General features: G+C 40.6%; 3 protein-coding genes across 8 annotated transcripts in view; 2 read left to right on the forward strand and 1 right to left on the reverse strand.

The window, feature by feature from the left end:
* Positions 1-11,378: 11,378 nt before the first annotated feature.
* On the reverse strand, positions 11,379-28,429 carry LOC121286899 (ras-related protein Rab-11B-like). The gene is made up of 5 exons (XM_041204127.1): positions 28,234-28,429; positions 21,705-21,900; positions 20,289-20,482; positions 14,889-14,969; positions 11,379-12,181 (listed from the first exon to the last, which is right to left on the reverse strand). The coding sequence occupies exons 1-5, from the start codon at positions 28,271-28,273 to the stop codon at positions 12,039-12,041; spliced, it is 654 nt and encodes a 217-aa protein (XP_041060061.1). The 5' UTR covers positions 28,274-28,429; the 3' UTR covers positions 11,379-12,038.
* LOC121286896 (myelin expression factor 2-like) lies at positions 28,041-74,596 on the forward strand. 5 transcript variants are annotated; one of them, XM_041204123.1, is made up of 19 exons: positions 28,041-28,128; positions 36,037-36,303; positions 37,068-37,252; positions 42,605-42,657; positions 44,621-44,628; positions 45,306-45,399; positions 46,031-46,228; positions 52,268-52,421; positions 52,788-52,837; positions 53,567-53,627; positions 55,595-55,711; positions 59,463-59,516; positions 62,500-62,595; positions 63,139-63,204; positions 64,885-65,016; positions 66,132-66,188; positions 70,371-70,744; positions 73,896-73,947; positions 74,243-74,596. In XM_041204123.1, the coding sequence occupies exons 2-19, from the start codon at positions 36,197-36,199 to the stop codon at positions 74,404-74,406; spliced, it is 2,022 nt and encodes a 673-aa protein (XP_041060057.1). In that variant the 5' UTR covers positions 28,041-28,128; positions 36,037-36,196; the 3' UTR covers positions 74,407-74,596. The 5 variants fall into 5 exon arrangements, with proteins under 5 accessions (XP_041060057.1, XP_041060054.1, XP_041060056.1 ...); XM_041204120.1 differs by lacking the exon at positions 28,041-28,128 and adding an exon at positions 35,816-35,824 and having other exon boundaries at positions 35,988-36,303; XM_041204121.1 differs by lacking the exons at positions 28,041-28,128; positions 62,500-62,595 and having other exon boundaries at positions 36,106-36,303.
* A 4,341-nt stretch (positions 74,597-78,937) lies between these two features.
* Positions 78,938-144,179, forward strand: part of timm44 (translocase of inner mitochondrial membrane 44 homolog (yeast)) — a 68,350-nt gene continuing 3,108 nt past the window's right edge. Inside the window, exons 1-12 of one of the 2 annotated variants that reach the window (XM_041204125.1) lie at positions 78,938-78,992; positions 95,788-95,898; positions 97,066-97,236; positions 97,316-97,396; positions 98,376-98,525; positions 106,582-106,721; positions 109,866-109,951; positions 110,072-110,164; positions 112,150-112,274; positions 126,658-126,708; positions 130,185-130,274; positions 140,125-140,235. In XM_041204125.1, coding sequence (XP_041060059.1) covers positions 78,963-78,992; positions 95,788-95,898; positions 97,066-97,236; positions 97,316-97,396; positions 98,376-98,525; positions 106,582-106,721; positions 109,866-109,951; positions 110,072-110,164; positions 112,150-112,274; positions 126,658-126,708; positions 130,185-130,274; positions 140,125-140,235 — 1,239 coding nt within the window. In that variant the 5' untranslated portion in view covers positions 78,938-78,962. Of the gene's footprint in view, positions 78,993-79,848; positions 79,877-95,787; positions 95,899-97,065; positions 97,237-97,315; positions 97,397-98,375; positions 98,526-106,581; positions 106,722-109,865; positions 109,952-110,071; positions 110,165-112,149; positions 112,275-126,657; positions 126,709-130,184; positions 130,275-140,124; positions 140,236-144,179 lie in introns of those variants that run through there. The other variant, XM_041204126.1, reaches the window with a different exon arrangement.

Genomic DNA, 144,179 nt, shown 5'->3' on the forward strand with positions numbered 1-144,179 from the left:
TGAGCTGACTTCTTGAACCACTGCAGTCCATGTGGTGTAGGTACACCCACAGTGCTGTTAGGAAGGGAGTTCTGGGATTTTGACCCAGTGACAGTGAAGGAACGGCGATATATTTCCAAGTCAGGTTGGTGAGTGACTCTGGTAGTGGTGTTCCCATCCATCTGCTGCCCTTGTCCTTCTAGATGGTAGTGGTTGTGGGTTTGGAAGGTGCTGTCGAAGGAGCCTTGGTGAATTCCTGCAGTGCATCTTGTAGATGGTACACACTGCTGCTATTGTGCGTCGGTGGTGGAGGGAGTGAATGTTTGTGGATGTGGTGCCAATTAAGTGGGCTGCTTTGTCCTGAATAGTGTCAAGCTTCTTAAGTGTTGCGGGAGCTGCACTCATCCAGGCAAGTGGGGAATATTCCAACGTACTCCTGAATTGTGCCTTGTAGATGGTGAACATGCTTTGGGGAGTCAGGAGGTGGGTTACTCGTCACACGATTCCTAGCCTCTGACCTGCTCTTGTAGCCATTTAGTATTTATATGGCTAGTCCAGTTCAGTCTCTGGTCAATGGTAACCCCCAGGACGTTGACAGTGTGGAATTCAGTGATGGTAATGCCATTGAACATCAAGGGGCAATGGTTGGATTCTCTCTTGTTGGAGATGGTCATTACCTGACACTTGTGTGACGTGAATGTTATTTGCTACTTGTCAGCCCAAGCATGGATATTGTTCTTGCTGCATTTGGACATGGACTGCTTCAGTATCTGAGGAGTTGCGAATGTTGCTGAACATTGTGCAATCATCAGCGAACATCCCCACTTCTAACTTTATGATGGAAGGAAGATCATTGATGAAGCAGCTGAAGATGGTTGGGCTGAGGACACTACCTTGAGGAACTCCTGCGGTTATGTCCTGGAGCTGAGATAAGTGACCTCCAACAACCACAACTATCTTCCTTTGTGCTAGGTACGACTCCAACCAGCAGAGAGTTTTCCCCCTGATTCCCATTGACTCCAGTTTTGCTAGGGCTCCTTGATGCTATACTCAGTCAAATGAGGCCTTGATGTCAAGGGCAATCACTCTCATCTAACCTCACCTCGGGAGTTCAGCTCTTTTGTCCATGTTTGAATCAAGGCTGTAATGAGGCCAGGAGTTGAGTGGCCCTGGTAGAACCCAAACTGGGTATCAGTGAGCAGGTTATTGCTAAGCAAGTGCCACTTGATAGCACTGTTGATGACCCCCTCCCTACTTTACTGATGATTGAGAGTAGACTGATGGAGAGGTAACTGGCTGGGTTGGGTTTGTCCTGCTTTTTGTGTACAGGACATATCTGGGCAATTTTCCACATAGCTGGGTGGATGCCAATGTTGTAGCTGTACTGGAGCAGCTTGGCTAGGAGCACGCAAGTTCTGGAGCACAAGCCTTCAGTACTATTGCCGGAATATTGTCAGGGCCCATAGCCTTTGCAGTGTCCCGTGCCTTCAGCCAAATCTTGACATGATATGGAGTGAATTGAATTGGCTGAAGACTGGCATTTGTGACGCTGGGGACTTGCAGAGGAGGCCGTGATGGATCATCCACTCGACACATCTGGCTGAAGATTGTAGCAAATGCTTCAGCCTTATCTTTTGCACTGATGTGCTGGGCTCCTCCATCATTGAGGATGGGGATACTTATGGAGCCTCCTCCTCCAGTGAGTTGTTTAATTGTCCACCACCATTCACGACTGGATGTGGCAGGACTGCAGAGCTTAGATCTGATCCGTTGGTTGTGGGATCACTTAGCCCTGTCTATCACTTGCTGTTTGGCATGCAAGTAGTCCTGTGTTATAGCTTCACCAGGTTGACACCTCATTTTTAGGTATGCCTGGTGCTGCTCCTGGCATGCCCTCCTGCACTCTTCATTGAACCAGGGTTCATCCCCTGGCTTGATGGTAATGGTACAGTGGAGAATATGCCAAGCCATGAGATTACAGATTGTATTTGAGTACAATTCTGCTGCTGCTGATGGCCCACAGTGCCTCCTTCATGGATTCCAAGTCTTGAGTTGCTAGATCTGTTCGAAATCTATCCCATTTAGCAGGGTGGTAGTGCCACACAACATGATGGAGAGTGTCCTCAATGTGAAGGCGGGACTTCGTCTCCACAATGATTGTGCGGTGATCACTCCCACTGATACTGTCATGGACAGATGCATCTGCGATAGGCAGGTTGGTGAGGATGAGGTCAAGTATGCTTTTCCCTCTTGTTGGTTCCCCCATCACCTGCAGACCCAGTCTAGCAGCTATGTTAATTAAGACTTGGCCAGCTCGGTCAGTAGTGGTGCTATTGTGCCACTTTTGGTGATGGACATTGAAGTCCCCCACCCAGAGTACATTCTGCGCCCTTGACACCCTCGGTGCTTCCTCCAAGTGGTGTTCAACATGAAGGAGCACTGATTCATCAGCTGAGGGAGGGCGGTATGTGGTAATCAGCAGGAAGTTTCCTTGCCCATGTTTGACTTGATGCCATGAGACTTCATAGGGATGTTGGGGACTCACGGGCAACTCCCTCCTTACTGTATACCACTGTGCTGCCACTTCTGCCGTGGGACAGGGCATACTCAGGGATGGTGATGGTGGTGTCTGGGACATTTATCTGTAAGGTATGATTCCATGAGGATGACTGTGTCAGGCTGTTGCTTGACTAGTCTGTGAGATAGCTCTCCCAATTTTGGCACTAGCCCCCAGATGTTAGTAAGGAGGACTTTACAGGGTGGACAGGGTTTAGATTGCTGTTGTTGTTGTTTCTCATGCCTAGGTTGATGCTGTCCGGTTTCATTCCTTGTTTGTGACTTTGTAGTGGTTTGTTACAACTGAGTGGCTTGCCAGCCCATTTCAGAGGGTATTTAAGAGTCAACCACATTGCTGTGGGTCTGGAGTCATGTGTAGGCCAGACCAGATAAAGATGACAGATTTCCCTTCCCTAAAGGACATTAGTGAACCAGATGGGTTTTTACAACGATCAACAATGGTTTCATGGTCAACATCAGACTTTTTAATTCCAGATAAATTCCACCATCTGCCGTGGTGGGATTCGAACCCAGGTACTCAGAGCAATACCCTGGGTCTCTGGATTACTAGTCTTCTAGAGTTCCAGACTTCCCATACAGGGGAACACCCTCTCAGCAAGCTCCTTAAGAATTTTATATTTCAATGAGATCATCTCTCATTCTTCTCAATTCTAGGGTATATAGAACTAGGCAACTCAGTCTCTCCACATAGGACAATTACTCATCCCAAGAATCAGTTTAATGAATCTTTGTTGCCCCTCCAGGGCAAGTATATCATTCCCTAGGTAAGGAGACCAAAACTGTACACAGTATTCTAGATGTGGTCTCATCCAGGCCCCACACAATTGCAGTAAAACTTCTTCACTCTTAGCCTCTATAAGAAAGGAATTGGAGTATATCTTAACATTTTCTTTCCCAATTGCTTGCTCTAGCTGCATGTTAATTTACTGTGATTCGTGTACAAGGACACCCAGGTCTTGCAGAATAACTTCATTTATATAGCATCTTTAAAATAATAAAATGTCTTGAGGTGCTTCACAGGAGTTATATAAAGTAAATTTGGAGCTACATATTGTGATATTAGGGTCAATAGCAAAAAGCTTGATCAAAGAGGTAGGTTTTAAGAAGTGTCTTAAAGGAGGAAAGAGAGTGGGAAATGTTTAGGAAGGAACTCTCAGAGCTTGGGGCTAACATTTCCCAACCTCTCATATTTAAAAAGAAATCAGCTTTTCTATTTTTCTTTCCAAAGTGGATAACTTCATACTTACTCACATTATATTCCATCTTCCATTTTCTTGTCCATATCCCTTTGCAACCTTCTCACAGCTTACTTTCCCACCCAGCTTTGCATCATCAACAATCCATCCCGTGCACTTGCTTGCAAATTGCACACCCAATCCATGTGTGACTTCACATGCCATTTTTGTCTCTTCACACTGGTGTCGTGTTCGCAGTGCAGTTTGCAAGCTGCACTGGAGTGCATGAGGAGTGAACTTACGGAAGAGAAGACTTGCCTCAGTTCTCCAACACAGTATTCTAGTTCTCAACAGTATTTAAAGGCCCCCTAAATTTCATCCCTTGCCAGATCGTGCCCCTTCAGATCACTCATGCCACATCAAGACACTTCCAAGCCTCCATGTAGCCTCCATACCCTCTCAGATTAGTCATGCCCCCTCTGTGTCCCCCATCTATCCACCGTAGCTACTCACCCAGTATGCTCTACATACAGTCCTCAGGTTCCATGCAATATCAATAAAAATTATTTGACATTCCTTGGGAAATCTAGTAAAAGCCCCCATATCATTGATTCTCAAAGAAATTGCATTCTGCTATGTGAAAAAAACCTTATACTTGTAATTTCTATTAACTTGTATCAACAAACCAAAAACTACATCAAAGGATCAATCTGTTCTTACAACTTTCTTGAAACTGTCATTCATTCTCAGATGAATGAAACACCTACTGTTCTGAAACCCATTAGCACTTGAAACTCAGACAAACATTGATAATGGCTACAGCTGTCCAAACAATAGACTTCTCTCTGGGAAAGAAAGAATAGCAATTCTCATTTCAATTTCAAAGCAGAATGCTTGTCAACCAATGTAAGGGAAACAAAAACAGAATTACCTGGAAAAACTCAGCAGGTCTGGCAGCATCAGCGGAGAAGAAAAGAGTTGATGTTTCGAGTCCTCATGACCCTTCGACAGAACTTGAGTGAGTCCAAGAAGGGGGTGAAATATAAGCTGTTTTAAGGTGTGGGTGTGTTTGTTGGCCGGGGGTGGGGGGGGGGGGGGGGGGGGGGGGGGGGGGGTGCGGGGTAGAGAGAGAGAAGTGGAGGGGGTTGGTGTGGTTGTAGGGACAAACAAGCAGTAATAGAAGCAGATCACCAAAAGATGTCACAAACAACAGAACAAAAGAACACATAGGTGTTAAAGTTGGTGATATTATCTAAACAAATGTGCTAATTAAGAATGGATGGTAGGGCACTCAAGGTATAGCTCTAGGGGGGTGGGGGGAGCATAAAAGATTTTAAAATATTTAAAAATAATGGAAATAGGTGGGAAAAGAAAAATCTATATAATTTATTGGAAAAAACAAAAGGAAGGGGGAAACAGAAAGGGGGTGGGGATGGAGGAGGGAGCTCAAGACCTAAAGTTGTTGAATTCAATATTCAGTCCGGAAGGCTGTAAAGTGCCAAGTCGGAAGATGAGGTGTTGTTCCTCCAGTTTGCGTTGGGCTTCACTGGAACAATGCAGCAAGCCAAGGACAGACATGTGGGCAAAAGAGCAGGGTGGAGTGTTAAAATGGCAAGCGACAGGGAGGTTTGGGTCATTCTTGCGGACAGACCGCAGGTGTTCTGCAAAGCGGTCGCCCAGTTTACGTTTGGTCTCTCCAATGTAGAGGAGACCACATTGGGAGCAACGAATGCAGTAGACTAAGTTGGGGGAAATGCAAGTGAAATGCTGCTTCACTTGAAAGAAATGTTTGGGCCCTTGGACAGTGAGGAGAGAGGAAGTGAAGGGGTAGGTGTTGCATCTTTTGCGTGGTCATGGGGTGGTGCCATAGGAGGGGGTTGAGGAGTAGGGGGTGATGGAGGAGTGGACCAGGGTGTCCCGGAGGGAACGATCCCTATGGAATGCTGATGGGGGGGGGGTGAAGGGAAGATGTGTTTGGTGGTGGCATCGTGCTGGAGTTGGCGGAAGTGGTGGAGGATGATCCTTTGAATGCGGAGGCTGTTGGGGTGATAAGTGAGGACAAGGGGGACCCTATCATGTTTCTGGGAGGGAGGAGAAGGCATGAGGGCGGATGCGCGGGAGATGGGCCGGACACGGTTGAGGGCCCTGTCAACGACCGTGGGTGGAAAACCTCGGTTAAGGAAGAAGGAGGACATGTCAGAGAAACTGTTTTTGAAGGTAGCATCATCGGAACAGATGCGACGGAGGCGAAGGAACTGAGAGAATGGGATGGCGTCCTTACAGGAAGCGGGGTGTGAGGAGCTGTAGTCGAGGTAGCTGTGGGAGTCGGTAGGTTAAATCCACGTGGGGTAAGTCGGAGACGGAAACAGTCACTGAGAAAGGAGATATGGCTGTGAAAACAGTGGTTGGATTTCTCTAAGGTTGGAAAAAACAGATTTTTTAAAAATCAGCCAGAGCCATTTAAATCACAACAGAAAAAATGACAGCACAAGCTGACAGGGCATCTTGTTTCATTTTTTGCTGCATTATAGTGCTTTCTCCATTGGAAGAGCAGTGTAATGCATGTGAACAAATACACAAGGCTGGTCGATGTACAAATCAACTTACCTTTGAAGGACAGACCCCTATGATGACTCTTTGCATTAAAAACACACTTCCATTACAATACAGCACTAATAGTGACACTTGAAGGGGTGAAAACACTTTAAACTTAACTTTCAGTATGTTCTGGAATCCTCAGCAGGCTTTCCATTTTCTTCACGAATTCTCAAACCTGGCATGCTTTTAAGGGACTTCCAAAACTCCACACCAACAGATGAAAATGATGTGCGAGAGGATAGCCAATTTTGTCTCCGTTTAAAATGGGGAATCCAACTTCTGTTGTATGATGTGCCTGCATGCCATTGTAATGTAAAAGTGCTAGGCAGAGCAAGGGTTAACATAGAACTGGAGAATAGCACTGCACATGGTATGAAGTATAGAATCGTGTGGTAATAGACCAAGAGAAGTCTAGAGAGAACACTCTGGAACCAGCCTGCATGCAGGTAACAGTACCATGCATGACAGTAACCTGGGATCCATAAATAGTTAAAGGTTAACAATAATGGATTCCTGTTTAAATACACAACCCTGCAGGATCTCATCAATGAGCCACAACAGACAACACCATATTACAATGTGGTTGGCAGCAGTAGGAGCTCCTAAAAGACATCTAAAGAACCCATATTACAACAATCTCAGTGGGGGTGGGTGTGTATTTTAGACAGTAGGCATTCTCAACCTGCAAAAAGGCCAGAGGAAAATGGCATGGGATCAAGAATGCAGAGAAAAATCACATTTCCTCCAAAATAAAATTGTGTAGCCATTCACACACTGAAACATGTCTCTGCACCTAATGAATATTTGACCACAAACTCATTCCTTAGCCACTGACTCCAATCCTCTCCTTAGCAACTGGCTGTGTCTCTGAACCAGACATAACCTTGGTTGAGCTTCTGACCACATCTCCGCTCCATCACCAAAACTGCCTACTTTCATCTCCATAGTATCACTTGCCACAGCTCATGCTGCTAAAACCCTTATTCATGCCTTAATCTGGAGACTTGACTATTCTAATGCTGTCCTGGCAAGCCTGTCATCTTCCACCCTGCATAATCTTGAATGCAGCTAAAACTCTGCTGCCTATATTGTAACTCACATCATGCCTGTGCTGTCGAAGGGTCATGAGGACTCGAAACGTCAACTCTTTTCTTCTCCGCCAATGCTGCCAGACCTGCTGAGTTTTTCCAGGTAATTCTGTTTTTGTTTTGGATTTCCAGCATCCACAGTTTTTTTGTTTTTATCTTATGCCTGTGCTCACTGATTTACATTTGCTCCCAGTCCAACAACACCTAATTTTTAAAAAACTCCCATCCTTTCAATCTCGCCACAGCTTCAATTCTCCCAATCTCTGTAGCTTCCTCCACCTGTAGAAGCTTTCGAGATCTCCGTGCTCCTCCAATTCTGGCATCACCAATTTTAATCACTCCACCATTGGTGGCTATGCTTTCAGCTACCTAAGCCCTAAGCTCTGGAATTCCCTCCCTAAACCTCTCTACTTCTCTCTCCTCCTTTAAGACACTTCTTAAAACCTACCTCTGCTTTTGGTTCTCTGTCCTAATATTTCCTTGTGGCTCAGTGTCAAATTTTGTTTGATAAAACATCTGTGAAAAATCTTGGGATGTGTTAGTACATTAAAAATTCAATACAAATGTTATAGAAATGCCAGAAGCTGCTATCGTAAATGCAGCTCCAGCATTATAAAAAAAAAAATTCCCTTTCTTTCCAAAAGTGATTTCCTACCAAATTAATTAATTAGCTGTACCTAGGGCAGGACCTTCCGGTCGGCAAGCAGAGGTGGGGACCACTCGTCAACGTGTCAAATGACGCAGGGTGACGTCGGGTTGGCGTCCCGATGTCACTGCATGTCATTTAGATTGTCGGTTTGGCAGGCTGCGCCGAACTGTCAATGGCCACTTAAGGCCTTTAAAAATGTAATTAAGGTAATTAATGGACCTGCCTGTCTAACCTTAAGGTGGGCAGGCAGGCGAGGAAGCCAGCGGCCTTTAGAAAAAGCATGAAACCTCATCCATGGGCGGGATGAGGTTTCATGAGGGATTTAAAAATGTAATTATGTTTCAAAATAAAAGATATGGACATGTCCCAATTTGTGACAGTGTCACTTGAGGGGACATGGCAGCAAAATTTTTTCTCAGCTTTATATAAAGTTTAACATCTGAGCCAATCTCCCTGAGGCAGCACTTTGCCTCAGGGAGATCTGTGCGCTCTTTCGCGCACATGCACGAAAGAGTGCACTTCCAGCCAAGGGAATCCCCCCCCCCGCCCGCACAGGGACGCTTCCTAGCGGACATCACGCTGGATGGTCCTTAATTGGCCCACCCATGTAAAATGGTGGCACGCTCCCAGCCGGGGATGCCGATCGGGAACCGGCCCGCACCCGCTGCCTCACACCCCCCGCCCGCCCCCCCCCCCCAATAGGGGGGAATATGTTGCCCCTAGTTTTACTAATGATGACCTTATTTAGTTTTAAAGGGAGTGAAATTTCCTTTAATAAAGGAAAATAAGAGACCTGGACTTCTTGTCTTGCAATTTTCCATTTTGTAAACGATTTATTGGAGAAAAAGCTGAGAAAATTAAGCAACTGAAATTATATTATGTAACAGAAATGCAACCGGACAACATCTTTGTGTTATTTCCTGTTAAGAGTTCAGGTTTCTTCACAGTGGGCTATCAGTTAGACAGCTGTATGCCTGTCACCTATAGTTGTACAAAGAAAGTGAATCCCTTTCCCCTGCATTTCTGACCTGGGAAGAGTGTTCCAATATTCAAATAATTTAAACAGGCAGTTTAACTTGAAACAAAATAGAAATGCTTGTGAACATGAGAGGAAACCAGGCAAGATTACTCAATGAGAAGGCTCCCAATGGCGTTGCTGCTATAGAAGCCAAACACCAGACAATGGCAAAGGGCACAGGCTATTTGATGAATGAGCAGATCACTGTTCATCTATGTGGTGATCCCACAGATGAAGAATTAATTGCCTCTCACTATCCACAAGCAGGTCTAGAGAATGGGTAATTGGCTGGCTGTGCCTTGTGGCTTTAGCTTTTCCTTCCCATTGAGAGAGTCAGCATGAGGGGACTGTTTGAGGCAAGGACTCAAGGAACATTGAAGTATTTTTGAACAAGTGACAAGGGCACATGGTGCTTTATTAATTTGCAGTGGTTAACCTGTTAATTTTGTGACTCTATTAACTGACAAGCAAATGGATTTTTATTTTTTGAATCTAAATGACATCTAGCACCCACACTACATCTAGGAGAGCTAAGATAAACATGAGAGAAAGGAATAGAAAGTTATGTGGATGTACATTTTGTAGTTCCAAGCAAGTTGAACAGTGGCAGCGTCAACTATGAAACATTTGCAAGCCTATTCAGTTTGTATTTCCTTAAGGAAGGAATTAATTTCGAGTCAGTTGGCACCTTTGAAAAGAGCTAGATTGCTACATGTTGAGAAGGGGGATTTAAGATTAGAGACATTTACAACATAGCTTGAATTTTGTTTTAAAGGGGGTAGGAGGAACTGAATGTTTGTAAAGTTGAGGATTATCAGGTGATGTGGGAATCCAAGATAGAATAATCAGACCTGGGATGGACCACACATGGAGTAAGTGGGTTTGAGGGCTTGACGGGCTGACTTTTCGCAATCTGCCTTCTGTTCTTAAATCAAGTCAACTCATTGAATGCAGTTATCTTATGCAAGGGACCTATCGAATGCGCTCACTCCTGCAGTATGCAACATCAGGCATTTCTTTCCATGGCAATGTATTATTCTGACAATTGCTAACACTATCCTGGACCCTAAAGATTGTTCCACACCAGTTAAATTAACACTTACTTACACATATACAAGTCACGAAATAGGAATACAATCAACCCATTTCTAAGTGCACATGAAGATATAAGATGAAACTGTTCTTTGTTGAGCAACTTCAGAGAGGCTACAGCCTAGTAGAACATGGGGAAAAAAGTCATACTGGTGCAAAAAGGACTAATCTTCTGAGGTTGTGGCGGAGTAGAGGAAGTTTTCCTGCCCTTACTGGCCTCCATTTTCTCTTCCTGCAGTGAAATGCCACACATGTACCTTCCACTTCCCTAACACTGGTCTACTTTTCATTTCCTACTTTGTACTTACTGAAAGTAGCCATTTCTTAAGCTACTTTCAGCTGGAACTCCTCCCTTAGCATCCTTGCCCTATCACCACTCTTTTTCCTTCAATACCCTCATTAAAGACTCTTCTCTTCAAATGTGTTTACACTCATCTAGCCTCCATCTTCTTTCTGCTTGCTGCTCACCACCAGTAAAGTGCTCTGAACATCACTGTCTGAAGAGCCCCATAGGGCAGGATCTTTAGGTTGGCAAGTGGGGGATGGGGCCCACTCGCCAACACGTAAAATGACGCGGGATGACATCAGGCGGAACTCCCAACGTCACCCTGCGTCATTTCTGTTTTCAGGTCGGCGGTGGTGCAGCTGAGTCAGTTGTGCGCCCGCCGACTTGTCAACAGCCTATTGAGACCATTAATGAAACAATTTAGGTAATTGACAGGGCTGCCCGTTGAACCTTAGGGTTGACGGGCAGACCGGGAGCCCTGGCAGGCTTCAGAAAAAGCGTGAAACCTCATCCACAGGTGGGATGAGGTTTCATGAGGGTTTTTAAATATTTAATAAAGGTTTGGGTTAAAGTGATGGACATGTCCCAACTCATGCGACAGTGTCTTAGCCTCAAGGAGATCAGTGTGCTCTTTCATGCGCATGTGCGAAACAGTGCACTCCCAGCTGAGGGAATTTCCTCCCCCCCGCCTGCACAGGGAGCGCATAGTGCTTCCTGGCAAACATCACGTTGGGCGGGCCTTAATTGGCGTGCCCACTTAAAATGGCGGCACCCCCCTGATTGGGAGTGCTGATTGGAGGCCGCCTGCCCGTGCCCACTCCTGCACTTCCCCCCCTCCAAACGGGGGGAAAATTCTTCCCATAGAAATGTAAGTTGTTTTATGAACAGGACACATAGATGGGCACGAGATATGTTCTCTGATACAGCAGCTTGTTTACTAATAAATAAATACAAGAACAGGCTGAGAACACTCCTAGAATTTCACAATACAATTATTTTTGAATTTTATTAACTATAAAACTGCAGCAGTTATGCAATATAACAAGTATTTCACCAATTTTTTTCTGGATAAATAATTTCTCCTTTGAAAATTATTTCACGTTTTTGCCTTGTGGTTTCTGGTGGTCTGAAACTGAATAATTCCAGGTTTACACTGTTCATCCAGTCCCAGTTGGAATTGGAATGAGACAATCCCAATCTCACCTCCTTCAGGCCTTAAGAGCCACAGAGAGGCAAAGCTTTCATCCCTGCAACTAGGCACCGAAACAGAGAGGGAAAGCATTTCAGCTGGCTCTGCATAGTTATTTTCAGCTGAAACTAAGGGGTCGTAAACCTATCATTGTTTTAGTAACAGCATATTTTCAGGCCTCGTGGAGAGGGATCGCATGCTATCACCACTATGTTTCAAGCAATTAATTGCTAATTATTTTGAAAATTTGAAATATTTGTTCTGTAGGTGCAGCAAAGAAAATCCAAAAGAAACAGATTAAATCATAATGGGCATTGGACAGAAGCCTTCCAAACACACTATAGTGCACAGGCAGGAATGTGGAACTAGAACAGCAGCTGCAGTAGGTCACATATTCTGGCAACATTGCAGTTTATTAGATTTCTGCCCGTCGCTTGTTGGGGGCACATCGATCTCGACCACATCGCTGCCAGGTGATTCATGAGTCAATCGGTCCGAGATCTGCTTCTGAGAAACTATACGGTAAATTTCTGGAAAAGAAAAATAATTTTAGTTACTCTGGAATCCCACTCTTCATAAAATTATTTTTCAGCCCTCCATGCACTGTACAAGTTACTGGGCACCTTGCACCATTTTACTCCTATGGCCTTTCTTCACAGTTGATTGTAGACCATAGCCTCCCATCTTCCATCCACCACAAAGCCCATAAAGCTCATCAAAACACTGCTGCCCCTGCCCTAACTCTCACCATTCACCCATCACCCCTGTGCTCACTGACTTACATTGGTTCCTGTTCCAGCAATGCCACAATTTTAAAAATCTCATCCTTGTTTTCAAATTCCTCCATGCCATCACCCTTCCTTATGATCTCCTCCAGCCCTACATATTCAGTTTCAGACCACTAGAAACTGCAAGGCAATAATCTGAAATAATTTGAGGAATTATTTATCCAGAAATAAGATAGTGAAATACTTGTTATATTGCATAATTGCTGCAGTTTTATGTGAGATATCTGCACATGCCTTTTGCGAATCCCTGATTTTAATCACTTCACCAATGCCAGCCATGTCTTCAGCTGCTGAAGCCCTAAACTCTGGAATTCCCTCCCTAAACCTCTCTACCATTTTCCACCTTCAAGGAACTCTTCAAAACTTGCCTCTTTTATCAATCTTTTGGTCATCTGTCCTAATATCTCCATGTGGCTTGGTATCAAATTTTGTTTGATTACACTCCTCTGAAGCATTTTGGGATTTTTTACTAGTTAAAGGCACTGTATAAATGCAAGCTGGTTCTTCAAATTCAATTGTCTACAATGATTGCAATCTGGTCATTCAACTGTAGGGGAGTAGGGGAGGGAAAACAGCAGCAAAGTCAAATCCAATTCTGATTTCAACACAAACTCGCTTTCCAGCAAGGTCACTGGACAGAGATCAGGAGCAGGAACCCTGGGTGACTTTTCACTTCTCTAGTGCAGTGTAAATAGACAAATTGACATACTTCTAACAAAGCCCCATTTGAGATCAATCCCGCAACCGTGTCCAACCAATTTCCCAGACTCCAGCCCTCACCCAGTCCTCTCCATCCCAGAACCATGTTAGGGTTCCCCTTATCTTCACTTTCCACCCCACCAGCTTCCGCATTCAAAGGATTATCCTTCACCATTTCCACCAATTCCAGCATGATGCCACCACCAAACATATCTTCTCCTCCCCTGTCAGCATTCCGTAGGGACCTTTCCCTCCGCGACACCCTGGCCCACTCCTCTATCACTCCCAACACCTCATCCCCTTCTCAGGGCATCTTCCCATGCAATCTCAGAGGGTGTAACACCTGTCCCTTTATCTCCTCCTTCCTCACTGTCCAAAGCCCGAAACACTCCATCCAGGTGAAGCAGTGATTTACTTGTACTTTTTTCAATTTAGTCTACTCTATTCACTGCTCACAACGTGGTCTCCTCTACACTGGGAAGACAAGATGCAGACTGGGCAACCGCTTTGTGGAACACCTCCATTCAGTCCCCAAGTGTGGCCCCTATCTTCTGGTTGCTTGCCATTTCAGTTCACCACCTTGCTCTCATGCTTACATTTCTGTCCTTCGCCTGCTGCAGTGTTCCAGTGAAGCCCGGTGCAAGCTTGAAGAACAGTGCCTCATCTTCTGAATGGGCACTTTACAGCCTTCTGGACTCAACACGGGATTCAACAACTTCAGATCATGAACTCTGTCCTCCGTTTTATATATTTTTCCCCTAGTGCTAGTCTGCAACTTGTTCTCATGTTTTGCTTCCAAACAGCGCTGACCTTTTTTCTGCTATTAACACCTACTCTAGACCAGTGCTTTGTTCCTTTACTACTACTATTACCACTCTCTTTGCCTAACTGAAATTCATCGTCCCTGTAACCATTCTTGTGAATCTTGTCATTTTAATCTCCCCCCAATCTCTAACCTATCCCTGACCTTTCCTTTTGCTGCAACTGCCTTTCCCCCTTTTTTCAACAGTGTAAAACCTATCACATTTCTAGCTCTGTTCAGGTCTGAAAAAGAGACATATTGGATTCAAAATGTTAACTCTGTTTCTCTCTCCACAGATGCTGTAGGACCTGAGTGTTTCCTGCACTTTAAGTTCTTATTTCAGATCTCCAGCATCCACAGCATTTTGCTTTTATTTCCCCAATTGAGATTAATTGACAGCAGAAACTAGAGTGTGAACAGAGACCTTGCTCAGCAAGGATGCAGACATTCTTTTTCACACAAAATCATTACAGTGCAGAAGGAAGCCATTTGGCCCATTATATCCACATCAGCTTTCCAAATAAGTAATTCACTTAGTGCCATTCTCCCACCTTCTCCCTGTAACCCTGCACATTCTTCTTTTTTCAATACTTCGATTAAACCTCTACCACACACTTAGGCAGTGCACTCCAGACCTTAATCACTTGCTGCATGAAAAGGTTTTTTCTCATTTCGCTTTTACTTCTTTTGCCAATTACTTTAAATCTGTGCCATTTTGTTCTCAATCTTATCACGAGTGGGAACAGTTTCTCCCTATCTATCTGTCCAGATCCCTCATTATTTTGAATACCTCTATCAAATCATCTCCTCTCAGCTTTATTTTCTTCAAGGAAAACTGTCCTGACTTCTCCAACATATTTTCATAACTGAAATTCATCATCCCTGTAACCATTCTTGTGAATCTTGTCTGCACTCTCTCCAATCCATTTCCAATGCTTTTGATTTTACCTGTCAAGATATTTTGGAAAGCCTCCTCTACGTTAGTTGAATCCAAGGCAGATGTTTCAATAAATGAAAGACAATTCTTCTCTACATGTGAAGGAAACAGAAGAAATCTCATTAGTCTCAATGATCCTGGAAAATCAGATAGAAACCCCCTTAATGTTGGCCCATGTGAACAATCTAGAGATCAGTAAGCTTCAGAAGAATCTATTCATGTGGGGTTTTGTGAGTATAGTCTGTGATTTATAGTGGAAGAAAGATTAGGGTGAAGGTAGATTTTGTTCAAATACCCTTCCTTTTTACACCAAAAAACCCCAAACATTTGATATATGTATGCATTTCATATCAGTCATACTCTTAGCTGAAACACTTCAAGTCTCACATACCGTCTAATACAGATTTTTTTGCAAAAAAAGGTTAATATGAAAACAAAGGTGAACATTGAAATACTCCAAAAACAACATATCAGAGCCACAATATCTCAGTTCAACTGTGCATGAACCCACTTACTTATAGTTAAATTTTGTAATCTTAAAGTGACACACACCTTCATTGTGTTTTGCAAATAGTACTAGGGGAGACTGACTAGTAACATATAAAAGTTATGGGATATGTCGCCAATCAGATTTCACACTTTGCATAAAACTGTAAAATACCTAGATGCTTAAAAAATGTACATTTAAAAAATATAGGAATTTGTTGCTGTGATAACCTAGTTTCTACCAAAGGAAAGGGACCAAGCGCTGTCAATTCAGAGAAACTTCCAACACCAATTGCAAACAATATCATAATATAAAAACAAAAAAACTGCGGATGCTGGAAATCCAAAACAAAAACAGAATTACCTGGAAAAACTCAGCAGGTCTGGCAGCATCGGCGGAGAAGAAAAGAGTTGACGCTCCCACTTCTCTCTCTCTCCGCCCCCCCCACACACCTTAAACCAGCTTATATTTCAACTCTTTCTTGGACTCGAACTCAAGTTCTGTCGAAGGGTCATGAGGACTCGAAACGTCAACTCTTTTCTTCTCTGCCAATGCTGCCAGACCTGCTGAGTTTTTCCAGGTAATTCTGTTTTTGCAAACAATATCATGATATTTAGATCAACTCCACACAGAAAGTAACTTTAGAGGTTTAAAGGGACAATCAGATAGCTACCAATAATTCAACAGGCCCAAGACTATCAGTATCAATGCCACCAGATGTGCACAAAAACATATACAATATTCATTGAGACTTTTTAAAAAGTCAGACTTGTCACCTCAAAGAGACCTGCCATATTAGGTCTCCAAAGAGCTTGGTGAGATCACAGACAGGAAGGAGCCTTTGCATCATAATGGCAGCTGAGACTTCTGGGTTACCAAAGATGTGACCTAGCATTGTCTAAATCGTAGGGAACCACTTCATTGGCCAGGTCTCCTGCTCATAGCACAGGAAACCAGACCCATTGTAATCCATATAGAAAAAGGGGTTAATGTTTTTAGTTAATCTAAAACTTCACTAATTTCACACACAGACATCCTTGTCTCCGAGATTCATTGGACATGATATTTGAACAGGTATGCACATTCTATCAGAAGAATTGGGGGTTGGTTATGTCAGGTACCTGCAAGTCACAGATTATTGTAGGTAAATATTAGATTATTTTTAGTGTACATTTATGCCACCAGGAGAATCCAAAGAGATGGAAAGAGTTGTTAATTCCTTTAAATCATCTGAACAAATTTAAAATGTGCAAAAACAGCTCATTACATTTGTAGGAAGTGAGGGTGCCGCAGTATTACAAAGTTCTTTGTGAGAGATGCAATTTCTAAGCCTCATTCATGATTTCGCACTGGGACTTATGTCTTTGTCTTCTTTCTAAACACACACGTTTGCCCACAAAAGAGGCCAATGCTTTTCCCAAAGTTTACCATGAATCGTGGCTCTGGCAGTCATGGACAGCCAGCTCATGCTGGATTGTGGATGATGATGATATAACCATCATCTTCTGTAAGTAACTGGTCTGCTAATGATCAAATCTGCATTGCTTTTAAACATTGTAAAATTTCAGTTCGGTTTTCTTCATGTTCTTTGAATGGTTTATATTTACAATGGAAGGTTAGTGAAAGATTTGTAAGGGCTGTGATTACACATTTCCAAGATTATTTAATAAGGTGCAAATGCCTAATGTTTTATTCGACCAAGTACCAGCCCTTCTGCACTCAGCAGGTTTTCCAGCTTTGTTGACTTTTTAGTTCCCTTTTCAATATAATCTTCACTGGATCACTGAACCGAGGGATTTGTACAGTATTCTAGTTTAAGTATTGCCTAGATTTACATATAACTAAGGGATTTTCCCAGAGGGTAAAAGAGATCACCAGTTGCTGTTAATATTTTGGTTACAAGGAGCTGTTTTCTTTTTTGACTATTTTGCATCCATCTTTCCAGGTTTTTTGTTCTATATTGGTTTATATTTTTAAAAAAATGCAACTCGAGTTATGTACCAAATCTCTTGAATTTTAAGAGTTTGTCTCTTGAAATGCATGCTGATAATGCCCAGGTCTACCTCGCCACCACCTCACTCAACTCCTCCACTTTTGCTAAATTATCAGTTGCTTATCCAACATCCAGTACTGGATGAACAGGAAATTCCTCCAGTTAAATATTGCGAAGACTAAAGACATTGAGCTGCATTTTCCGGTTGCCGAGTGGGGTCAGGGCCCGCTCGCTGACACATAAAATGACGCGGGGCGATGTTGGGCATGCGTCCCAACGTCACCGCACGTCATTCCGATCTTTAATTCGGCAGGTGTGCACCGGAGTCAGCTGCGTGCCCGCCAAACTGTCAACAGCCCCTTAAAGCCTTTAAAAAAGTAATTAAGCCAATTAATGGACCTGCCTGTCCAACCTTAAGGTTGGCAGGCAGGCGAAGAGCCCAGGCGGCCTGCAGAAAAAACATGAAACCTCATCCACAGGCAGGATGATGTTTCATGAGGGATTTAAAATGTGTCTAAAATTTTTAAATAAAAGTAATTGACATGTCCCTGCTCATGTGACAGTGTCACATGAGGGGACATGTCAGGAATATTTTTTTCTCCCTTTAATAAAGTTTTCAAACATGAGCCGAGCTCCCTGAGGCAGCACTTTGCCTCAGGAAGATCTGTGTGCTCTTTCGCGCGCATGCACGAAGGAGCGCCCTCCCAGCTCACGGAATACCCCCCCACCTGCACAGGGAGTGCATAGCGTTTCCGGGCAGACGTCATGCTGGCCAGGCCTTAACTGGCCCGCCGACGTAAAATGGTAGTGCGCCCCCAACTGGGGGGTGTGCCGATCAGGAATCCACCCGCCCACACCTGCACAACCCCTTGGACGGGGGAAAATGCTGCCCATTTATTTTCAGTCCCCAATCCAAACTTCATTCTCCAGCTACCAACTCCATTACTCTTCCTATAAACCGTCAAGACTAAATCAGACTATCGCAAACTTGGTGTTATATTTGACCCCGAGATGAGCTTCTGACCACATATTCACGCTATCACTAAGATGGCTTATTTCCACCTCCATAACAACATCCGACTTTGCCCCTATCTCAGCTCATCTGCTGCTGAAACCCACATTCATGCCTTTGATACCTCTAGATTTTACTATTCCAATGCACTTCAGGTTGCTCTCCCACATTCTACCTTCTGTAAACCTAAGGTCATCCAAACCTCCTAACTTGAACCAAAATCCTGTGCTCACTGACCTCCTGATCAAGCAACTTCTGGATTTTAAAATTCTCATTCTTGTTTTGTAATCCCTCCATGGTCTCACCCTTCCCTCTCTCTGTATTCTCCTCCAGCCCCACAACCAACCAAGACACCTGCACTCATCTAATTCTGGCCTCTTGGGCATCCCTGATTTTAATTGCTCTACTATTGGTGGGTATGCCTTCAGCTGTCAGGGCCCTAAACTCTGGAATTCCCTTCCTATACCTCTGCCTTGTTTCCTCCTTTAAGACACTCCTTACAAACAACCTCTTTGACCTAGCTTTTAGTCATTAGACTTAATATTTCCTTATGTGACTCAGTGCCATATTTTGTTTTATAGAACTAGATTTTATGGACCCCACTGGGTGTCTTTTCAGGGGGAGGCAAGGCGCATCAAATACGAGGGGTGGCAAGCTCACGGCCTTCCCAATCCCCCCCACCCAGTCCCAATAATACGGTGGGTGGGTGCCAAAATCGGCAGCCCACCCGCCATTTTTAAATAAATAATTAACGGGCAATTGAGCTTGTTACCAAGGGAATTGACCTATATTCATGCTGCCCATGTCATGCAATAGTTGGCATGGGCAAGTGGGAGGAAGTGAGAAGCACACTTTTGAAAAATTTTTTTTGCAAAGGTGGGAAGGAAGTGGCGGGTTACAGCATTTGGGGACCCTTTGCACATCAGGGCCTCCCCACCCCAAGATATTACCCCCCACCTTTGTTCCTCTTCGCTGGTCTCCAAAACCTACCCTTCAGTGCCCTCAGCCCCTCATTAGGCTGCCCAATCCCTCCCCACCTAAAAAGGCCCAACTTACCTGGCTCTGACATCCATCTTCTGTTCTTCGTGGAGATGCTTGCTGTCCCAGCAGAACCCACTGTTCAGTTCTGACATTGCTGGCCAATCAGATTTCCCAACAGCTCTCGAGGGTGGGACTTCCTCCCACTGAGGGACAAAAGTGCCACTCTTAGCCTGTTTAGCTTGCTAGCAGGGCGGGCTTCATTTTGGTCCATCAACTCCTGGCCAGTTCTTGGAATGGGGGTGGGGTGTGGGGGTTGGTAAGTGATAGGGTGCCCCCACCCCATGAAATTCCACCCATAATGTTCCTTGGTACACAGTTTTACGTTAAAGGTGCTATATAGGTTGTTTATTGATTAAACAAAAGGGTTGGCATTACTGACACTGTCTCAGTTTGAAATGAGTGAAGATAAGGCCACAATATGTAATTGTAGAACAGGATTTGAAAGCTGCAGAGGTGCAGTTCATAGAATGAGTGAAATGGAAACCAAAAACTCGGTCTTAGAGACATCGATGAAGCCCATCTTAGGTCTTAGCCTGACCCCAGAAGTAAACTGAGTTGCCAGATCAGGGCCTATGAGAAAACTATAAAGGGTTTCCTCAACGGAACACAATAAATCACATCTGTGAGTATTTAACAACTTGATAACTCAACATGTTTGAATCTGTGCCGTAGCAGCTAGTCAGTGTAATGCAGGTGCTACTGGCGCCAGCAGTAAAGAGGAAGGGGTGGTAACAAGAGAATAAAAAATGTCTTATAAAATTCACCAACACCTGTCTGCACATTATTCTGTTCCACAGCCTCCCACCAGCTCTGAGCACAGTATGTAGAATTAAAAAACTCAGAGGTTCTAGATTCCTTCGAGCTACCATGTGACTTACCAGCAAAGGCACGCGCCTCGTCAGTTGGAACAGCTCTCAGATGACGGAGGTCACTCTTGTTTCCGACCAGCATGATGACTATATTGTTATCGCCATGATCACGCAACTCCTTCAGCCATCGTTCGACATTCTCATACGTTAGATGTTTGGCAATATCGTAAACAAGCAGAGCACCAACAGCCCCACGGTAGTACCTGAGAACACAAACAACTCAGATTGTATTAGTCCTCACTCTTGCTCACCTGCCGAAACCTGCACTATATGTGGTATGTGGAACTGAAACATGAGTTGTCTGCTATGTTACTTGGCCATACAGAGCAGGAACGTGCCTCCTCAATCCCTGATCTATGCTGAATTAGCTGAGCTGAGACAGGGGTAACAATAGAGGTGCTACGATTGCCTCAGTGCTTCAGTGTAAGGAGAGGAAAATCAAGTTTCCCGCTCCTTATCACTGTCAGTGACCCAGTTAGAAAGCATGCTGATGAACATACGTTGAGTTTGGGGTGGAAACTGATGCTCCTGCTGTCGTATAGCTTCTTGACATTGAATATCCAAGCCCACACATTTACAATATACACTTTGAACGAAACAGGAGAAGGCAGCTGGTGCCTAAGGCATCATGCCCCAGCAAGTGTCAACACCTGTGGAACTATTCCCAGAAATGCCCAGTGCTTCAAAATGAGAATAGGAGAAGGAAAAGACCTACTACAAACTGTAATTAATCAAGGAGAGACTTACACCTGCTAATCACCGCTGCAAGTTTAGCTATTGCAACAGATTGTGTTTGTTGCTTTGAGGAGACATTGTGTCTTTTGCACTATTACTGCATGCAACATCACTTGTGCTTCAAGTCTGTTATTATTTATTGACATATGGGAAGTTCTAAGTTGTGGTGTTTGTATTTCTTGTCTTTTTAAAAAAGCCCTGCACCAAGGGGAATCAGAACCTGCTCATTCCAGGCTATTCATATTTTTCGGAAGGTGGTATGTAGTGACATTGCAGAAATATGGAGAACATCCCAATAGTGGAAAATTGACCTTGGGGATATTAGGGAGATAGAAGCAGTGGTGGTGTGTTACAGATCACTCTGCGGGTACAAGTTGCTGTGGCAACATGCACTTTTACACATATGTTGTAGTCTGGAGCTATGGGTAGTGATGGTAGAGGCTCCAACATTCTTTTGGCTGACCAGGAATCTCTCACACAATTATAGCCCATCATTGGCATATGTTGGAAGGACTTGAAGATAATCAATCTGTTTGGCCCTGTTATGAATGCACCTTTCTAGGCCATTAAATGCTGGGGTGAGAATCAAACCCAGAGCTCCTGACTCAGAGGCAGGGATGCTATCCACTATGCCACAAGACCTTCTGGAGATAGAGGCAGGGGGAAGAAAGTGATCAAAAGGATGCTTACGCTGAAGTGATAGCACGATATCGCTCCTGTCCCGCTGTGTCCCAGATCTGTGCTTTAATTGTCTTTCCATCTACCTGGATACTCCTGGTGGCAAACTCCACTCCAATGGTGCTCTTACTCTCCAGATTAAACTCATTACGTGTGAACCTAGACAGGAGATTGCTCTTTCCAACCCCGGAGTCTCCAATCAGCACAACTAGAAAGGAAATAGTTGAAATTGTTACTGTCAGAGTCAAATCTTATGATAAAACCATTATAAAAGGACTGAATGCATCATTCACAGCTGTTCTGTTCTCTAGCCTCCTTTCACGAGATCTGCATATGGTTCAGACCATCTCTAGTCCAGAGGATGGGAGGCCTGCTACCAAGCCAATGACAGTGTTCCACCACCAGCTGCTGAGCTCCTTACAAGAGTCATTATCATTCATCCTCTGATTTTTGCTCCGACTTCACAAGGATGTGCCTGGCATCTTTGTCTTCTCCCCTAACGCACTGCCATGTGGAAACTTAAAATTTGGGCACAATGCTACTCTCTTATATGATTCTGATCCATGGATACCCAGAACCCTTCTCTAATAGTATGAAGTATGGTATTGTAGAAACATCAGTTACACCATCAACACTAAAGTCACTGCTCACAGAGCACAATACAGTCACAGTTTGATTAAAGGCTATATCTGAATCAGTTTGAAATTTCATCCAAAGTAAATAAACAATAGAAAAACTTCAAATGTGATCACTATTTAGCTGGGACTCTGGGCAAATATCAAGCAATAGCACACAGCAGCACGGGGATTTATCTTTTCTCCCTATAGTTTTCCTAAGTTGTAAGTTTTCCTAAGTTTTTTCCACTCTCCTGTACTTGCTGTCACACATGTTCTGCAGTAAGAGGGAAGGTCAGGTAACACAAGCCACAACAAGCTACTTAAAGAGATACTATGGCTGATGACCAAAAGCTTAGTTAAAAAGGTAGATTTTAAAGAGTATCTTAAAAGAGGAAAGAGAGGCAGAATGGTAGAGAATGAATTTCAGAGATTAGAACCTTGACAGCTGAAATTACAGCTGCCAATGGTGGAATAAAGAGAGGCGGTGGCGTAGCGGTATTGTCACTGGACTGGTATTCCAAAGACCCAGAGTAATGTTAGAATCCCACCATGGCAGATGATGAAATTTGAATTCAATAAAACTCTGGAATTAAAAGTCTGATGGTGACCATGAAACCTTTGACGATTGTCATAAAAACCCATCTGATTCACTAATGTTCTTTAGGGAAGGAAATCTGCTGTCCTTACCTGGTCTGGTCTACATGTGACGCCAGACCCACAGCAATGTGGTTGACTTTTAAATGCCCTCTGAACAAGGGCAATTAGGGATGGGTAATAAATGCTGGCCTAGCCAGTGATGCCCACATCCCATGAATGTATAAAAAAAAGATTAGAATCAGGGAAGCACAAGTGGCCAGAATTGGAGGAGCGTCGAGATCTTGGAGAGTTGCATCTCAGACACCTTGCCCATAGCAGCGGTAAAGGTTCAGGTATACCTATGTGAATAACTTGATGCAAAGAATGGTAACAAGATCTAGCAAAATATTTGAATCCCCAACGATAATGTTCTTCAGCATGATGAACACAAAATTCTACCATATTGAAAAACATTCAAGTTCTTGACTGGAAATTTTGGCAGTTCCTCAATTTTCTAAAGCTTTCTCTTTGCAATTCTCCACTATATATATGACCTTCATTTGGGTTGCATATTTTCCTCATGAGAAAGAGCATAGTTGTGTTTTTCTGCAGTGAGTCTAAGCCCTGTTAATGATTTTGGGATGTAGATCTGTCCAGGATTCACTCTGAATTTCACTCTCGGCATCAGTGAACACAGCTGAAAAACAGATAAAGTGAGAATTGGTCCCAGCCAACATTTGGGAACCAGCTGTGGCTTTTAAATTACATAATAAGAAAGGGCATCCAACAGGTTACAGTCTGAAGCAGGCTCACAGAATCAGCTGGTTACCAAGGCAAAGATTCTTAATAATAGTTTAAGCTTGGGCTTCTTGTTAAAAGTAGAAACCAGATAAATTCATTAGGAGGCTAGATCTTTTGTCAATGCTCCTTTCTTTTATTGCATTACAGATATGCATTTGAACGTTAACCTGCTTCTGTTAGGCAATTCAAAGTGGGCCCATGTAAGCAGTTTGAGCTCCCTCAATGGCTCTGGGGGAGAGGGTGCACCACCTTGTGTGGTATTAAGTCAATTTCAAATTGTGCTTTGTTCTATGTTAGTTTAGCAACAATTGGCTTGAAATAGGGAGGAAAACATTAGCCAGGGTTCTTGCTCTTGATTGCTATTTAGTACAGCAGGTGGAAAGTGCTTGCAAAGACATCTTGTTAGGAGGGTAAGATTAGGCTTTGATATCCCAAGATCAAATAGCCAGTCAACACTCACTGTTAAAGCACACACATGAAGACTGGCCACTTAACTGAGTTATGAGAGGGAAGCTGGTACCTGCACCAGCAAAGGTTTACAGTAAAATAATGGCCACAGTCGTTAATGATTTTTAAAGAGGTTAACACATCACTGGTGACACAAAGGCAAGCAAGCTGCTGTCTGGTAAGGTCAGGCTGGGGTTAGCTGATAACTGAGTAAAGGAAGGCTGATTATGCAGAATTCTGCCTCCATCCTGTCAGGGGTCACAAGGTGTCTGTTACAGATTGCAGCTGCTATTTATTAAAATTTAAGACAGGAAATTTAACAGCTATAAGATTACAAAATTATCAGACTGCAAGCTTCATTATTTGTAAAGTGTTTATCACCTCATTTTACCCAGAGAGTGGTTAGAATGTGGAACTCACTACCACAAGGAGTAGTCATGTTGAATAGCATAAATTAATTTAATATGAAGCTAGGTAAACACATGACGGAGAAAGGAACTGAAGGATCAGTTGATAGGAATAGATGAAGAAGGGTGGGAGGAGGCTAGAGTATAGATAAACGCCGGCACAGACCTGTTGACCTGAATGGCCTGTTTCAGTGCTGTAAGTTCTATGTAGTTACCAAAATTAGTTGTGTTTATTTATGGAACATTTGTTCCCCGTTTTCCTTCTTTAATTTTCCACCTTAATTCAGGGCTGCTGATGCCTATTGTAGTGTCCCTAAACCTTTCCCAAAATGAGATCAGTCACAGAACAGGCATCAAACTCAGGATCATCCAGTTTTTGTACCTCTGTTCCATCACTGAAGTCTTTACCCATTTTAGCATGTAAGGCATCCAATGTTAATTCCATGACAGAACATTGCAATATATCAGGGAGCATTACATTAATGACCTGAGGAATAAAATGTGTCCTACCCGTTAATCACTGCAAGAAATATAGAAATGTACCAGCACAAATTTATAACCTTGAATAACTCAATTTCAAATGATTTTCTATAGATGGAACTATTTTTAAAAAAATCCACAAGCAAAATTTATGTTAATAAAAAGAAGATTGAGGAAATACACAACAGGCCTGTTTATATCTGGGACAAAAAGACAGCTTAATATTACTTCAGGTGAGAACCGTTTGTCAGGGTAATGTACTGAGACTGTTAAAAGTAATTTTGAATGCATAAGCCACAAATGGAAATAATGCACAGGATATGTGACTGGTTGTCTGGTCCTGCCGAAAATCAGTGGACTTTTGGCTGGGTCACCGAACCTCCAATGGCAGGTCTCGCCACAACGGGGCCAGAAAATCCCGGCCCGGGAATTTTATGGTGGCATCAAGGAGCCCTAATAAAATTGAAGTCAATGGAAATCAGGGAGAAAACTCTCCACTGGCTGGAGTCATAGTTAGCACAAGGAAAGATGGTTGTGGTCATTGGAGGCCGATCATCTCAGCTCCAGGACACTGCTGCAGGAGATCCTCAGGGCAGTGTCCAAGGCCCAACCATCTTTAGCTGCTTTATCAATGACCTTCCCTCTATTATAAGAACTGGGGATGTTCACTGATGCCTGCACAGTTTTTATTACCATTCACAATTCCACAGATAGTGAAGCAGTTTGTGCCCACATGCAGCAAGTGATGGACAACATTCAGGATTGGACTGCTAAGTGGCAAGTAATATTCGTGCCCTACAAGTGCCAAGCAGTAACCATCTTGAACAAGAGAGAATCTAACCATCTCCCTTTTAGCTTCAACCGTATTATCATGGTTGAATCCCCCAATATCAACATACTGGGGGCTACCTTTGACCAGAAACTTAACTAGACAAAAACCTCTAGCACCTAGAAGAACAAGGGCAGCAGATGTATAGGAATACCACCACCTGCAAGTCACACAACATCCTGATTTGGAAATACATTTCCATTCCTTCACTCTTGCTGGGGTAAAATCCTGGAACTCCCGACCTAACAGTACTGTGGGAGTTCCTTCACACACAAACTGCAGCTCAAGAAGGTGGCTCACCACCATCTTCTTGAGGGAAATTAGAGGTGGGTAATAAATTCTTGCCTTGGCAATGACACTCACAGCCCTTGAATGAATTTTTAAAAAATGACAGGATATTCTGACTGCAGTCAGCTGGAATATTGAATTTAAACTACCATGTGTGTGAAAACCAGAAATAACTGACTGTAGAATATAACTAGGAATCTGGGAGGCAATATCTAAAAATAAAGAAATTGGAAAACTGCACTGGAGGCAACAGCCAGCTCCTTTAGGAGAGACGGAGGGAACCCATATGAAAAGATGGCTATCCCCTTACCGTAGCTCTAAATTGCGGCATGGCAGAATTTTCTGAATTCTTTTTGAAACAAGCACAAAATGCTAAGAGACTCTAGTCTCACTCAGTGTCCTGTTTTGGCTCGGAATCAGTTGTTTAATTTCTCCTTTTCACTTAACCTCTGTTGGTTCTGAAGATACGAGCAAAGCATCACTAGATAAAAACAACAAGGTGGAGCATTTCACACACCAGATGGCTACACACCAGGAATAAACACACAGCACAGAGCCAGTTCCAAGACAGTGGAAACAAAGCAATACCAGAGTATGCTGGAAGAAACCATGATACTTCAAATATGTAGGCCTGTCTCCTAGCTCACAATCTTTCACCAAGGGGAAAACTGGTGTTTTGAGGAAAACAACATCATGCAATGAAATGGTCAGCTGGTAGAATCAAAGTTACAACAACAACAATGGTGGTACTGACATTCACAACCCCAGGTTCAGAAAGGCCATTCAGCCCATCTAACTTATGCTTTGATAATAACTTGCAACCTCCCCCTCCCTACCCACCTTTACAGTATCTAAAGGTCTCTTGAATTCCAGAGTTCTGCCTCCACTACCCTACCCAGAAATCATTCTCTGTATCAATAACATTTTGCCTGAATGAATGAGAAATACACTGGAACCTAATCTGACTGAACCCAGCTGGGATGGGTGAGGACAACGATGAGGTAAAGATAAACTCGAGTTCCAGGAAAACACTGCATTCTACAAAAAAAAACGATATGCATGAGGAAGGCAATACAGCCCATAATAGCTAATCCTGAAAAAATTAAACCTACAGTTCCAACTCCATTACAGTATCTAACCATCTATTAAATAACTCCAAAGTTTTTGCCTCTATCATCATACCTAACTGTTTCACGTCAATCTTTCTGTGCAAACAAGAACATCAAATCTTATGTGTGAGGTGTGCTGTTTTTAAAAAATTATAAATCTTGCTTCTTCTCAGCGTGACTCTTGTGGTCTCCTTTTCAATTGTCAACACTTACCATTGTAAACTGCCATGTCAACATTCCCAATTAATGTTATGTCAACGATAATTGCAAGACAGTGACCACTAGGTGATTATGAGTTCCTGAAGTCTCTCATCTTATTCTACTGCCATTTTATAAATCTATATTAACAATCGACCAAGCCTGTATGTTAGCACACAATATCAAGTTCAGATCCCAAGTGTCCTTTTGTTACACCCCCGAGTTAGCTATCTGGCAGAAGGCTTATATTATAATATGACAAGTCTACACTGACATTGCAAATGTAGACATGTTAGCAGATGTACAGATATATACAATGATATATGAAATAACCAGCAAAAGGAATTGAATTTTTTTCTCTTATAGAGCCGAATCCTGAACCAAAATCGTTTTCTTCAGCAAGGACAGGAAGGAAGCTGTCAATACCAAACCCCACCCACCCGCTCTTCAAGGTGTCACCAGCTCATACATTATCAATTTAAACCCAGAACCAGGATCAAGTGATGGAAAATTACTTTTGAAAAAAAGGTTTTAAATAATAAACCGCAGGGATGAGGCCGCTTAATTGCATTTGTCCTTTAAATTCGCTCCGTTAAGACAGATTCGGGGGCATAGCTTGGGTCCGGTGCAATTCCCGATTCTTTGCCAGCAATCTGCACCAGATTTTCTTCCTGAAATAACACGGTAAAGCGTCCGACGGGTGGCGTTAGTAGGAGGCATCCCCCAGTGCCGAGTCAAACGGTTTTATTAATGGCTTCACCGGCTGCTACACTGATCTTAAAATCTCACCTTTGAACAAATAATCGTATTCATCCTCTCTGCTCCCCATCTTCCGCCACTTTATTGATTTTTAAAAACACTCGTTCACTCGCCTCTCCGCATCGGATAAAGAAGTCATCAAGATCCTGGTTTCTGCCGAAGCTCAAGCTTCGGAAGGAAGCCGAGATCTTCCGGGATTGAGCAGGAGGAGGCAGAGCCACACTTAAAGCTGTACTGCCTCTGTACCCACTGACTATGCGACACAAAATGGGGAAATACTGTGATCGCCCAACTAACTTTACTCCTGGAAATTTTATGGAGACTTTTAAAAAATTATAATGAGAGATTGCATGGACCCTTGTTTGGTTCCACTCTTACCTATGGGGGTCACAGATACAATATCCGCAACAATACCTTCTCATCTTGTCCCCACGCCGATGCCCCTGGAGTGCCCCAAGGCCCCCATCTCTTCCTCATCCAAACGCAATCCCTTGGCAACATCCTCAGACATGTGGGCTGATAACCCACCACCTCTCTCAACCCCTCGACTGCCTTTGTGTTGTCAGACCACTTCTCTGACATCAGTCTTGGATAAGCCAAAATTTCCTGCAGCTAAATATTGGGAATACTGAAACCATCACCCTCATCCGATAAACAGATTCCATATTCTGGCCACTGATTCCATGCTCTTCCTTGCCACAGGCTGCACCAGACTATTGGTAACCTCAGGAGCCCCTTCAACACTGAGCTGGTCTTCCAACTCCATATTCTCTGTATCATATAGGTTGCCTACATCCAACTCTGTAACATTGCACATCTCCATTCTGGTTTATCTCATCTGCTGCTGAAACTTTCATCAATTTAGTTGTCACCTTTAAACTTGTCCCAACGTTCTTTTGGCCAATCTCCAATCTTTCAGCTTCCATAGACTTCAAATTAACTAGTACGATGCTACAAATATCATATCCCTCACCATCACTCCTGTATTCAATGACCCACTGGTCATTGGCTCCTGGGTTTCCCAAGACTCAAATTTGTTATAATCCTTGGGGAGGATTTTCCGGTCCCAGCTGTCACGGGAATTGTCACAGGCAGGGCAGAAAATTTGTTAGACCAGCAAAAAGTCTGTTGAATTCAGGTGGGAGTTTCCAGTTCTTCAGCGGGACCAGAAAATCCCGCCCCTTGTGCTTAAATCCCTTCATGACCTCATCTCACCCTATCATTGTAACCTCTTCTAACTTCCAGAATTTTCCATTTTTTTGACTCTGGCTTCATGCATCCCTCCCCTCCCCCCCCCCACCCCCTCAGCCCAATATCAGTGGCCATACTTTCAGCTGCCTGGGCCATACACTTAGGAATTGCTTCCCTATATCTTTTAACCTGTTCACCTTCCAGTCCTCCTTTAAGATGATACTTAAATCTCATTTGTTTGACCAAACTATCAATCATCCCTCCTAATATGTTCTTCTTAGGCTCAATATTCATTTCATTCCGATTAAGGCTTTGTGAAATACCTTGGAGCATTCTTTTCTATGCTAAAGATGCAATATAAATGTAAGTTATTGTTTTATTATTGTCAGGATTTCCTTGTACTCATTATGTTATGGTGGGAGGGTGGGGCGGTGGTGGGGTGGAAAATTCTGGCCAGTGGGCAGAATTTGGATTGTACAGACTAAACTGAACTGAGGTTAAATTGATATTGAGGGTTTTTTAAGGAAAGGAGGTTGTATGTAAGGGGAAAATGACTCACACTTGTAGTAGTCTTTATTTTGTGTTCAGCAAGTGTTAGAAAGAGAAAGATAGAGAGAGAGACTGGGATTGGAAAGAAAGATGGGGAGTCAGAAGAAGATCAAGTATAGCCCAGATTTTGTGGTAGTACTGATGGCAAATCTGTTAGTGTTTTGCCATCATTACTTCTCTGAAACTGATAGCAACTTCTGGAGTCTACACATGTGCAGATAAACACAAAATTCCATAAGTCGCTGTCAGTATTTCTACACTGCCCCATTGAGTGCGCTGTTGAAGTTTCCACAGCCTACAATCAAATAGAGATCACATAACTAAAATTTTCCCTTTCACTCTATTAGGTTTGTTATGAAAACCCTTGAACAAGCTGCACCTTGTTAAATGAGGTGGTAACTGGGTTTTAACGTTGTACTAAGTTTATAATTACTGCTGGACAGCTTTATTATCCCTGAGAAACTAATCTTATATTTGTGGAATGCCAAATTTCTCCACTGCAATAAAAAAAAGTTTTCACATATTTTTAAAATAAAATAATTAATGAAACAATTTGATAATTCAGCTTCTATATTAATCTCATGCATATGTCTCAATAATTTATTTCATTCTCTGTAAAATTTTGTGAAAAATGCATTTTACTTCCTGGCTTGCTGTCTGTCAGAATACTTTAATGTGATTGGCTGCTTACCCTGCTTGAAGACATCGCTGTTGCTGGAGGCCTGGAGACCCCTTCACTTGATGCAAGATTCATACTGATGTTGGGACTATTTCTAGCATTTTCTTTCTTAACAACTAGAAAAGGATTAATGTTAGTGCCTTTTGCTTATGAGTCAGAGATTATAATGTCTAACCTCTGTGAGCCAGAGCGAGAAAAAGAGAAAGGTATAAATAGAATGAAAGACAAGCAATTTCTTTCCTCATTCTACATTGATTTATTTTCTTTTAAATAGTTTACTTTTTAAAGCAAAGAGTATTTTTGAAGCAAACAGATAGGATAGTAGGTTGAGGGTGAGGGAGCAACTGGCTCCTCATTACTCACCTTTGGGAGTGAGAATGGATAGAAGGTTAAGGGTAAGGGTGAAATGAGTAATAATGATGCAAGTAGAAGGGAGGATAAAGTGATTTCATGGGTGATTAAAAGAAGAGGTGGAATAGTGACGGGAGTGAGTAGGTAGTGAAAGGTGAAGGGATAGGGAGCACAATAGGAGCAAGGAGCGGAGGAAACATGTATTTGAGACAGAGGATGGGAAAGGAGCTGGTGAAGGCTACATTTCCTCTATACCCCACACAAAATGTAACCTGGATCTTTTGATCTCTGTTCCCCACCAGCCACTGCCCCCATCTGAAAAAAGAAAAAAACAACACAGAACAAAAAAGAGACAAAAAGGAGATAGCAGTAAAGAAAGAGAAGGGTCAGATGAGACAAAGAAAGAGAGAGAAGCAGCAACTGAAAGACAGCAGAGGCAGATAAGAGAGAAACTGCATTTTCTGAATTATCATGTGCAAAGCTACAGGAGATAGAATAATAATATGCTAAAAATGTTGGGGGTTATTTTAACTTTTAGTACTAGGCAAATAATGGGTGACAGCAAACTGGTAGCTCCTTTACATCTAGGCCCCTCATCCACATATCCCTTATCATGCTTAGAGAGTTGGTAAAGAATGCCTATTGTTTGCCCTTACCCAATATGGTGATTGGTGCTCTTCTGCTGGGTGTATGCATGAATATCTTGCCTGCCATTTTGGGGCCTTAGTAGGCCACACAACACTTGAAAAATTGGCATTTTGCAACCAAATTTCTAGGCCCATAAATCAATCCAAGGCATCTCTATTTTTTTAATGTCAACTTTCTTGCCTTTTTTCTTATCCTTGACTATTCTTACTGTCAAATAAGTATCCATCTGACTTTTAAACATCTCAGTTGCAATTCCTTCTGGAGATCACTATTATGAACTGAGGAAGAAACAAGTTGATTTTTCTTTTCCTAATTTCAAGGTTACTAAGGCTACTTGTAACACCGAGGCAACTCACAGTAATGAGATCAATTGTAACACTGAGCAATTGTAATTCTAAGAGCAACTGTAGTCTCAGGCCACTTGTAGTATTGAGGGCAAATATTGCACTAAGGGCAATTGTAGTGCTGAGGTCCACTGTGGAGGTAAGGTCAAATGTAGCACCTGTACTGCCAACCATTTAAATCAGCATAGCCAGGCATTTTCCTGCTCTGTGTGACTCAGTTATGTCACGGGTGTATTTCTAAACTGAGCCATTGAATGAGCCAACATACATATATTAACCAAATAGTTGCTCATCATAACCATCTGCATTTTACATGGACAGGGTGTGTTTTGGACATCCTTCATCCTGCTGGTGCTGGATGACAAATTTTTATGCATATTTCACCTGATGAAGTTACCATAAAATAAATTCTGCATTATCTCTTAAAATCATAGAATTGTAGAACCATGCAGGAGAGGAGGCCATTTGGTCCATCAGGCTTGCGCTGGCTCTTTGGTAGAGTTACCCAATTCATACCCCTCCCTTTTCCCATGGCCTGTAAATTTTTTCCCCTCGAGTGTTAATCCAATTCTCTTTCGAAAGTCACTATTGAATCTATTTCTACCACCTTTTCAGGCAATATATTTCGGATTGCTACAACTCGCTGTGTAAAAAAATGTTTCCGGATGTCACTTCTGGTTGTTTTGTCAATCATTTTAAATCTGTGCTGTTTGGTTACCAAGCCTTCTGTCACTGGAAATAGGTCCTCCTTCTTTACTCTATTAAAAATTGTTCATGGTTGTGACTGCCTCTTCCAACTCCCCTCTTAACCTTCTCTGTCTCAAGGAGAACAATTCCAGTTTCTTCATTTGACTTAAGTCCATGGTAGGTAGGTAATTAGCCAAATTCCACAAGGGATAATAAGCATCAGTTAGAGAGAGAGAGAGACAAGTGGTTAAGTAGCTTGAATGGCACCATTCCATATCAAGCATGGGGTGAGGCAAGGAGGCAGGCCTCCATGAACTACCACCGGTACAGGAATTGAACCTGCTCCATTGGCACCATTCTGCATTACGTTCTAGCCATCAAATCAACTGAGAAAACTGACCCCACCTCATGCCTGGTGACACTAATCTAATACATTTCTTCTGCACCATGTCCAAGATCTTGACACCCTTCTAAATACTCAGCTGAAGCCTATCCAGCATTGTTTAAGGTTTAGCATAAACCTCATTGTTTTTGTACTCTGCCTCAATCAATAAAGCCAAGGACCTCATGTGCTTTGTTAACAGCCTTCTCAGCTTGCCCTGCCATCTTCAAAAATTTGTGTGCACGCACACCCAGGTTCAATCTCCGTACCGGCTGTAGTAGTTCACGAAGGCCTGCCTCCTTGCCTCGCCCCATACTTGATGTGGAATGGTGCCCCTCAAGCTATATAACCACTTGTCCCTCTCTCTAACTGATGCTTATTGTCCCTCATGGAATTTGGCTAATTACCTACCTACGATGGACGATGGACTTAAGTTAAATGAAGAAACTGGAATTGTTCTCCTTGTGACAGAGAAAGTTGAGAGGAGAGTTGAAAGAGGCGGTCACAATCATGGACAATTTTTAATTGTTTCTACCACCTTTTCAGGCAATATATTTCAGATTGCTACAACTTGCTGTGTAAAAAAATGTTTCTGGATGTCACCTCTGATTGTTTTGTCAATCACTTTAAATTTGTGCTGTTTGGTTACCAAGCCTTCTGCCACTGGAAATAGTTCCCCCTTCTTTAAAATTGTACCATTTAGATTGTATTGCCTCTCCTCATTCTTTCTTCCAAAATGTATTAATTCACGCTTTTTCTAAATTTCACCTGTCATCTGTCTGCCCATTTCATCAATTTGCCAGAGTCATTCTTATGTCTGTTACTATCCTCTTCATTGTTTACTATATTTCTGAATTTTGTGTCATCAGCAAACTTTGAAATTATACCCTGGATACCCAAGTCCAAATCCTCAATATATATCGAAAAGAGCAGTGGTCTCATTTCCAACCCCTGGAGAACACTACACCTTTCCAGTCTGAAAGACGGCTGTTCACCATTACTCAATGTTTTCTGTCCCTTGACCAATTTTGTATGAATGCTGCCGGTGTCCTTTCAATTCCATTGGCTTTAATTTTGCAAATGGGATTATTATGAGTCACCTTGTCAAACACCTTTTCAAACTTCATATGCACAACTTAACCGCACTACCCTCATCAACCCTCTCTGCTACTTCATCAAGAACTTGATCAAGTTAGTTAAACATAGTTTACCTTTATAAATCCATTTCCCCTGTATTTATTAGTCCATACCTTTTGAAATGTCAATAAATTTTGTCATGAATATTGTTTCTAACAGTTACTCCAACACCGACTTTAGGCTGTCCTATAGTTTCCCAATTTATTCCCTTCCCTTTTGTGAATAGTGGTGTAACATTCGTGATCCTCCAGTCCTCTGGCAAAATCCCTATATCTAAGGAGAGTTGGAAGATTGTGGCCAGAGCCTTACTTCCTTCAGTAAACGCATCTTTTTCAGAGCAGATGACTTTTTTACTTTGAGAACTGGCAACCTTTTAAGTATCTCCTCTTTATCTATTTTTATTCTATCCAACATATCTATTACTTCCTCTTTCACTGCTACATTGACATTATCCTCTTCTCCAGTGAAGATACAAAGTACTCATTTAGTACCTAAGCCATGGCCTCTGTTTCTGTAAGGATATTGCCTTTTTAGTCCCCTATCAGCACCACTCTTTTGACTATCTTTTTAGTATTTATACATGCTTCTAAAGCATTTTGGGTTCCCTTTTGTTTTAGACACCAAGCTATTTTTATTCTCCATCTCTTTGCCCTTTTTTTTGTTAAATCCCCTCTATACTTTCTATATTCAGCATCTGTGAATGTGTTAAATATTGTGTATGTGCAGAAGGGATCAGGCATAATTTATTACTGGCAGGTTTATCAGTCCCCAGCAGCCCCACTTTGAAACTCATTCTGATTTTGACTGTCACTTTGTACATTATGCCTAGTCTTCCATCCTGTCTAAATTGTAATAATCACAGGTTAAAATGTAAGTAATAAAGTTTGAGCCAAGGAATTAGTTCTGATGTAATAGTACATCGTGAGCCATTTTGCCTCCTCTCCTAGTGGATGTGCATCAGGGATGATAGGGTGTTACTTTTGGAATTGTGGGTGATGGATGAGGTGTTTCCTGTTGTTGATTTTAAACTCTGGGATCCCCTTCCTATATCTTTCCATCTCTTTATGTCCATCTCTCCTCCTTTAAGTTGCTCCTTAAAATGTACCTCTTTGACCAAACTTTTGGTCACAAGTTGCTCTGGGTCAAATTTTGTTTGATAATGCTCCTATGAAGTCTCTTGCGGAATTTTAATATGTTGTGTCCCTCTAAAAAAGGGGAAATTTTGTTGGATCTATTATTTGATGACAATGGGACAACACCATGTCTCCTTCAGGATTCAGTTAAAAGAGGTATACTACCTACTTCATCCTCAGCTGTCAAGCTGCTGCTGTATTAAAGAATTAGCGCACCTTCAGCTAAACTCCCACAGCTCTTTACTTGCTTAAAAACTTTTACATCTCAAACTAAATCATGAGGGGTCTAGACAGGGTAGATGGAAAGAAACTATTTCCATTGGTTGAAGGGTTTAGAACCAAAAGTTCTGAGTGATTGGCGAAAGAACTAAAGCTGACATGACAAAAAAACTTCTTTATGCACCGAGTGGTTACGATCTGAAATACACTGCCTGAGAGGGTGGTGGAGGCAGATTCAATCGTAGCTTTCAAAAGGGAACTGGATAAGCACCTTAAAGGGAAAAAATTGCAGAGCTGCGGGGTAAGGTCAGAGAATTGGGACTTGCTGAATTGCTTTTGCAGAGCTGGCACAGGCTCGACAGGTAGAAAGGTCTCCTTCTGTGCTGTAATAGATCTATGATTGCTTTTTCCAGTTCTGATGAAAGGTTGTTAAATTGAAACGTTAACTATTTCCCTCTCCCCAGTGTTGCCTGACCTGCTGAGTATTTCCAGCATTTTCTGTTTTGAGTTCAGGTTGGCCTGTACACGTGGTCCGGTTGCCCTGGAGACTTGGCGGGAATCCAGTGTGACGTCACCCGAGGGTAGTGGAGCTGTACCCAGAATCCTTCACGCGATAGCGGGCAGTCGCCATTCTGAGTCGGACAGCACGATCTGGGTGTTTGTTGCTGCGGCGATGGCGGATTTGGAGCCCACACCCCAGGAGCCTGTGATCAGCAACCCCGAGCTGGAGGAGAAGCAGGATGAGAACCCGAGCGGCGGCGATGAGGATCAGAACCAGAGGTGCGGCTCTATGTGAGGGAAGGGAAGCCGTGTGGCTATGGCAACGGCTCAGGCTTCAGTTGGGGCTGCAGGCCGCGGCTCCGCGCGCTGAACAAAAGGCCCAAGGTTCCAGGCTGAAATATGTGGCCTAGCCCCTTCTTAACAGCGGGGATTGAGCAGGTTCGGCGTGCCTGATTTACTTGGGAATATTCTAAATTTAATTAGATACCACCTGTTCAATCCTAACTCTTCAGACCAATTCACATTACATGTGAATAAACAATAATACTTTACTGTTTTATGTACGGTTTTCTCCTAGACAAGTAGAGGTCTATATATTTATAATTTGTATTCATACCTCACCTCATCTTCCCACTACCACATTTGAGCGGGGCTAGGAACCGTCTCGCGCCTCTTTCTTTGCGCCTGGGCTCGAACCCCGCCCCCTTTCCATCTGTGCGTGTTCTCGATCTCTCTCTCTTCCCCCCCCGAAACCTTCCCTTTGAAACCTTCCCTTCTGCATTTGCGCCTTCGCTTCCCATTCTCCCTTTTCCCTCTGGAGCAATCACACGAACAATATTTTGGAGCCTGGGCTGCAATTAGCTGTTATTTATCGGAGTTCCAGAGCCACCATTGCCCTATTAAAAGGATAATTTGGCTTTTGTGTTGTGCTTCGTGGGCAACATCATATTTGAATAATTTGTTTTGAGGGGAAATCATGAACTGCAGCTGTTTGGATCCAGAGAGAGATTGTTGATATCGAAACCATGTTTTGTTCTTAACAGCGAAACAAATGAAACTTCAGTTCAAAATGAAAAAAATGATAAGCTGAAGGAAAAAAGCAACAAGCGTGGAGGAAACCGCTTTGAGCCATATTCAACTAACCGAAATGCAAGATTCCGGGTTTTTGTGAGCAATATCCCGTTTGAAATGAAATGGCAAACACTTAAAGATATAATGAGAGAGAAAGGTAAAGTCAGGTTTACTGTGTTTATTGGAAACTTTTTAAAATTGTTGAATTAACAAATATTGTGTACTAACTATAAATCATTTTTCACCTTCAATTCCTGATGCCAAAAGATCTTGAAGAATAAGCTCTCTTATACAGAAGAAATTTCATAATTTTAGTTGAAGTAACCAATGATTTTGTAATTAAATGTTTCTTTACAGCTATTCAGAAGGATGTATGTGAACAATAAAAGCAGGAAATTTGGCCAGCAACACTTAACGGTTTCACTATATTGAAGAAGGGAAGAACAGAATGCTCAGGTTGAATTGGTGTCTTGGGTGTTGACACTAGAAATTTAGGAAAAAAAGAATTTGAGTTGGTAAAATGTATTAAACATTTAGTTTGTGGGGTGGACACAGGTTGATATATCAACACATGTTAGAGTACGATGTGTGTTCTGCCAATGCTGTTCTGGAAATTGGGAGGAACTTCAGTTCTTGTTTTGTTTTGCGAGCAGGCCAGGTTTTTACCTAGGATGGGATACCTTTGTCAAATTATATTCATTGCTGAGAATTGTGGGAGAAAATGTTAGATTTGTAATTGATTTGTATGGGATATCTTGTTAATTGAATAATGCTGACAATTTAAACCAGCTTATGATGTAAAATCTACTTTTATCGTTGCCAATTAAAAAATCAAGTTTGGGCGCACTGCGAGTGATATTCTGGCAGATCAAACAATGCTTAGAATTGAGCGATTGGGGAGTAGTGTATTCTGTCAGAGATACCCCATTAAGTTTGAGGAAAGAATTAATAATTGCTAGTCTGTCAATCCTGGTCTAGGTAACCTGCTTCCAGTTACCTTCCACCACCTTTGTAACTGACTGTTAGTAAGGGTGTATGTGGTCAGTCTGGGTTGAATTTTCAGTGCAAGTTGGCTTGCATCTTCGAGATACATTTTGCAACTTGTGGCTTGAGGTTGATTGAGAGCTTACACGGGGAACGATGGGCATGAACCTTCATCCTACTTGAAACAATGTGGTACCCTGCAGAAAATAGTTGAATATTTAACATGCAGATAATTTCCAAAATTGTTCTTCCTCCAGCGTTTATAATCTTTACAGTTACACAATGATTTGTAATCAAAAGAACATCAGATGTTGGAAATCTGAAATAAAACAGCAAATGCTGAAAACATTGGCATGTCAGTCAGCATCTGTGGAGACTACAGAATTAGACACTTTACAGGTTATTCTATTTCTTTGTTTTGCCCCTCCTTTTTTGTTACTTTTTAAATGTGTTTTTCTGTAATGTTTTCCAGTTCTGATGAAACTGCACACCTGAAATGTTAACTTGTTTGTTCTCTTCACAGATGTTGACTTAAGCTGAATGTGTTTCTGGGGTTTTCTGTTTTTGTTATACAAGTGCAAAACCATTATAATGTAGTTTACTCTTTAACTATTCTGCTTCTTGCCTGAAGAAAGTATTTTGCAGACTGGGACACCAATTGGGATAGTATACAATTTGGCTGTTCATTGAAGCCAGAGATTGTAAAACTGGATACAGGCCCTCCTCCGAAGTGAGCATGGACTCTCTGATAATATAGCCTAGCATTAAACCATGCTGCTTTTTAATACTTGTGAATATTGTGGCAAGGTCCCATTGACCAATCTCATGATTAACTTTTTTTTTACATAAAGGACACAGGTAATAAGTAATGGAAATGATGGAGCAAAATAACAATGGAATAATTATTTGGCATCATCTTGGTATTTTATGGAGTGGGGGAAATGTTGCTGCTCTTCCAAAGTTGTTACATATTTTTAAAAGTTACTTCATAACGTTTTTTGTACCATCCCTCTGTCCCCCTCAAAAATGAGTTGTAAAGGATTGAGCAAGAGTTTGATGAAGTTATACATTGGAGTATTTTTATTTCAGTACACACTTATCCACTAAAGGTGGAAGAGAGGGTCAGTGCTGGGTAGAAGCAGTGCAATTCCAGGAGGGCAGTTTCTTGACAAGATGGCTGGCTTTTTACAAGTATTTTATTTCCTGAAAGTGCAAGCTTCATGAAGATCGTACTTCTAAATTATTGGGATTACCTCTTATTAGAAAGAATACCTATTTCTGCTCAAATCTTTGGCAGCATTGAACAGTTGGTACAGTAATGTTTGTATTGTAACATCTGAATGTTTTTGTGAATGGGGATTTTTCCCCCCTTTAACATCAGTTGTCAGAACCACAGTTGACAGCTAAACTGGATTTGGTTTTCTTGTAGCGACAGTCGATGGAAACAGATCAGTGGCTAATGTACATTTTACTGTAACTTTATTCTGTGTTTTTGTTTGAAGTGTCATCGTTTGAAGGATAAACTGGATTAAGCCATCATAATTACATGATTGCTTTGCTCATTTGGAGTTTTGTTAACTTCAAGTATTTGTAACTTTTCTCTGAAGATAGCATTGTTGAGAAATGGTATGTCTTTTTTTCAATATTTGAGTTGAAGGTCAATGAGAAATGCCATCATGTGTATACCGTAAGTTCACAAACTTGGTTTAACAAAAAGGCCAGTACTTATGTGCAAATTGATGCAATGCATGTTTGAGACTTGATAACCTGAATAGCCTGACAAAAGACAAATATTGTCTTTAAACAAGTGTGGAATTGTTTCAGCTAATATTGTTATATCTGGAACAGTTTGAAGTAAAGTTGGATAATTATTCAAACAAATGTCCTTGAGTTGGGGATATTGTGCATTGAACATTGAAGCATTTATGGCTCATTATGGTATGAGCTATCACTACAGCAAGAATTCTACAATAGGATGAAACATTATAGTGTTGCATCCGTGAAAGATGCAAAGAATCACTATTTTGTCTCTTTCCACACCCCATTGCTTTAATGTCTTGGTAAATAAACTGCTTATTATGATTTTCCCCACAAAAAGTAGACAAACTTTAATGTTTACTAAATTCAGTTATATAGAAACTGTGGACATAAGTTAATATATTTAATTTTACAGTGAGGTTTCTGCTGTTTAGAAAATGTATCTAAAATTTCCCTAACTTTATTTCCTTAATTATTTTCAGTATATTACCAAAAATCTGTTGCCTTCGATAACAAACTGACACATTTGACTCTGGAAAGCCATATGTGGTGAACCTTCTTTGCCATTTAATTGTGTGTTCAGTATCTGAGTGAAAAAGGATTATTGGTGTTTCAGAACAGAAGCGTGAACAGTCCACCATGGTGCATGCTGCTGCTGCTGCATAGGACTACTTGATGGCTCCAGTATTTAGTAGTCTGACAGGAAAGAAATCTTTATCAGCAGACATTGTTATATATGCGAAACCACTGTTTAAGTGCCATATTTCTAGGTTTGTGTAGACTCGCACCTTTCTTGATGTAGTGATGGCTTCAAGCGGTAAGACTCAAAAGTTGGTGGTCTATAATTAGTGTAACATTGGGAATGTGCCCATGCAGATCTACATGTCCTTGGTTTTGTAGACTACTGATGATGTCTTTAAATGATTTAGAAAGTAGAGTGGTGGGATTACGGTGGTACAGGTGTGTAGGGAACCAAACTCAGTATTCAGCCTAAAAGTAGCCTTTGTGTGTTGCACTAAGCCAATTTAAAAACATTTGAGACCCACTGCCGAGTGCAGGAAAGGTACCACAGTTCTTTTTAAGAGCAAGTTTTAATTGATATGCAGATTTTCTCCTCTATTCTGGGGTGGGGTTTCTAAAGTAATTTCTTCCACAATGGCATCATGATGCAAAATGCCACAGGGTTGTGGAATCTAAGTTTCATTCCATTCATGCATGGGAATGCTGAATCCAGGTAGGTGAAATTCACAGGAGTCATCCTCTTTGTAATTTGATGATCAATTGAGAGCAATATAGATAAACTCCAGGGAATTGGGTGCCTCTTCTTTGAATGTCCTCACAAGATAAATTCAGATGAAGAAAGCCCTTTGGCCAATTAGACCCCATCTAATATACCATTTTACCGTTGTAATGTCTTTTTAATCTGTTGATTGTGAATATAATTGCAGGATCCATAAAGAACAAAAATGCAATTTGTTCATTTCTAGTTACATTGCACCACGTTATTTTTCTAACCCCCCCATTAAAGATCCTTATTAATTAATGGCATGAAAGCTGATAACAGATGTGCACGAAAGTTCAATTCTGCACAAGATCATAGTAATAGTGTCTCAGCTGCCAGATATCTCCTTCATTTGGAGCTTATATTAAAATATGCAAGGTGATCTGTGCAGATTGCTCACTCCAAGTTGAAATTTTATTGTAAATCTACAAAACTAATAACTCTTGTCTTGCATAAACAGAAAGCCAGACTTTAATACTTGCATCAAGCTAGAAAGTGCTTGTGATTTGTGTCTCATGCTTGATTCATCTTTAGTTTATCCTTTTCTGTATCCAAAAAAAGTTGGGCTGTTACTGGTTTTGCCAGAACAGGAATTGAAACTGAAATTTTCTGTTGAAATTCTGTGGAGCCAAAGTGCAATTTACTGTTCTGTATAAAACCTAATTAATATTAGCTGTTGCTGGGGGTGAGGGATGAGAAAGAGGTTTGATGGCAGCAACCTTTTTGAAATTTTAGCTTGCTCTTCAGAGGGACTGACTGTGCTAAAATTGTCTTGGCTGATGGCTTAGTGTTTTGCACATGTAAATGGATACTAGCCTTGCAGTAGGTGGGAACTCTTGATCAGTTCCAATTTGTTAAAACAGAACTTGGTCATATAATGGTTTGATTCTTTCACAGTTGATTAAACAGTACATGAAGGTGATCTTAACAGAAGCAGACTCGGCTGCTTATGGTGGTTGCTGGTGGGGATGTCACACATATAATGCAATAACTTCTACATCAGTATAAGTATCTTACCTTGAAATCTGCAGAATGTTTATGGCTTTCATTTTTGAAGTTCTGATTGCTTAAATTTGATAATCGCATTGGTTGTAGATCAGGGAAAGAGAAATATGTGCACTTTGCATATTATAATGTGACATCCTTATTGGCTGGGCACATTTGAGAAGAGTTCCAGTTTGGGAAGCGCATGTGTTCAGCACGCTGGGTAGAGGTAAAAGGGCCTGTTGTATGTAACTTTGTTAGTAACTGGTAACAATGATATTAAGGGCTGTGGTTTAATATGACTATTCTAAGTTGGGTTAGACTTGGGATCACTGCACACCTGTACATAGCATAGTAAGAAGGTTTAGGTATATGGAATGATATTCTGGGCTTTTAGAGGGCTCAGGTTACTACATAACGTTGTCAATGTTTTTGCTGAATTCCATTGTTTTCTTGGCTTTTCTCCTTCCGTGTATGTTTCGTCTGGGATCTGGTTTGTAGTTGGTGAGGTTACTTACGTGGAACTCTTTATGGATGCGGATGGAAAGTCGAGGGTAAGTGATAAAGAACTAGTTCTTCTGTGGTTTCATTGCAAATGTAAAATACCCAGGATATGGAATACTGGAAGTGGGCTTTGGTTAGACTTTGAAATCTAAAGACCAGAAATGTGGATGTGGCTAGGTGGGGGAAGAAAAGCATATGAATGTAAAGCTATAGACTGTATAGCAGGCATATTTGGTACTTTTTGTCTGTGTTAAAGTAATACCGGTACTATTTTTTTTGGTAGTGTTTGACATGAATGGCCTCTTGTTTTTGTGTTTTTCAAAAGTATGTGAAAATACTGTTGTACAATAATATGTAAAGTACCCAGAGAAGTTTCATCACTAGATTCCTTTAATTTCCTCTCTCCAATTCCATATTTTCTATCTCTGCCCCCTGAATTCAGTGATCAGTTGGATATGATTTTGCAGGCGCTGGTACATAGCTGGTGTATACCAGAATGGCCATTTATAATGAGTGAGCCTATATCTTAAATGACTACAAGCTATATGACTCTGGAAAGCATCACAGTGGAGCCTGATCCTTTCCTTGGTTCACACCCATACTTTCAACAGGAGTTAATGGATAGTTATCAGATGCTCTGACTATTTTTTCTAACTTTTTGACCCCTATTGCTGCTCTTAAGTTTGGCACTGAATCTGGGACCTTCGGTTCTGTAATACCACACATTTACTTTTTTAAATTAATGTGTGGTTTTATGTGCCATACTGGTTTTTCACTTTGGGGCTTGACTTCATTCTTTGTGCTTTCATACATGCCCCCTGTGCTTTATCATGCAATGTGCATAGATTAGTCATAGTGTTGGTGCTTGCCTTCTGAATCACTGAAGCCTTCATTTGGCATTCATCTTTGGGGAATGTTCACTTTTTTCATGTAATGTATTTTTTAAAAATCATACCAAATATATCTGCTATATAACTTAAACAAGCAACAGGTAAGGGATGACAGATATTTTTGTCTCTTTAGAAGTTATGCTAGCCAGGGTTGCAATTGTCAAAGGGGGAAATTCGTTCTGATCCTTAAACAATGGTGTTTAAGCATAGAATAGGATGTTGAATAAGTTGTAGGTGGAAACAGTGTGAAAGTGGAATGGATTTTAGTAGCATTGTTGGAGTGATAGTTTGACCTAGGGTTTCTGAAGAGAATCATATGAATATATTTTGGTTATGAATCTGATACAGGGCTGCCACACTAGCAAGGTTTCCCCATATTACTCAAAGTGGGTGTAGTTTTACTTGAAGTAAACACTTTATAATCATTGGAAACACTTGGTTTGACTTTAAGGTTAATCTGCACCTTGTGCAGCATCCACTTTGAAATAATTGCTGGGGGCACCATGCCTAGATTATTTTGTTTCAATCAGTTTTGTAATACATGTAACAAGTACATTTGTTCACTGAATTTACCCACAGGCTCCAGTAAGTAAGTTAAAGGTTGGAAATGGTCAAAGTGTCTGTAGTAAACCTCAACTAGTTTTGCAGAGATTATTTGGTCTCTCATTTTCCCCTCCCCTCCCCTGGGCTGTTTGAAAGTATTAACATGGCCTACTCCTGGATCGACCAGCTGCTGGGTGCTTTTAAGAGTGGCCTGTGGGAGTCACCTACCACATCTTGTGTCCAGCTTCTTCCAATTGTGACTCACAGCTTTTGCTTGGTCTGTCACCCTCATAGCATGGCCAACGTTGGGAATTCAAAAGCACTGAGTCTGTTTCCCTCTGTTTCATGTGCAGTTTGGTGGTCCATGTTCCATCTGCACTGTACAAAAACAATTTTTTGAAGAGGATAATGTATAGTACAAAGGATGAGGTACTAATTTCTAGTTATGTGGGGAAAAATTGTGGCACCCCCTATTTAAATGTCAATAAAAGTACTTCAATTTTGTTGAACTGCTTTTAATTTACTTTGTGTAATTTTACATTTTTCTTCTTCTTTACATGCTAATGCCTGTGACCCAAAGGGATGTGGGTAAGTTTTCTTTAGATTTATTTCCTCCTAATTGTCATGTTTTGAGTTGGAATTAGTGTTTGTCTAAACCATGTAGGGTAACTAGCTCCCCCCGAATACTGATCAACAGGGACACTTAAACTGGGGACGCCCATATTTGACCCCTGGTTTGTGAATTGCAGCTGAATGCTTATAGGAGGTGAAAGAGGGTGCAGGGACAGTAACATCATTTGACCTCCACATCTCTGGGTGTGAGAAGAGACTGTCAACTAAGTTTCCCACTGCTGATTGCTATTCAGCATTTCCTGCTGTAATTATGGATATTGGTTGAGGACATGAGCAGACTTAGCCATCATGCTTCCTGTAGATTAATTACTTGCTAACACTGTGTAGTAGCACACCTTGAAAACTGGGTACTTGAAAAGGAAACTGGGAAGTAGTGAGTTCCCAAAGAGCTTGTACCCCAACAAAGTGTCAATGGGTTCTGCGGAGGAAAAGAAAACTGGCAAGGGGAAAATAAGATGGAGGATTGCTATGTATAAAGTCTTTGATTAGAGCAGTGAATGGGGTGATCACCACTGGATATACAGTCTGCAGTTAGAAGTGATGTGAAGAAAGGTGACTGCATATTACAGTCTAGCTGAAGTAGTGACTGGAGGGGACTATTGCATATGCACTGTACCACATTTCTCTTTCAGTGTTGTGGAATTCAAGAGTGAAGAAAACATGAAAAAGGCTGTGGAGGTTATGGATAAGCAAAGTTTCAGTGGAAGACCTCTTAAAGTGAAAGAGGTAAGACATTTCATTGTGTTATAAGATTAAATGGGGTTGTCTTTGAGCACTTAAAATATACCAATGTATTATGGGGATTAAATGCAGGGTGATATGGGAGACTACTTGAATTGAGTGCCTCAAGGTGAACTGAGCAAGTGCTGACATTGCTGCTACATTAACAGGTCTTTTTATGTTGTTTGTATTGATGGTTTATAGCTTATTCTGCCATTGACAGTTTCTTCCTGAAAAGGTGAATTAATTTTTCATAAACCTTTCACTCAGTATCTGATTTTTTTAAAACAAATTTGTAATTTGAAGAAAACTCATTAAGCTTGAGAGAATTAAATTCCCTATGCATGTGTTCTATCCAAAATTAACCATTCAATGCAGCTATCATAATTATCTCTGCCTTGGATGAAACGTACTGCTCCCAGTATGTGTTTCTATTTATTTAGTTTGATCATGTTCACTTAGACATAGTAATGAATAGAGCTCTAGGTGATGAAAAAAACAACTGTGATATAAAGGGAATTTAGCATTATAAAATAAAGGTAAGAATTGAACAGTATTCAGAAATTCCTGTCTACTTTTTAAGATGAATGCGGGCAGTATTTTTCCACAATATCATTTTTAACTTTTTTAAACACAGGATTTGGATGGTGAGCATGCAAGACGTATGATGCAGAAGTTCGGTGGTTTTGACAGGATGGGTATGGGTGGTGGAGGAGGTGGAGGAGGTCCTGGAATGAATATCCCACCTGCTCTCTTGCATAACTCTCAGGTCCCCAGAGATGTTCTCAATGCCCTGCAGGCTGGCAGACTTGGAAGCACCATCTTTATTGTTAATGTGAGTTTGTAAATGCTAACAAAATATACATTTTTTTTAGTAAAAGCATTGATAAAATTTGAGGAAATGTTTAGTCTATTTGGAAATATTAATGTAAACGTTTGAGAAAACTGCGAAACTAGTTGTCCCAGGTTTTTTATTCCAAATGGAAGTAAAATGGTAAGTGAAAATAATTGTTCTGACTTTCTTCCATTCCCTTTTTTGTATGTGATTCATCCACTTTTTGTATGTCCCTATCCTCTCTATTCCCCTAATGATTAGGAGCCCCAGTAACTGATATTTAATTCTGCATTAAAAATAATGGAGAAGTGATAAAATTACAGTATAAAGGGAAATCATGCCTAATAAATTGGAAATCATGCCTAACAAATTTATTACAATTCTTTGAGGAGGTAACAAACAGAATAGATAAAGGGCTACCAGTAGACTTAATATATTTGGATTTCGAAAAGGTGTTTGACATGGTACTGCACATAAGGCTGCTTAATAAGATAAGAGCCCTTGGTTTTGGGGGTAGTTTATTAGCATGGATAAAGGATTGGCTAACTAATAGAAGACAGAGTTGGGATAAGGGGGGCATTTTTGGGGTGGCAGCCTGTAAGTAGTGGATTGCCACAGGGATCAGTGCTGGGGCCTCAATTATTTACAATATATTAATGACTTATGAGGAAAGTGAATGTACTATCACCAATTTTGCAGACAGCACAAAAATAGGTGGGAAGGCAAGTGATGAGGATGACAGTCTACAGAGGGATATAGCCAGGTTAAGTGAGTGGGCAAAAACTTGGCAGATGGAATATAACATGGGAAAATGTGAGGTGATGTACTTTGGCAGGAAGAATAGAAGATCTGAATATTATTTAAATGGAGAAAGACTGCAGCACAGAGGGATTTGGGAATCCTTGTGCATGAATCCCAAAAAGCTAACATACAGGTAATAGGAAAGGCAAATAGAATATTGGCCTTTATTTCAAAGGGAATGGAGTATAAAAATAGGGAAGCCTTGCTAAAACTATACAAGGCATTAGTTAGACCACACCTAGAATGTTGTGAACAGTTTTGATCCTCTTATCTAAGGAAAGATATACTGGTATTGTAGGTAGTCCAGAGAACGTTCACTAGGTTGATCTCGGGTAAGGAGGGATTTATGAGGAGAGGTTGTGTAGGTTGGGTCTGTACTCATTGGAGTTTAGAAGAATTAGAGGCGACCTTATTGCAACATAAGATTCTCAGGGGTCTTGATGCTGAAAGGTTGTTTCCCCTTGTGGGAGAATCTAGGACCAGAGCGCATATTCTCAGTAAGGGGGTGTATATTTAAAACATAGATGAGGAGGAATTTCTTTTGAGGGTAGTCAATCTGTGTAATTTTTTTTTTACCACAGAGGGCTGTAGAGGCTGAGCCATTAAGTATATTCAAGGCTGAGGGACAGATATTTAATCAGTAAGGGAATCTAGGGCTCTGGGGAAAAGGTGAGAAAGTGTTGTTGAGGATTATCAGATCAGCCATGATCTCATTGAATGGTGGAGCAGACTCGATGGGCCGAATAAGACGTATTATGGTCTTATGGAAAGGGGAGTGTTGCAGGATAAATAGTCTTTTCCACTTCACCAAAAATTTAAATAATGGAGTTGACTTAGGAAAAATTAAATAGGTAGAAATTTAATTTATTCATAATTATTCCCTCATTCCACCACCTCCAAATTTTAATGAGCTCTTTTTGCAGTATATCCTTAGCAGAATACTGAAGGAGTAAGAGAAACTAAGCTAAAGAAGATGGAAAATTTTTGGTATCTTAATATTTTACAATGAGCTGTTCCAAACTGATTTGATTCTCAAAATGCAAGTGGCAGCCTGTTTGGAAAATTAGAGCACTTGTTACACCCAGTTGCACTCAACTGCCTTGCTCCTTATGAGTTGATTCATTGTTTTGGTGAATCACAATCCAAGATGTGGCATCAGCGGTGCCTGTTTCACTTTTTCTAAGTTCTGGTCAGTCTAGTCTGTCACCCCATTTGGCATTTGAGAAAATTGTTTCAATAGACTGACAGCTGTCCTGACTGTCCTTTATGTATAGTTGCACGGTAACATTGTGGGAAGGGAACCAACCAACCAAGTAAGTTCTGTGCTTTGATTCTATAAACAACCTTGATCGCGTTTAACGGACCACGATTTTCTTGTTCAACTACTCCTGGTAATCTCAAATTCTGATCTTTCATTGGAAAAAGTTATAACTTCCTCCTTTTGCCATCTTTTAAACTGTGTCAGTACTCAAATCCTGTGTGCAAGAGGTTTTGTGGATCTAATTCTCCCATGCATCCTAATTTTTTTTGAAGATCTCTATTAAACTTCCCCTTCTTAAGGGTAAACCTGCACGATAGGCAGTTTTTCCTTCAAATTCAGCCCTCTGAAGCTCTTGAGTCATTCTCTGGACTAGGTCTAATAACCATATCCGTTCTGTAATAGAGACAAAAGACTGAAGACAGCACTCTGGAAATGTTCTTGACCAAAAAAGATGAATCTTGATCTGGATGAAATTTAAGTCACTCAACTAACTATATGTTCCAAGATTTTTCTTCACTGTGAACAATGGCTAGTTGGTTTTAAGAATCTACTCTTCAAAATCCCCAATTCTCTTTACTGTTCTGTTACCTAAAGCAGATTACAATTCACTATGTCATTGCCTTCCTTGCTGCTTCTACCTAATGTCGTGGGTTTATTTCATTAGTGTTGAACTCCATTTACCACCTGCCTGTCCACTGATGTATCCTGTTCAGATCCCTTTAGATTGTTCACCAGTTTGTACCAGCAGGATCTTGGGCAGTATTGCAGCTTCTTTTACACAAAATTTATACAGTGGTGACAGCGGAACTCTTATTAGCAAGTAGTTTTCCACTCTGATATCTTCACTTGCACCCAAAACTCTTTGTAGTCTGCTATCCAGTCTCGCAACTTTTCAGGTTATCCTTGCCATCTTTCCCAAGGGATGCACCTTGTGAACTAGCCTGTTTTGTGGGACACTTTTCTGAAATCCACTTAGCAGATTTTTAATCTTTTTAAAAAAAATTGATGAACTGCTTCTGAATCCACGTTTATGTTCTGATTAGAACGACCCTGTCCTTCCAAATAATCTCTTATATGATCCTTAACCAAGTCTCATATTTCCTGCAATTAAAATAATGTACATAACTTAGCAATTATTGTCCCTTGCTCCAGTTTTCTGTTTTTCTCTTTTACTGTTCCCTCACTGCAGTAATTTCTTTCTCCTTTGACTGTTATTTGATCAGAAAATTGATGATTTAACAGATCTTTACCCTCACTGATGCTTTCGCAGAGCAACAGAGAAATGAAGTTTGGAAAAGTGGAATTTGTATATGCTTGGTGTAGTCTGTAGGCCACCAACTAGCAGAAAGGATGTAGAGGAACAAATCTGCAAGGAAATTGGAGGTGCAAAAATTATAGAGTAGTTATATTTCTGAATTATCTGAATATAGACTGGGATTGTGGTAGTGTAAAGGGAAGAGAGGGGAAAGAGTTCCTAGTGTGTTGAGAATTTTCTACAGCAGTGTGTGTGTCCAGTCTAACAAGAAAGGAGGCACGGCTAGACTTGGTTCTTGGGAATGAGGTGGGTTAAGTATATGCAAGTGCCAGTGGGAGAACATTTAGGGAACAGTGACCATTGTATCATAAGGTTTAGGATTGCTTTGGAAAAGGACAAAGAATGGTCAGAAGAAAGAATAATTAACTGGAGGAAAGCCAACTGCGATGGGGTAAGAGTGGATCTGGGCTGAATAAAATTGGAGCCAAAGGTTGGCAGATAAAACAGTAGCTGAACAGTGGGCTGCCTTCAAAGAACACAGTTATGGTTATATTCCCTCAAAAGGGGCAGGTAGGGCAAAGAAATCTAGAGCTCCCTGGATGGCAAAGGAGCTAGAAATTAAGATGAAGAAAAAGTGTGCTTATGACAGGTATCAGGTAGAAAATACAATTGCGAACTAGGCTGAATATAAGAAGGTTCAGAGGTGAGGTGAAAAAGCAAATAAGAGAATCAAAGAGCAAGTATGAAAAGAGGCTAGCAGCTAATATAAAAGGGAATCCCAAAATCGTCTTTAGCGATATAAATAGTATAAGGGTGGTAAAAGGAGGGGTAGGGCTGATTATGGACCAAACAGGGAATTTATACTTGGAGGCAGGGGGCATGGCTGAGGTACTAAATGAATATGCTGCATCTGTTTTTACCAAGGGAGAAGATGCTACCCAGGCTATGGTGAAAAAAGGAAGTTCAGTCACTAGAAGGGTTTAAAATTGATAAGGTGGTGGTATTAGATAGGCTGTCTACTTAAAGTTGATAAGACACCAGGACTGTAGCAATATGGATATAAAATTGGTTGAGTGACTGGAAATGGAGTAATGGTTAATGGATGTTTTTGAGGCTGGAGTAAGGTTTGTAGTGGAGTTCCCCAGGGGTCAGTATTGGGACCCTTACTTTTCTTGATATATGTTGTTAATCTAGACCTTGGTGCACAGGGAACAATTCCAAAATTTGTGGACGTTACACAACTTGAAAGTGTTGTAAACTGTGAGGAGGACAGCATAGAACCACAAAAGGAGCACATGTACCTAAACCACATGGACTGCAGTGGTTCAAGAAGGCAGCTCACCACCTTCTTAATGGGAACTAGTGATGGGCAATAAATGCTGGCCCAGTCAGCGAAGCCTGCATCCCATGAATGAATAAAAATGGGCAGATAGGTGGCAGATTAAGTTCAATGCGGAGGAATGAGAGGTGATACATTTTGGTAGGAAGAACATGGATAGATTGTATAAAATATAGGATACTACTCTAAAGGTCGGGTGCAGGAGCAGAGGGATCTGGATATATATGTGCATATGTATTTAAAATAGACAGGTTGAGAGCAGTTAATAAAAGATACAGTATCCTAGGCTTTATTATTAGGGGCGTAGAGTACAGGAGAAAGGAGGTTATGTTGAACTTGTATGAGACACGAGTTAGACTTCTGCTGGAGTATTGTGTACAGTTGTGGCCGTCGCATTTTAGGAAGGATGTGAAGGCATTGAAGAGTGCAAAAGAGGTTTACGAGGATGGTTGCAAGGAAACTTCAGTTATGAAGATAGGTTGGAGAAGTTTGGACTCTTACTTGGAGAAAATGTTGAGAGGAGAAAGAAGTGTTCAAAATAATGAGGGCCCTGGACAGAGTAGATGGGGGAAACTTCCATTTGTGAAAGGATTGAGAACAAGAGTGCACAGATTTAAATTGGCAAAAGAAGCAAAAGCGATATGAGCAAAAAACTTCCACACAGTGAGTGGTTAGGGTCTGGAATGCACTCTGAGAAGGTGGTGGAGGAAGGTTTAATGGACACATTCAAAGCAATTGGATGATTATTTAAAAAGGAAACAAACCTGCAGAGTTATGGGGAGAAGGCAGGAGAATGAGGATATGGGGGTGGTGGGCGCTCTATGAGCGTAGATTGGTGAGGTTGGGGCTGTCTTCCTTGGAGAAAAGAAGGCCGACTGGAGACTTGATAGAGGTATTCACGATTCTGAGGGGTATGGCCAAAGTAAATAGTGAGAAGTTGTTCCCACTCGAGACCATCGAGAACTAGTGGGCACAAATTCAAAATAATTAGCAAAAGGAGTAAATGTGATGTGAGGAAAATTTTTTCACCCAGACGGTGGTTGGAGTCTGGGATAAACTTCCTGAAAGAGTGGTGGAGGCAGATGTGATCAAGGTTTTCAAAGGGGAATTGGATTTCTACCTGAAAAGAGAGAATGTGCAAAGTTACGAGGATAAGGCAGGAGAGTGGGACTTGTTGGAATGCTCTTTCAGAGAGCCAGGGAAGACTTGATGGGCTGAAAGGCCTCCTGCATTATAAAGATATTGAATGGCACCAGGTAAATTGCTCATTTGGAGAGCTGGTGCAGATGTGGACAGAATGGCCTCTTGTAACAATTTTGTGATTCTATGATGCCATCTTTGCTCAGCAGCATGTTAATTTTATAATTTGACGTTATTTTGCAGCTTGATTTCAAAGTTGGGTGGAAGAAGTTGAAGGAAGTTTTCTCCATGGCAGGCTCTGTGGTACGGGCAGATATTGTGGAAGACAAAGATGGGAAGAGCCGTGGAATGGGCACTGTAACTTTTGAGCGCCCAATTGAATCTGTTCAAGCTATATGTATCCTTTATTAATAAAACAAAATAATTGGATTTTAGCCTTGGTTGACCAAATTTGTTGCTGTACTTAATTGAAGTATTACCTCATTTGAAATGGTTAATTGATAGAAAAGCACTTAGTTCTCCAATGCCCTCCAGCCCTTGTCCACTTGTTTCTTTAATTATAGATGGAGAATTAACTTAGTGATCACTCTGGAGTTTTGAGCTCTTATGATAAACTGAGGAATAAATTGTGCTATAAACTGAGTCTTCTGTTTGTTGTTAATGGTGCTTATTTTGAAAGTCCTTGTATTTATCTATAATCAGTATTGTATTCTCAGTGAATTCGTGAAACCTTTCAAATTAAATTTCCTTAAATGCTATTTAGCAATGTTCAATGGCCAGCTTCTGTTTGACAGGCCTATGCATATCAAGATGGTAAGTTTTCACTTAGTCTGCATGTTAAATATTTACTGAAGCAAGCATCTGTTGGTCAGAAGTTTTGGTCTGAGTATTCCACCTAAGAAGAATGTGTTTATGCTGTTGTTCCATTTGTTAACAATTTCTACTTTTCACAAACATATTAATATTGTACTCACCTGATTTTTGGGAAGGATTTGCATTTGCGTAGACTTTTAAAGGATGTTAAATTAAAAACTTAGTTGAGTTTTTTCATCTTGGCCTCTATAATGTACTTTGTTCTAAATAGCATGTAAGTTTTTAAATAGTATTCTGTGTCTTTTCTTACATGATGACTTATATTGAAGTTTTTTGTGTGAGAACTTGGATGTTGACTCTTGGCAGGCTATTGAATTATGGGAAGCAATGCAGCCAAACCTGAACCTGGTCTCACCTGATGTACTTTCCATAAAGCACCACTGGGCTGATTATTTATCTTAACAAACTGCCCTGCTCCCCAGAAGCCTATGCATATTGAGGTCAATAGTATTGTTCCCACTCTGGCCAACATAGCTCAATAACTCAACAAGTTAGGACCTTCCTGGCCATTCATCAGTGCTGTATGGTGTGTCAGCGTTCCTAGTACCAACTCTGCCAGAAAATCCTATTTTTAAAAACTTATTGGGAAGACTGTATTAAATAATAGCATCATTGCAAGGCAGCCCCTCCACATTTATGATTTTAAAATTGGTTCTGGTTTTCCTACAGGATGACAAATCCATGCCTAAGAACAACTTCTATGGTGCAGATCGTACTCCACAACTTCCTAGTATGTATTTTTGAAAAGGTCTTAAATTAGTGGTAACTTTTGACCAGGAAATATTAAAAAGCAAAACTATTTATATTTAGTGCATACATAGAAATTACAAGCTGAAAATGGACTATTTGGCTCATCTGGTCGGTAATTTTTGCCCTACCTGTAAGCACATTGCCCTAATCATATTTACCCATCCTATTTCCATATTCCTTTATCTCTTACTTTCTTCTATCTATCCAAGCTAATCTTTGAATATTGACACTTTTGCCTCAACCATTAATCCTAATGCACAGCCTTACATCTATAAATTATTTTTCATCTTTTATTCTCATTCTAAATCTCTTGCATTTAATCTCATTTATGTGGCTCCTCATTATAGAGACTTCAGCTACTGGAAGCAGTCTACCCTGTCCAATCTTCTCATAATTTGAAATTTGCTTGTTCTAACAAAAAAGCTGTAATTACGATTTTGAACTTGAGTCATGAAACTGTTTAAAAGAGATGTATGCTTTCATTTTGACAGTCAGTTCGGATCCTGTTGTGGTGAACCTCTGCACACACATTAAGCAGGGGTCACTGAGCAACAGTTGAGAGTGGGACTCGTGATTTGTTTTGCCATTTCTAATTCAGGAGTCTGTAGTGACTCCTGTAACACACTGGCAAGAGATAAACTAACTCAGCACTGGGTCTGTGTACCTCAGCTAATTTGAGTTTAATGTTAAGCCATTGGTTGGAAGGATGCTTTTTAAATTTCTGTTATTGTTGGAATGCTGCCCTTTCGCATCAGGTTCCATTTACTTTAAAAATCTTGCTGGTTATGATAAGTACTGCTGCTGTACAATAATATGTGATAGTTCAACCACTTGAAGATTAGATTCCAAAATAATACTTTTGAAAATCTTAGTAAGAAATGAAACCAATAAAAGCAAGATTTTACTAAGTTTAGTTAATGTAGCTGCTTTTCAGAGATGAAATCTGGTTGTGTTAACGGAATTGCTTAAAAGGTTAACTGGCTCTGCGTTTGTATAAGATGATCCAACTAATATTGCAAAGTTAACTAGCCAAAGGCGTAGCTTAACTTACAGATGAATGTACATTTTAAAGGCAGCAACAGATGTAGGTGTTCAGAGGTTTTGATCCTTGACTCAACTGACTATTTTTGTCCATTTCACTGTTCTTCCACCAAGTGGCACTGTTCTACTTTGCAAATAGATGGATCATTAATCCCATTCCTGTTCACTAAATCATTACCAAAATAATGCAGATTGTTCATTTTAAAATCTTGTTTTGATGTAAATATTTAAATTCTTTGACAGATTCTAGCATGACCACAATATTTTAACCATTTACCAATGCAAGTGAGAGACTGGGTAAATGGTATAGTCTGATTCTGAAATCCTGGTGACAGTAAACAGTTAAGGTTTTTTGATATGGTAGGCAATCTCAAAATGCATTGAAAATCTAACAGCTGTGTTCTTGTGAGTTACACAACATTCAGCTCTTGTAGTGAAACATCAGCAAATCAGTGGAGAGTCCATAATGTTTGGCAAATGTATGTTGCTTGAGGTGCTCAAGCTTTAACAAAATGAGGTTGTGAAATGTTAAATACAGCTGATTGTACATTAAGCAAGTAAAATAAAATGCAATTTTCTGCTTTTATAAATTTTGACTTTCTGATGGAACCATGGCTTTGACTGCATTAAAATTAATATTCAGTAAATACGCTCCCATTGCAAACTTGCCCTGCTCTTAGTTTTCTGCACGATAAATCCCAGACCTTTGATATTTGATCTGTGTGTAAATGCCAACGTTGTGTTTAATAGAATTTTCCATGCTTGCTAATACACAACATACCTCGAATGTCAAGTAGATCTAGTGGGCAAGAAGAATTATAGTTTGAATTGTTTGAACTTGACAATTAAAGTTTCTGTAAGTGCAATCACTTCTTCTGATAAATATTTAATGTGTTTCAACTATAGAGGGACTTGGTGGTGTTGGTATGGGCCTGGGACCTGGTGGCCAGCCACTTGATGCCAGAGATCTGAACGCAGGAATGGGAAATGCAGGACCTAGAGACATGGGTCCAGGAATGGGAGGTAAGGAGTAGTTTTTATAAGCTAGTTGAGAATTAAGGATTTTCCATCTCCTCTTCCTCTAACCAGGCACACAAGTTTTGAGGCTTGTTGTACCTCTTTTAGAATGGATACCCAGGCAGCTATGAATTTTCCCTCCAATTATGGCGGTACTTGCCATCCTGGGAAATGAGTGAGAAAAAAGAGTGGGACAGTGCTGCTCACAAGTTATATGGGCATAACATGTGACCATAGGAAAGAGTACTCTGATGCTGTACACAAGCTACATCATTATTGATATATCCTCTCTTCCCCTGAAGCTGAAAACAAATTTCAGGAGACCACAGTGACTGTTGTCACCCCCCATGGTCCATCATCTTGAGTGCCTTTAGGGCTAGATATCAATCTGTTTGCTCTTCTCTGAACCTCTGCTAGGGAGTCTCTTTGCCATGTGAGGGAACCAAAACTGGATGCAGTATTATGGATGTTGCTTGACCAGAACCTGGTATAGAGAAAGAATAGTATTTTGGAACTAATTGTCCTGGCAATACATTCTGATTTTTTATTGTTTTTACAATAGCCTTGTGCTTCATCCCTGCACAGTGTATACATACATTTGGATGAAGGCAATTTTGAGTAATATACCATCTTTATTGACGGTAAAAGACATCTGCTAGATATGGTCTCATTTCCTCACTGCAGCTGGACCTGCCTACAATTTTTTTTCTTCCATCTGCACATTTCTTCTACATCATCTGCAAACGCAAGGTCAGTTCTTCCATATCATTGACAAAGATGGTGAAAGCAGTGGTCCCAACAATGATCACTGCTGGAATTCAACTAATAACTGATCCTCATGAAGATCTACTACTGTTAACTAGTTTAGGGCCAAAAAAAATGCAGCAATTCCTTGTCCATCCAAAATCTGTCTGTCAATCCCACAGGGTTTAACCTTAAGCCTTCTCAGTAATGCAGTGTTAAATGCATTTTGAAAGTCATGGTGCCCATTACTGACTGGGCTTTTAACATCTACCATGAAATCAAACTTTTGATTCCTTTCCAAATTAATGCATTGGGAGCACTTGTGTATATGATCAACAGTTCAGTGATTTGTGGGCTATCTGCATCATTAGTAATGTCGAGACAGCAGTTCCCAAGGGTGATACAAAGTTGTTATGCAAGGGATTTGGAAGGAATTCCATAACAGGAAAGTTGCAGTGCAGAAGAATTGCATGTCAGAGCTAGTTGCTTCCCTAGAACGTGTGCCCAATCCATAGATAACAAGTTAACTTTAACCTAATCAATCACAAAGTAATGAAAAGGGTAGTCAACAACGTCATCAAGCAGTCCCTACACACTTACCATTTGAGTTGAAAGCTGGAGCAGTGATGAAAATAACAGAATTTGGTCAATGTTAACGTAAGGAACCTCTGTCAGAACCCATATCTGTAGGATTTGACAGGCAAACCCTCCAATGACTAGAGTCATATGAGAAATTCAGGAAGCTGGTTATGATTTTTGGAGATCAATCATTGCTGCACAGGACAGTTCCCTGAACTACTGCAGCACTGTCAGAAGCCCAATGATTCATCAATGACCATCTCTCCATCATAAGTCAGGAATGGATTGATCATTTATTAACCCAGTGTCCAGCTTTATTTCCAACTCCTCTAAATGAAGCAGGTTGTGTCACCCTTCCCTTGGGGGGAAGGTGATGGCCTAGTGGTATTGTTGCTGGACTGGTATTCCAGTGACCCAAAATATTGCTCTGGGTTTCGAATCCCGCCATGGCAGATGGTGGAATTTGAATTCAGTAAAAGTCTAGAGATGACCATTAAAACATTGTTGTAAAAACCCAACTGGTTCACTAATGTCCTTTCAGGAAGGAAATTGCTGTCCTTACTTGGTCTGGCCTACATACTGCAGATGTCCTAGCAAACTACTCAGTTGTTTCAAACCGCAACAGAGTCTCAAAAAAGTAATGAAACCGGATGGACCCAGCGGCATTACTCCTTGGACAGCATCTTTCAAACCCATGATCACTACCATCTAGAAGGACAAGGGCAGCAGATAGATGGAAATACCACCACCTGGAAGTTCCCCTCCAAGTCACTCACCATCCTGACTTGGAAATATATCTCCGTTCCTTCACTGTTGCTGGGTCAAAATCCTGGAACTCCCTTTCTAACAGCACTGTGGGTATACCTACACCACATGGACTGTAACGGTTCAAGAAGGTAGCTCACCACCACCTCAAGGGCAACTAGCATGGACAATAAATGCTGGCCCAGCCAGCGAAGCCCATATCCCGTGAATAAATTTTTTAAAAGCAGGACTTGAAGCCCAAGCCTGCTTGTTAGTTCAAACATCAAATAATATTTCTACACAAATTCCAAGTAGTGACCATCTCCAACCAAAGTAGAACTACATCCCCTTGAACTCCAACGGTAACCCCATTAACAACTTGGATCACCATTGACCAGAAGGACCAGCCTCAAGGCCATAACTCTCAACTCAGAGCAGAGTCTGAGTACTCTTCAGATTCTCTCCATCATTTATGAACAGAATTTTTGTGGAATGCTCACCACCCAGATGGAAGTTGCCACAACACTCAGAAGCTGTACATGATTCAGGACAAAGCAGTTCACGTATCCATCCTTTCTACTGCTGGTACACTTGTGGCTATAGTATGTGCTATCTATTGGATAGCAGCATTACTTCAAAATTAGTTTGACAGCTCTTCCAAGCCTCATGACCTGAGCATTGAAGAGAAGGTGCAGCAGCATTGTGGGACTGTCATTGCCACAAAGTTCTCCTCATCCTGACTTGGATATGAATCAATGTTCCTTTTTTGCTGTTGTTGAAATTGTCTCCTTGCCAACACTGTTTCTGCACGGTGTTACTAGTACTGCTGTGGTTCAAGAAAAAAAGGCACCAACAGCTCTGTAGGGAAACTCTGGTATATAATATGAGCCTGTCAGTCAATTGCATCCCATGAACGGTAATAGGCGATTGTTGCTTGTGTGACCACTAGCCCAAAACAAAGAAAACTCTGTACAAATCATCCACTCAACCTCAATTTGATTAGTGCAACAAAGGATATTGGAAGCAGGCAACCCATTTCTACACAATGCAGGCACAGAAAATGGAAAAACAGTCGCTCTGCTGCCCTCACCGCTATTATTGATGATGCAAGAGTGACAAAGAGCCACTCGAAGCAGGGACAACTATTGAGAGATAGAGCAAAGCATCTCATGTGTTAAGTTACTGTTGGATTGAGGCTAGATGAAATGTTCCAATCCAAAATGTGGTGGTAAGCAGAACATTTGGGTTGAAATAAAGGTTTAATTTGTGTTTTTTTACCATTGCCTCTTCTAAAAAGAAATCCCATGAGCCATTAACCCCTAAACAAGGGAGTAGCCCAGTCTGTTTACTACCACCCACCTGCCTGTGCCGTGCTAACTGCATACTTGAATAATCAGCTTCTGTAGTCTGGCTGCTTAATCACAGGACATAATTTAGTCCTAAGGCTTTAATATTGATCCCTTGGCTCTGCTTACTCAACTGTAAGTTTTAGTAGGCTGTATTTTGTTTTGTATGCTTTGCATTTTCAATTGTTCTGTATATGGTCAAGACCAAATTAAATGCTGCTTATGTGTTTTAGGTTTTCATTCAACGTTTTTCAATGTGTATCTAACATGGTGAAAAAGGAGTATGTTTTGAAAAATATTACTTTTTTAAAGTGGTCATTAGGATCTTTGTTCCTTCCTGACAGGTATGGGCATGGATGGAATGGGATTTGGTGGCATGAACCGGATGGGAGGAGGCGGTAAGTGTTATGGAAATTGTGATTGGAGCTTTTATATTTAGTTGAATTAGTTAAGGCTCATAAATTGATTTGCTGTTTGCCAGGTGCTGCAGTTGCTTTACAAACTCTTTCTTGTAGCAAGAAATTAATCTGAGATTAAGAAATTTGATCTGGAAACCCTGGAAAGGGTTTAAAGTACATGGTGAGCATATAACCTTGTGGGTACTTCACCACAAATCCGAACTTTAAAATAGCCTGAGACTGGTATCTACAATATTGGTTTCCAGCCAGCAACACTTGCTGAAATTGCTACTGGTAGAGATTTACACCTAAAACACAGGCAGAGCTCACATTCCAACTGGTGGTTTGTTTTAACGTAATGTAGGAACTTTTTGTTTGCCTGCACATCTGCCTCATAACATTTGCATGGTACAACAGATGAAAAACCCATTTGTAATCTAATTGAGATCTTCAAATAGAATAATGCATTTTCACAATATACAATTTTAACATTTTTGAGTTATTTGCATGAGTCTGTTTAGGTACATTGATCATTAATTGACTTTTTTGTTTTAGTTTTATTTTTCAGCCTTGTATTTGTACACAGTAGTGATCCCTATTGCAAAGTGTGTTTCTTCCTTTTTAATGAACATTAAAGTGTTCATCCCAGTGTAGATGGTATAGGTGAGGAACCTTGGTTCTGATTTATATTCCACAACAGGCTGACCTGTTAACCCCACAGCAATAGTTAAATGAGCTCATTGTTAAGTGGGAAATAAATCACATCTTGCAGGGATTCATGTCCAATATAAATAAATGGGGTAAATTTAATTAGTTAATAGATGGCTGGTTTAATACCGTGCAATGGTTCAGTCAAGGCAGTACAAATTTGAATGAAGCAGTTGTATGGGAGTTTATTGTACTGAACTTATATCCATGTTTTCTAGAATTGTAATGTGTTGTCTGCACAGTACTGAAATTATATACAAGATCTCCAGAGGCAATTACTGTCAACAAACTCCACTTGTCACATTTTTGGGTCACATCTTTACAATAGCATTTAGCATTGAATCTGCCAGAAACGGAGGCCTGAACATTTCCCATCCGCCCCATCACCCTCTGCCTAGCTGAACTTGTGTTCTCATTGAACAATTTCTCCTTTAATTTGTCTCACTGCCACCAAATAAAAGATGTGGCTATGGGTACGTATGTTGGCCCTCATTATGTTTGTCTTTTTGTGGGGTATGTGGAATATTCCTTGTTCCAGTCCTAATCAGGCCCCCTCCCACAACTCTTTTTCTAGTATGCTGATGACCGTATTGATGCCACTTCCCGCTCTCGTCTGGAACTGGAAAAATTGATCAATTTTGCTTCCAATTTCCACCAGTTTCTTACCTTCATGTAGTCCATCTCCGAAACTTCCCTTCCTTGACTTCTCTGTCTCCATTTCTTGGGATAGACTGTCTACCAATATTCATTACAAGCCCACTGACTCCCTCAGCTACCTCGACAACACCACCTCGGACCCTGCTTCCGGTAAGGACTCCATTCGATTCTCCCAGTTTCTCTGTCACATCTGTTCTGATTATGGTACCTTCCACAATGCATATTGCATTCCTGACATGTCTGTCTTTTTCCTCCAGCCGAGTACTCCACACACCCCCCCACCACCACCACCAACTGTGGTGAACTGGACCCTCAACAGTGTCCGACCCATTTCTCTCACTACTGCCCTCACCCTTCCCCTCCCTCCCAGACCCCATGATAGGATTCCTCTTGTCCTCACTTTCCACCCTATCAGCCTCCATGTTTGAAGAATTATCCTCTACCATTTCTGCCAACTCCAGCCTGATGCCACCACCAAACATACCTTACCCCTCACCTCCACTGTCAGCATTCTGAAGAGAAGGTTCCCTCAGACGCACTGGTTCACTCCTTTTATCACCCCCAGCACCTCATTCCCCCTCTCATAGTACTTTCCCATGCAATCTCAGAAGCTGTAACATCTGCCCCTTTATGTCCTCCCTCCTCTCTGTCCAAGCCCCCAAACACTCCTTGCAGGTGAAGCAGTGATTTACTTGTATTACTTTCAATTTAGTTAACTGTATTCACTGCTCACAATGTGGTCTCCTCTACACTGAGGAGACTAAACACAGACTGGGTGACCACTTTGCAGAATACCTCCACTCACTCCACAAGCATGACCCCGACCTTCCGGTTGCTTGCCATTTCAATTGATCATTTTTCTCTCTCGCTCCCATTTCTGTCCTTGGCCTGCTACAATGTTCCAGTGAAGCTCTAAGCCAGCTGGAGGAACAGCACCTTCTGATTAGATACTTTACAGCCATCTGGACTCAACGACTTCAGACCATACACTCTATCCTCCATTCTGAATTTTTCCCTTGTGCCAGCCTGTATTTTGTTCTCATGTTTTTGCTTTCAGACAGTGCTGACCTTTATTCTGCTGTTAACACATTCTGTTGTTTTCAGACAGCGTTCACATTTATTCTGCTGATGATAACCACTTTGATCAAGCTTTGTGTCTTTAATACTATCATGACCATTTCCTTTGCCTGTGTTCCATGACATCTTTGTTATTTTATCTCCCCTGCTCTGTAACCTATCCCTGACCTCCTTTTGCTCTGACCCCCCTTTTTCAACAGTATAAAACTCATCACAGTTTTGAAGAAGCGTCATATTGGACTCCAAATGTTAACTCTTTCTCTTTCCACAGGTGCTGCCAGACTTGCTGAGTTTTTAGCATGTCTGTTTTTGGTATTGAAACTGCCTATTATGGTCAGTTTATAATCGGAAACCCCTATGCAAGCTTGTCAGTGACTATTCTTTACAGGTTGAGGCCACTAAATGCTGTAACTCCACTATAAGCTGTGGCACAGTGAGCAATACCAGAGCTAGTCTAATGTTTGCCAGGTTTAAGTAGCTGGGAACTTTGAAATCCTGTATTTCAAAAAAAAACATTTCAAATTTAACTCTTAACTTTCAGGCATGGATGGTCCCTATGGTGGTGGTGGAGGTGGGATGGACAGGATGGATAATATGGGGAGATTTGGCCCAGGAATGAACATGGGGAGAATGGGAGGTAAGATTTTGTTAGTGTAATTACTTGAATGTTTAGCTAAATAGATGAGCTTTGCTTCACCGAGTTGACCAATAGGATAATGAGAGGTACCTCTTCCCAAAGACCAGAGGCAAGAGTTATTAATTTGCTCTTTACATGATAGTACTTCACGGGGTTCCTGCCCACATGTTAGGTAGAGCGGATTTTTTTTGTGCAAAATTACTTTTGCTGTTTTTGAAACCAGTCAGAGCTTCAGAGTTGGAGTTTGATGTATACAATTTATTGCAGATGGTTTTAATTCATCCTTCAGATCAGTACAGTTTCCAGCAATAAGTATTCATTCCTGAGTCAGAGCTTTAGTTCCTTGACTAGCATCTAGCTAGGATCCGTGCCTAAGTAGCTCTTGGCTATGTGACCAGACAGAGCTCTGTTAGCTAATGGCTCCGCCTTAGGACTAACAGGGCAGGGGAAAGTGAGATTATGCCCCAAATGTAAACGACTTCAAAGCATAACTACTTTTGAATAACCCTGCATTACACATGTTCATGTAACTTCTCTGCCCAGGATCAGGAGGAATGGATGATTATAGAGGACCCGTTGGTGGAGGAGGAATGGGTGGTGGCATGGGAGGTAAGTTCACATAGACTAGAAAGATTCCTGTGAATATATATTGATCAACTTTATACCAGGTCAGGTCCTTGCCCACATGCAATTGATGTTGGGAGTTTCTGTGATACTGTTGGCCCCTTTATCCAAGTATCTAAGGATCTTTTATACAAACCTGCCAGCATTCTTCTCTTGGTAAAATTATTTTTCTATTCTTTCATTGGCAAGGCCAGCGTTTGTAGCCACCTCTAATTGCCTTTGAATTGAATGGCTTGCCAGGTTATTTCAGAGTCGATCACATTGTGTGAGTCTGGAGTCACATGTAGGCCAGACCAAGTAAAGATGGCAGATTTCCTTCCCTAAAGGACATTAGTGAACCAGCTGGGTTTTTGTTACAGTTGATGATTGATGTCATGGTCATCACTGCTAAGACTAGCTTTATATTTCAGATTTATCAATTGAATTTAAATTCCACCAGCTGCCTTGGTGGGATTTGAACCCATGTCGCCAGAGCATTAGCCTGAGCCTCTGGATTGCTAGTCCAGTGACATTATACTATGCCACCATTTCCCCTTAATTTAATTGCTTATTTACTACTTGCTAAGAAAATATGATTTTCAAATGTGGATCATAGAGGATTTGTAGGAGGTGACCTTAAAAATGAGGATTTCTAACTCCATATGCAAATGTAGGGCAAATCTGTAAATGAGAAGCCTCTTTTGGAAAATTAATTACTGAAGTGAACAATTAAGTTCCCTTCCTAGAGTTGGATGGCAGTGCATCAAATGTTGTAACACATTAGGGTTTATAATAGAAAAGTAGTTCTCTATATCTTGTTTATGCAAATTTAATTGTATGGGAGATGATGTATGTAATTCAGTATAATAGAAACTTTGAAAGAAATGGCTTTATTAATGGATGAACCTAACATTAAGTATTAGCAGCAATTACATTTAGGGGAGTGGAGGTAGGTGCATATTACAGTTGAGCTAAAATATTTCTAAACTGCATTGGTAACTGGATAGTGATCAGAAGTAGGAACCCTGACTGATAATGTTTTGAGCCTTAACCTTATCACATTTGGGTAGCTGCTACCAAATCAGCCAAGATTACATAACACTTCTTTGACCTGCACCATTCTTGATTTGTATGATGCAGGTACTTAGTGAACCAGCTTAGGCCATTTGGGAAGCTCCAAAGTAGTAATTTGATGTAAAATTGGATATTGAGAGAGTTGAAGCTGTTGCAATCTGGATTAATTACTTTTGTACCTGAGGATTTTGACATGTTTAAAGTGCATTGGTGATATTTGGATATGTATATAAAATAAATTTTATACAGACCATAGGGAACATCATGGCTAAGCCTGACCATGTGTGCATATATAAGAGAGGTACTTATGATGGAACTGTTGGGAGTTTTAAAAATAATTTTGTAGTGTTAATGACATTTGAGTTTGTAAAACCGATTTAAAGATGCTAATACCCAGATGTGTAAAAGACAACACCTGGATGTATAACAAGTTACTGATTATGGCACTGGTGTATTTGGTTGAGTTTGCCTGGACTGAATTGCTGAGCTCACTTAACATCTTCTGTCCTATTTGTATATATCTTGTTCTGATGTGTTTATCAACAAACACTTGTAGGTGGGGTCACTTTGAAAATATGCAATTGTTTATTATCATACTTCTTTGACTTGCAGACATGTACCAAGGAGGAATGTATGGTCCTGGCAGCGGTGGAGGAATGGGCGGCAGTGGCTTTGACCGGGACTTTGGTAGAAATGATATGGGAATGTCGCGTGGATATGGGGATTCCTTTGGTGGAGGAATGGGTAAGTTCAAATAGCGACATTTTTTTGCAAAATATATGGTTGTGTGTGTTAACATTGATGCCATTTTAGGTGGGCTTGCTATATCTGGCTGGTTCTGAAATTCCAAGCCAAAATTGTGACCAGATTTATTTGTTGTATCTTTTATAGGTCTGTGCTTCCTCATGGGACTGGACCCTCTGCCTTCCTTTCCCCATTACTTTGTGTACTAAAATTAAAATCTATTCCTATTAACTTCCATATATCTCAAACCACTGATAGTAATGTATATTGATGTTGTGATTTACAAATTTAATAGCACTTCCATGTTTTAAAATTAAATTCAGCATCGCATTCACCTTTTTGATATTTTCACTTGCTAGATTTCCTGTATTGACCTGCATCCATAGCTATTTGTCCCTGTCATCTGACAAATGAAACTCTTGCTTCTGGCATTTTACTGACTTCAGTGTGGGAATGGGATTAGGTGACTTAAATGGAGAGTGACGTGAAAGACCATTTTTTTGAAAACCTGTTTCTGTGTAGATGACTTCTAACCTGTTTTAGAAGAGATTGCGAATTAGTTTAGTTTTAGTTCACAGATGTAGCCTTTTTGACAAATTGAATTGTTCAGGCAAGTATCGTATACTTGTTTAATTTGAGACTCATGATTAAATTCCAGTGAATAATGAGTTGCATCATTTTCTTTTTCTCCTTGACAAATTTAACCCCTCCCTTCCTGTTTAACCACAACGAACATCATGATTAAGCCTGACTATACCCTCATCGGGGAACTACACACCTGCACTTGACCAGGATTAGGAACCCTGGTGACATTCCTCTTCCCAACTCAGGTGCTGAGGGCAACTGTAGCAGCCTACTGCTGGCCTGTTTCAGGCATCATAATAGTGTCGACTAGGCACTGGATCATGGAATTTCTTGGTTCTTGTGGCTCAGCTGTATAAACCTACTGGGCCGTACAAGATTAAAATCTGTTAAGCAACTCTAAGATGGGGGAGGGCTATCATCAACTTGTAAATCTTGCAGATAGAAAAATTATGAACAGCATTCATGATTACATCACACTATTCTCTTTTGAATTTTGATTTGCATGTATTTTTTTAAATTTCCAATTTTAGCTGGTGGGATGAGTGGTGGCATGGCTGCTGGTACACCAGGCATGGGATCAGGCATGGGTAAGAACATCTAAACACTATTCATTTGGAACTTGCTGTAAAGTCAACAATTTAAGATTCAAATTCACAATGCTGCTGAATATTTGTCACCCTTCTTTCTTTCAATAGGGTGTTAAGCAAGTGTAACAAATAACATTCCAGGGTACACATTGAAAATGGTAATAATTAATGCATCTTAGCTTTGAAGTTGCATTCAGGTCATCACCAAGGCTGTGGAAAGTGAACAGTTGCAATATTGAGTAAATCCACAAGAAACAGTAAGCCTTGAATCAAAGTGGAGTATACAGTCTTTTGCAGATCATGGTGATGATTGAAGTAGACATGTAGGGAACCTTTATGTGAAATGTTTCAAAAGTCATTCTGAGGGTGCAGGTGGTTCTGCATCTGTATAGATGGAATTCTAGTATTCATATCATAATTAAACATTGTCACAATCTTTCCTGCTCAGATATGTAATTTTTGATTTTTGGATTCATCTGCTATAAGTTTAAGGGCTTATTGACCACTCTATCCTTGTGAAATAACGTGAGTTTAGGCTATGAAATATGTAATCTCTTTTTACCTCTTGTTCAGCAGTAAATGTGATGCACTCCTTATTTGGCAATTACCATTCTGGTGCCTGCAGCTGCATTCTTCTGCCACTGGATGGTGCTTTTATCAATTTGACAATTTTTCATCCTGACATTCCATGGGCAAGGCTACGGGAGAGCCATTAGTAATGCACAGAGAATATTTTAAGTGGTGGAAGGTTATTTAAATATATTATCTATATACTATTTTTTCTCAACAGTTTATAGGTTTCAATAGATTGTTGTTTCCAAGAGTGCACTCATTTTTTAAAAAGGATTAAGTGGGGAGTATAGTTTTTGAATTATGCATTTGAGATGAAGATTTTTCTGTGAAAAGGGGATTGCCTACTCCCTTGAAATTTCATTAAGGGATCTACTAATGTAGGGGTTCCCAAACTGTGGGTCATGATCCCCAGTGGGATGGAGAGCTCCCTCCCTTCCGTGGAAGCAATAGCATCTGTGGAGCGTTCATTCTGGTGGGTCAGCATTGATTGAGGCCTGATGACATGTATGCGCGCAGTTTTTTTTCATGCCGAGGCCCGTTTGCTGCACCCCATTGCTGTTCCCCCGCCCCTCGCAAAGCTCTTATGGCTGTAATCCCTCCCAAAGTTCTCTCTGCACACTACAGGGTGCAGTTTGCCATCCCCAACCCAATTTAGTCATAGAGGTCTACAGCACAAAAAAGGCCCTTCAGCCCATTGAGTCTGCGCTGGTCAAACAATTCTAATCCCATTTTCCAGCGCTAGGCCCACAGCCTTGTATGCCATGACATCGCAAGTGCACATCCAAATACTTCTTAAATGTTACGAGGGTTTCTGCCTCTACCACCCTTTCAAGCAGTGAGTTCCTCTTCCCTCCACCCTCTGGGTGAAAAAATTCTTCCTCTCATCCCCTCTGAACCTCCTGCCCCTTAACTTAAATCTATGCCCCCTGTCTACCCTATCTATGCCCCTCATAATTTTATACACCTCAATCATGTCCCTCCTCAATCTCCTCTGCTCCAGGGAAAATAATCCCAGTCTATCCAATCTCTCCTCATAACTAAAACTCTCCAGCCCACGGAACATCCTGGTAAATATCCTCTGCGCACTCTACTGCAATCACATCCTTCCTATAATGCGAATTCCAGAACTGCATGCAATACTCTAGCTGTGGCCTAACCAGCGTTTTATACAGTTCCAGCATAACCTCCCTGCTCTCATATTCTATGCCTTGGCTAATAAAGGCAAGTTTCCCATATGCCTTAGCCACCTTATCTACTACCTTAAGGGACTGGTGGACATGCACACCAAAGTCCCTCTGGTCCTTGGTACTTCCCAGGGTCCTACCATTCATCATGTATTTCCGTGCCTTGTTTATCCTGCCCCAGTGCATCATCTCACAATATCCAGATTAAATTCCATTTGCCACTGACCAGCCTGTCTATATCCTCCTATAATCTTAAGGCTATCCTCCTCACTATTTACCATCCCACCAATTTTTGTGTCATCTGCGAACTTACTGATCAACCCTCCTACATTCAAGTCTAAATCGTTTATATATACCACAAACAGCAAGGGACCCAATACTGATCCCTGTGGAACCCTGCTGGACACAGGCATCCAGTCACAAAAACATCCCTTGACCATCACCCTCTGCTTCCTGCCACTGAGCCAATTTTGGATCCAATTTGCCAAATTGCCTTGGATCCCATGGGCTCTTGCCTTCGTTATCAGTCTCCCATGTGAGACCTTATCAAAAGCTTTGCTGAAGTCCAAGTAGACTACGTCAAATGCATTGCCCTCATCTACACATCTGGTCAGCTCTTCGAAAAATTCAAGTACATTGGTCAGACATGACCTCCCCTTAACAAAACTATGCTGACTGTCCTTGATTAATCCCTGTCTCTCCAAATGTAGATTAATTCTGTCCCTCAGAATTGCTTCCAAGTTTCCCCACTACTGAGGTTAGGTTGACTGGCCTGTAGTTCCCTGGTTTATCCCTCCCTTCTTGAATAACGGTACCACATTGGCTGCCCTCCAGTCCTCTGGCACCTCTCCTGTGGCCAGAGAAGTATTGAAAATTATTGCCAGCACCGCTGCTATCTCCCTTGCTTGCCTCACTCTACAAGCTGGGATACATTTCATTCGGGCCTGAAGATTTATCTACTTTTAAGCCTGCCAGAACTTAGAACCTCCTCCCTTTCAATGCCAATTTCTTTAATTATATCACAGTCCTTCTGCCTAATTTCCATACCCACGTCATTCCTCTCACTTGTGAACACTGACACAAGGTATTCATTTAGAGCCCTACCTACGTCTTCTGGCTCCACACACAAATTACCACTATGGTACTTAATGGGCCCTACTCTTTCCCTAGTTATCCTCTTACTCTTAATGTACTTGTAAAATAATTTTGGATTTTCCTTTATTTTACCTGCCAATGTTTTTTCATGCCCCTTTTTGCTCCCCTAATTTCCTTTTTAAGTTTCCCCCCTACACTTTCTATACTCCTCTAGGGCTTCTGCTGTTTTGAGCCCTCGGTATCTGCCATAAGCCTCCCTTTTTCTCTTTATCCAATCCTGTATATCCCTCGACATCCAGGGTTCCCTGGATTTGTTGGTCCCACTCTGTCTTTATTGGAATACATGAATACTGTAATCTCCCTATTCCCTTCTTGAATAAGTCCCATCATGCCCCCCCCCCATCTCCTCTGCTCCAGGGAAAATAACCCCAGTCTATCCAATCTCTCCTCATAACTAAAACCCTCCAACCCAGGGAACATCCTGGTAAATATCCTCTGCGCATTCTACTGCAATCACATCCTTCCTATAATGCAAATCTGACGTAGATTTACCTAAAAGCAGCTGCTCCCAGTCGACTCTGGCCAAATCATATCTTATTAAAATCAGCCTTCCCCCAATTTAGGACTCTGATTTCTGGCCTATGCTTGTCCTTTTCCATAACAACCTTGAATCTAATGGAGTTATGATCACTCTCTGCAAAATGCTCCCCCACTGCTACTCTACCACTTGTCCGGCTTCATTCCCTAAAATTAAGTCCAGGACTTCTCTGTAATTTCTCACAGCCTCTACCTGACACCCCGCCTGCCGCCCCCCCACCATCACCTCTACTGCTCTCATTCTGGGGTAATGACAATTTTCCAGTGTCAAAATGGGGTCACAGCAGGTAAAAGTTTGGGAAGTTCTGTAGTAATGCTTCCTACCAGACACAGATTCTTGGGCCTTGGGTGGGGCTGCTGTAATAAGCAAAGGCAAGATTCCAGGGATCAAAATGAGGTAGGTACTCGATTATTTTTGTTCCCCAGTCATGATATGGATATCCTTATCCTGTAAAATTTGACGTGTGACTTTATTTGAAGAATGAGACCAGCAGTATCTAAGGCAATTGATGAGCAGCCAAAGCATTTTCACTGTTAGGACTGAATGAATGTGGGTTTGTATTCTTTGTTTGAATAAAAATTCTCAAACAGTTGATTTCCACTTTGGAAATTGGGAAACAATAATATGAAACACATGCCAGGTGTTAAAATAGAGTGTATGAGCAATCTGCATTATAATGCATCCGAATTTAAAAAAAGGTTTTGCCTGGTTAAAATGCTTTTCCCTCCATAGGTATTGGAATGGGAGCAATGAATAAAATGGGTGGAGGCATTGGTATGGATAACATGGATCGCATGGGACCTGGAATGGATCGCATGGGTGGTGCTATGGATAGAACTGGCCTGGGAATGGACAGAATTGGATCCAACATGGGTTCTGGGATGACATCGAATGTTGACCGCATGGGACCTGGAATGGACTGGATGGGCCAAAGTACTGATAGAATGGGTGGTGGTATGGATCGCATGGGTTCTGGAATGGCAGGAGGTTTTGACAAGCCTGCAGACATGGATCGTAATCGTTTCAGTGGGAATTATGGAGGATCAATGGGAACTGGCACCGGAAATCTTAATTCAAGAAGAATCTGTCAAATATTTGTTCGAAATGTGAGTATGTTTTTTTTCTCAATTTTAAAGGAAACAAAACTGCAAATGCTGGAAATGCACTGCAGTTAACAGTTCATGTGTAACTTCATCCGAACTAAAAATTGAAAGATATAAACAGCTTAGCACAGTATGAATAAAATAAAGGAGGAGAGAAAGAAAGTAATTCTAATCAGGAAGAAGTTGATGATTGACCTTTAAACTGTGACTCCTTTTCTGATTGAACTGTATATCAATCGGCTACTTGAAACACTGAATTTAAAGAAGTGCTACTGTAGACATCTATTTCAGTATGAATACCAATGAGAATAGTTTCTGTAAACTGCAAAAGCAAGAGAAATGCTTTGTAATCTTTTTCTTCCTTCCTGGAAGACCACTCTTGGTGGTATGAAACTATGAGCACTGGTAACCAACTGGACCCCTGTATAAGTAACCAACCCTTTGCAATCTGATAGTTTGATAAACTTGCCATGCCAGCAGCAGCCTAAGCTGCTAAGAATTGTAGAATAGTGCAGCACAGAGCAGGCACTTGGCCCAGCAATTCTGTGCTGGCTCTTTCATGGAGCAAACCAGTTTGTCACACTCCCCTGCTCTTTCTTCAAATGCCTGCATTTTTTCTCCAAGTATTTATCCAAGTCCCTTTCGAAAACTCATATTGAATTTGTATCCACCACCCTATCAGGCAGTGTAGTCCAAATCTTAACCACTCATTGTGTAGGTAAGTTTTTTCTCATGATGTCTCTGGTTCTTTTCCCTATTGTGTTAAACCTGTGCTCCTCCTATCAATCCTTCAGCCAATGGAAACAATTTCTCTTTATTTACTCTTATCTAAACTGTTCATGATTTTAAGTAGCTCTATTAAAAGCTTTCTTTGCTGTGAGGTGGACAACCCAGCTTTTTGAATCTACTCATGTAACTCTAATCCCTCATCCCTGGAACCATTCTGGTAAATCTCTTCTCGAAAGGCTTCCTAATGTGTAGCGCCCAGAATTGGACATAACACTCTAGCTAAGGCTACACTTGTGTTTTATAAAGTTTTGTGTAACTTCCTGATTTTTGTACCCTCTGCCTCTATTAGTAAAGTCCAGGATCCCATATGCTTCATTATCTTTTAATCTGTGTTGTCACCTTCAGAGATTAGTGCTCACACAATCCAAGTCTCTTGCACCATTTAGCATGTATTGTGTCTGTACATTCACCTACCAAAGTGCATTGCGACGCACTTTTTGTATTGAATTTCATCTGTCATATGTTCACCCATTCCACCAGCCCATGATGTATGTTGATATTTTCCTCATTATTTAGTACACTTCCAAGTTTTGTCATTTCGGATTACAAAATTGAGCCCTGTACCTCAAAGTCCAAGTCATTAATGTACATCAATAAAACAGTGGTGATCCTATTTGAGTGTTGGGGAATTCCACAGTATATCTCCCTCCAGTCTGAAAAACAGCTACTTAGCACAACTCTCTTTTCTGTCTCTTAGCCAATTTTGGATCCATGCTGCTACTGACCTTTTTATCCTCTTGGCTTCAGTTTTGTTAATTAGCCTAATTTGTACTTTAACAAGTGCTTTGAAAGTCCTTGTGTGCAACATCAACTGCACTGTCCTTGTCCACTGTTACTTGATCAAGAAACTCAATCAAGTTAGTCAAACATGATTTGCCCTCAACACATCCATGCTGGCTCTCCTTTAGTCTATGCTTATCCAAGGGGCATTTAATTTTCTGCTTGATGATTGTTTCTAAAAGTTTCCCCACTGCAATAAACTGGCCTGTAATTGCTAGGTTTATTCTTCCCATTTTAGAACAAAGGGTACCATTTGCAACCCAACAATCATTGGGTACCATCCTGTCTATAAGGAGGATTGAAAGATTGGTCAGTATCTGCAGTTTCCACCCTCATTCTCAGCAACCTAGGATGCATCCCATCCAGACTGGTGACATTTATTTTAAGTACTGCCAACCTTTCTAGCGTCTTCCCTTTATCTCTGTTTATCTTGACCAGTATCCTAGCAATCTTCATGTTTACCATTGCTTTGATGAAATCATTTTCCTTTGTGTACACTGCAGATTACTCATTTAGAGCCTCAGCCATGCCTTCCACCACCAATAGTCCCTAATTGGCTCAACTGCTACCAGTTCTTTTCATTTAATGTTCATATCCCTGTGGAAGACCTTTTGGATTCGCTTTTATGTTATCAGCTAATCTATTCTAGTACTGTCTATTTGTCCCCCTCCTTCACTTCTGTTCTTTTATGTTTAGCCTTATTCTGCTCTGTAATATCAAACTAACTTCTTTCATGCATACCCTTTTTCTGCTCCCTCCCGCTCTCTTTAACTTTTTTTTATTTTCCAGGGAATTCTTCTTTAGTTGCTCTCCCTTTCCCCTTACCTAGATTGTACCTGAACATCTCTTTAAAGGTATCCCTTTGCATTTCTGCCTGCAGGTCTTTGCCAATTTGCCTGGGCCAGATTCCCCCCTCAGTTTGCTGAAATTAGCCCCCCTCCAGTTCAGGATTTTTATTCTAGATTGCTCTTTGTCCTTCATTGCTAAATCAAACCTTAAGATACTATAATGCTCCCAACTGACATTCTTCACTTGAGCCATTTCATTCCCCAGTACTAGATCCAGTAATGACTCCTTCCTCTTTGATTAGGAAATACATCAATCAAGGAAATTCTCCTGTACTTTTCAGAAATGTTTCCCTTTCCCTGCTCCTAATATGATCACTGTCCCATTCAATATGGGTGCAATTATAAGTATCTCATTATCATTACCCTATAGCTCTTGCACTTCTCAGTAATGTTTTCACAAATCATACTTTTAATTTATGGGATGTGGGTGTCGCTGGCTAGGCCAGCATTTATTGCCCACCCCAATTACCCTCCTCTACATCCTTCCCACAATTTCTTCTATGAAATTAAACAAGAATCATAATAGCTTCTTTGTTTCTCAAGGTTCTATAAAATATATGATTATATTGAAAGATCACTTAGAATAATAGCAAAGGCCTGACTTTACATAGATGCTCAGTTTTGTTCTAAAGCTCTGGCCACTGCATAAGTTGCACAAATGCAGAAAATAGTCCTCAATGTTAATTGTATACAGGCAGTTCCATTTAATTTTTAAAAATTTACTTTGTTTTCTTCAGCTCCCTTACGACATCACCTGGCAAATGCTGAAAGATAAATTCAGTGAATTTGGTAAGTTCACAGATCTCTTCTGAAAATGTAGATTTCTTATTGGAAGGAAGCAATAACTATTTGTATCAGCCCTTTTGCTGCACTTCACAGCAATTAATTTGCGTGAGAAGAACCTTGAGTCATTTGAGTGTGTGGTAGCATGCTGTATAAAAGTCTTTATTCTACCAGGTTTATGTGAAAATCCTATCCCTGCAAATTAACCCATATTGAACAATGATCCGAGAAGCACAATTTTAAAAATATATAATTTGGTTCTTGGCATTTCATTGTTTGCTGAATTTGTTTTTAAATATAGGATATGTGCATTATGCGGATATTAAGATGGAAAATGGGAAGTCGAAGGGCTGTGGTGTGGTTCGTTTTGAGAGTCCAGATTCTGCGGAGCGTGCCTGCAGGATGATGAATGGAATCCGACTTTACGGCAGGGAAATTGATGTCCGACTTGACAGAAATGTTTAAAATCCATTTTTAGTAGAATTTTTAAAACGACCAAACAGTAAAACTGTCCTTTTAGTGTTTTTGTTCCATTCGTTGAAGAAAATTGAATGGACAGTTTGACAATGTGCACATTGCATTTTGTTTTTATTTTGTGTGAAAAATACACTTCTGTATTAGTGATTCGATAATAAATGTGATTTGGGGAAATTTATTTCTTGTGTTTTGACTATATTTTAATACTAGCTCCTAGTAATATTGCAGTGTCTAGTGTGAGTATATTTTGAACTACATCATATTGAAACTTTGCAGACATTGCATGTCATGCATAAGGGAGCAGAACAACTCTGCAGTTGAATTTGCACAAACAATTCACTAGTATCCAGAAAATCTGCAATTTTTGGCATAAATGGATTATAGAATTCAAGGATTCTGAATAATGCTGAAAAAAAGATTAGTGGAAGCTTTTCATCTTGCACTCAGGACATCTCGCAAGAATATCAATATAAGGGGAAAATAATTTATACTATATGAGAGGAGTGCTGATTGGTTGATAAGTAGACTGGTGGCATTACAATGAAGGATGTACCAGTGATGGTGACTGACAGCTGCCAAGTATTATTCGAAATTTAACTCAGGCAGATGGATCCTGATTGGTCAAGGCATTGCCCTGAGGAATGAGTCAGCAAGTGGCTGTCACTTATTTTATTTAGCTGAAACACGTGCAATGTGTGTACATGTTCTTTCTGTCTGCAAAGAACAGGGCCCTGTATATTAATATTAAGGTCTGCAGCCTTTGACGTGATTGATCACGCCATCCTCCTCTCAGCACTTCTTCACTATCTTCCTGGGTGGGACTTCTCTCAACTGGCTCCATTCCTACCTTGCTAATTGTAGCCAGAATATCACTTGGAATAGAGTATCTTTCTGATCTTGCACTATTACATCTGGTGTCCCCCAAGGATCTATCCTTGGCTGCCTCGTGTATCTCATTTATATGCTACCTTTTTGGCAACATATCTGAAAGCAGTGTTAGTTTTCACATGTTGGTGCACCCAGCAATACATTACCACTGTTTTCAACCCTTTCACTGTTGCTGTTCAGCTGACATCCAGTACTATGTGAGCAGAAATTTCTTCCAGTTAAATATTGGGAAGACTGAAGCCATTATTTTCAGATTTCCATTAACTCCATTCTCTAGTTACCAATTCCATCTCTGGCACCTGAGATAAAATCAGACTTTGAAACTTGGTGTCATATTTGACACCGTGATGACCCTCTAAAGACATTTGTATCATCTCAAAGATGACTTATTTCCACCTCTGTAACTTTGGCCCACCACCTAATCTGTTGAAACCCTCATTCATGCCTTTGATACCAATAGACTTGACTATTACAACACACTCGTGGCTGTGTTGTCACATTCTAGCCTCTAAATTTGAGATCATCCAAATCTCTGCTGCCCAGGTCCAAGTCGTATTCATCTATTATCCCTCCATTCACTGACCTATAGCTCCTGGTCAAGCAACATCTTAAAATTCTCAGCTATGTTTTCAAATCTCTCCATGGTATCGCTCTCCCTATTTCTGAAACCTTCCTAGGTCCCTGTGCTCATCAAATACTTCCCTGTTGAGCATCCCTGATTTTAATCACTCCATCAGTGGCCTTTGCCTGGACTCGGGAATTCCCTCCCAACATTCTACCTCACTTTCCAGTTTTAAGACGCCCCATAAAGCTTGCCTGTTTATGTCCTTATGGCTGTATCATTTTGTTTTAGAATGCTCCTGTGAAGCACCTTGAGATGTTTTATTCAATGTGCTGTATAAACAGTTGCATTATTTTCAGCAGCAATTTATTACAATGGTGCCAGATTGATTCACTTTGTTTTAATTATGACTTGAGAGGAATTTGAATGCTTGATTTAATTAGCTAAGCAAATACCTTATGTTTAAAACAGCTATAGTCTTCAAATTGACTTCTAAAGTACAAGGTCACAGAATCCAAGGTAAATAGTAAATTCTGTCAATTGGTAGATTGTAGGAACATTGCCAATAAAAACCCATGTAAGTTCATACTTTTTTCTAACCTCCCCTCCACCCTCCACCTCTCACCTCTAACAAGTAGTACTTAGAATAGTGAAACTGGTTGCTGGCTTGTGCAGTGAATTCTAATTTGCTGTATTATTTTAGATGAGAATTGGACCTATTTTTGGCTAGGGTGGAGTGGCACTATGATCTGGGCTAATTCTGATTGCCTAAGGGGACCCGTGAAGAATTTTCCATTATATTCACCCCCAAATAAGCATGCATTTCCCTTCTCTGGAGATTGTGCATGCTTTTGAATTGTACTAATGATACTTAAAACATCTCAACTCTGGGACACACTGCTGGACCAGCAAAATTTTTTTTTACCATTACCATCATATTGTATAATATTCACTTAGCTGCCTTATGTCTGATCCACTAAGTCCAAACTCTCCCCCCTGCCCCTTTCCCATCCTTCACCACCATCCCCCTGACCAATGCTTTCATTTATACCAGATTCCAACTAAGATCCTGACCACCCACTGCCTGCCAGGCTCTGTTGATGCTTTAAATGGTTCTCTTGACTCAAAATCTGGAAGTCATTCCACCTCTGTTACCAATTTCTGTCCCATTTGCATCCATTTCCTGTTGATCCTTGAATGTGTTGTCATCTCCTTTTTTGTCCCTCCACAGGCACAAAAACAGCCCAAACCAAAGGCGCAAACAGTATTGAGTGCATGATTCCTCTATTGCTATAGCTTTTGATATAGTTGATCAACCAATCCTCTAATTGCTGTCCATTGTCAAACTCCACAGGCCTGCCTTTGCTTCTCTTACCTATCCAACTGTAGCTACACCATCTCTAGAATAGCATCCTATCATCCCACTTGTCTGCTAGTGTCTTCCAAGGATCCATCCATGACTCTTCACCTACATGCTATTCCTTGGTGAAGAAATCTGAAGCTATGGAGTCAGCTGGTGAATTCCAGATCCAAATTTCCGCATACTCAGCTGCTGCACGACCTCTGTCCTGGCAGACTTAATCCAGTATAATTTTGGATAGGCTGAGACTTATTAAACTGGGAAGGAGCCATTGTTTTTGGTTCCCAGTACAAACTCTCCTTCCCCCTCAACATAGACTGTTTTTGGCTGAACCAGGCTATTCACAATCTTGGCATCCTGTTTGACCCTGAACTCAAATTTAAGATTTCCTATCCCTTTCTGTCAGACTACCTGGTTCCACCTCATATTTTAAACTGTCATTCTATCTGCTGCTGAAATCCCATCCAGATGTGGTTATATAATCTGGCTAAATTCTAAATTTGTTCATCCAAAGATCTGCCTATACTCATCTATCAAGATTTACTCGCCATCACACTTGGCCTTGCTAATTGAATTTTTGAATTTCTCTCCAACCCCCTATACCTAAATAAAAATTTTAATTCTTAATATATCCATGGTACATGTCTCTGTTTCTAATCTCCAACCCAATCACCTCCACTCCCTTTGCTCCAAAGTCGGCATCTATACTTTCCTCTGCTAGGGTCTACTGACTGGGATTTTTTTCATAAATCCTTTTCACCTTTACTCATAATCCAAACTGCTTTTGCTCTATCCGTTTTCAGTGTGCTATAAGTGGCACAATTTTGACAAGTAGATGAGCAGGAAGTCCTTTGTGTCCACGTACACATCCATAAAGATGGCAGGACAAGTTAAGTAGTCCAAATGCTTTAACTACCCTGAGTTTATGAATGGAGCATAGAATATAAAAGCAAAAGAGGTTGTTCTGGAACTTTATAAATCATTGAAGTTATTGAGGTTAATTCCAGTAGCACACTTCAAGAAACACCTCAGAAAGGGTACAGAGTATGGTTAGTGGGGATGAGGAACATCAGTTGTAAAACCTAGAATTATTCAAGAACTTCTTGGAACAAAGGTTAAGAGGTGACCTAATACAGGTTTGCAAAATGATGAATTTTTATCGAGTAGATGAAGCACTTCTCTCTAGCGACTGCGTTACTAACCAGAGGTCAAATGTACTTAGCAAGAGAGCTAGAGGGAAGAAAATGTTCTTTTCCCAACTCAATTGCAGGGATTCTATAAATACTTTTAGAAGGGAGATGGACAGGTACTTAAGGATGAGGAACAGGTCGGTTTACAACAAGCTACGGAGATGTGGGACCAACTACAACTGCGCTTTCAGAGGGCCAGAACAAATACGAGGGGCCGACTGACCGTCTTTTTCTGCTGCAAGTTTCTATAATTTCCCTTTAGCCTCTGAAGGGCGGTGGGAGATTCGCCTATATTGAAGGTGTTATATGAAAAGTTGTTAGTGGATATGAATGTTGGGTTGTACATGTTCCCCGGTTACCTTGTGTTTTGCATTGCTCAGTACTGAATTCCCGTCATATACATTTATATTCCCACAATATACAGACTCTACATTTTTTGGCGCCAACCCGTCAGCGGTTGTAACATTCCCGCCGCGTGCGCTAGTTGCGTCACCACGCCAGTATCTGGTGTCACTTCCGCTCTGGAAGGTCATTCAGCGTTAAGATGGCGGCGGCCGGGAGCCGTGGCTACCAGGTGAGAGGGGGTATCTAGTGGGGTTATTCCCTCCTGGGATCGGGTCGAGAGCCAGATATCCTTGCGGAGACTGCCGAGGGATACCTGTGGGCACAGTGGCAGCACCAGTTGGTTCTGGCAGCGAGCTTTCTCTTTAAGGAGCATATCCTGTGAATGGAGGGAGCCGGTAGGGGGGGACGGTTCTGGTAAAGAGAGTCTTTCGAGGTGGGGGAAGTAATGTGTGAGGGGGAGGAAATCAGCCCTGAGGGACCGGCGTGTCGGCGGCGGGGTTCAAAAGACTGTGTGGGAAAAGAGCTGAATGAGGGTTTAGTGAGTGAATGGTGTATTGAGCCGCACACCTGAGGAAGATCATCTCCATCCTGGGGGCCAGGCATGTACTGAGAAGACAGGATCAGCGAGGGTTACTGTCGGGGATGTGGAGGGGATAAAAGCAAAAAACTGCGGATGCTGGAAATCCAAATCTAAAATAAAAATACCTGGAAAAACTCAGCAGGTCTGACAGCATCTGCGGAGAGGAACACAGTTAATGTTCCGAGTCCCTATGACTCTTCATCAGAACTAAGGAAGAATAGAAGAGGTGAAATATAAGCTGGTTTGGCGGGGGGGGGGGGGGGGGGGGGGGGGGGGGGGGGTGTGCTGCTGGGACAAGTAGAGTTGGATAGAGGGCCAGTGATAGGTGGAGATAGCCAAAAGATGTCCAAAAGGACAAAGAGGTGTTGAAGGTGATAGTTAGCTAGGGTCTCTGGACGAAGACTTCATCTAGCTCAGTCGCGATGCCTTTCATCGAACATCTTGGCAATATTCACTCACTGGGCTCGTGCGTCAAGTGCGGAATGAAGTACCAGATGGTAGCTCTCATCTAAATTAATTTCTGTCCCATTTAGGTATTTTTGCCTTGTATTTAATTTTTATAGTACTTTAAATAGCATTTTTCTTTCTCCATTTTCAAAGCGACCGTGTATTTCTCCTAAGTTTTGGCAGAGTGTCAGCAGGCTATTTGACCACATAGCCTGTCCTATCCCATGCATGATTATTTTTCAGCTGGAATCACAGAGCCGTGATCAGCAATGGGAACTTGTTGCTGAGGTTAGTTGTTTTCCTGTCATTTATCTTTCAAATTAGTATCAGGCACTTCAGGGTAAGCCTGGGAATTGAATTAGAAAACTTATGATCTGTATAGTCACTGCTATACTGGGGAAAGCTGGTGTCTGTCCCTTACTGAAGGGATTAAATGTGCAGCGAAACATGATGTTGATTGTAGTGTTTCTGGCTTATTCTATCTAAAGGGAGAGTTTAGGCACCCTTTCTCTTGAAATACTCTTGCAATGTTAATTGAAATAGAAATGTAGACTTTTTACAACACTTACCCACATGGAAGTACATGTTTTTGCTTTTTATCTCAACGCTGCTTCGGAGGCATTAATGGCAAGAAGAGACCCCTTGTCTGTGAGCAGTTCCACTAATTTCAGTGGAGCAATTGTGTATCTGCACGTGGACTGGTTTGAATTCACGGACCCATTAAAGTTGCTCCAAGTATGCACACACCAGTTGTAATGGGTCTCTGAGGAATAAATTTGTTGTTTTAAAAATGTTATTTTGTATAAAGAATAATAAAGAAAAGTTTTAAAACTGAATTCAGTAAAACTGGGTCTAACAAAACATAGAAATTGCTGCCTTTGGCTCCTACCACCAACTCTGTTCCCTCATCACCAATTTGCCTCCTCCCTGGATATCATCTCAGGCTGAACCAGACCTCAACCTCCTATTTAACCCCGAGCTAAGCTTCCAACTCAAATTCTTTCCATCATAAAGACCTCTTACTTCCACCATAATATTGCCCATCTCTGTCCTTGCTTCAGCCTATGCCAATGAAACCCTTATCTGTGCTTTCATCACCTCTATGTTTGACTTTGCAATGCTCTCCTGATTCCCTGCTGTTTTCCACTCTCCTAAAGCTTAAGCCCATCCAAAACTCTACCCATGTCCAAATTCACACTAAATCCTGTTCACGTATCACCCCTCTGCTCACTGACTTAGCTTCTGGTCCACAATGCCTTGACTGTAAATTCTGCATTTTCAGATTTCTCATTGCCTGATCCCTCCCTATCTCTTTAACCACATTCAGTTGTACAATCTTTTGATAATTCCGTGTTCCTCTGACTCTGGCATCTTGTACATCCACCCCCATTTCTTTCTCTGCACCATTGGCTGCTGTGCCTTCAGCTGTATAGGCCCCCACCTCTCTCTCTCCTTTAAGATGCTCCTTAAAACTTATCTCTTTTGGTAAGCTTTTGATAATCTGTTGTATTTTTCCTTCTTTGGTTCAGTAGTGGTTTTTACCTGATTACGCTCTTGTAAAACACCTTCCCACATTTTACTACATTGAAGATGCAAGTTGTTATTACTGTTGATTGCAATGCAATTTAGAGCACCAAGGGAGGCCATTCAGTGTTGAGTCTTTGTCAAAGCAAACCAAAAAACATTCTAGGCCCCATTTTCTCCCAATAGTTTTGTATGTTCCCCCTACTTGAAATATTTACCCACTTTTTCTTAAAAAATGCTGTGGCCTCTGCCTTTGGCAAAGTATTTGGGTACCTATCTTCCAATTAATCCTATACTTAAATAAAAACTTCAAATGATGGAAAAACGAAACAGATCAGTCAACAACTACAAAGAGAAAAGGAAGGGTATTCTAACTTTGAGTGGCTACAGAGTCAGAATTTCAAAAGCATCCCTGTTCTTTTTACAGTTGATGACTGAACTCCTTTGGGTTCCAACATTTGTAGTTTTGATTTCCTTTTCTATAACCCCAATTTTTTGCATTTATTTGAAGGATGTGATTGTTGCTAAAAAAGCCACCATTTAATGCCCACTCCTTGTTGACCTTGAGAAAGTGATGGTGATCAGCCTTTTTTAACTACAGAAGCCCTTGTTGAAAATATCCCCATTGAGCAGCTAGGTAGAGAGTTCTAGGATTTTGACCCAGCAATGATGAAAGAACGATGAGATATTTTCAAGTCAGGGTATGTGTAACGTGGAGGTGATAGCATTCACATGTAATTTTTGCCCTTGTCCTTCTAGGTGGAAGAGGTCATGGCTTTGGGAGGTGCTGTTAAAGAAGCTTTGGAGAGTTGCTGCATTGCAACCCGTAGGGCATGTTGCTGCCACTGTGTGCAGGTGGTGGAGGGAGTGAAAGTTTAAGGTAGTGAGTGGGGTGCCAGTCAAGCCAGTTTCTGGATGGCACTGAACTTTTTGAGTGTTGTTGGGGCTGCACTGATCAAGGCAAGTGAGAATATTCTATTATGCTCCTGACTTTGCCTTGTAGATGGTAGAAAAGCTTTGGAGAATCTGGAGGTGAGTCACTTTCAGCAGAATACCCGGCCTCTGACTTGCTTCTGTAGTCAAAGTGTTTATGTGACGGGTGGTCCGGTTCTTTCTCTGATCAGCGGCAACCTGATGTATGGAGATTCGGCTATGGTAATTTCTACTGCCATAGAACCTCCAAAAAAACCTCCAAAAGCAGGCGTTAACTTATATGCTAATTATAAAATGTGAACAGCTGGTGTGAGTGATTGCCATTTGAAATGTGAAAATAAAATACTGATAATTCTTATTAAATTCATGTGGCAAGTTTTATTGAATTACTCATACAAGGATACCTTTAACCATAATCAAAGTGTCTTAAAACCAAAAAATTAATTGCCTTTGGCATCTAACACAAAGGCATCATCAATTTCATTTTGATTCACTTTGGCTACAGCATCATTGTAAGGATTCCACTCTGGATCAGATGTATTGCTTTTGCTTTCAACATCATCCCTCCATAACTATTCATCTTCTCTATCCATTGAACTGGATATTCTGCATTTTTTTGAACAATCTGGACTGTGGTCAGGGACAGGAGGGTATGACTGCGAGAGAGTCAGGTATGGGGATCCAGAACTTAGCTTTAGGTCCAATAGGTACAAGGTTCTTGCTGCCAGTGTGGATGAGGGCACAGACTGCAGGGAGGATGAGCGAACTGAACACAGCACCATGGTACAGAGCACCATTCAAGTGGGGGTAGAAAAGAGGAAATGTAGTTGTAATTAGGGGAACAGATTATGTTCTCTGCAGCAAAAGCAGAGAGCCCCGAAGGCTGTGTTGCCTACCTGGTGCCAAGGTTAAGGACATCTCTTCTGGGCTGGAGAAGAATTTGGAGTGGGAGGGAAAGGGTCTAGTTGTCGTGGTCCATGTAGGTACCAATGACATATATAGGACTAGGAAAGAGATTCTGCTGAGGGACTACGAGCAGCTTGGGGCTAAATTAAAAGGCAGAACTGCAAACGTTCTCCGGATTACCACCTGAGCCATATGCAAATTGGCATAGGATAAAATAAGTTTAGAGAGGTAAATGCATTGCTCAAAGATTGGTGTGGGAGAAATGGGTTCCGATTCATGGGGTACTGACACTAATACTGGGGAAGGAGAGAGCTGTCCCATTGGGATGGGCTTCATTTGAACCATGCTGGGACCAGTGTTCTGGTGAATCATATAACTCGGGTTGTAGATAGGACTTTAAGCTAATTCGTGGGGGGGAGGGTTCAATTGAAGGGAAGTTTAAAAAATCAAAAAGAAACGAGAGAGCAGAAGCGCAGCGTAGTGAAGAGGCGAACGATAATCAAAATGTTTCAGGAAGGGACAGAAAATATAAGCAGAAGAGTGCAGCAGAAATTAGAGCCAAAATGAGTAATTATGGTAAAATGTTAAAGCTTAAGGCTTTTTATCTGAATGCATGCAGCATTTATAACAAGATAGATGAGTTGGCAGCACAAATAGAAATAAATTAATATGACTTGATAGCTATTACAGAGACATGGTTGCAGGGTGACCAAGACTGGGAACTCAATATTCAAAGGTATTCGACGTTCCAGAAAAATAGGCGTAAAGGAGGTGGGGTAGCTTTGTTAATAAAGGAAGTTATCAGTGTGGTAGGTGCTATAGGTTGTGATGTGGAATCAGTTTGGTGAAAATAAGGAATATCAAGGGAAAGAAGTCACGGGTGGGAGTCGTCTACAGGCTCCCCAAAGAGTTGCTTCACTGTAGGACAAAGTATAAATCAGGAAACTACTGAGGCATGTAAGAAGGGTGCTACAATTATCATGGGCGATTTTAATCTGCATATTGACTGGACAAATCAGATTGGCAGGGGTAACATGGAAGATGAATTTGGTGCATCAGGGATTGTTTCTTAGAGCAATACGTTGCAGAACCTACCTGGGAACAGGCTATTTTAGATCTAGTAATGTGTAATGAGATAGGATTAATAAGAGATCTCTTAGTTAAGGATCCTGTAGGGGGTAGTGATCACAACATGGTAGAATTTCAAGTTCAGTTTGAGGGTGAGCAACTCGGATCTCAAACCAGTGCCCTCAACTTAAATATGGGCAATTACAGAGGTATGAAGAAAGAGTTGTCTAAAGCAGGCTGGGAAAATAGACTAAGGGAAGGTCAGTAGATGAGCAGTGGCAGACATTTAAGCAGATATTTCATAAAGCTTAGCAAAAATTTATCCTGGCCAAAAAGAAGGACTCTGAGAAGGATGAACCAGCCGTGGTTAACAAAGGTGGTCAAGGAGAGTATCCAATTAAAATTTAGGCATACAAAGCGGCGCAAATTAGTGGTAGGCCAGAGGATTGGGAATATTTTAGGAACCAGCAGCAGATGACTAAAAGGCTAATAAAGAGGTAGAAAGTTGATTATGAAAGTAAATTGGCAAGAAATATAAAAACAAACAGCAAGAGCTTCTATGGGTATATAAAAAGAGAGTGGCTAAAGTGAGCGTGGGACCCTTGGAGGATGCGACTGGAGAATTGATAACGGGGAACAGGGAAATGGCAGATAACTTAAACCAATATTTTGCATCGGTCTTCAAGGCAGAGGACACTATAAACATCCCAAAGATATTAGATAAGAAAGGAGCTAATGGGAGGAAAGATCTTGTAACAGTCTCTATCACAAAGGACAAAGTATTTGACAAACTAATTGGACTAAAGGCAGACAAGTTGCCAGGACCTGATGGCCTGCATCCAAGGGTTTAAAGGCAGTGGCTGTAGAGATAGTGGAGGCATTGGTTGAAATATCCCAAAACTCACTGGATTCCAGGAGGGTCCCAGTGAGTTGGAAAACTGCTAATGTGACGGTCCTGTTCAAGAAGGGAGGGAGACAAAAAGCAGGAAACTATAGGCCAGTCAACCTAATGTATGACGTTGGGAAAATTCTAGAGTCCATTATTAAGGAAGAAATAGCAGGATATTTAGAAAAGCATAACACAATCAAACAGAGCCAACATGGTTTTGTGAAAGGGAAATCATGTTTGACAAATTTATTAGAGTTCTTTGAGGATGTAACAAGCAGAGTTGATAAAGGGGAACTGGTAGATGTAATGTATTTGGATTTCCTGAAGGCATTCAATAAGGTGCCACATAGAAGGTTATTGCACAAGATAAGAGTTCACGGTATTGGGAGTAATGTCGTAGCATGGATTGAGGATTAGTTAACACGTACAAGACAGAGTGTCAGGGTTAATGGGTCTTTTTCAGGTTGGAAAGAAGTAACAAATGGAGTCCTGCAAAGATCAGCCCTAGGGCCTCAATTATTTACTGTCTATATTAATGACTCGGAGGAGGGAGTGGAATGTAATGTATCCAAATTTGCTGATGATACAAAAATAGGTGGGAAGGCATGTTATGATGAGGGCATAAGGAATCTGCAAGGAGATATAGATAGGTTGAATGACTGGGCAAAAACTTGGCAGTTGGAGATTAATGTAGGAAAGTGTGAGGTCATGCACTTTGGTGGGAAGAATCAAAAAGCAGGCTATTATTTAAATGGAGAGAGACTCCAAAAAGTGCAGCACAGAGAGATCTGGGTGTTCTTGTGCATGAAACACAAAAAGTTAGCTTGCAGGTGCAGCAAGTAATTAAGAACGCAAATGGAATTTTGGCCTGTATTGCTAGGGGTTTGGAGTTTAAAAATAGGGAACAAAAACAGAATTACCTGGAAAAACTGAGCAGGTCTGGCAGCATTGGCGAAGAAGAAAAGAGTTGACGTTTCGAGTCCACATGACCCTTCGACAGAACTTGAGTTCGAGTCCAAGAAAGAGTTGAAATATAAGCTGGTTTAAGGTGTGTTGGGGGGGCGGAGAGAGAGAGAAGTGGAGGGGGTTGGTGTGGTTGTAGGGACAAACAAGCAGTGATAGAAGCAGATCATCAAAAGATGTCACCAACAATAGAACAAAAGAACACATAGGTGTTAAAGTTGGTGATATTATCTAAGCGAATGTGCTAATTAAGAATGGATGGTAGGGCACTCAAGGTATAGCTCTAGTGGGGGTGGGAAGAGCATAAAAGATTTAAAAATATTTAAAAATAATGGAAATAGGTGGGAAAAGAAAAATCTATATAATTTATTGGAAAAAAACAAAAGGAAGGGGGAAACAGAAAGGGGGTGGGGATGGGGGAGGGAGCTCAAGACCTAAAGTTGTTGAATTCAATATTCAGTCCGGAAGGCTGTAAAGTGCCTAGTCGGAAGATGAGGTGCTGTTCCTCCAGTTTGCGTTGGGCTTCACTGGAACAATGCAGCAAGTCAAGGGCAGACATGTGGGCAAGAGAGCAGGGTGGAGTGTTAAAATGGCAAGCGACAGGGAGGTTTGGGTCATCCTTGCGGACAGACCACAGGTGTTCTGCAAAGCGATCGCCCAGTTTACGTTTGGTCTCTTCAATGTAGAGGAGATCACATTGGGAGCAACGAATGCAGTAGACTAAGTTGGGGGAAATGCAAGTGAAATGCTGCTTCACTTGAAGGGAGTGTTTGGGCCCTTGGACGGTGAGGAGAGAGGAAGTGAAGGGGCAGGTGTTGCATCTTTTGCGTGGGCATGGGGTGGTGCCATAGGAGGGGGTTGAGGAGTAGGGGGTGATGGAGGAGTGGACCAGGGTGTCCCGGAGGGAGCATTCCCTATGGATTGCCGATAGGGGGGGTGAAGGGAAGATGTGTTTGGTGGTGGCATCGTGCTGGAGTTGGCGGAAATGGCGGAGGATGATCCTTTGAATGCGGAGGCTGGTGGGGTGATAAGTGAGGACAAGGTGGACCCTATCATGTTTCTGGGAGGGAGGAGAAGGCGTGAGGGCGGATGCGCGGGAGATGGGCCGTACACGGTTGAGGGCCCTGTCAACAACCATGGGTGGAAAACCTCAGTTAAGGAAGAAGGAGGACATGTCAGAGGAACTGTTTTTGAAGGTAGCATCATCGGAACAGATGCGACGGAGGCGAAGGAACTGAGAGAATGGGATGGAGTCCTTACAGGAAGCGGGGTGTGAGGAGCTGTAGTCGAGGTAGCTGTGGGAGTTGGTTGGTTTGTAATGGATATTGGTGGACAGTCTATCACCAGAGATTGAGACAGAGGGGTCAAGGAAGGAAAGGGAAGTGTCAGAGATGGACCACGTGAAAATGATGGAGGGGTGGAGATTGGAAGCAAATTTAATAAATTTTTCCAAGTCCCGACGAGTGCATGAAGCAGCACCGAAGTAATCATCGATGTACCAGAGAAAGAGTTGTGGAAGGGGGCCGGAGTAGGACTGGAACAAGGAATGTTCCACATACCCCATAAAGAGACAGACATAGCTGGGGCCCATGCGGGTACCCATAGCCACACCTTTTATTTGGAGGAAGTGAGAGGAGTTGAAGGAGAAATTATTCAGCGTGAGAACAAGTTCAGCCAGACGGAGGAGAGTAGTGGTGGATGGGGATTGTTCGGGCCTCTGTTCGAGGAAGAAGCTAAGGGCCCTCAGACCATCCTGGTGGGGGATGGAGGTGTAGAGGGATTGGACGTCCATGGTGAAGAGGAAGTGGTTGGGGCCAGGGAACTGGAAATTGTTGATGTGACGTAATGTGTCAGAGGAATCACGGATGTAGGTGGGAAGGGACTGGACAATGGGAGAGAGAAGGGAGTCAAGATAACGAGAAATGAGTTCTGTGGGGCAGGAGCAAGCTGAGACGATCGGTCTACTGGGGCAGTTCTGTTTGTGGATTTTGGGTAGGAGATAGAAGCGGGCCGTCCGAGGTTGGGCGACTATCAGTTTGGAAGCTGTGGGAGGAAGATCCCCAGAGGAGATGAGGTCAGTGACAGTCCTGGAAACAATGGCTTGATGTTCAGTGGTGGGGTCATGGTCCAGGGAGAGGTAGGAGGAAGTGTCTGCGAGTTGACGCTCAGCCTCCGCGAGGTAGAGGTCAGTGCGCCAGACAACAACAGCACCACCCTTGTCAGCGGGTTTGATGACAATGTCAGGGTTGGACCTGAAAGAATGGAGTGCAGTAAGTTCAGAGAGAGACAGGTTAGAATGGGTGAGAGGAGCAGAGAAATTGAGACGACTAATGTCGCGCCGACAGTTCTCAATGAAAAGATCAAGAGACAGTAAGAATCCAGAGGGAGGGGTCCAGGTGGAGGGAGAATATTGGAGGTGGCTAAAAATAGGGAAGTCTTGTTACAACTGTACAAGGTATTGGTGAGGCCACACCTGGAGTACATTTTTGGCCCCGGCATTTAAGAACGTATATATTAGCATTGGAGGCAGTTCAAAAGAGATTCACTTGGCTGATTCCTGGGATGAAGGGGTTGTCTTATCAAGAACGGCTAAACAGGTTAGGCCTTTATTCATTAGAATTTAGAAGAATGAGGGGTGACCTTACTGAAACGTACAAGATTCTGAGGGGGCTTGACAGGGTAGATTTTGAGAAGATGTTTTCACTAGTGGACATAGTTACAGAACAAGGGTCACTTATTTAAAACTGAGATGCGAAGGACTTTCTTCTCTCAGACGGTAATGAATGTCTGGAATTCTCTACCACAGAGAGTTATGGAGGCTAGATCACTGAAAGTATTTAAAGAGGAGGATAGATTTTTGAAATATCGAGGAGTTGAGGGCTATGAGGAGCTGGCATGAAAAAGGAGTTGATGCCTCGGGCAGATCAGCCATGATCTTATTGAATGGCGGGGCAGCTTGAGGGGCCAAATGGCTTACTCCACCTATTTCTTATGTCCTTATGTTCTTAATCTGATGAAACTTGGTGCAGTAGTAGCATCCCATGATTTGATAATGAAACCACACAAAACATCAAGCAGGGCAGCATGCTTATTTCCACTCTATGTGAAGGTCTTTTTGCCATCAACCATCCAATTATTCTGTTTGATACAAGCACCCTTGAATGGCTTGTTGAAGCAAAGGTTGAACTATGGGCATTAGATCCCCTGGTAAAAGTGCAATGTGAGTGTTATTTCTTCACAGGCACCTCTTCATCTCATCAGTTAGATGTGATCAGAGCATGTCCCACACTAATAAGTTGCATTCTTTGATAAGGCCATGGGGATGCCTGTTCCACCCATTATCAATCCAAAATTTCAGTCTATCCTCATCTATTCAACCATTGTCATGGACATGCACAAAAACTCCTGCAAGGAACTTGATGTTCGGCATGGTTTTAAATTTGAAAATTACCATAGGCTTTAACTTCATCCTGTCAACCATGCAGGCTAGTGCCACTGTGAATCCTATCTTCTCATATCCTATTGTTTTCACTGGAACTGTTTTCGAATCTTTCCACTCCACACTTTGGCTGCAGGGCATGTTGAAATGTATGCGTTTCATCCAAGTTGCCAATGTGACAATGGGTTCTTGTGTTTTAGCTGCTGTCTGATGATGAATCGCTGGAAACTGGTCATTTTGGTATGAATGAGGCCTTTTGGTAATCTCTGAGCAATCTTGGTTTTCTGCTGCAACACTAGACTGTTTTGTTCTATAAACACCTGTTGGCCTGAAATCTTTGCTGGACTCGGTTTGATTTGGCCCACTTAAGTACATTTATACGCATTGCATTTCTGGTGATGATGTAACCATTCCGATGATTTTCGAAGACCCATGCTGATACATGGTTCTCAAGATCAGGCCAATGGCTGGTCCCTATTTTGATGATGTGTTTGGCGTTGGGCATCTTCTTCAGGGCGGTTCTCTCCTCCCATTCTTGCACAATTTTTTCACTAACACCAAATTCCCTTGCTGCAGCATAGTTATTCGATAAGTTAGTAAATGTTGTGACTTTTAGTTTGAAAGCAGTTTCATACTTCTGTTTGTCACTTACCATGCCATGTACTGTCTGCTCTTCGTGCACCTTTCTAAAACGCCTGTGCATTTTCTTTGCAACACAGCCCTTGTTGCCTGCTTGATCGCAGTATAAGGTAAGTAAAACATATTATTCTAGGGTAAAAAATTAATGCCGACTACACATAGGAGTGCAGGATTTCATAGCTGAAAGGTGGGGTGGGGGGATCAACTTACATGCCGATTATATGCAAGTGCATGATCTTTGGCTCTGAAAAAAATGGGGTAGTCTTATATGCCGGGTCTACTTATACACTGCAATATACGGTATATTTTCTATGCACCCTGTGATTTTCCTTAGCACCATATAGTTAATCTGAGATTATTCATTAAGCATCATTTTATCCATAAATTCTGTGCTTTGACATAACTGCTTTTCAGTTTTTAGGAATATATCCATTTTATATCCTAGTTAATTATTACACAATAAATATCCAAAAAATGATTGTGTTCAAATAACTCATGAAAGTACCTTAAATATACTGATTTTACCATAGTAATATCTATCGCCACACAGACTTACACTTTGGGGTCTGTAGCTGCCGTTGTACTTCATTTCTAGTGCTTGAATGATTTAATTCTGCTTTCCTGCAAATATTTTTTGTGCTCTGAACATGCTGGACTAGACCTGTGTTTGAAGTCCATGACAATTAAGTTGTAATTTTTATGCCTGATAAAATCTCTCTCTTTGCTGCTGCAATAAGTAAAAAAAGTAATGATCTTTTGTGACTATCTGAAAATGCAGCAGTCATGGATTAATACATTAAAATGTCACTCCAGATCAGGGATGTGCAACCTGCAGCTCCAGAGCCACATGTGGCTCTTTAACATCTCATTTGCAGCTTTCAATCTTTTCCAGTTGGGTAGCATTAACATGAAAAAACGCTAGAAAATTAAGTCAAGAAAAGTAAGAGCTGTTTTTTATTTTGGGATAAAAGGCTAATTGTTATACTGCACATTAGGGTTTCACATGATTAGTTTAACAAAAAACACCATTGTGCTCTTGTCGTGAAGCAAGTTAATGTATATAATATTATTAGAAGTTACTTTAAATTAGGCTTGTAGTAGGGTCTTTGTCTATGTGTCTTAAGTGGATTAAAGCCAGCTAGTCTGGGTGCTTTGATGCGTAGCTTTTTTGAGATGTAAACTGTAAGGTAGAGGGTATATTTGCATTTTGTTGAATAAACCATTCAAAGACTGTGGGTGAAATCTTGCACCTAGCTAGGAGACACCAAGCAATGTGTTTATATTACTAATAAAATTAGTACTATGAAAGGGGCTTTATTGTTAGAAGAGGTGGAGTTCAAACGGCCTGATGATACAATGAGAATTTACATTCAAAGGGAAGGCTAGGTATATATAGAAGAGTTTTGTGTGTGTGGAAGTCAGAGGCATGGAAGATCTAAGCCTGTAAGCCTACCATTGTGTCTGTGAAGGAACCAAATTGAAAGGAACCTCATTTTGAATTTGTAAGATAAAATGTGCTTTGCCTGGTGTCTGTTTAAGTCTGTGGGTTATTGTTGCCTTGGGGAGTGATTAATTTGGGGATTTGTTTAATCGTTATTATGGTAATAATTTGTAGACATGTGTCTATGTTTTATACCTTGTAAAATTAAAAAATGTTTAATTTATATAAAAATCCTCTGGAGGCTTGGTGGTTTCATTTCTGAATTCAGAGTTGTACCTCAAACATACCAGTTGAAAATATAGGTCATGACAGTTGTTTAAAATTTCACTTTGGGATTTTAAACAACTCAGCCTTCACCAACTGCTTTGTCATAACACTAAATAAACCTGCTTGAGTGGTGTAATTACACCATGGTTACAGATAATGCCTTTGATTCGAGGAACCAGTTTTATGGTTGCGACCTTTGTTGTTTCTAATGTAGCTGAGGTAATAAATTATTCTCAATATTCTCCATGTGCTATGAGAAGCCATTTTTTATCACGAGATTCAATAGCCAAAAAAAATTGCCTTACTTTAACTTAAGATGAGTAGAATTATATTTTAAAGATGACTATTGACAAAACTATTGTTTAAAAGGTAGAAATAAACATAATTCAGAGTTGTGTTTATTTTAATTTTGTTTTTTTTCTACTGATACATAAATGCAATGTGTGTTTTTTACCTATTTTATATGTAAATTATTCATTCCACCAAGACACTTCTCGATTTACCAAGTATTTGGTTTAGAAATGTCGAATTTTTCATCTTGCAGCTCCCAGTAGCTGTTATTTTAGACAATTGACTCTTCAGGTCTTGCTCTAGATTCTGTGTTCAGGAAAGAGAACAACAGTCATTTTCCCCTAAGTAATGCCATGAGAGACCAGCTCTCTCTATATGTAAAAGTTTTGACTGTTAACACTTGACATCCCTTTCTAGATAAAATAACTAGGATGAGTGGTTAATTTCATGCTGGTTTCTTCTGATCTGGGACAGCAATTTACCAGCACCCACAACCAATCTGCAAATGTCCTTTACCATCAGCAATTAACTTCTAATTGACTTCAGAATGACAGATATACTCTTAAAAGGGACAGGCTATGTTGAATACAGCAATGCCTGAACACAGAACAATATGTCCACATAACATGGTTTGATGTTCCAATTGCTGGAAAGCAGCATTATCATTCAACTTGGCAAGCAACACCATGGGAGATTTACTTGCCTGCTAAATAAGCACAGCATCAACAACACCTTGAATGTAATAAAACATCCCAAGGTGCTTCACATGAACATTTTAAAATAAAATATGATGCCGAACCACATAAGGAGATATTTGATCAGATGACCAAAAGTTTGGTCAAAGAAGCAGGTTTTAAGAAATGTCTTAAAAGAGGAAAGTGAGGGAGAGCAGGGGAGTGGAGTAGGGTGGGAGTTTCAGGTCTTAGGGCCCAAGCAGCTGAAGGCACAGCTACCAGTGGTAGAGTGATTAAAATTGAGGACGCTCAAGAATCCAAAATTAGATGAGCGCAAACATCTTCATTGATAAGACTATACTCTGCTCCGCTCTAGAAGGCTGTGAGGAGTGTTGGAGTATGGTTCCACAGTTGTTGCCAGTCCAATTAGCTGTTCTTGAACCCAGATAATAGGTTTTGACAGATTTTTCAGTTCGATTGGTGCAGCGAAAGCATTAGATCTGAACCTGATCTTGTCCTTATTTGATGTTCACATAAGTACTTGGGATATCAGTCGGGACAGAAAATTGATTTCTCTTCCCTTGACTCCTGATACTAAGGCCAGCCCATGGCTATAGAGTGACTCCACTGACCATTATGAGTAAGCTCTGTCTCCAACCTTTGATGGAGTCTGGCCACTATTAAAATGTATTATGTCATCTGAAGCATTAACTATAGTATGTCATGGCCAATGCATTTAATGACGAATGATGTGGCTTCACAGAGCAGGATGAAAACTGAATGGTTTAAAAGTTTTTTAAAAAAATTGTGAAATATGGTGTCTCAATGTGCCAGGTGTTTTTTGCTCAGTATCCTGATGAGCTTGGTGAGTAAATCAAGTATTGAAAATTTTGGAGCACTGACATAGTCCTAAAGAAAGTGATTAGATGTTGAGGTTTTCTGTCTGGATTGTGGAGTCTGGCATGTGCTTCCTCACATTTCTAATCCATTAGTGTCAATTGCATTTAGAAAATTGCATTCAGTTTTGCTCACCAAATTTCCAAAACGACATTGATGAATTGGACAGGTTTAGGAGACAGAAAGAGGTATTTCCCAGAATTTGATTGGTTTGTTACAATAAAAAAAATCTGTTATCAAAAGATTAGATAATGCATAGTTAGATTTTTTAAATGGCTAAATTATCAAACAATGGAAAGTCTTTGAAGTAAATTGAGCCAATAAGGTTTAAAGATATGATTTTAAAACTAAGAGATCAGAAACTGAGCATGTGAATTTAACTGAAATCAAATAAAAAAAAATAAAACCTGTCAGCCCAATATCTGAAAGAAAAGATAGATGAATATTTCTGGAAGGGCCCCACTGAAAATGATAACCTGCCTTGCCATAGTCCACAGCCCTACAGTGTATTTGCAACATTTTTTGTTTTTACTCCAGAGTTTCAGCATCCAGTTTTCTCTTGGTTTTAACAAGGATTTAACTGCAAGTGTGTTTAGTAAAGTGCACTCTCAGTACTAGGGCTCCAGAGGTAGGTAATTATATTTCAATTTAGACTGAGAGAACAAAGTTCCAGCTAGAACATTAACTATTAGAGTGGGAAACCTGGCACCACCTCCAAACTCCATCCAAGGTACATATAGATCATTTTTAGGACCCTCTCTTTCATTCTGGCATGAATCAAATAGCTTTATTAGGATTGTTCAAGATTGAAGAGTGGTCTCTATGGCTCAGTACCCCGAACCAGTGAGAAACTTACGAAACATTTTCAAAACCCCAACCTTGATTCTCTAATTATTGCATGTATTTCAATTGGGGGAAATATTTATGAATCTTTCTGGAGTAATATACTGAGATAGAATCTCCACGATTTGACTTAAGATGAGATTTGAGCTGTGTTGAGTTCATTGCTATCAGCCTGAAGCATTAGAATTGGCCTCCGCACCCCTAGGCTAAGGGAGGAAACAGTCAAAGTTCCTGCTGTTGATCACTTTCCAGCAATTCAATTGAAAAATACATATATGAAGATTAGATTGATTCAGCGGTGATGTCCCTGGCAATCAAATCATTGCCAGAACTAGCAACCCAGGCTCATCTGAATAATAAGCGGCTAACACACTTGGAACTGTACTCCAACAAAGTTCAAGAGCAGGGAAAACTGGCAGAAAATAAAATTTTAGGATTGATTTGTCCTTTCTCTTCAAAGTTTTTCTGTGCTGCGAATTTAAACAGATTGGTTCAATTTGAAGTAATTGGCCTCTTGAATTAAACTAAAATGCAGCAGGATCATCAATTATAATCCTGGATGACTTTCTTGGCCTCAAGTTTTATTTACTCGGTGAGGCATTCATGAAAATAGGGTGGAGAGTAGCACCTAATAGGACCAATCCAATTAGTTTTGATGCCACAGTCCAGACTATTTCATCTTATTGGCTAAACTTAGAATAAAGACATTCAGAGCCACCAATGTACAGATATTTGAAGTACTTGAATCAAATTGTCAGGAATTCTATTAAGCACTTGAAAGATTTTAATAACTTTTCTGAAGTGACAATGCCATACATGGTGCAAAATGGTCATGGTGTTCCCCTACAGAACAGGGGTCACTGCACATGAATGCAAGTAATTCAATTGCAAAGCACTTGAGAGATATTAACATAATACTTGGTAGGTTCTTTACAAGTGTGTGTTATGTTATTTTCTGGCTCACCTCATCTATGGCACTACCCAAAGAAGAAGGGGTATTCTGTGTCCTGTTTATTCTTCCTCAACTGACCAAAAAAAACTAGATTAATTTGCCATTGATATGACTGCAATTTGTGATATGTTGCTCACGGAACAGCAGTAACTGTACTCAAAAGTCATTCATTTTATGTGAATTGCTTTTGGGTGTCCTGAGAGAAATGATAAGAGATGCTAAATAAATGCAAGTTCTTTCTAATTAATGTTTATCATAAATCTCTCCCCAGATATGCCTAGCAAGAAGTATTCACCTTTTGTCTACAAGGTCTCAAGTTCCAGCACTCAACAGAACTCATGTATACAGGATATGCAACCGTTCGTCTATAGACCAGTGTCAGGTAATATAAACAGTGTGGACAAGAAAAGCATACTTTTTTTTTACATTATCACCCATATCGAGATGCGACCTGTGATTGCCCAGCTGCCGCTATCCTCACTGAGCCACTGGACTTTCTGCTGCCTCAGCAACATCTGGAATATAAGGGATGGGGGAGGAAGGAAACTGGCTATCAGGTTTTCTTATCCTTTTTTAATGGTTAATCTCCAACATAGTGATGCTTTACCTATACTGTGGTAGTGGTTTGCAGCTACTATATGGATAGCTTCCTGTCACTAACTGGATGGTTTACCTCCAATATTGCTGATGGTTTTCTGCCAATATGATAGTAACATAGGAACAGGCATAGTAAACCCATCAGCCCCTTGAGCCTATACAATTTGATCATGCGGATCTGTACCTCAATTCCATTTATCCATCTTTGATCTATGCTCTTGGCATCCTTACCTAATAAAAATATCAATCTCAGTGTTAAAAATTTCAATTGATCCAACATTCACAACCTTTAGGGTGAAAGAATTCCACATTTCCATTATTGTTTCTGTGAATAAGTTGGTTCCTAATTTCACGCTCTAATTTTAATATTGTGTCTTCTTGTTCTGGATTTCCCCCACTTGAGGAAATAACTTAATTGTATTTACTCTGTCTGATCCTTATAATCTTAAACCCTTCAGTTAGATTACCCCTGAAAATTCTAAATTGGAAGGAATACAAGCCAAGAACTCTTTCCTCAGAATTTAACCTCTAAGCCCTGGTATTGTCTTGGTGAATCTGGGCTGTACCTAATCCAAAGCTAATAAATCCCTACTGGTTGCATGCCTGAACCTGAGCTCTGTACTCTGAGTATAACCAAAGCTCTGATAATGATGGTCTGAATGCACTGAAGGGAAGGTTTTCCTCCATTATTGTAATGATTTGCCTCTACTATGTTAATGATGCACCTGCTGGTGATTGGACATTATCAACATAAATACATGCCAAATGGCAACATCCTCATGGTTTAATCCTAAGCTCCATCTCGGTCCTTACCATACTAAGGAGCATTTGCCTTTAGGGGAGGATGGTGAAGGGAAGTACCATCTATGGAAAGACTGAGTAACAAAGCATTGAAAGATTTAAAAAACCAAGTTGATGAGTTTGGGTTAAATTTTCAAATTTTTTTTTATAGGTTCGATGTTATGCATCAGAAGGGAGGAAAGGCTTTCTCTCTGGCTTATTAGATAGTATCAAACAGGAACTAGCAAAAAACAAAGAAATGAAGGATAGCATTAAGAAATTTCGAGATGAAGCTAAAAGGTTAGAAGAATCAGAGGCTCTGCAGAGAGCAAGGAAAAAATACGTAAGTTTTTTAATTTCTCATATGTTAGAGGCACAAATTTGTAATTTTACTAAGATTGAATAGTGTTTTCATTTTTCAGAAAACCATCGAATCTGAGACAGTCAAAACCTCTGAAGTTCTTAAGAAGAAGTTGGAGGAGTTTTCAGAAACGGTTAAAGAGGTGAGTCCAGCTCGTGGGCTTACCAGAAATACCTCTAATTAGGGAGTAGTTTTGAAAGTTATTTTTCTCAATTTCTGCTTCACAAATGAGGCATTCATAGGTCTGGATTCCCTCATCTTCATTGTAACTGGTAGTGAGATGTGAGTTCCACTGGTTTTCTCTAATCCCCATAAGTACTACACACAGGGCTTGACCCCAGGCTGATGGAGTTCTTAGTTGCGTTAGTCTGATGTGTTCAGCCCTTCCAGCGCAGCCAATAACATACTTGTTTTAGTGATGCTCAACTCTCGGTGATGCCTAATGAATTATTTCTTTGCATACTCAGATGATGTAGGATAATGACTGTCAACTGAACTTTTGCCCTATTTTTTGATCCAGTTGCCCTCACTGGAGTATTCTAATTACAGTCTCCTTTGGCTTTCAGAGCATGGCATTTAGCTAGTTAGGGAATGTAGGCGGCAGCCCTATTTTAAATAAGTAAAGAGCAAATTAAATATTAAAAAGGTTGCTTAATAAATAGTGTAAATTAAAATTTAAATCACTAAATATGGAGTAAGAGAGTGGATCAAAAGCAAAGATAAACTGAACAAAAGTAAACCTTTTTTTGGCCACTCCCCCTGCGATGATTTCTCTTGGGTCAGCAAAGGTGGTGGTGTAATTGTCTGCAACGACTGGGTTAGAATGGGGAAAATGAGTCAGGACCTTTGTTGTGATTCCTGCTAAAATGTGCAAGTGCATGGATATCAGGTGAGGACAGAGGAGACTTGTGATATGATTCACAGTTGAATAGACTCCTGATTCTGTTTAGAATGAGCAGTTAGCTGAGGTACCCAAAAAGGCTATCAGCACCCATGGAACTATAGCTCAGGAAGAGCTATAATTGGGAAGAGAATCTATCATCTTGCTTTCAGTATTTCTGATTGTAATAATGCCGTTTGATGAACATTTGTTTTTAGCATGTCTGTTTTCTATACTACAGAGTCTAGATGAAGTTGGTAAATCGGATATTGGTAAGAAAATAAGGGAAGGGGTGGAAGAAGCAGCAAAATCAGCAAAGCAGTCTGCAGAGTCAGTCAGCAAGAGTGGGGAGAAGATCGGCAGAACTACTGCTTTCAAAGCAATATCTCAGGTAGGTAACACCACTTAAAGCAGATTACCTGGACTTGAATCTTGTTTACTGTAAGACGTTGCTGTGTGCAATATTGCCTATCATATTTATATGCATAACATCAATGACTGCACTTCAATGCAATTCTTAATATGAAGCCATGTAGGGCATTGTTCGGCGATATTTCAAGTGCAACATAATAGCAAGTCCTATTGATAATCTGACTACCACAAGCATCTTCGTGGGCCACATAGATATGTATTGTGGAGGCTCAGTGTCACATACAAAGTTTAAATCCATCTTTAGCATTAAGTTTCATAGACCTCAAATTGCTGGTATTAAGAAAACCTGGTGTTTTTGGTGTAAGATTTACTTACCAATGGAACAGCAACACTAAGAACAACCTTCTCCAAACTTCTAAGAACTCGAACACAGTAAATCAGTAAATAAGAAATGTAAGTGCATTAAGGACTGGACTTAGATAGTGGGATGTGGACCCATGCTACAGGTTGAATATCTATGTTTAAAGCCTTGTCACGGATTGCAAATTGAAACTGAAATTGAGTTATGCTATACAATAAAATGATGTCTCACGAGATTGTAGTGTCTCCATCACTGTTATCGGTCCTTAATGAAGAATTGCCTAAAAAATCAAATGTTCACAGAATGGTGAACACAGATAACAAATATTTGTAGAATGACTGTCAAGCTTGCTATATTTCAAAAGGTGTGTTCCATAGGCTGTGTTACTCTAGGACTAATTTCTCTTTTTTTTCGTTACTTAAACTCTTTGTGATGTTTCTTGTGGATGCCGTTGGTATGCCTAGACGCACTAAACTGTTTGACGTTGGCAAACTCCAAAAACTAGTATGGCTTGTTTTCAAGCAAACCTTTAAACAGAAGCAGAGGTCTGCAGGCAGTCTGGTCAGAACACCTTCCACCAAGCACATATGCACACATACACACACGCGCATTTTCCAGCAGAGCTCACTAATTTGTCATTAGAAGCAGGTTCCTGGTCTCACTGATTCTGTACAATATACCAAATAGGGGTATCCACTCATACACCAGGGGGCACTAATGCTCTTTTTAAATGTGAGGAGCTGTTTTCATTTTGAACTGATATCTTGTGCGGAATTAATGTTTCAATGTCCCTTACATAAATTGGTCGAGGTTAGTGTTGATAGTTTGGTGCTGCATACAGGGCAGGTTCTTGTAACACCAATGGAGGGAGATGTGCTGAAGTGTTAAGTACTGAGGTTTATCTGTGAAGGCTTAACAGATGTAGCTATTTCATCGCTGTGAATATGTGCTTTCCTTAATCAAATGTGAGATGGGTGAAAGAAACCTGCAGTTCAGTTTGTATCATTTAAATTGTGTGCAGTCAGGGAAATTTGTCTTACAGCCCTCCTCTAAAAGCGCTGTTTCTTATTCAGTTGGGGTACAGATTCCACAGATGCCAGCTCCAACAACAGCAATTTAAATTTATATAGTGCCTTTAATGTAGAAGAATATGCAATGGTGCTTCATAGAGGCATATTCAAAAGATGGATTAAAAAAAGAAAGATTTACATTTATATTGTGCTTTTCATGGCCACCGGATGTTTCAAAGTGCTTTACAACCAAATAAGCACTTTTGAAGTGTGGTCATGATTGTAATGTAGGAAACGTGACAGCCAATTTGTGCACAACAAACTCCCACAAACAGTAATGTGATAATAATCAGCTGATTTGGTACTTTTTGTGTGATGTTGATTGAGGGATAAATATTGGCCAGGAATCCGGGCTGGCTCCCCTGCTCTTCTTTGAAATAGTGCAGTGGGTTCTCTTGTATTCACCCGAGCAGGCAGATGGGGCCTCAATTTTATGTCTGACCTGGAAGATGACACCTCCGACAGTATAGTGGTCCCTCAGTACTGCACCGGTGTATCAACCTTGGTATGGAACCCGGAAGCTTGTGACTCAAGAGGTGGGAGTGCTGCCAATTGAACCATGGCCAACCCTTGCTCAGAGCTTAGGAGGGGTGAAATAGGTAGATTTTAAGGAGGGTCTTAAAAAAGGAGAGGGAGGTGAACGGCAGAGGATTTTAATGGGTGTATGGGGCCAAAGGCATGACTGCCAATGGTGGAAAAAATGAAGGCAGGATACAGAAACAATCATAGTTGGAGGAATAGGTCGAGGAATTATTAACTTCATTTCTATGGTAGATACATGTGACACAGAGATATCGATGTATGTTTTGGCGTTGCGATAGTGTGTGGATACAGTACATGAAAGTCTCATTATACCTCCAGCATTTTTGCACAATTTTTATAAAGGTAAAGATAGCCATCAGAAGTCGTCCCTGGTATACCATTGTGCAGCTGAGTCATTCGCACCAAGCTGTTGAGAAATTAACACAGTAGCATTTATGTTTGCCTGATGCAGTCTGCGCACTCCCTATTGATTCCTATACACTGTCTGAACTCAGTTCGGAGAGCTTAGATGTGAATTGAATAGGTAAGGGATTTAAATCTTAGTGTGTACAGAAGTAGCACTGAAGTTTAACCAACAAGATATCATGACCCGCCAGCATAGGACTGATAAAGTTCCTACAGCCTTTTTACCTAAGACCATTCTATCTATTAGGACAGTGGTGTCGTCCTGAACCTTAAGAGTTATTTTGGAAACACTGGCATAGGACAGCTTGCAACATCTCAGCCTCCTTGATGTTCTAAACTCCCTGTCAGTATTCAGTACAACTTTATGACTCACTCCTCTCCATGGTGTTCAATGACCGTCGTGAAGTTGGTTCCCATCCAGGGCATTGACCATTAAAAGGAGCTTGCCTAACATCTGTTGAGAATTGGGCTAAGGCTAAAAGAGATATTAGTAGCATTATTTGATTATTATTTCAGAAGAGACTACGAAAGGAAATTGATGTACCTTGAAGTAAGAACATAAGAAATAGAAACAGGAGTAGACCATTCGGCCCCTCGAGCCTGCTCCACCATTCAATAAGATCATGGCTGATCATCTTGTGTTTTGATTTCCACACCCCCATCTAACCCCGATAACCTTTGATTCCCTTGCCTAACAAGAATTTACTGATAATTGGTAATCAACTGAGTCTATAATGAAATCATTTTATGCAGACTCCACAATGAGTGGAGTTGATGAGTGGTCTCTTCCATCTAGACTTTATATTCTGGATGCTCTTCAGTCTGGGCTCTAATTTGATCTCATCTGGGGCAACAGAACAAGCAACAGTTAGCCTTCTCAGTCAGAGAGGGACTTGCTCCTGTTCTCTGACCAGGAAAACTCAACTCTGGTTCAACAGCTTCCCAACACTATTGAAGCTTAAGCATGAATATTGATCACTTGAAATACTGATGGTTGAATGAACTTGTGAAACCAAAGCCTTCAGGATTGGTGAAGTGAAAGTCAGAAAAAGATGTAATGGTGCCATTTCAAACACAATTTCCTTACAATTGCAGCCTTCAGTGATCAGGAAAGGTTGGTCTTTCAAGTTAGGTCAGGATCGGTTAATTTGTATTCTACATTTTCAGGATCCTGAAATCAAATGACTTTGCAGCAGACATTCTGTTTTCAATCAAGAATGATGACTGATGGGGAAAGGTCTAATTATCTAGTAGTGAATTTACTCTGGGAACTTTCTGATGATTTGTTGACCTTTTCTGATGTTTGTTAGAACTTTGCACCTTTATAACAAGAAACTCAATTTTTTTTATTTTGAAAAACTATTTGTATGAGGTTATTGACTAATTGTAGCATTCTTAGGAAGTGAGAAGTCCATTTAAATTGGCATAACCTCCCACAGATTCAGAGCCAGCCACTTGATGCCTGTGAATTTCCATTTGCAGTTTTTGTAGAATTCATGGACCAAGATGGTTCAGGGTTTGACTGTGGTTCAGGAAAATTGGCCCTTGACATTTGAGCAAAGGCAATACATAGCTGCAGAGAAAACTACGATCAACAGAAATCGCTTCAGTGAATGAACAATTGATTGAGGTAGTGAAGTGCAATCTGGTGATGTGTTTAACAGCCCATTGTGTTGATGGAAGAGGAAAAGGCCTCCTTGTGGTAGAACATTTATGCTGTCAATGATGCTAAGAGCACCAATTGCAGTGCTCACTCTATACTAGTCTAGGATGTACTAAAGTTGTGTCCAAGCAGAGCATAGGAATATTATAGAGGCATTAATGTGCGGCATGCAAACTGTAGGCTATTCCCTGAGATGAAACAGAAGTAGAGCATGAATGCCAAGGGGTTGGCTGTTTGATTATTCAACTAGCCTGAAGCTGTGCAGGGAGATGGACTTTTGCCAGTAGTTGGTACAAGTTTGGGCTCACTAACAATGCTGCCATTCCATGAATCACCCAAGAAGTGGAATGAAATTTGATGCTAACGTGTTATCTTTTCTGAGATTCGCTTGCACCACTGAGGCTAATTTGGTTGTTGGGACCTATAAAAAATTGTTGTTCTTTTCCACCCCCCCCCCCCCCCCCAACTCACATTTCCCAGACTTCTGAAGGCTGCACCAATGCATAGTTCATGTCTGCCAGAAGCTTGTAAGTATTCTATCCTAGCAGCTATTTTCCTGTAGCTCAATGGGGGCATCACAGGTTGAGTCTATTCCACTCATGATCCACACTTGCACATACTTGTCAGCAGTGTGGTCAATGGATGGTGATCAAGGGTAGGAGCCCAGGGTGATTTTTGTCCACCCTAATCTGGGACCCTGTGGCCAATTGCATCACTATTGCCACCCTGAGTAAGATATTTGCCTGATGTAACCTGTATGTCAATGCAGCTCCCATTTTCTGAGCTTGCAAATACTCCTGGGATTGAACATGACCTCAACCCTTCCACCATCTGTCACTAGCTGAGATAATGTCTGGAATTATTTGGAGTAAAAGAAAGAACAAATTTGCAATTGTATAACCCCTTTCACAAGTTAAGGGTGTCCCAAAGAACCTTACAGCCAATTGAGTACTTTTTGAAATGTGGTCGCTGTTGTAATGTAGGGAAACGTTGCAACCAATTTAAGCAGAGCAAGTGCCCAGCAGTACATTAAGGAACAGATCATTGATACGCATTGAAGAGTAAATATTGGCCAGGGCACCAGACAGAACTCCCTTGCTCTTCTTTAAATAGTGCCATGAATCTGAGTCCACTTGAGAGGGCAGATAGTTCAAAAGACGGCACCTCATATAGTACAGCGCTACTTAGTACTGCATTGAGGCATTAGCATGGACTATGTGCTAAAGTCTCTGGAGTCCACATAAATGTGTCAGTGGGCCACATGCCATTCCCATACCTCAAAAGCCTTACCTGCTAGATGAACATTATTTTGTTATTTGCTCTTGGGAGATTTGGGCAATGCTACCAAAGCTACATTTTTTACTCGTCCCTAGCTGTCTTGAGGGTGACACTGAGCCTTCTCTGTCAACTGAAGTCCTTGCGGCAATTGTGATTGCTGTGTTGCTTGAAGGTGTGCTTTAAACAACTAAGCTTAACTGGCACTTTACAGGGAATTCAAAGTCAAGCACACAGTGTGGGAAAGAGTCACATGCAGATGAAGCTGGGGTGGTAAGTTACCATACCTAAAGGACATTAGTGAACTAGTTAGAATCTGTCAGCTATTGTGGTATCCCATTCTCCAAAGTTCCAGTGACAGACTGGTAGCATTGTATACAACTATTGTTGGTGTAAAATCAAATTTGTGTAACCACTCCTTCAGAAATCAGGAGAAGATGTTGAAAAGAATAAATTGAGATGAAGTTCGAAGAAAGCCCCATTGCTGGGACAGTGACAACCACTGAGAATCAGTCCCAGTAGCTGTATTGAGTGAAGGTGGGTGTCTATGCTCAGGATAATTGTAGGATTTGGTTTTGAGTCACATGGGCAGAAACTAGCTGTCCTGGGGGGTAGCATTGGCAGGTAAAAGAATGAAAGAATAGAAATCCAGCCCAGTGATTACATTTAAAGCAATAACATTTTAAAGATCTTATGCAGTGGAACAGTTCTAAAGCTATTTAGAAAAATATTAATGCAGCATGACATTCTGGCATTTTTACTCCCAGCCTGTAAGTGCAATGTTTAAAAAAGAAAGATGCCTTATGAATATGTAGATTTTATGTAAATAAGGTGCCTCCAATGATTTTTATTCATTTGTGCACATTTCTTCAAGTCAATAAGTATCACAGAATTAAACACACTGACGCTTTTTGACCTCCCCTAGGGAACAGTGCCAGTGAATAAAAATACCATCTGGTGAGTAGGCTAAATAGCTAAAAAAGAGACATCAGACACCATAAGACATTAAGATAAAATTGTTTTCTAAAGCTTTGCTTCATTTTGTGAAGTTATTTGTCTTGTGTGCGATCGTGGTTTTGTAGGCACCAGTGATCCAGCAATACTTTACCTGAGTAAACATTCTTCATGCTCTTCGGCAAACATGAGAAAATCATAGTCAATTCTGATCTCTCCCCATCCAACAACTACAGTCACATATTCCAGTGGGGCTGCTGGGCAGCAAACAGGAACTCTGGTTGATTTCTCTTCCCCTTTCCCTGGGACACTGAGGGCAATTGTTGCAGCCTGATTCCTTCCCACCTCAGGTGCACAGACTAAGCACACCCAGATGATGGAATATGAAAACAAATTGCTTTCAATAATGACACAAATTTTTGAAAAACCAAGATATAGTTTTGAATTATTTACAAGTGAGACATTGAGTCAGAGCAGTTGTTGATAATCCAGTTCTAGCTTATTAAAATTCAATGAAAACTGGCTGAATCACTAACTCAGCTTCACATAATGTATTGAAAAGTTAACCCGGTGAGTTTGCGAATGACAAATAATAAAACTTTCTCATATTCTAACCAAAGTTCTTTGTCTGGAACAACAACAAAACTTTGAGACACTCTTAATAACCTGCACTGTATTTACAGTTCAACATCTAGTCGCTAATCACTAAATAGTAAAAAGAAAAAACAAGAAACACCTGCATTTATATAGTGCTTTTCACCACCCCTGAACATCTCAGAACATCTTACAGACAATGATGTTTTTTTTTAAATGTAGCCACTGTTGTAATGTAGGAAACAAGGTAGCTAAATTGCCCTCAGAAAACCCCCACAAAAAATGGTGTGATATTGACCAGACCACTTGTTCTTTTTTGTGATGTTGATTGAGGGATAAATATTGATCAAGACACCGGGGATAACTCACCCGCTCTTCTATGAAATTGTGCCATGGGATCTTTTACATCCACTTAAGTAAGCATATGAGACCTCCATTTACTGCCTCATCTGAAAGACAGCAGCTCCGCCAGTGCAGCACTCCCTCAGTGCTGTACCTGGAGTGTCAGTCTTGATTTTTGTGTTCAAGCTCTGGAGTGGGAATTGAACCTGGCATTTTGTGACTGAAAAGTGACAGTGTTACCAGTTGAGTTACGGCTGACACTCAAAAGAACAGAGCATTACATCCTGGTTCACTGGTTTGTTTGTACTAGCTGACAGAGAGTGTTGTGTGCTGGTATCCAGAAGTTGTTCTCAACACTTCCTCACTAAATGTAACTGACTAGATGTGCTAGAAGAAACTTTGAGCAGATTCCCTAATCCATAACACAGCTATTCCTAGCTTGTGTGAGCAGTCAAGGCTTGGGTGTGTTGAGTGGCCTCTATGGGCAAGACCACTCTCAATATGTCTGATTCAGGAACACCCTGCCTGCAAGAAAGGAAACTCTTGAATCCTTGAAGCACAAAGCCCAGATAATACTTCCAGTCTTTGGTTGGTTTTTGAATGCAAATAAAGAACATTGTCATCAGCTTCAGACACCTTTTGTTTCTAGAATGTTCATTTTTTATATTATTCAGATAAAGTGTTGTTATAGCCAGATTACTTGGACATCGTTTGAACTGATGTGCAGTTCTGTTAATTTGCCATTTTCATATAAAACTGTAGAGCGGAGTGATGCAATGTAGAAGGTAGAGACAGTAAACGCAGAATGGTTGGCTTTTATTTTCACCTTATCACACTAATGTCAGCTTTATTCCTTTGCTTTTTTCAGAGTGTTGAATCTGTAAAGAAGGAACTAGATGAGAGTGTTCTTGGACAGAGTGGGACCTACCGGTCACCGTCATCGCTGAGGAAAAGAAGTGATTTTTCACGAGATAAAACGACACAGGAAAAAATATTTGAACCAAATGAGTATGTGATATCTTGCTAGTTAGACAGCCAGTTTTTTTCCTCTTGTTTTTTCTCTGGGTGTTAGCCAGTCTCTGTTACTTATCCAAGTAACTATTCTTAAGATGTGAACTTAGACCATGATTTTCAGCAGGTTTTCAATCATTGGGCCATAACAGCTGAATCTAGTCTATTGTCATTCAACAATCATGCAGGACAGCAAATTACATTTATATAGAACACTTCATATCAATCCTACATCTTAGAATTTTACGAGGGGAAAAAAATGGGCTCTTAATGTGAAGGAGCAGGTAGAATAAGGAGCAAGACTGAAAGAATGGTTGATGAGAAAAGCCTTTTCATAGACTTTTGAAAGTAAAGAGGAGAGGGTAAGTTGAGGAAGATTCTGACAACAGCATTGTAGTTGAAAGGGTAGGCGCCAATAGTGGAACAAAGGATCTTTTTGATATAAAGTAATGGCCCAGATTTGGGTATACAGGCATAATTTCAAGGTTTGCAGGTGACATGAAACTCAGAAATATCGTAAACATTAAGGAGGATAGCAGACTTCAGGAGAATGTAGGCAGCCTGGTGGATTGGGCAAACCCAAGGGCCTGAATTTTATGGCCCCATCGCAGCAGTGATGGGGCCGTAAAATGCTGCGAGCCGTTCTAAGCTCTATTAACTTCAGCAGGAATGTAAAATCCCGCTGCCGTAAAATTCCGCCCATGGAAGATAATACTTAACAGAAAATGTGAAATGTCGCATTTTGGTAGGAAGAATGAGGAGAGGCAATAAAGACATAATGGTATAATTGTAAAAGGGGTGCAGGAGCAGAGAGACCTGGTGGGGAGGTGTGGATTTACTGACAGGTGACAGGACAAGTTGAGATTTTTTTTTGAAAGAAAAGCATACAGGATCCTTGGTTTATAAATGTAGGCAAAGTTGTGCAGAATCTTTATGAATTACTGCTTAGACATTGGCTGGAGTGATATGTCCAATTCTGGGCCTCACATTTTAGAAAGGATGTCAAGGCCTTAGGGTGCTGAAGAGATTTACTAGGTTGATACCAGGGATGAAGAACTTCAGTTACACAGAGAGATTAGAGAAACTGGGATTATTCTCCTAAGAGCAGAACATTTGAAGGGGGGATTTAATAGAGGCATTCAAAATTGAGAATTGTTTTGATAGAGTAAATAAGGAGAAACTGTTCCCAATGACAGAATGGTCAGTAACAAGAGAATTGGTAAAAAAAAAAGCCAGAGGTGAGATGAGGAGAAAATATTTTTACACGTTGAGTTATGATCTGAAATGCATTGCATGAAAGGGTGGTGGAAGTAGATTCAATAGTAACCTTTGAAAGAGAATTGGATAAACACTTTATGGGGTTAAAATTGCAGGGCTACAGCAAAAGAGTAGTTGAGTGAGACTAATTGGATAGCTGTTTCTGGCACGATATGCTGAAAAGCCTCCTACCATGCTGTAAGATTCTGTGATGCATTTCAAGTTGTGAAGAATTGAGAGACCAACTCGAACAACGTTAGTGAAATCGACCCTCAAAGTAATGAAGAGACAGATTGGAGGCTTGGTCTTGGAAATAGGTTGGTTCACAGGCATCTGATATTGCAACGGTGGAAGAAGTTGGTCTAGATAATAGATCGGTGAATGAAGCTCAGCTCAGGATCAAGCAGTACAAGGTTCCAAAACACCAGACTTATAAAATGACACTCACGGAAGGTTGACTGAGGTGAGAGCAAATTAAGTGACAGGAGCCAATAGGAATGATTTCCCTTTAGCTTACTTTTAAGATAGAAACAAATTTGGGTTCATATAAGACAATGTCAAACAGTTAATTGAAGAGAAGGTAAAAACACAGGAGCGAAGCAGAAAGATAATGCTGGATGTCAACAGCATATATACACAACTGGTTCTGGATACCAACAGAACCATGCAGACAATGAATTAGTGGGGCCAAAAAAGAGCACTGGGGTATACCAGTGTTGATAGTGTGGGTTAGATGGGGAAGCCATTGGAGGATGCGGACTTTTGTCGTTGGGGAAAAGGTATGAATGGAAGAGTGCTATAAACATGAGCAACCAATAGGAATTGTTGGAGGAAGACAATGTTCAGATGCCAAAGGGCAGCAGAAATTATGGATGGAGGGCAATGTAAACGCAACCATAGAGGATATTATTTGTGATCTTGAACAAAGCGGCCTCTCTGTTGTATTTGCACATCAGATGATAGGGTCTCCAAGAGGGAGTGGTGGGTAGGTAAAGGAGCTATAAGGCAGCATTGTGTTTCAGAACTTTCCTGAAAGAAGGGAATGCCTTTGTTTACAGAAAGAAGATATGGGGCGGCTGGATTATTGGCATATAAGTTATTGAAGTGTCCTGTGCTTGCTTGATTGCTCTCAGCAGCCAGAGAGAAATGGGTGATGTTTCAGAAAGAATGAACAAATGATTGAGGAGGGAACAATATCCCACCAGCCATGACTGATATGTGCCAGACTCACAGACAGGAAAGTAATGAAATAGGAGAAAAAGATTGAACTAAACTTGTGAGGAATCTTTTTTAATCGGTTTCCTCCCTCACCCTCTTCTGAGTGTATTGATATGTGTTCAGGTTCCGCTTCACAGGCACCGTCCCTTAGCCGAATGCCTTTTTTATACATGAAGTTAGACATTTGACCAAACGGGGACAGTGTCATAACCAAAACTCCTCCAGTCCCTTCCTGACTTTCGCATTTGCTATTTGCCGGAGGAGTCCAGGATGCAGCAGATGTGTCCAGTACGCACAGCAAAAGGTCTTATTGTGATATTCCCATGTCATGCTCTAGTTTAACGAAGTGTCAAGCTGTAAAGGTATGACCCAGATCATAGGGGACCCATCCTTAAGGTTGAGATTAGTTGTAGTCCCTCCTGCCACCTAGCTGAAATTGCTAGCTCAACGTAGACTGGGAATTGAACCTGTATTTTCTGGGTCTGTATGGTGTGGTTTCACACTGACTTTTATACGCTAAGCTATTGATAGAGCTACTAGTGAGGAATTTCAAATGATTCATCTCTCAGGGCTAAAATAAATTCATACCATCAATGATGCTGGTTTATATGCAGCAGTTAGCCATGCTCAGACTTGACATTTGCAATCTCAATTGTTCTCTTACAGAGAAGCTATGGGGATGGTGCTGCACAAAGACTCAAAATGGTACCAGCAGTGGAAGGAGTTCAAGGACAATAATGTCGTCTTTAACAGTGAGCACTCATTGTGTTATTTCTATCCTCTGATGACACTGCCTGACGATTCATCTGATCAGTTTGCACTCTGTTTTAAATGTTGGTATAAATGAAATTTTCTCTTCTTTCCCTTTATAGGATTCTTTGAAATGAAGATGAAATATGATGAAAGTGACAACACATTTATTAGAGCATCCAGAGCCATAACAGACAAAGTCACTGATTTAATAGGTAAATGAAAATGTGAGAGCTGTCTCTGTTCTGGAGGTGGGAGCTGAAGGAAATGCATTATTAAATATGGTTTATTTAAATGTCACATCTGAACGCAGTAAAGCAGACTACGCCAGACAATTGACAGCTTTCCTTCAAAATACCAGGAAACAAATACAGGATACCAAAACAAATGGCTTGCTGTCTGCAACCTTTATTTCTCACTGTCACCCCACTTCCATCTCCCAACAGTACACATCTTAATTGAATTTCTAACAAAAATTTTCATTTATAATGCAGTTTTAATGTAGCATATCATGAGAAAGAAAATGGGAGGGAGGTAGTGGGAGACAAGTTAAGGGATGTGTCTGTAGAAAAGGTCAGAGAGGTAGGTCTCAAACAGGCTTTTGAAAGTGGTGAGAGGTTGATAATTTGAGGCAGTGAGTTTTGAGTGTGGTTTTGACATCAGAAGACTCTGCCACTGAAGGTGGATGGGTGTAAAGGAGACCAGAGTATGAAGAACCCACTGGCTTGTAGAGGTGGATGAGTTTGCAGAGATTTGAACAGACAAAGAATTTTAAAGTTGATGCCTTGTGGACTAAGAGCAATGATTATTGGGAAGACCAGTGATAAAGGAGTGGGACTTAGTGAGGATAAGATGCAGGTAATGGATCTTTGGTTAAGTTGTGGTTAATGTACAATCTAAACTATTTTTGCACAAAATTCTAGAGCTACTTTTATTAAGACTCTGATTAAGGGCTCCTCAATGTCTCTGAGAGTTTAGAGTAGCTGAGTTAAGTAGACCAGAAAGTTCCCGGCCTGTGACCCAATCGCAGGCTTGCTATTCATTGGGGTAGGATGAGCACAACAGCCGAGGTTCGTACACTTGCGCATGTCCAGGGTCCTCTCCTGAAAAGTGTATATGGACATCAGGTGAGGGCATAATTATGCTCAACTAAAATGCCCTGCCCAGTTGAGTGACCTACAAGCACACTTGAAGACTAACCACTTGATGAGATGCCTGTGAAACAGTACCCCAGTGATATTTTCTTCAGGAGAGAGGCTTGTTAGTGAGGTTTGAATATAATTTGATATGTTGATTAGTTGATCCACAATCAAACAGTTTAAAAGTAATATCACTGGTTTATCTTCATAGCAGAACACTCACTGCCCTGTTAAAGAATCCCTTTTCTGGCCTTAATTCTGCTTCATAAAGAGGCAGCCTGAAAATGTAAATGTTTATTCACAATTTTAAACCAAATATTTTACCTTTCTTGCATCTACATCTGTCAGATTTTCTTTTTCCCTTCGATTTCCTTTTGCAGACTTTAAAACACGGAGCTGCACCTGGTGTGCCATTCTATTTGTGTGTTTTTTTATCCACTAGCTTTCGACTGATGTCTCAACCCACACACTTTCCATTGAACCCCCCCCGGTGTTTATTATGATTAATCTGCTGGCAGGCTTGGTTCAGTAACAAATGCTGCCTCATTTATTCCTGCAGTGATTTACAAAAGAGAATTTACATTAAAACAGGGTGGAGACAAAAACAGACTCCCAAGCAGACTAAACTTGATGAAGAAATAAAGAGTTAACTGCTTAATTTCAAGTGGAAGGTGCAAATCACTGTGATGTGATGTGATGGGGTGGGAGTGGTTGTCCTTAATTTGATTTCCTCTCCAGCTTCTTTGTTGGTTCTCTTTCACACAAAAGGAGTTTAATTTTGGACACAAAGCATCTTGCAAACTGGCTTCTAGATATATTCCCAGCAAGGGAAGGTTGTTTCTAAATAAATTAGGAGCTGTAATGGGATTATTTTTCTAATAGTTTGCATTGCAGTCTTATCCAGACCTGAAGCTTTTTGACGTTTTGTTTTTGCTCTGAACCCTTGAAGGGCTGCAGTCAGGCTATTTCTATTAATTTGTTGGAAGTATTTCAAGATTATTGTCTTGTTTTTGATAAAATAAGCACTGTGCTGATCTTGTGTTTGCTCTTTGTTTCCCCAGGGGGGCTGTTTTCTAAGACTGAAATGTCAGAGGTGCTAACAGAAATTCTGAAGGTTGACCCAAGCTTTGATAAAGACACATTTTTAAAGCAATGTGAGAGGGACATCATTCCAAATGTTCTAGAGGTATCTGAAGACATTTAATTTCTTTTTGTGGGGGGGGGGGTGGAGAATCTAGAAAAAATGTAATTTACTATAAAATATCAGTTAAATAAAATGTAGTGATATTATGGTATTTCTGAAAAAAGAGACATGCTATAGAAGCTTTTTGTCTTGCATTTAACAGGACAATTCACAAGATAAACCAATAGTAAAGGGAACAAAAATTTATACTGTATGAGAAGAGAGTACTGATTGGTTGGCAAGTAGACTCTGATTGGTAGAGGTGCTGCCAGCAGAATGCAGCAGAGAATAATTAACTGTTATCTGCCAAGCTTTTGTTTCAAATTCAAGCTAGGCAGGTCGATTTTGATTAGTCAAGACATTTCCATGCAGAATGAACCAGGGAATGGCCGTCTTAGCAACTGGCGGATTGTATCAAACAGCTCGCATCTTCGGCTGTTTGCAAAGGGCAAAGTATTGACTGTACCCAACCTGCCCGTGCTCGCAAAACTCAAAACATAGCGTCCAACATTAGATGTGATTCTGTCTTTGGACAACACTTGCTAAAAAAAAAATCCTGATTGTGCTAAGAATTACACTGAAAATCAATTTAAGATTATCAGTTGGGCTCACAATGTAGCTCACTTACGCATGCTAGAAGCCACATATATTCACACAGAGGGCCCTGTCCTTTGCAGACAGAAGGAGCATGTCCATGCATTGCACCTTTTCCAACTAAACAACAGCTTGGGGGACAGCCATTCCCTGGTTCATATCCCATGGAAATGCCTTGACCAATTAGAGTCAAGCTGTCTGGTTGAATTTGAATCAAATGCTTGGCAGTTAACTGTTCTCTGCATTCTCCATGGCAATGCCTCTACCAATCAGAGTCCACTTGCTGACCAATCAGTATTCTCTTCTCATGCAGATTGTTGTTCCCTTTACAGTTTGTTTGTCTTGCGAGCTGTCCTGATGAGTGCAGGGTGAAAAGCTTCGATCGATTGTCTCTTTTTTGCAGAAATATTCAAGTTCTGTACTACCAAATGACTATTATGGTATTTAATATCCCTCACAAATATATTTGTTTAAAAGTGTATTTTCCCAAATATTTTTCATTAATTTGTCAAGCAACAATCATATTTTTCCTAATATTACTGTAGGTTACTTGTGTGTATGGTTCTGTGTGCGGTTAATTTAATTAAACTAGAAGCAATTAGACTGCAAGGTTTAGGTTGTTAGGTGTAAAGCAGGCATTTGAAATGGAAGTGAGTGAACTAGGATGAGGTCTCAGCAGAGATGGTGTGAATAAAATTTGCATTTTTAGATAAGTGGGGAAGTGTTTGATTTTCAAAAGGATATGAAAAAATATGCACAACTGGCAAGATAAATAAGGCAAGGTTATTACGTTGATTTTTCCCAAAAGTGCTGGCCATAATGTTAACATGAAAGATTGTTATATTCTGGGGAAAATTAACTTCTAAAGACAAGTTGAAACAATGGGATTTAAAGATCAAAAAGGGAGAAATATGTTTAAAGAAGGATGGAAGGCTGTGTGAGGTGTGGCCATGTGAGACCTTGTAAGGTGCACCTTGTGAAACAGACTTGGTTGGGGGGGCGGAGAGGAGCCTCAAGCCCCCCTGCAGAAATTTGCTGTTCCAGTAACCAGAGTAGTGTCAAAAGTCTTTGGTATTCCATTGTCTGGTGGGTGCTTGTGGTAATATTGCTGGATGACTTTATAAATTCGGAATCTATTTGGACTGTTGCCTTAAAGACAAGTAGTTGGGAGTCTAGTTAAGTAGAAATTTGGAAGTTGTTATAACCGTGTAACTATAATCTTATGTGTGTTTAAGTTGTTTCTCCTCCTGTTAATAAATGTGTTAATTTAACCTTTAAAATCTCTAAAGGTGCAGTAGACTCATTACTTCTGACTTCAGTGTGCAAGCCTCCTCGTAATAAATACAAATTGCAAAATCGTTGTGATAGTGTGGCCAAGTTTCCCTTGTGGATTTGGTCAGCCTGGCAAATACCACCAGCCATATCATAACAAAATTGGGGTCTCTTTGCGGGATTTTTAAAATGCCTTGATTAGTTTGGAGTTGGTGCATTTTAAGGCTACGGATACGAGAAGAACATTGAACTCAGGAGTTGGTGTTGCGGGATTTTAAAGTGGTTAGATGGCAAGTATGCCTTTAACAATTGTTAAGACTTTTCTGGAAGTAGAACATGTAGTCCTGATTGGCTTACAAAAAGTAATTAAGACACAGTTAACAGAATTGGCAGATAAATTGCAGTTAGGATTAACCGCAGGGCCAAAGAAAGCAGACATAATTGAAGTCCTAGGGCAGCATTTGAAATTGGAAGGGATAACAGTTCTCTAGGGGGGTGAGTCAGTTGAATTGGCTAAAATTCAGTTGCAAATGAAAAAGCTTAAATTAGAGGCAATAGGAAAAGAAGGAGAATTGGAATTGAAATAGATGGAAGAAAAGGAAATAGAACGAGCTATTCAAAGGGAAATAGAGAAGTTAACAATGGAGGAAAGGGAAAGATAATATCAGCTTAAAAGGCTGGAAGTTAAAAAATAGATGTCAGATGCTGAGGAAGGTTCTGATGGTGAAACAACCACTTTTAACCCAAAACCCAATGGGGAGACTTTTAAATTTGTACAGGCTCTTCTGAAGTTTGAGGAATGAGATGTAGAAGCATTCTTTATTTTGTTTGAAAAGATAGCTAAGCAAATGAAATAACCAGAAGAAATTTGGACATTGCTTTTACGGTCTAGGTTGGTAGGTAGAGCAGATGAGATATATGCATCGCTGTCAGAAGAAGTATCGGTGGATTATGATGCAATAAAAAAAGGCTATTTTGGGTACATACGAGTTGGTTCCTGAGATGTACAGGTAGAAATTTTGGTATATAAGGAAACAGCCTGGTCAGACTTGTATTGAGTTTGAGAGAGTAAAACAAAGTAATTTTGACCAGTGGTTGCAGGCATTAAAGGCAGAGACGGCATATGCAGCCCTTAGAGAAGTAATTATTTTGAAAGAATTTAAAGATTCACTTCCTTCGGTAGTTAGAACTCATGTGGAAGAACGTAGGATTAAAACAGACAGGCAAGCAGCAGAGATAGCTGATGATTATGAGCTAGTCCAAAGATCTAAATCTTTTTTCCATCACCCTTTTAAATCCGAGAAGGATAGAAAGTGGGAATGTGAAAGGGGGAAGACAAGGAGCAGCTGGAAATTTTCAGTAAGTTTCTCCTCAGACCAAAAAGGAAGGTGCTGAGGGTAGAAGTGACATTGAAAACTTAAATGTTTTCACTCTAATAAGGTGGGGCATACAGAGTCAATGTGTGGGATTATCCGCACCTGCCTACCGCCGGGATCTTCTGGACCTGCTGCAAGTCAATGGACTTTTGGCAGGGGCGCCACCTCGACCGCGACAGGACCAGAAAATCCCGGCCAGTGTTTTGGAATTTACAGGGAAAACCTATTCCAGTAGTTGGAACACAGAAAAGCTCTGGAAATGAGAGTACTGTGGGTTCTGAGATCCAGGGGCAAGCAAAACCAGTGTTTTGTGTACAGGTGGAGCAGGAAGAATCCGTGGTAGGTAAAGAAGTGGGGGTGTGTTCATAATTTACCCAAGGGAGTTCTGAAGGGCAGGTTACAGAAATGTTTAAAGATTTTGTGTGCAATGGAGAAGTCTTTCCATGTGTATAGGGTGTAGCAGGCAAATATGTTTAAATTTTACGGGATGCAAAGGCTAGTCAGTCCTCAATGTTAAGGGATAGTGCTATTTGTTGTCCAGAGGGAGTATTGCAGGAAAGAGTGGTAATAAGTGGAATTCATAAGTAAAGATACTAAACCTATTCCATTGTGGAAGGTAAATTTAAAGAGTAAGTTGAATACGGGTGAAGTGATTGTTGGAGTAGTGGAAAAAGTGCCTGCTGCAGGGTTTCGATTTATCATAGGTAGTGATATAGCTGGGTCACAGATGTTGGTGATGCCTAATGTAACCTGGCAGCTTGTGGCGATGCATTTAACAGAGATGCTGCAGAAAGAACATCCTGGATTGTGTCTAGATTGTATAGTAATGAGATCACAAACTCACAGGTTGAAACAGGAAGAGGAGGAATCTAAAAGTCAGGGAAAGGGTGTTGACATCCAATTAGCTGGATCTGTTTTGAAAAGATAGTGCAGGAAGAGAAGGTTGAGGAGAATGAGGTGGAAGTGTTTAGCTCAGTGAAATTGGTAGAGTTACAACAGAAGGAGTCACGAATAAAGAAATTACATCAGACAGCTTATTCGGAAACAGAGGGAAAATGTATTCCAGAATGTTATTACCTTAAAGGTAATGAGCAAGTGGAGACCGTCTCATATTCCAGCAAATGAGAAGCGGGTGGTAGCACATTAAATAATTAAACCACCTGGATACAGAAATGAAATGTTGAGAGTAGCTCATGAAATTCCAAAGTTGGACATGTAACAATTAGGAAAACTTAGGTGAAAATACAAAAACGTTATTATTGGCCTGGATTGCATAAAGATGTAGTCAACTTCTGTAGAACATGTCACACATGTCAGGTGACAGGAAGCGATACCTTTATGAAATATTATAGCAAAGAGAACTATAGAGGAGTTGACCAAATTTTTTTTACAAGATATGGGTTACTAAAAGAAATACAGTCGGATCAGGGTTTAAATATCATGTCACAGCTGTTTAAGGAAGTAGTGAACAGCCTGGGGATAAAACAGTTTAATTCATCAGCTTATCATCCCGAATCACAAGGTGCTTTAGGGAGATGGCATCAAACTTTAAACCTATGATGAAAGCTTATAGTCAAGACTACCCACAGGACTGGGATCAGGGGATTCCATTCTTGTTATTTGCTATTAGGGATACCCCTAATGCAGTGACAGGACTTAGTCCTTTTGAAGTAAGGGGACCACTTAAGTTGATTCAGGAGAAACTAGTGGTTCAAAAACTACTCTCCTGGATTGTGTGACAAAATTCAGAGAAAGATTGAACAGAGCATGTGAGTTAATTAAGGAACATTTAAAGATACCAAAGCAGGTGATGAAGACAAATGCAGATAAGAGGGCAAAAGCTTGTAGTTTTGTTGTTGGAGATAAGGCGTTTGTTTTGCTACCAGTGTCAGGTGAACCATTAAAGATAAGGTTTAGTGGGCCTTACGGGATTGAAAAGAGGCTGAGTGAAGTAAATTATTTAATAAATAGTCCAGCTCGAAGAAAGAAGCAGAAGGTGTGTCATGTAAGTATGCTTAAAAAGTACTTTGACAGGGAGGATAACCAAAAGGAGGTATTAGTATTGGTAAATAAAGAGAAAGAGGTAGAAATTAAGGATTCTGAAATTCACTTTCTTCTAATAAAATTGGACAATGAGGGGATACTTAAAAATTTAAATGTAGTATTGAGTTACCTTCCAGTCAAGTGTCAGTGATTTGGAAAAGCTATTGCTGTCACAGAAAGCTACTTGTGGGAATAAGCTGGAGAAAACATGATGTCGATGTGGGAGATTTGGTTTCAATAAGGCAACATCCTTACAGATTAAATCCAGTAAAATTAACTCAAACACAAAAAAAATTGAATTCATGCTTCAGAATGACATCACAGAGTCTAGTTGCAGTAACAGGAGTTCACCTATTGTGATGGTGCCAAAACCAGGTGGAAAACACAAAGACTGTGTGTGTATTATCGAAAAGTAAACGCAGTGACAAAAGCGGATTCATATCCTATTCCACGGTTGGAAGATTGTATTGAGAAAGTAGAACAATCAGAGTTTATCACAAAGATTGATTTGCTGCAAGGACATTGGCAAGCACCAATATCAGAAAGAGCTTCTGTAACGCCAGACTATATTGGTTTAAAGTTATGCCGTTTGGTATGAAGAATGCATCAGTAGCATTTCAAAGACTGACAAACAAAGTAATTGCAGGACTGAACAATTGTGCTGATAATATTGACGACTTGGTAGTTTTCAGTCAAATGTGGGAGGAGCATTTACAACATCTGAAAGAACTGGTTGATCGACTGCAAGAGGCTAGTTTGGGGGTGAACTTGGCTAAGAATGAATTTGCAAAAGTGCAAGTTACATATCAAGGACATACCATTGGACATGATCAGGTGGCCCCAAGCGATGTGAAAGTAAAAGGCATCGTGAATTTCCCAGTGCCTACAACAAAACGGGAATTTTTGAGATTTCTGGGCATGAGTGAATTTTAGTGGAAGTTTGTACCAAATTTTAATGTGGTTGTTCCATTGACTGAACTACTAAAAAAGAACAAGAAATTTCAATGGACACAGGAGTGTCAAAATGCATTCGACAGTTTAAAAACTGTGTTGATGACTACACCAGTTTTGTCGGCTCCTAATTATGCCAAGCACTTTAAGTTGGCAATTGATGCAAGTGATTTGGGTATTGGTGCTGTGTTGTTACAAGAAGGCGAAACAGAAATTGAAAAGCCGGTGGGATATTTTTCATGGAAGCTGATGTACTCAGCCATCAAAAAAGAGACTTTAGGTCTAGTGTTAGCATTGCAGCATTTTGAGGTTTATGCTGCAAGCAGTTCTTCAGAAACAATTGTTTATACAGTCTACAATCCTTTAAAATTTCTGGACAAATTTCTAGACCGATGTGCAAGACTGTTCAGATGGAGTTTATTACTGCAACGATTTAATTTAGAGATTATACGTGTGGCTGGATGAGAAAATTTAATTCCGGATACGTTGTCAAGAGCTTAAAGTTCAGAAGAGATTGAACATTTGAAGTGTGGATGCTGGACTGAAATAACCTCTGTTGATACAAGGGCTTTGTATATATTGCTATGTTAATGCATGTACCTGGTAGTGTAATAGTTTTGTTATATAGATAAATATAGTAAGCATGGTAAAATGGACTGAGAAAATGAAACCATCTTTTAAAATTATGGCGGTTGGTTTTCCACAAAGATGGAGGTGTCAAGAAACTATCATATTTTTCCTAATAGGATACTTTACAACAGGCTTATGTTTGTGTGTGTGCATGGTTCTGTGTGTGGGGCTAATTTAATTAAACTAGAGACAATTAGACTGCAAGGTGTAAATTGTCAAATAAATAATTGCAGAAAGCTACTGCAATTATAAAGGGAAATTTTAAGCTTCATATAGATTGAACAAATCAATTTTAAAAAATCCATTCATGGGATGTGGGCATTGCTGGCAAGTATTGCCCATCCCTAATTGCCATTGAGAATGTGGTGATGAGCTGTCATCTTGAACCACTGCAGTCCATGTGGCGCAGGTACACCCACAGTGCTGTTAAGGAGGGAGTTCCGAGATTTTGACCCAGCCACAGTGAAGGAACGGCAATATATTTTCAAGTCAAGATGGTGAGTGGAACCTCCAGGTGATGACGTTCCCATGTGCCTGCTGCCCTTGTCTTCTAGATGATAGCAGTTGTGAGTTTGGAAGGTGCTATCTAAGGAGCCTTGCTGAGTTCCTGCAGTGCATTTTGTAGATAAAACACACTGCTGCCAATGTGTGTTGGTAGTGGAGGAAGTGAATGTTTGTGGAAAGGGTGCCAATCAGGTGGGCTGCTTTGTCCTGGATGGAATCAAGCTTCTTGGATGTTGTTGGAGCTGCACTCATCCAGGCAAGTGGAGAGTATTCCATCACACTCCTGACTTGTACCTTGTAGAGGGTGGACAGGATCTAGGGAGTCAGGAGGTGAGTTAGTCACCATAGGATTCCTAGGCTCTGACCTGCTCTTGTAGCCACAGTATTTATATGACTATCCAGTTCAGTTTCTGGTCAATGGTAATCCCCAGGATGTTGATAGTGGAGGATTCAGCGATAGTAATGCCATTGAATGTCAAGCAGCGATGGTTAGATTCTCTCTTGTTGGAGATAGTCATTGCCTGGTACTTGTGTGGCACGAATGTTACTTGCCATTTGTCAGCCCAAGCTTGGATATTGTTCAGGTCTTGTTGCATTTGGACATGGACTGCTTCAGCATCTGAATCATTGTGAATGGTGCTGAATATTGTGCAATCATCAGCGAACATCCTTGCTTCTGACAATATGATGGAAGGAAGGTCATTGATGAAGTAGTTGAAGATGGTTGGGCCTAGGACACTACCCTGAGGAACCCCTGCATTTATGTTCTGAAACTGAGATGATTGACCTCCAACAACCACAGCCACCTTCCTATGTACTGGGTACGACTCCAACCAGTGGAAGGCTTTCCCACTGATTCCCAATGACCCCAGTTTTGCTAGGGCTCCTTGATGCCACACTCAGTCAAATGCTGCCTTGGTGTCAAATGTAGTCACTCTCACCTCACCTAGGAGTTCAGCCCTTTTGTGCATGTTTGAACCAAGGCTGCAATGAGGTTAGGAGCTGAGTGACCCTGGTGGAACCCAAACTGAGCAGCAGTGAGCAGGTTATTGCTAAGCAATAATTACTGATGATTAAGAGTAGGCTGATGGGGCAGTAATTGGCCAGGTTAGATTTGCCTTGCTTTTTGTGGACATACCTGGCCAATTTTCCACATTGCCGGGTAGTTGGCAGTGTTGTAGCTGTACTGGAACAGCTAGGGGCATGGCAAGTTTTGGAACACAAGCCTTCAGTACTATTGCTAGAACATTGTCAGGGCCCATAGCCGTTGCAGTATACAGTGCCTTCAGCTGTCTCTTGATATCACGTGGAATTAATTGAATTGGCTGAAGACTGGCATAATGCTGGGGACCTCAGGAGGAGATTGGATGGATTATCCACTCAACACTTCTGGCTGAGGATTGTTGCAAATGCTTCAGTCTTATATTTTACATTGATGTACTGGGCTCCCCATCATTGAGAATGGGGATATTTGTGTTTTTTTTAATTGTCCACCACCATTCACGACTGGATGTGGTAGGACTGCAGAGATTAGATCTGATCTGTTGGTTGTGGAATCGCTTAGCACTGTCTGTTATATACTGCTTATGCTGTTTGACAAGCAAATATTCCTGTGTTGTAACTTCAGCAGGTTGATACCTCATTTTTAGCTATGCCTAATGCTGCTCCTAGCATGCCCTCCTGCACTCTTTATTGAACCAGGGTTGATCCCCTGGCTTGATGGTAATGGTAGAGTGAGGGATGTGCTAGGCCATGAGGTGGTTGATTGTGGTTGAGTACAATTCTGCTACTGCTGATGGCCCACAGTGCCTCATGGCTTTGTAGTCTTGAGCTGCTAGATCTGTTTGAAATCCACCCCATTTAGCACGGTGGTAGTGCCACACAACACTATGGAGGGTATCCTCAATGTGCGGTGGTCACAGCTACTGATACTGTCATGGACAGATGCATCTGCAGCAAGTAGGTTGGTGAGGATGAGGTCAAGTCTGTTTTTCCCTCTTGTTGGTTCACAAGCCACCTGCTGCAGACCTAGTCTAGCAGCTGTGTCCTTTAGGACTCAGCCAGCTTGGTCTGTAGTGATGCTACCAAGCCATTCTTGGTAATATACATTGAAGTCCCCCACCCAGAGTACATTTTGCACCCTTGTCTCCTCAGTGCTTCCTCCAAGTGCTGTTCAACACAAAGGAATACTGCTGTGGGGGGCAGTCAGCAGGAAGTTTCCTTGCACGTGTTTCATCTGATGCCATGAAACTTCATGGGGCCTGGAGTCGATGTTAGGACTCCCAAGTTAATTACTTCCCGACTGTATACCACTGTGCTGCCGTCTCTGCTGGGCCTGTACTGCTGGTGGGTCAGACATACCCAGGGATAGTGATGGTGGAGTCTGGGACATTATCTGTAAGGTATGATTCCATGAGTATGACTATGTCAGACTGTTGCTTGACTAGTCTGTGAGCCAGCTCTCCCAATTTTGACACAAGCCCCCAGATGTTAGTAAGGAGGGCTTTGCAGGGTCAACAGGGCTGGGTTTGCAGTTATCGTTTCTGGTACCTTGGTCAATGCTGGCTGATCTGTCCAGTTTCAGTCCTTATTATTGACTTTCTAGTGGTTTGGTATAACTGAATGGCTTGCTAGGATGTTTCGGAGGGCACTTGAATCAACCACATTGCTGTGGGTCTGGCGTCACAGGTAGACCAGACCAGATAAGGACAGCAGATTTTCTTCCCTAAAGGACATTATTGAACCAGATGCGTTTTTAGGACAATTAACGATGGTTTCATGGTCATCATTAGACTTAATTCCAGGTTCTTTTTATTGATTGAATTCAAATTCTACCATCTGCCATGGTGGGAATTGAACCCGAGTCCTCAGAGCATTACCCTGGGTCTCAGGATTACTAGCCCAGTGACAATATCACTACACCGCCTCCTTAGCAAAGGTAGTCTGGGAATGAGTTCATATAGTGTATTCGGGACAGCTTCTTAGAACAATTTATTCTGGAACCAACCAGGGAGCAGGCTATTTTAGACCTGGTAATGTGTAATGAGAAGAGATTGATTAATGACCTCATAGCAAAGGATCCTCTTGGCAATGCTGATTATAAAAGTATAGAATTTCCCATTCAGTTTGAGGATCAGAAATGTGGGTCTAAAACTAGCATCTTAAACTTAAATAAAGGCAATTACAAGGGTATGAAGATAGAGTTGACTAAAGACTGGGAAAATAGGTTAAAAGGTAAGACGTTAGAGAAACAGTGGAAGACATTTAAGGAGATAATTCATGACTTGACTTAAAGATAACATTCTGTTGAGAAAGAATGACTCCGAGAGGATGCACCATCTGTGGATACCTAAGGAAGTTAATGATGGTATATTGAAAGTAAAGGTTTACAATGCTAAGAAGATTAGTGGTAGGCCAGAAGATTGGGAAATTTTTAGAAACCAGCAAAGGATGACTAAAAAGTAAAGGGGGAAAATTACAGTATGAGAGAAAACTAGCAAGCAATATCAAAACAGATGGTGAAAACTTCTACGAGTATATAAAAAGGGAAAAAGTAACTAAAATAAGCATTGGTCCCTTAAAGGATCAAGCTATAGTATATGGCAGTCTTTGAACATGCATTTTGCGCCAGTCTTCACAACAGAAGACAAAAAGAATCCTAAGAATGGTGGAAAACCAAGAGGCAAAAGGGAGGGAGGAAGTTAAAACAATCATAATAACTAGAGAAATAGTATTGGGGAAAACTAATGGGACTAAAGGCTGACAAGTCCCCTGAAGCTGATGGCCTGCATCCTAGGGCCTTAAAACAAATGGCAGCAGAGATAGTGGAAGCATCGGTGGTAATCTTCAAAATTCCTTAGATTCTGGAAAGGTCCCAACGGATTGGAAAACTGCAAATGTAACGCCTCTGTTCAAGAATGGAGGGAGACGAAAAGCAGAAAATTATAGGCCAGTTAGCCTAACATCTGTCATTGGGAAAATGCTGGAACTCATTAAGGAAGTAACAGCAGGACATTTAGAAAATCATAATACAATCAGGCAGGGCTTGGCCTAAATAGCCAAGTGGTTATGGTACTGGGTTTGTAACCCCAAGATCAAGAGTTCAAATCTCACAATGGCAAACTATGAAACAATGTAACTTCATCTGAAACAGATGGAAACAGGTTTACTCAAAAGAGTATCAAGAGTTCAAATCTCACAATGGCAAACTATGAAACAATGTAACTTCATCTGAATAGGAACAGATGGAAACATGTTTGTACTCAAAAGAGTTACAATTAGGCAGAGTCAACATAGTATTGTGAAAGGAAATTGTGTTTGACAAATTTATTATAGTGCTTTGAGAATGTAACTAGCGCTGGATAAGGGAACCAGTAGGTGTAGTGTATTTGGATTTCCAGAGGCACTCGATAAAGTGCCATATAAAAGGTTACTACTACACAAGATAAGAGCTCATGCTTTTTAAGGTGATATATTAGCAAGGATAGAGGATTGGCTAATGAACAGGAAACAGTCAGGATAAATGATTCATTTTCAGGATGGCAAACTAACTAGTTGAGTGCCACAGGGTTTGGTGCTGGGGCTTCAACTATTTACGATCTATGTTAATGACTTGGATGAAGGGACTGACTATTATAAACAATTTGCTGATGATACAAAAATAGAAGGCAAGTTGCGAGGAGGATACGAGGAGTCTGCAAAGTGATGTAGGATAGGTTAAGTGAGTGGGCAAAAATTGGTAGATGGAGTATCATATGAGAAGATGTGAGGTTGTCCACTTGGTTAAAAGAATAGAAGAGCATGTTATTTAAATGGAGAGAGACTGCAGAGGTATCTGGGTTGTCTTCATACACAAAACGTTAGCATGCAGGTACAGCAAGTAATTCGGAAGGCAAATGGAGTGTTGGCTTTCATTGTAAGGATGATGGAGTATAAAAATAGGGAAGTCTTGTTACAACTGTACAGGGCTTTGGTGAGACCATACCTTGAAAATTGTGTGCAGTTTCATTCTCTTTACTTAAGGAAGGATATGCTTGCATTGGAATCAGTTCCAAGAAGGTCTGCTTCGCTGATTTTTGGGATGAAGGGGTTGTCTTATTAAGAAAGGTTAAACAGGTTAGCCTATACTCATTGGAGTTTAGAAGAATCAGAGGTGATCTTATTGAAATGTAAAATTCTGAGGGGACTTGATCAGGTAGATGCTGAGAGGATCTTCTCCCCACACTGATGTGGGGGAAATCTAGAACTAGGGATCACAGTTTAAAAATAAGGGGTCTCCCATTTAAGACTGAGATGAGGAAACATTTCTTCTCTGAGGGTTGTTAGCCTTTGGAATTCTCTGCTACAGTGAGCAGTGGAGGCTGGGTCACTGAATATATTCAAGGCTGAATTAGGCAGACTTTTGATCAACATTGGAGTTGAGGGTTATGGGGGCAGGCAGGAAAATGGAGTTAAGGCCACAATCAGATCAGCAATAATATTGAATGGCAGAACGGGCTCAAGCCACATGGCATACTCTTGCTCCTATTTTTTATGTTCTATGTTTGGATACAAAACAAAAGTTTCTGGTTGCATTTTTATGACTCTATACGTTTGTGCTGCCTCCTTTATGACCTGCGTATCTGTGCATCTTGTCTATGTATCTTCTCTCTTTAGGATTGTACCATTTGAGGCATTTCTTTTCCCTATTCTCCAAAAATTCTGATCTAATTGCATATGCCGCTTATCTGCGCATCCTGCAAGACTATCTGTGTTTTTTTGCAATCATTCATCATGGTCATCATAATTTGCCAGAGCCATCAATTTAGTGTTGTCCAGCAAATTTCTAAATCAAGGTGCTTTATTTATGTAGTAAGAGCAGCTTCAGCATGGGTCTCCATGGAATACTCACCACATTCCTCCAGTTCAGGAAAGTTCCTTTGTCGGCTCTTTATTTTCTGCTCTAAATATCTTTTTATTCATGTAGCCATATTCTACTCAATTCTATGTGATATTCTCTTTGCCAATAGCCTCTCAGGTGGTACCTTACAAAACATTTTTTTTTAAATGCCTTATGAACCACATACACTACATTTTCTTTATCATTTGTCCTTCAAAAATGTTCATGTGGCTGATCAGGCATTATCTGCCCTTTTGAAATCTTTGTTGAACTTCTCTGTAGTGCAAACATAACTGTCATGTGACTGTTCACGAAAGACAACCCTCACCTGATGTGATTTCAGTTCAATGAACAGACTGACTGTTAACATTTATGAGCTAATCACTTACATTTAACTGAGTTGCATTGGCTTAATTTCAATGTACATCTTCAGCCACACCTGCCTCCCCACCCCAACCCGGTTGTATTTTCTGTTCCATGTTCACATGTTCATTATTGAATGCTTAATGCTTAAGGTCAAATTCATTTTTAGGCTGTGCCATACAATAAAATTCTTTCCAATTAAGGTTTCTGCTAAATTATTGGTTGGATTATATAAGTGAAAGAGAGTATTACACAAATATTTTTTAAATAACCGTCATTGTTATATGAAAATGGAAACTGAGGCTGAATTACTTATATACCCTCATGCTGTGAATCATGGGGTGAGCTTCAGAGAATAGTGAGTATTTTGGAATGATCTTGAGTAATCTAGAACTGCTACCAGTGGGCTTGGAAATTTTTCCTGTGCATCCATTATTCTATTATAATTTGTACTGTGGAGTTAGTTGGACAATGTTTAATTTATTTCTGGCTGGTGTTATGAGTGACCCTAGCAATCAGTCGCTTGTTGTGGTGAATGAACAGTGCTGCCCTAACTGGCGATTTACAATTATACCATCATTGCTGATTAATTATTGATGGGAAATCTGCAATTAGAGAGCAAAACCTTTAAATGAATCACCTGTTTGAGCAGCTACATTAAGAGACCAATTCCCTTACAATGTTGATGAGATCAAATTGTGTTTGTTTGGCTCATTGAGAAATCCTTGGAGCAAATGAAGAGAAACTTTGACTGAAATTCTGTTTTGTCTTGCAGGCCATCATGAGAGGTGAACTAGAAGTTCTGAAGGATTGGTGTTACGAAGCAGTATGTATTTTGGTTAACCGAATCTCTTCCTTTGCAATTTCTTTTCATGTAAAAGAGAATAAGAACGCTCTCCAATGACTATTTATCCAGTAAGTTGTTGAGCTCTACAGGGCAGGAAAGTTTTAAGATTCAACTTCTGGCCAGGGTTGATTTAGCTAATCTCAGCCGAGAGAACAAAAAAAATGCTCCTGTGGATTTAAATGAGTGGAAAAAAATCAGTCAGCGTTTCCTCCAACCTCATGATCATAATCCAGTGACTCCTGCTGGAAAGTGAGTTTGTGTGAACATTGTATGGAGATGGAATTAGACAGTGATGTCTGAATGTCCTGCAGGTATGGGAAAAGTTACCAGAGGCACCTATAGAATCCAACAAGAGTCATTTCACCCGAAAGGCAGACAGTGAAACCTGGATTGACTGGAAAAACAGGATGATAAAATCATGAGAATTGTCAGTGTTATTAGGCCCATCTAGGCTGAACCTTTTCATGAACCAGCTTCATCTCCCTGGATTTTATTATATTCCCAACCTTACCTACGTCCTTCAGCCTTATCAAGCTTGCCATATTCCTATATTCCCATTTTCTCTCTATCTTTTTAATCTTTTCCAGAAAAGCATATAATTGTTGACATTCCTGAGAAACTGGGTGGTTTTGTGGAATATCATTGACCACCTGAAATTTCATTTTGTTGGTGTAGGATGAGGAACTTTCCCCTAATACTATTACCTCTTATCCTATCCCATATGTTTCAACTAATTCCACACCCTTTCTGCAGTTGATTTGCTGCCGAACCTCCACCCACCTTCAGGGAGGATGTGGAAGAACGAGGAATTCAAAAAATGCCAGCCTCCTGTTAATTATCCCATTATTGAAATGTTTGTGAAGATTTATTTTTAATTTAGTGGGCAGTTAGGTTGATAGTTGGTGCATATCACTAAGTGGATGCAGTTTGTTTGAAAGTAAGATTGGAAATACGATTGTTCGCATAATGATCTTGTCAAATGTGAATCACCTTTGCTAATGAGGTGCATGTTTCTGTTGCCTGCAGAGAAAGGAATTGTTGTGTTTGCAGGAAACAATCTAATGTTGAAGTGTTTGTGATTACCTTTTGATAGCAACTCAGTCTTCAGGGAATTTGGACATTTAAGATTACTCTGTATGTTGGAACTGCAGGATGCGATTTGGTAACAAGTACAATAGGAGGGGGTGTTTAGAAGTAATTTACTTTCTCCAGCTTGTTTGCTGTTACTCAGCACTGAAACTCTGGTGGATGCACACACAGCCCCTGGTAATTAATTGTCCTGGGCTGCAGCAGTTGCCTCTAATAGCCCCTTGTAATTTTTTGGATTATTTTGGGAACCTGAGCTATTGGAGTCTTGGAATATCTGTTGAGCAATTTAATTTAATACAGAGAAAAGAAAGAAGTTGTATTTGTAACATAATTTTCGCATTCTGACACCCCAAAGGTCTTCACAGTCAATGAATTTTGAGCTAAATTCACTTACTTATGTAGGTTTGTGTGGAGCAAAGTCTCACAAACAGCAACTGAACAACTAACCAAGTGATCTGTTTTTGTATTTGAAAGAGGAATGTTGGCCAGGACTCGTTGGAGAACATAGGAGTTAAGAGTAGGCCATTCAGTCCATTGAGCCTGCTCCGCCATTGAATACTATCATGGCTGATTATCCACTTCAATTCCTTTTTCCCACATTATCCCCTTATCCCTTTATGTTATTGGTATTTAGAAATCTGTCAATCTCTGCTTTAAACATACTTTATGACTGACCTTCCACAGCCCTCTGGAGTAGAGAATTCCAAAGATTCACAACCCTTCAAGTAAAAAAATTTCTCCTCATTTCGATCCTAAGTGGCTTCCTACTTATCTTGAAATTGTGTCCATGCTACTGTTCTTCAAACAATGCTATGGATCTTCTGTGTCACCTGAACAGGTGCATGAGGTCTTGCTTTGACATTTCACCTGAAAGGCAGATAAGATTTGGATCTACTGGAGGAACAGCAAAATAAAATCATTGAGAATTGGTAATGCTGTTAGGCCCAACTAGGATGACCCTTTTTCATAGACCAGTCTCATCTCTCATATTCCCCAACCTCACCTATATCCTTCAGCCTTACCTTATCTGTTTTCTCTGCATATTCCTAGATTCCTCACTCCATTTCCTCTCTATCTTTTGAATCCTTTCCAGAAGCACATTTAATTGTCAGGATTCCTGAGCAAATGGATTGACTTGTGGAATATTATTGACCATCTGGAATTTAGTGGTGAAAGGTGAAGTGCCTTCCCCAATGCCGTCACTTCATACTGTATTCCTTATGTTTCAGCTAATTCCACTCCCTTCTCCATTTAATTTGCTGCTGAACCTTCACCCATCCCTCTAAATTCCACCCAACTCATGATCTGTCACTGATTCCCATGGAACCTGCCAACCTCTTTATCTGACTCTACTGATCAGACACTCCTTCGTGTCTGGCTCCCTGGTTCTAACAAGCTCTACATGAACTGACCTCAGTTTATATCTGGTCAGTGGAGGGTACATGGTGAAGCTCATTTCACAGCAGATACACTAATATTCAGCTTTGCCAATAATGGGGAGCTTTTGTGTGTGTATATCTGAATGTTGGAGCAATAAGTCGAGTGAATGAGACCAAGTACTTGTATCATAAGATGCTCCTGCATCACTTGAGTGCCACGCTGTGTATTCTGGAAGTGTTTTGTCATTTCCCTACCTAATGGTGTGGAATAATTTAATTTTTATTCAACAGCAACAATAAATCAACATTCTTGAATAAGACAACTAACTACTGATGATGTTTAGGGTGTGATTGAATTGTTCCACTCTGATATTAATGGGTTCCATTTTCCCCCTGACTGAGTAAGAAAATAAACATATGTCTTGTGTTTCACAGTGTAACCAAGTGAGGGACATTGAGGGTAGATAGTGCAAGTACTGGTCTGAGGAATGTAGTTAGGTGAAGCGGTTCAATGCGTGTCTTGAACACCAGGCATTAGTATCATTTTGCTGATAAACGTGAGAAATGTAAGGAAGAGGATAGTTTAAACTTGGAGTTGACATTTTGTTGGGATTCTATAGAGGGAGCTTAATTCCATATCTAACCTGCATTATATCTGAACTGTGAATGCTTGGTGGGGAAGTATATAGGGAAGTTTACTCTTCATTTAATCTGTGCTGCCCCTGACCTGCAAGTATTTGGTGCTGTTACGGAGCATCTGTATAGTACCCTACAATACCTTACTTAGGTGAGCACGGAATAAAAAGAATGCATCATTAAATCTAGTGCCGGGGCTGCAAACCAGAATGTTAACCTTAAGTAGAATTCTAACTTAAGTCTATATAGGTCAAAGACATTGGCTGAATGGTATTCCAGTCTACTTCTTCAGACAGTTCAATGGGTTGGTATTTAACAGTCAACTTTTGTGTTTCTTTATCTCACAAACAGACTTACAGCCAGCTTGCACAACCCATCCAACAGGCCAAGGCCATGAACCTTCAATTCCGATCCAAGATACTCGACATTGACAATATTGATGTAAGTAACTAGCTCCATTAGCTGTATTTACCCTCACACTGTGCAGCAGCAGACCCATGAGTATAGGGTACTTTACTTTGTATCTATAGTTCCTGTTGTATGTGTTTCAGAAGTGCTTAATGCTGACACTGGGTGCCTGAAATAAAATGTGTTCTATTCCCCACCACTGGCATCCCTCACCTTGATAGTCAGACTCCCAATAAAAAGAAAGAATTCAGGAAATGCATAGCAGGTGAGTTAACTCCTGAAAGAGAAAGAGTTTTTCTTTGCATTGGCCCTCAAATGAAGGTGTATGTCCAGAACGTAAATCAACCTGTATACCCCCCCCTCTATCTATCTGTCTACCAGCACTGTTTTAATGTTTGTTGTTACATTTAAAAAATTTATTCCAAAAGTCCTGTTGACGTCCTTGAGATTGGGCATTTAAGGGCATTTGTCATTTTCATAATAAATAACACAAATAGCGCATCAGGAGCGGGTCACAATTTATGTGCAGTGACTGTTATATTATTTCTGTCACTGTACTGTTGATATTTATTACATCAGAACATTTGACTCAAGATCATCACCAGCTGCCTGAGACAAGACAGCAAAATGATTTCCAGGAGTAAGCTTTGAGCAGCACTGAAACTACTGCTCATAATAATTGGAAGTAAGACACCCATTAGCTGAATTCTTGGACACCTGTTAACTGAATACTCAGACATTCCTAAACCAAACACTTGGACACCCATTAATCAAATATACTGCAATTGGTCTCAGTGCTCCTGAGTTTGGGTGGGCACATCGGCTTCAGAACACTGTTCAAGGACTCTTGAAGAAAAGTCTGTGCGTGGATGTCAAGAGAGACTGGGTTTGGCTAATTAGTGATATTCCCATAATCAAATAGCCTATCAACACTCACTATCTAGTCTTACATGTTTATAATGGTCAGCAAAAGGCTTCCAGTGCCTATGGAACCATACTCTAGCAAATCAGCACCTTCAGTGAAGAAGGAAAAAAAACTGGTGGAAGAAAAATGGAATCTAAAATATGTCTCCATATTTAATCGATAGCAAATTAGTATCATTGCCACTGCTGAGCACAGTGCTGTGGACCAGTGTCCTGTTGTAGTTGGCACTTCCTCGGTGACCCAACATATAGAAATTAAAGTACTAATGTACTAAGAAATAAGAAATCTCCTACTTGAATAAGTGTTCATGGGATTTCTAATGAGTGTTGGCACCTTGTGTGTTGATTTATTTCCAGGCTAATAATTAACCATTAACCAGCATCTAAAACAGATTATCATCACTAAAACAAATGATCACATTGTTATTATGGGACCTTGCTGTGCACAGATTGGCTCACACATTTTCTACATTTCAACAGTTGTTATCTTCAAAAGTACTTTATTGACTGTCAAGCACTTTGAGATGTCCTGAAGTTGTTTAAGTTCCTTTTTAAAATTACAGCAAACAACAATATGGAAAGTTGAAAGAAAAGACTTATAAGGGAAAGTTCCACACAATTGACCTCCTGATGAACGAATGAAACGTATTGAGTAAAGTTGGGGCCCTGAGCAATCTAGCTTGTGAGCCATTGCAGTTCAGTTAATTTGTGCTTACGTTGCTTGATGTTATGATGTTTTTAATTTGTGGGCCTTGTGGTTTGGAAAGGGCTTTTTTCTTTAGCACTGGATAAATCATAAAACAAAACAACAATTTGAGACTAATGTAGATTAATATGGGTTTAAATTTTAGAATAAGGCTTTATGGATACACTAACAAAATCAGAAAGCTTGGGCAATGAGGACATTATCACAGTTTGCAAAAGTATTAGACTTTAGTTTAGAATTTAGAAAAAGAATTTAGTTATTTTATAAATTTATGACTAGCCAGGGCCTCAGATGTTTATTTGTTCCAGCATTAAAATAAGATGGTAATCATAAAAGCAGGGTTCAATAACTCTAACACAGGTACTAACTGAACAGGTGCTGTCACTCCACAGAGCACTTTGTTTTGGAAAGGCAGCTGCTGAGTTGTTAGTTTTCTGGTCCCCATACCTGCCACATTACCTAACTTTTTGTCTCACATGGAACTGGAGCTGGAAGCAGTTAGGGTAGATTTTTCAAACAGGACTCTAGAACAAGGAGAAGCAAAGAAAGACTTAATAAACATTCAAAGCATGTTGTATACATAATTTGAGAGCCACAAGACATATTCATGATGAGGAAACTAAACTAAATAGGTAACTCAGGAGAATTTCTTGAGCAGAATGGTAATTAATACATGAAACAAATTGCCACATAGGTAGGAATGAGAAACTTAACAGCTTTTGGATTGACTAAACCTGCAGTTACTGAATTATCCTGTGTTTCATTGTTTTGGTTTCTCTGTGTGTTCTGTTTTTTCAAGGACAGAGCCTCCTTTGTACTTGCCTTTCCTGGAAGCTCCCAGCACAATGCACCTTACTCAAGGGCGAGTGGAGAATCTTCTCCCAGTCCCCACTATCTTTGCTGCTCTTAAATTCTCTGAGAGTTGTGTGGGGGTGTCACCTTTTTAAAACCCCCCCCCCCCCCTCAAACTCAGCAACACCTCCACTGTTACTCTTTTCTCTTCCCTTGGGGCACTTTCAGATCCCTGCTGTGGGGTGTAGTTTCATTTGTAAAATGTATTACAGGAAATCTCAAAAGATTTGCATGTATTTTAATTTTATTCTAATTGCTTAAATAAACAGGACAATTGTTTGATTTAACAAGCTAAGAATAAAATTAAAGACTTCTGGTTTACTTTGAGACTTCTGATCCACTTTTAGAGAATGACTTTTATCCTCTTTAGCGGTCACATTTCTCTTTTAATCTTCTTAATGGCCAATTTCTCAGGTACTTAGAATTAATGCTTTGCTTTAAAAGTGCTCTGGGAGGATGCCTTCACTGAATTTCTCCATCCAAATTCAACCTTGAAGGCAATGCCAGGAACTTACGGTGATCCGAAAATCGAGGTTGAAGTTTCTGCAACACACCATTTGCTATAACACAACTCCTGTTTTCTGCCATATTAGTGAATAATAGAAATTGACCCCTAAAATTTGGTCTTGTATTCACGGTACTGTCATGCAATAGGCTTAGTAAAGGAATGAAGAAAAGAACAGGACAAATAACAGAAATGGAATTTAAAAACAGTATAGGCCTGCAAATACCCATTTGGTCAGACAACTTTTGTAGAGAAACAGAAGTTAAGTCTGTTGGTGATTCAGATCTAAGATCCTTTCTCAAGACTGGACGAATGGTGTTAAGCCTAAATCATTACTGCTGAGTTTTGTTTCTCCACAGATGCTGCCTAACCAGTTAGACTGTTTTCAGTTTTTTCTGTTATTGTTTTCAGATTTTCAGCATCTTTGGTGCTTTACCTTTCTGTTTAAGAGCTGAATTTTAAGTATTCATGGCTGTGAGATCAATGTCAGATAACAAAGAGATCGGTGCCAATGAGTTGAACGAAGTGTCTACATTAAATGCAAGTTTCGTGGAAAATTATGGAGCTCCCATTACAACTGAGCAAATCCTATATGGTCATAAACTCAATAGCAGCATTTGAAACGTCCACAGTTAAAGATTAAATGGAGAATTGAATAGGTTTGCAAAAGTATAACTTGAGACATTTGAATTCTTATTTTACTCTATATCCAATGGAGTTCACAGAGTTATAAAATGGTTACAGCACAAAAGGAGACCATTCGGCCAGTTGTGTCTGCTCTCTGAAGGAACAGTTTACCTTATGCCACTTTTCAGCCTCCCCATAGCCCTGCACATTTTTCTTTTTCCGATAATAGTCCAGTTCCCTCTTAAATGCCTCCATTGAACCTGCCTCCACTACATTGTCTGGCAGTGCATTCCAGATCTCAACCACTCCATGCGTGAAAAGGATTTTCCTCATGACAGCATTGCTTCTTTTGCCAATTACCTTAAATCTGTGCCTTCTCATTCTCGACCCTTTCATCAGTGAGAACAACCTTATCCTATATACTCTGTTCAGACCCCTTATGACTTTGTATGACTCTATCAAATCTCTTCTCAACCTACTCTTCTCCAAGGAAAACAGTCCCAACCCCTCCAATCTATCTACGTAACTAAAGTTCCTTGTTCTTGGAACCATTTTAAAAAATCTTTCCTGCACTCTTTCCAATGCTTTCACTTCCTTCCCAAAGTGTGGCACCCAGAACTGGTCACGGTACGCAGTTGAGGCCGAACCAGTGTTCTATACAATTTTAATATAGCCTCCTTGCTTTTGTACTTTATGCCCCTATTAATATAACATAGGATGCTGTATACTTTATTAATCGTGCTCTCAATCTGTCCAGCCACCTTCAGTGACTTATGCACATACACACCCAGGTCCTTCTGCTCCTGTACTCCCTTTAGAATTGTATCTTTTATTTAATATTGTCTCCCCACATTTTTCTGTTCAAAATGAATCGCTTCACACTTCTCTGTATTAAATTTCATCTGCCACTTTTCCACCCATTCCACCAACTTGTCCATGCCCTTCTGAAGTTCCACACTATTCTCCTCATTGTTCATAATGCTTCCAAGTCTTGTATCATCTGCAAATTTTAAAATTGTGTCCTGTACACCAAGGTCTTAAGTCATTAATATATATCAGAAAGAACAAGGGTCTTAACACCGACCCCTGGGGAACTCCATTACAAGCCTTCCTCCAGTCTGAAAAACATCCATTAACCACTATTCTCTGTTTCCTGTCACTCAGCCAATCTTGTATCCATGTTGCTGCTGTTCCTTTTATTCCATCAGTTATAACTTTGATCACAACTCTGTTGTGCTGCACTTTATCAGTCCATGTACACCTCATCAACAGCAACACCTCACTAACCCTTCTCTGTTACCTCATCAAAAAACTCCAGCAAGTTAATTAAACACAATTTTCTCTTAAATCCATGTTGGCTTTCCTTAATGAACCACAGTCACCCAAGTGACTATTAATTTTGTCCCAAATTATCATATCTAGAAACTTCCCCACCACTGAGGTTAAATTGACTGGCCTGTAGTTGCTAGGCTTATCTGTGCACCCTTTTTTGAACAAGGGTATAACATTTGCAATGCCAGTTATGATCAATGGATGAGACAGTTTGAGCAAACTGCTCTGAGCCATCTGCATCAATAACAGTAAACAAAAACAGAATTAATTATTTGCTTGTCAAAATTACCATCTCTTTCTCCATAAAAATCATTTGTCTTTATCTGCCATATGTTTTGGACAAGAATATTTCAAGAAAGGGTAAAGACCATCAGATCCAAAAACCTGTCTTTTTTTGATCTTAGTTCAAATTCTCAAGCTTTCAACCCTTTTGCTCTCTAGAAATACATGTAATGATAACTATATTTATTTTGTCCACCTCACTGTTCTTCTGTTAACTAATTCTACAACTCAATCACTCTGTGGTTGAAAGAAACTTCCCTTCTATTTCTGATTTATAATCTGTGCCCCTGGAATTTTAACCTCTTGCCATAATAGACAATTTGCCCAACAAGGTTTTATAATCCCTTCAGAATTTCTGAAGGCTTGAATAATTTAATCTTAAATGCCTCTCTATCAAATGAGGCAAACCAATCTTTCCTCAGGGCATAAATCCCTGACAGCCCAAATCACACTTGCCCCCTTTCAAGGGCAGTAATATCCTCCTGTGATTAGGTGCACAAAGCTGCACATAGAACAGGAAATGGGGTCTTATGTAAAGCAACAATATATCTCTGTAACCCCCTCCAGCCCAACACAACTTTTTGGAGAATTCCATGTTCTTCTAAGTCTAGCTTCATGTGCGTTCTCCGATTACTTTGCGCCACCATTGATAACTGTGCACACAGATGTCTAAGCCTTAAGATCTGAAATTATCTCCTTTTAACTTCTCCCATCTCTCTTTTTAAGAAGCTTAAACCCCATCTCTGAAACCTTTTGATCACCTGCCCTAATTTTTTTTGGCTTGATGTAATTTTTTTCCTGATTCCATTCTTTTCATGTGCCTTGGAATATTTTACAATGTTAAAGTTGATATATATAAATGTACATTGTTGTTATCCTCTGAAGCACTGTGTTTCGGTTGAGTCCTCCCTGCCCTATTTGCTATAAAATCATCATAACGTTTTGATCCTAGATCCTCCATTTGGATAAATGGAAGTTGCATTGCATGGCAAAAACCATCAGACTTTTTGGATACAGACCACAAGCTTAACCTGTATTTGAATTTGGCATTGGTAAAAAGGAAGAAACGGCTAAATGCCCTTCATCTATTCGTCCTTAGTACGGCTTATTGCATTGAGCAAAAGGAATAAATCTGCAAACATCCAACTGTGATTGAAGAATTTCCAGCCCTCAGCTGTTTAATGTGACAGCCACGCACTAAATATATTTTGCACCCAAGTTACTGAATAACATCAATTATATAAAGAAATGATCACAGCATTCACCTTTAACAATAAGCTTATCAGTGATATGTTTTGTCAGTCAAGACAGTCCCATCCAATGTTCTGAAGTGTTTTGCAGCCAAATTTCAGTGATTCTTGACTTCATTAGTTAGTGAATTATTGACAGTTTGTACATGCTCCCTGAAGCTGGTGGATGCTTGAAGTGGCTATACGGTCTCAGTGAATACTTAATGCTGTTTTTCTATTTTTCAGTGCAGTTAATATTAATGAGAATGTACTGACCAAACAGCATAAACTTTGAGCTAAATCTGCAGTCAGGAGGCCTGAGAATGCAGAAATTGGCATTAGCTACAAAGAGAAACCGAAAACATGAAATGGACAGAAAATTTTGGAAATACATTGGTCCATCAGCCTCCGAAATGAGACAGGCTAACATTTTAACTAATATGTTTTGGTGAAGGGTCTCCAGTTTAACAGTTTCCAACATTTTCCGTTTATGATTTTGTTGAGGGATTGTGTTCTGGCCTGCCCTTATTTCCTTCTCCGACACAATGGTGTGTGGCTGCTTTTGTAGCAGGTAGGGAGAGTGGCACAATGGGGATGCTGAGGAAACCCCCAGAGGAGGGAAATAAAATGGAGTGAAAAAAGTTACCTATTAACTAAATGAAACATTGGGCTTTTTTGATCAGTTACTTGCCAAAAGCAGCTACATTCACACAAGTCAGCTGTGTGATTGTGTGTATTATCCCTCAGTCCCATAAAAAATTAACGCTAAACGCTGGTTTTATTGTGCATGACTGACATACATTAGAAGATCACCAAACATAGTGTGAACATAAAGACCTGTGACATTAAACCATTCAAAAACAGGACCTGGGAAACAAATGAAAAAGAGCAATACCTTTTGTATTAATAACTCAGTGACCCATTCCAAACTGCATATAAGCTAAGCTACCTGTTATCTGTTTTCTTCAACATACATAAAGATAAGTGTCAGCTTGGCTGAGTTAGTAGCCCTAATGCCTCTTGAGTAAGAAGTTTGCATCTTCAAGCTGCACTGCAGGATTTAAGATAATCTAAATTGGCACAGCTTAGTACCGAGAGAGTGTTGCACTGTCAGTTATTACAATCTGTTCGTGTAGAATTTAAAGATGGCATGGCCCTGCCAAAGAAGAGCAGGAGTGTCCTGATGCTCTGGCCAACATTCCTCCCTCAGCCAACAACAACAAAACTGTTTAATTGATATTTACTGTTTTGGGATCTTGCTGTGTCACATTTTCTTGTAAATCAACAATCACTTCACTTGAAAGTATAATTGTATTTTTTAATGTAAAGTACTTTGAGACATTTCTAGGACATGAGATAAAACACTAGATAAATGTATAGCTTTCTTAAAATTCTCACCCTCTGGTTGTTTTATAGCTGTAATCTGGTGACATATTCGGGTTCAATCATGATAATTAAGAACATAAGAAATAGGAGAAGAAGTAGGCCATAATGAAGCACATTGTAAATGATTATTTCATTATAAGGAGGGGTATAAGCCCAAGTTACTCTGAACGCCTCCCGTTGCTTGTATGCCACGGTCTGATTTCTGTATTTCAGTGCTGTCAACTTTCATCCAACACTTGACTAGTTTAAATAATGATGGCATTTTTAATTAATGTTTTCTATTACAAAATGGAACAGTAACAATTAAACTTCACCCACAGCACAATAATGGGACGACATTAGTAAAAAAAAAAACCTCATGTTTCCTTGAGTGTTGAGATCTTGTTTTTTTGGATGAAATCCAGCAGCTGAATATGATACAACATTAAGTTCTTATAGCCTGATGCTTTTTAATATTTTGGTGCTCAGGTCTCTGGATTAAAAGTTCTGCAAGTTTTAAAACTTCAAAGCGGCAAGAAAATAACTTATTTAACCTGTGCTGTTTGTGTTTAGATTGTTTCCTTATAAATTGTTATAGGAAATTCTGCCCCAAATTCTTGGTGGGAATGCAGAGTCATTGGGCCAAATCTCCCCCCCCCCCCCCCCCCTGGTTTAGGGGGGTTGTGTGGGGGCGGGCAGGAGCAAGTGTGAACCTGATCACCGCCGCCATTTTACGTGGGTGGGCAAATTAAGGCCCGCCCAATGTGACGGGCACCTGGAAGCACAGTGCGCTCCCTGTGTGGGCAGGGGGCGGATTCCCTGACCCAGGGTCTCAGGGAGATTAGTTTAAGTTCTGAAAAATTTAATAAAGGAGAAAAAAAATTTTAAGGACATGTCTCCTCATGTGAAACTGACACGTGCTTGGACATGTCCATTAATTTTTTCAAAAATTTTTATTCAATTGATAAACCCTTCATGAAACCTCATCCCACCCGTGGATGAGGCTTCATGAAAAATGCGAAGGCTGACTGGGCTCTTCGCCTGCCTGCCAACCTTAAGGTTGGACAGGCAGCATTCTTAAAAACTCTAATTACCTTCTTAATGGCCTTAACGACGTCACTGTGTGTCATTTTATGCATCAGCGAGCAGGCCTCGTCCCCATCACCAATCGGAAAATTCTTCCCATGATGTTTATGTATGGTGAAGCAGTAATTTCTGCTCTCAAACCATCGCTGGCAGTCTAGCTAAAATTGAAACCTTGTTTTGTGAGAATTGTCTTTAGGATTCCCACTCCACTCCACCTGTGCCCTTTTTGCAGCAAGTTACATTTTGAAGACTGAAACCTCTGGTTTTTAGATAATATTTTTTGACTGCAATTTGCCACTCCCCTGAACGCAATGAATCTTGTTGGGATGTGGTTCCATGGAAACCAGTCACTTTCCAGCATTTCACTGTCATTTTCTTCATAAGTGAATTGTAGGCAGTGAACATCAGCAGGCGATGTCTGCTTTAGAAGCCTAATCTTGTCATTATCTGATAGAGTGCACTGCAAAGGCATCATTGATCAGCAATTTGGACTGATGTTTTCCCCCTCTAATCTGGAGGCCAATTCTAGCACCTCTCCTGGCTCAGCTGAAGTCAGCAAACTCCATACAGACTTGGAATTGAATCTGAGACTTCTAGTCCATTTAACTCAGCTACTCATTGCCTTATAACCAGCTGAGACAATGGGAAGGCAGAAAACTAAAACAGGAATGGCATTGTAAATAGTGCATCATCATCTCAACTCAGTGCAGTGCACAGTGTTAGGCTTTTCAATAGCATAAGAAAAATCTAATTTCCTCCATCGATTGATTTATCCTATTCTGGTATCACTGCAGTGAAAATGCATTTCATGACACACAACCAGGAGAGCCCACTCCATTCGGCTTCTTTAAACTGCTGGTTGAATTGAACTGTCAAGTGAAGCTTCCTTGTAAAAGAGAATGTGTTGATGGTTTGTGATACTCTAGAAGCAAGGAGCATTCCTTGCTGACTGACACTCTTTCTCTTTGATTGCAGCTGGCTATGGGGAAAATGATGGAACAGGGACCCGTTCTAATTATCACCTTCCAAGCTCAGCTTGTCATGGTCATCAAGAACCACAGTGGAGAGGTGGTGGAGGGCGACCCGGTATGTAAACTCAGAGTCCCTGAAATTGTACAAGTGATGAGCATAATGCAAATTATGTCTTGTTTCTGGAGAAAGAAGGGACTGAAGGATAGAAGCCAGGGAGGTGTGGACATCTGGGTGTTTGGACATCTTTGTCCTTGAAAACTCCCATTTTCTATACTGAGATAGTTTAGGTTGGAAACTGCACACTGATACTGAGAATAGTATTAGACTTGGTTGTGATTCTCCCTGCTTCCCCTACCCTTCACTTGGCCAATTACTTGCTGACATTCACTGTGTAGATTTGTGACCGAAACCCAGGGGCAATATCCTGATCCTGATAGAATAGGAGAAACACAAATGAGATTTTTATTTGGGAGACCCCTCAAAGCCTGAAAGGCATTCATTTCACAAAGAAGCTAAGGAAGTGCAGTTCAATGACATCAGTCATGAAGGAACAGAATTCTCGCACAGAGCTGCTGCTTAGGACTGAGCTCCAAAACAGTTGAAGCCGGCACTTGAACCATGGGGCCCTCGGAACTACATTCTTTATTATGCAATGTGCTGACCAGTGTTAGTCTGTTTAAGCAAATGATGCCATTGGCTAACATGGCACCTGAATCAATGGTAAATACAAACAATTGTCCCCCTAATATGATAGCATCAAAGATATTGGTGGAAGGACTGCTGTATGGTGATCAGGAGCAGAAGCCCTGGTTGGTTTTCTTATGATCCTGTCCACATAGAATTTTACAGCGTAAAAGGCATGTCATGCCAGTGCAATCCCTTTGAAAGAGCTGATCAATTTAGTCCCACACCCAAGTCCTTTTTCCCCAGGACCATGTAAATTAGTCACCTTCAAGTACATGTGCAATTATCTTTTAAAAATTCCTGATTCCATCATTCTTTCAAGAATTGGGTTTCAAATCAGATATTAACAACCCTATGTATAAAGACATTTCTCTCATTTCCCCTCTTGTTTGTTCACCAATTATTTTAAATCTATGACTTTTGGTTGCCAGCTCACTTACCGGAGGAAATGGTCTGCATAGTCTATCAAACCCCTCATAATTTTGAATACCTTGATTTGGCCTCTCCTTAACCTCCTCTCTTCTGAGGAGAACAATCCCAGCTTCTCCAATCTCTCCACATAACTGAACTTCCTCATCCCTAGTATTTTCCTGGTAAACTTCCTCCTTACCTTCTCCAGGGCCTTGACATCCTTCCTAAAGTGTGGCAACCCAGAATTGTAGACCTGTGCGCTTAGTCTATTGCAAGCTGCCCAAGATCTGGGACAGACATATAAGATCATTATTTTGTCAGCAACTGCAATTGTTATTCCAGGATGGGGGAGATCTGTGTTGAAATATGTTGCTGCAGCTTTAAAATAATTTAGAACAAAGAACAAAGAAAAGTACAGCACAGGAAAAGGCCCTTCGGCCCTGATCAGATCAATTTGCGCTGTATATCACGCAAACTCATGAACGGGCCTAAGGCCATCACTTTCGGCCCTGAAAGTGCCCAGTCTACCTCATATAACCCTGGAAGGGCAAGGTATCTCAAACATTTGAGCAACAGATGAAGTTAGTTGTTTCACGCTGCTACTATGCAGTAGCAACACGAGTGGTATTCGCCACTAACAGGATGCTGCTGTCAAGCCAAAAAGACTTTCTGCTTATCACAAAAATGAGTAATGTGGTATATGAATTTCAGTGCCAGTGTGATGCCAGGTATGTAGGCCATACATCTCAAGGACTGGCGGATCGTATCAAACAGCGCATCCTAGCCGCTGTCCAACAATAGATGTAATTCCATGATTGGACAATATTTGCTAAATAATCCTCAATGTGCTAAGAATTATGCTGACAAGCAATTTAAGGCTGTCAGTCGGGCGCTTAATGTGCATTTCTGCGTAATGAAGTTACATATATTAATACACAGGGTCCTGTTCTTTGCAGACAGGATGAACATGTACATACATTGTGCCTGTTTCAGCTAAACAAAATAAGTGACAGCCATTCACTGACTCATTCCTCAGGGCAATGCCTTGACCAATCAGGGTCAAGCTGCCTTAATTTCAAACAGTTCTTGGCAGTTAACTGTCAGTCACCATCAGTGGCGCATTCTCCATGGCAACGCCGCTTGCCAACCAATCAGCACTTTCTTCACATACAGTATAAATTGTTGTTTTCCCCCCTCATATTGGTACTTTTGCGAGTACCCTGATGAGTGCAAGATGAAAAGGTTAGACATGTCTCTTTTTTCAGCGATACCCGAGAGTGTAATTATAGCATGACAAGTTTACATAGGTAGCTTCTATTATAAACATGCTCACATGAATTTCGATTAGAAAAAAAACTGGCAGGAAATGTATGAAAATGCAACATTTTAAGTTATTATAGACATATTTACATCAAATTTATTTCACCATTTCTTTTATCCATAGATGTAAAACCTTTTAATCACCGGTGTTAGCTCTTTAATCTATTTGTATTTTTTAGGTTCACTTAAGACTTTAAATTTAATTAGCAGCCCACATGGTATGCCAGTGTTCTGACTCTTTGTGATCAACTCATCTCTCTTTCATGGCAGTCAGCAAATCAGAGCCTATGTATTTGGTGTATCACCAGCTAGATACCCACTGGTAACTCCATGTCTCCATATCCAGACTGTGGAGGCATCAGCACTTTACACAGATTACAGATTAAAATTATAGAATCTGTGAGCCAAGAAACATAATAGCAGATTGAAAAAGGTAACACCACATGTCATGGGACCAGAGGCCTGGGGCTTTAACACATTAAAATAATTTTAGCATATTTAATTCCCAAATTTTTGATCCCATAATAAAATACTTTCATAAAGACACAATTTGTCCTTTATGCAAGATGGCCAATATAATGTGGTTAGTGCTATTACAGTATGTTACTACAATAATAGTATACCTTCTGTGCAGTGACCTTTTGCTCGTTTGTTTCCAGCTGCACTCTCCGAGCTGCAGCTTTATTTAAACTGCAATCAGTGTTTAGTTTAAACTGTAAACCCCACACCACTTAGAGGGGATTAGAAGGGTTAAGCACACAAAAGGTAATCAATGATTAATGAGGCATTATTTACTTATTTATTCCTGAATTTAGTGCACTTTAAAAATGTGCAAACTAGTGAGAAAGCATAGCTTTTTCACCCAAAATAAATCGAGCACTTAAGACATTATGGCTAGCAACTTAAAAGTTTACATTAATCTATTATGTTATCACTTTTTGCTGATATAAATGATTATCTGTTTAAACATGGATGCTTTAAATTGTGAAGGCTTATTCATTCAATGTCAGCCTACCAGTTCTATGCCCCGGTAAATACCAAAGCAAAATAATTATTTAATATTTCTGCCATGTCTGTATCATTGCTTGTGGTATTATCTTGGTCCGATTTCAGCCCGTTTTTCTAATTGAAATGCCTGGAAAATACTTGAGAATTTTGTTTTATGTTCCTTGATAATTTAATTTCAGTTTTTTTTTGCCTTCCTAATTGTTTTTTTGACATCCCTGCTAATCCCTTAATTTTCTTGGCATGCACTCCTCTGCTGTCTAAATAGTTAATGTACACCACTTTCCTAACCCTCATTTTCTTCTTTGTTTTAATTTTTCCGTGGAGTCTCGCAAGTGTTTATTTGGTTCTTTCCTTTTAGTGGAATATACTTTTCTTGCACTCTGTTGTACACGGTTTTAAATGTTCATTGTTGTTCCACATGGTCATTTACCAATATTTGTTTCCCATTTTATTTTCCCAAGTTCTATTCTCAATCTCTGAAAATCAGTTTTTCTCCAATCTATCAACCAGGTTTCTGTCATGCACTTTAAAATTATGATGGAGAAAGAAATAAGTATTATATTATGGTAACTATTGCCTTCTGGTCACCCTACTTTTACTTCTCTTATCTGCTCTGGTTCATTCCCCATTACTAG

This window comes from Carcharodon carcharias, chromosome 14, assembly GCF_017639515.1.
Source record: "Carcharodon carcharias isolate sCarCar2 chromosome 14, sCarCar2.pri, whole genome shotgun sequence".
Lineage (NCBI taxonomy): Eukaryota > Metazoa > Chordata > Chondrichthyes > Lamniformes > Lamnidae > Carcharodon > Carcharodon carcharias.

What these genes read in the sequence shown, in the direction of transcription:
- LOC121286899 (XM_041204127.1), bottom strand. Translation starts at nt 28,273, where the DNA reads ATGGGGAGCAGAGAGGATGAATACGATTATTTGTTCAAAG. An exon ending in ATACGATTATTTGTTCAAAG is followed by an intron (nt 21,901 to 28,233) that starts GTGAGATTTTAA and finishes TTTCCTTTCTAG; the next exon opens with TTGTGCTGATTGGAGACTCC. An exon ending in TTTCCAAAATATCTTGACAG is followed by an intron (nt 12,182 to 14,888) that starts GTAAAATCAAAA and finishes TTTCTTTTCCAG; the next exon opens with AAATTTACCGTATAGTTTCT.
- LOC121286896 (XM_041204123.1), top strand. Translation starts at nt 36,197, where the DNA reads ATGGCGGATTTGGAGCCCACACCCCAGGAGCCTGTGATCAGCAACCCC. An exon ending in TCGTACTCCACAACTTCCTA is followed by an intron (nt 53,628 to 55,594) that starts GTATGTATTTTT and finishes TTTCAACTATAG; the next exon opens with AGGGACTTGGTGGTGTTGGT. An exon ending in AATGGGTGGTGGCATGGGAG is followed by an intron (nt 63,205 to 64,884) that starts GTAAGTTCACAT and finishes TTTGACTTGCAG; the next exon opens with ACATGTACCAAGGAGGAATG.